We start from the raw sequence: 144,179 nt of genomic DNA, 5'->3' as shown, positions 1-144,179 counted from the left end.
CTCTAATTCACTGAATGGTGCCAGCATGATCTTCCTGAAATTAAAATACAGCCATGACACTTTCCTGTCTCAAATCCCACAGGCTGCCTAAGATTGCATGTATACTCACAGAATTTGTAAGAGTTTTATGTACTTGACCAGTGGTTTTCTCTTCACACTGTTCTCTGGGCATCACTCTTCCTTCTGCCAAACTATAGACATAGAGAACTCATTCAGCTCGTCAGCTGTGTCAGCTCTGTCTCACTGCTGTGTCTTCCAATAGGCAATCCCTTTGTATGCCCAGAATATTTTTTGCCCTCCGTCTCCCTTCTTACCATTCATGGGCCTAACTCTATATTAAACATCTGTCTCTCTGTATGTCAATTCCTCTAGAGTACTTGTTTTGGCTTCTTCTAAAACCTCCTCTTTGGGTTCATGCAGAGGTCCCTTCTCAAAGAGCTCTCACTGCACACTGCATTCTTCTCAATACCCATCTTTTTTTTTTTTTTAAAGATTTTATTTATTTATTTATTTGGCAGAGAGAGAGATCACAAGTAGGCCAAGAGGCAGGCAGAGGGAGAGAGGGAAGCAGGCTCCCTGCTGAGCAGAGAGCCTGATGCGGGGCTCCATCCCAGGACCCTGAAACCAAGACCTGACAGAAAGGCAGAGGCTTAACCCACTGAGCCACCCAGGTGCCCCAATACCCATCATATTTTACTGAAACCATTTCTTTAGTTATTTACAAAATTAATTGTTAAAGGTCAATCCCACTAGATTATAATCTCCATTCAAAACTTTGTCAATCTTTGGTGCGCCTGGGTGGCTCAGTGGATTAAAGCCTCTGCCTTCAGCTCAGGTCATGATCCCAGGGTCCTGGGATTGAGCCCAGCATTGGGCTCTCTGCTCAGCGGGGAGCCTGCTTCCTCATCTCTCTCTGCCTGCCTCTCTGCCTACTTGTGATTTCTCTCTGTCAAATAAATAAACAAAATCTTTAAAAAAAAACAAAACAAAACTTTGCCACCCTTTTTTTTTTTTTAAGTTTTTATTTATTATTTGAGAGAACACAAGAAGGAGAGGGCACATGCAGGGGGAGGGGCAGATGGGAAAGGAGAAGCAGACTCCCTGCTGAGCAGGGAGCATGATCCCCAGAACCCTGGGATCATGACCTGAGATGAAGGCAGACGCTTTGCTGACTGAGCCATCCAGGTACCCCTGTCAATCTTTTCTTAGTATTATGTGTCCTTTGCCTAAAACAAGGATCATATAGAAGTGCTTAGTGCATATTTATTGAGTATATGAATGATTGGATATTGGAATAGTGAATTTGGCTGATTATAATTGATGAGTAGTTTTACTAGAAACTGTTTATATATCCTGATGCTTGCCTCTTTCTTAATTCTAAAGAAAGTCTAAAGAATTAAAATCAATTCAGAAATATTACATTTAAATATATCATGATTTTGATATTATGATTAAAAATATACTTAGGATCTAGCTGAAAACTTCTTACACAAATGCTAAATTGGCCAAATAATATTATTTAAGTTCATTCATGGTTGAAAATCTGTTCAGTATCATGACATATTTTTTTCTTTTTTTTAAATGTAGGGCAAACAACATGATCTTTCTTTTCATATCCAGTTTTATTTGGGTGGGACAGTATTACCATTTACAGCATCATAAGCAAAGAATGAAATTAGCCAATTGGCTATTTTTTCACAAATCTTCAATTTTTGAAGATTACCATTTTTCTTTTTTTTTTTTTAACATTTTCTCTCTGATGAATTTTCTCAGAGTAACAATTTTATATGGGATGATACAAACATATATCACTTACAGTACTTATTTTCCTTTTGTAAATAAAAGAAATTATTTATAAATAAATATATTTTCCTTTTATAAATAAAAGAAAAACCTTTATTTTGGGGAGACGTCCAACTCTATCTTAGAAAGGGACTAATCTATGTTCATAAAATAAGTTCCAGGAAAGCAAAGAAATGACAGATTGAAAAATTGCTGCATGAATTATCCAAATGGAATTTGGTTTGGGGAGTGTTGGCATGTGTGTGTTAGAAAATGTTAGACAAGTTCTCATAATTTAACATTTCACACAAATATAAGGATATTTTCACCAAAGAGCTTTTTCATCTTCCCTGAGGAACGAGTGCATTAATTATCAAGACCCTTCTAGACTGGAACCATAAACAACCAGTGTAAAAATTAACTGCTGATATGATGCTATTTATTTTTGTCATGACATGAATAAGAAAGAATATACAAAGGAAAATGCAGGATACTGTGATAATCTTGGCGCATTATGATGTGCCAAACCCTAACTTCAACCTTATTTACTCTGTTACTTTTATTTGTTTAAGTCCTCATTTTTCTCAGAATTCTTCCTGAACATAGCCATTGGTAAACCACTGTCACTAATTTTCTAAACAACTAATTGTCTTATTTATATCTATTGCATGAGTCATTTATGTTTATGTTAATTTTTTTAACTATTAAAAATATATATTTGGCCAAGTTAACAAAACACAATCAACATTTATATAAAAATAAGGAATTTTCCTTTACACTAAAAATAAACTATTTAGTATTCAGAGTTTAGGAATTAGCAAGTAGTGCCACTAATCTACTGGGAAGTACTTCAAAATTATGTTAATGAATATAATAAAAAGTTTAAATATATGAGAAACTTGATAAAGTTCATGATAATGGTCATGAATGTAAAGACGTTAACTGCCTTTTGAGGAAAATATGAAATAAAAAAAGGATATACATATTTTACATATATTATGATTATTACAAAGCCATAATTACTAAAAGTATAACACTGATACCCGAACACTCTAATAGACAATTAGAATTGTGGGCCTATATTTAGTATACAGAAGTAAACTCACAAATTTATATTAAAAAAGTACTTTATTCAGATGACTGCATTGAGAATGTTGATTCACCATATGGGAAAAATTTCAGAATTCGTACATCACATATGCATATATTAAAATAAAAATTCCTGGAGTTCCTGGGTGGCTCAGTGGCTTAAGCCTCTGTCTTTGGCTCAGGTCATGATCTTAGGATCCCAGGATCAAGCCCCACAACGGGCTCTTTGCTCAGTGAGGAGCCTGCTTCCCCACCCCTGCCTGCCTCTCTGCGTACTTGTGAGCTCTCTCTGTCAAATAAATAAATAAATAAAATCTTAAAAAACAAAAATTCCAGGTTGTTTAATACCTAATTATAAAATGCTACAAACAATAAATCTAATAGAAGAAAATATAAGGGGAGGTCACCCTAATTTTTAAACACCCCAAAAGGCCCATCTGTAAATGCAAAAAGAAAGTAAATTGTTAAGTTGGCAAAGGATATTTACATCAACTGCAAAACCTCAACAGCTAACAAAGAAGAAAACCTTCTGCTAATCTGTTAAAAATTTAAAAATCAAATTGAGATAAACATTAGCAAAGAATATGAACATCAGTTCACAAGAAGGGAAACCTAAATGGCAAATATACACATGGGAAAGATATATGTCTTTTATTTTTTTTGAAAGATATACATCTTAACCAGTAATCACAAGAGCACAAGTTAATTCAGTGAAATATCACTTTACATCTTTAATGTTGAGCAAATTAGAAAGTCAGATATCATTAAGAGTTATAAGGATATGGGAATATATACACATGTGAAATATATATGTATATATAGCATGTATGGTATATATGAAATGTATATAATACATGTACAGTGTATATAAAATATGAGATATATGAATATGAAATATATAATATGTTTCCATACAGATATATTTTAGTGTATGTTAGTACATATTCTGATATATATTTAGTATATATTATAGTATAATATAATATGTGTATGATTCAGCAATTATATTCTGGTTATATAGCCCAGAGAAATGTTCACATTGGTCTCCAAAGAGACATGAATGAGATTATTCTAAACTGAGAAGTTTTTGAAAGCAAAGAATTATAGACAGCCTATGTGTCACAAAGGACAACTATATTTAATGTATTATAAATTTATGATATGAACTAATAAAAAAGAGTCAAAAGAGTTGTATAAACAAGAGTCACATGACTAAATAAAAAAAAATGCTGAGGTAAAACATGAAGGAGAATGTTATTTGTGATTCTACACCAGTTATGAAAATTCCATAGACACAAAACATGTATTATTTATTCTGGAATAACAAATATGAAAACAAGTGACAGACAGATAAATTGCAAGATGTGCATTAAATTCACTAAAGTTGGTGCCTCAGAATACCTGGGTGGCTCAGTTAGTTGAGCATCTGCCTTCTGCTTAGGGTCCTGGGATCACTCAATCGTGGGATCCAGTCCCACATCCAGCTCCATGCTTGGATGAGAGCCTGCTTCTTCTCCCTCTACCTGCCGCACCCCCCACCCCCACTTGTACTTGGGCACTTTCTCTCTCTGTCAAATAAATAAATAAAATCTTTAAAAAAAACAAAAAATGAAGTTGGTGTCTCTTGGGAGAAAGAGAAGAAAATGGAATCAAGAGATAAAAGCAAACACATAGATTTATGTAAGACTCAATGATAAGAACATAGCATGGGCTGAGGAACATGATCAGTATGGTCCTCTGTACTTAGGAACTTAATTAAATGAATAATAAATAGAAAACCCATTTTTTTTTTTTTTTTAGTTTTAGGCTATATACTGGAAAGTTATTTTCATTCTTCTTATTTACTAAATGTTTCTAGTAGGAAATAAAACAAATGGCTACATTTAGGGAAAATTAAATATAAAGATTTAATGAAATTAAAGAATTATACCTAGTCAAACACTAGTGCTTCCATGTAACAATGTTTAGTTATCATTGGGCTGAGTAGTATATCTCTGATGAAAACACTGTCTTTTATTAAACAACTTCTAAAGCTAATTACAATCATTATTAGAACAGAAAGTTTCAATTTATAGAAATAGAACTAGAATGCACTAAATAATAAAGCTTCAAAATGTAAAAAAGCTAAAGTTTACATAAATTCTTGGGAGAAACTTGGAAATATCCATTGAAGTGGGAGACGTTAACATACATCTTACAATTTTTGATAGTTCAGTTAAAATTAGCAATGTTTTTAAAAGATTTGAAATATGTACAAAGCTAGATTTCTTGGAGATTATATATTTTTTAAAAGATTTTATTTATTTGACACAGAAAGAGAGATCACAAGTAGGCAGAGAGGCAGGCAGAGAGAGAGGGAAAAACAGGTTCCCCACAGAGCAGAGAGCCCAATGCGGGGCTCTATCCCAGGGCCCTGAGAATATGACCTGAGCTGAAGGCAGAGGCTTAACCCACTGAGCCACCCGGGTGCCCCTGGAGATATATTCTTATAGAAATATCACTTGCCAAAACTAATTTAAAAAGAAGTAACATGACACCTAGGCATAAACACAACTCAACATGTATATATAAAAAAGTATAAGATTTTATTAAAAGACATTCTAATATCTTCATAAATGAGAAAATTCTGTATCATAAAGATGGCATTCTCTTCAATGATCAGTAGATTTAGTGTAATTCAAATGGTATTTTCGAGGATTAATAATATAGATACTCCTGAAAAAGAAAAATAAGAGTATGTTATAAAGCTCATTGAGGCCCTGTGACATTGGAACAGGAATAGACAAGTACTGATGGAATGAAAAAGCTGTATCAGAAATGGACTCCAGTTGTACATACAAGACTGGTGACTTTGAAGAGCACTTGGGAATAAATGTACTTGTAAATAAATGGAGCTTATTTATTGTATATACTATACATCAAAATTATTTCTTCATGGATGAAAATCTTTAATGCTTATATTAAAGTGGAAAATATTTAAAAAGGGAGCAAATTATATGAAACAATATTCCATGGAAGAGGCAATAGAAATGATCTAGACACATACAAAAGATATTAAACTTCATTAGGAATCAGTGAAATAGTAAATATCACATTATACATTAGTTAGCACAGACTAGTTGGGCAAAATTTAAGAAGCCTGATAATTTCCAGTATAGGATCAATGGAGACTCTTATGCAATTCTGATGGGAGTTTAATTTGGCATAGAAATTGATAACATCTTGAAAATATCGATCTTCCTATTATCATTACAGCAATTTCACTATGAACTGTGTACAAGAGATTTTAGAGCATGCATTGAAGAACATATACACAAATGCCCATTGCATTATTGTACACAATAGCAAAATCTGAAAATAGCCCCAAATTTCCTTAGTAGGAGATGGATAAATAAAATTGCTTCTTTTGGGGAGTGCCTGGGTGGCTCAGTGGGCTAAGTCTCTGCCTTCGGCTCAGGTCATGATCTCAGGGTCCTGGGATCATGCCCCACATTGGGATCTCTGCTCAGTGGGGAACCTGCTTTCCCTCCCTCTGTCTTCCTGTCTCTCTGCCTACTTGTGATCTCTGTCTGTCAAATAAATAAATACATTTTAAAAATATTGTCATTTTGAAGAATAAAATAATATAAAACAGCAAAAGTAGGTATATGTACCCATGTTAAACTCTTAAAAAAAAAGGAGAAGAAAAACAATAAGGATTAGGAGAAAAGAAAGGGAATTTAAAAGACAAGTTCAAATAGTAGTTACTTCTTGAGAGAAAAAAGAGGGAATGGAATTGGGAATGAATCTGTAGATTTTGGTAGTTTTGATGGTCATTGGTTCTTGGATTGGACAGTAGATTCAGAGGTTTTCCTTTTATTGTGAACTTTATAGTTAGACATGTATGCTGCACACTTTGTATAAACTGTATAAATTGAGCATTATTATGCAATGTGAACAATCTAAGAATAATGCAAAATGTAATTCACCTTCATATTTCCAACTCATAAACGGTATCAGCACATAACAGGTCCTTCATACATATTTGATAAACCAAAGCATGAACCATTAAAAACACATTTTAAATATTTACAGTGGAAGGAGAAAGACTTCAAAATATATATGAAAAAAAGAGGGCAAAAGAGTAGAGAACAATAAAGCATTTTGGTAGAGAATAAAGCCCAAGTTGAGACATAAAAGAAGTCTATGACTGAGAGGTATTTCTTAATACATTGAATCTGCTTAACCAGATGTCATTTCACTTACAATAAAAAGAGCTGTGGAGCTCTTTGTATTTATAATCTTAAAATCTTCTTCCTAGGGCCAGAAGACTAAGGCCAGAGATAAATATAATCAAAATCTAAGATGCAGAATTTATTTGTAAAACACGTTACAGGAAATTTAATTCATAAAACAACCTTTTCAGGGAGAGGTCATCAGAATTTTAAGATTCTTGACAATTACTAAAGTACTAAACTTGCCTTTAGGTGGAATTAAATTCTCAGTACCAAGATATCAATTACTTCACTTTTATTTTAGATGGACAAAGGGAAGTTAAAACTAATTTCTGTGTTTGTGTGAGTTGTACAATTTGTTGAAGGTTTGTAAACGAGTAACGTTGAACTGATAATTCAGAGAAGTCTTTATCAAATAGATATATTTCTTTGGGGTGGTTTAGCAAATACATGATTGCTTTACATAAAACTTTGGCTACGCCACAGAAAGAGCTGTATTACAGTCTAAAAATAAACTTCTAACACCAATTACATACTATGGTAAGTCTTTCTCATCATCACCCAGCAAGCCTTTGATACATAATTTAGTGGTTAGAAGCCCTTTTTCAGAGCCAGGCTACTGTGGCCCAAACCTTGGCTCCAGAAGAGCTAACAATCTGAATTGCTTTAGGCAAATTTCTTAATTTTTTTGTGCATTGCTAACCTCACCTGAAAACGAGAAATTATAATAACACTAAATTCATAGGTACTAATGAGTATAGATGTTCAACATATGGTAAAAAAATCAATAAATAAGTTGTCCCTTAAATAATTTCATGATGTTATAATAAGTGCTAATTTGTCAAATAACAACATAGATTATCTTTGAATCTTCATTCATATTGCCAGACACAGTGCTTGGTATATTGTGGACACTTAGTAAAGAATTGCAGAATAAATATCTCGGGAGATGCTTTTCATCAATTTTTCAATGAAAGTCTTCCTCAACAAGGGACTAGCCCTGATTATAACAAAAAAATAACAGCACTGAGAAATAGCTGATCCTGGGAGCAGGGCAAAAGTCAAAGTTGAGGTGTATAGAAGAAGTGTTGTAAATATTGTCCCCTTTCTATCTTTCTTCTATATTTCTATATTCTCATCTCTACATTTCACACTGTTGAAATCTAACAGGCTTTTGAAAAATTCACTCAAAACGTAATTCATTCAGGTGTAGGGTTAGGTTGTGTATCTGAGACCTTTCTTGTTTCTTGAGAAAGGCTTGTACCGCTATATATTTTCCTCTCAGGACTGCCTTTGTTGTGTTCCACAGGTTTTGAACCGTTGTATTTTCATTATCATTTGTTTCCATGATTATTTTCAATTCTTCGTTAATTTCCCGGTTGACCCATTCATTCTTTAGAAGGATGCTGTTTAGTCTCCATGTATTTTGGTTCTTTTCAAACTTCCTTTTGTGGTTGAGTTCTAGCTTTAGAGCATTGTGGTCTGAAAATATGCAGGGAATGATCCCAATCTTTTGATACCGGTTGAGTCCTGATTTAGGACCGAGGATGTGATCTATTCTGGAGAATGTTCCATGTGCATTAGAGAAGAATGTGTATTCTGTTGCTTTGGGATGAAATGTTCTGAATATATCTGTGATGTCCATCTGGTCCAGTGTGTCGTTTAAGGCCTTTACTTCCTTGCTGATCTTTTGCTTGGATGATCTGTCCATTTCAGTGAGGGGAGTGTTAAAGTCCCCTACTATTATTGTATTATTGTTGATGTGTTTCTTTGATTTTGTTATTAATTGGTTTATATAGTTGGCTGCTCCCACGTTGGGGGCATAGATATTTAAAATTGTTAAATCTTCTTGTTGGACAGACCCTTTGAGTATGATATAGTGTCCTTCCTCATCTCTTATTATAGTCTTTGGCTTAAAATCTAATTGATCTGATATAAAGATTGCCACTCCTGCTTTCTTCTGATGTCCATTAGCATGGTTAATTATTTTCCACCCCCTCACTTTAAATCTAGAGGTGTCTTCGAGCTTAAAATGAGTTTCTTGGAGGCAACATATAGATGGGTTTTGCTTTTTTATCCATTCTGATACCCTGTGTCTTTTGACAGGGGCATTTAGCCCATTAACATTCAGGGTAACTATTGAGAGATATGAATTTAGTGCCATTGTATTACCTGTAAGGTGACTGTTACTGTATATGGTCTCTGTTCCTTTCTGATCTACCACTTGTAGGCTCTCTCTTTGCTTAGAGGACCGCTTTCAAGATTTCCTGTAGAGCTGGTTTGGTGTTTGCAAATTCTTTCAGTTGTTGTTTGTCCTGGAAGTTTTTAATCTCTCCTTCTATTTTCAAGGATAGCCTAGCTGGATATAGTATTCTGGGCTGCATGTTTTTCTCATTTAGTGTTCTGAAAATATCATGCCAGCTCTTTCTGGCCTGCCAGGTCTCTGTGGATAAGTCAGCTGCCAATCTAATATTTTTACCATTGTATGTTACAGACTTCTTTTCCTGGGCTGCTTTCAGGATTTTCTCTTTGTCACTGAGACTTGTAAATTTTACTATTAGGTGATGGGGTGTGGGCCTATTCTTATTGATTTTGAGGGGCGTTCTCTGAACCTCCTGAATTTTGATGCTCGTTCCCTTTGCCATATTGGGGAAATTCTCCCCAATAATTCTCTCTAGTATACCTTCTGCCCCCTCTCTCTTTCTTCTTCTTCTGGAATCCCAATTATTCTAATGTTGTTTCGTCTTATTGTGTCACTTATCTCTCGAATTCTCCCCTCGTGGTCCAGTAGCTGTTTGTCCCTCTTTTGCTCAGCTTCTTTATTCTCTGTCATTTGGTCTTCTATATCACTAATTCTTTCTTCTGCCTCATTTATCCTAGCAGTGAGAGCCTCCATTTTTGATTGCACCTCATTAATAGCTTTTTTGATTTCAACTTGGTTAGATTTTAGTTCTTTTATTTCTCCAGAAAGGGCTTTTATGTCTCTCGAGAGGGTTTCTCTAATATCTTCCATTTCTTTTTCGAGCCTGCCTAGATCCTTGAGAATTGTCATTCTGAACTCTAGATCTGACATATTACCAATGTCTGTATTGATTAGGTCCCTAGCCTTCGGTACTGCCTCTTGTTCTTTTTTTTGTGTTGAATTTTTCCATCTTGTCATTTTGTCCAGATAAGAGTATATGAAGGGGCAAGCAGGAAAGAATGTCCAATGGAAAAAAGACAGCCTCTTCAATAAATGGTGCTGGGAAAATTGGACAGCCACATGCAGAAAAATGAAATTGGACCATTTCCTTACACCACACACGAAAATAGACTCAAAATGGATGAAGGACCTCAATGTGCAAAAGGAATCCATCAAAATTCTTGTGGAGAACACAGGCAGCAAACTCTTCGACCACAGCCACAGCAACATCTTCCTAGGAACAACGCCAAAGGCAAGGGAAGCAAGGGCAAAAATGAACTATTGGGATTGCATCAAGATCAAAAGCTTTTGCACAGCAAAGGAAACAGTTAACAAAATCAAAAGACAACTGACAGAATGGGAGAAGATATTTGCAAATGACATATCAGATAAAGGACTAGTGTCCAGAATCTATAAAGAACTTAGCAAACCCAACACCCAAAGAACAAATAATCCAATCAAGAAATGGGCAGAGGACATGAACAGACATTCTGTAAAGAAGACATCCAGATGGCCAACAGACACATGAAAAAGTGCTCCATATCACTCGGCATCAGGGAAATACAAATCAAAACCACAATGCGATATCACCTCACACCAGTCAGAATGGCTAAAATCAACAAGTCAGGAAATGACAGATGCTGGCGAGGATGCGGAGAAAGGGGAACCCTCCTACACTGTTGGTGGGAATGCAAGCTGGTGCAACCTCTCTGGAAAACAGCATGGAGGTTCCTCAAAATGTTGAAAATAGAACTTCCCTATGACCCAGCACTTGCACTATTGGGTATTTACCCTAAAGATACAAATGTAGTGATCCAAAGGGGCACGTGCACCCGAATGTTTATAGCAGCAATGTCCACAATAGCCAAACTATGGAAAGAATCTAGATGTCCATCAACAGATGAATGGATAAAGAAGAAGTGGTATATATACACAATGGAATACTATGCATCCATCAAAAGAAATGAAATCTTGCCATTTGCGACAACATGGATGGAACTAGAGTGTATCATGCTTAGCGAAATAAGTCAAGCAGAGAAAGACAACTATCATATGATCTCCCTGATATGAGGAAGTGGTGATGCAACATGGGGGCTTAAGTGGGTAGGAGAAGAATCAATGAAACAAGATGGGATTGGGAGGGAGACAAACCATAAGTGACTCTTAATCTCACAAAACAAACTGAGGGTTGCTGGGGGGAGGGGGTTTGGGAGAAGGGGGTGGGATTATGGACATTGGGGAGGGTATGTGCTTTGGTGAGTGCTGTGAAGTGTGTAAACCTGGTGATTCACAGACCTGTACCCCTGGGGATAAAAATATATGTTTATAAAAAATAAAAAATTATAAATAAAGAAAAAACGTAATTCATTCAAATAACACTCATCAAGAAGATTCTAAACAACAGTCAATATACCTTGGTCAGTAAACAAAATGTTCCACTTCTGGTGGAGCTGTTACAGACACAGGTGGGAAAATATGCAATCACAAGAGTATCAATTTTTAATAATTTTTCTGAAAAATCAAAAAATTTTCATCCACTGAAAGCAGGAAAGGGGCTGTTTTTTTTTCTTCTATTATATGATATTTGGGCATTGAAGGAAATTACCTTATCTCAAAATTTATTTGTGATATAGAGGTATGTGGTGGTGAGTCCAATGGAAAATCCTTTCTTGGTCGAACTGTCACTGCCAACATTTTGCATCTTCCTGGTAAAATATATAATTCCTTTTTATCCATTCTCCTTTTTCTAATTAGAAGTTATTCTCAGTTATTAGGACAAGGGACACTAGTTTATAGAGTCTTAGAGTGTTTCTAGAAAAATGGCATCTTTTATGCCATCAGAGATTAATTTATTGGGGCATTTGGGTGGCTCACTTGGTTAAGTGTTGAACTCTCCATTTTGCTGAGATCAAGCTTTGCATTGGGCTTTTCGTGGAGCCTGTTTGGGATTCTCTCTCTCCCTCTACCCCTCCCTCCACTTTCTCTGTCTCAAATAAATAAATAAATCTTTGGGGAAAAAAGTTAATTTGTTGAAGGAAACTTGGTGAGAATTCGAAGTAACATAAACTTACTTTCTCTCTACTTACCAAGCCCATACTACATAGAATGTGTATAAAATTAGACATATGCGGTATTCAAAATTAGTATATGTACACATGTCCACACTATATGGCTATTCGTGGTATTGACTTCAATGGTGCACTTGGCTGGATTAAATTTTAGTACAAAGTGAATTTAATAGCTCCGATTGCTTATGCTATTTCCTGAGGTTAAGCTAGATTCTTTTGAAGGGGTCTGGCCATTGCAGATATTGAATTCAATGTTTGTTCACTTAATCAAGGTTTTATTACTCAGTCTTTAAAAAGTTATTCCACATGAAAATATCATTCCGTTCTCCCTTCCTTCTCAGCAGCCTTCAACCCAGGAAAAGAGGGATTTAAAGCTGTTTCCAGAAAACACACAAAATATTATGATACAGCATGCTCTGGCTTTCACATCTTAAAAGCTGAAACGTGCCTTTGCTAACTTGCAGTAGGCCATGAAATAATTACGTTGTGTGCTAAATGGCACTTTTCACTTTTCATTTGTGCTTCAACACTCAGTTTTCAGTAGATCATTTAGAGAGGATCAGCATTCTTTGGAAACTAAAAACACACCACAGGTCAGAGCTGCACGGCCTGATGGGAAAAGAATGCGGTCCACAAAGGTGGTCTTTGTGAGACATGACGACACGCTGGTGTCTATTACAAAATTGGCAGGCTCACCACTTCCCCTAGTGTCTGCTTCGGAAACACTAAACTCATCTGGGTTGCAAGGCACGACTCAAGGAAACAAGTAGGCTTTTAAGGCACCCAACCCGTTGCTCCAGAGCAAGGATTAATTTCACACATTTAGGTGAAATCCTTCAGCAAAGGCGCTTGATGTTGTGCAGTGGATTTTGGTAAAGGACCATTCAGTTTGTTGATTTTTTGTTTGTTTTGTTTTGTTAATGGTACTCAGCTCCTAAGGTTCAAAGTGACCATTGGAATAATAGGAACATTGACAATTTCTAGAAATGTATTGAGTACCCTTATTGACTTATCCTTTTCAGAGTCTTTAGCTGTTTCATCAACAGAGATAGCAACACTTACTAACATTTGATGTTGGATGTTTATTTCTTCAGGACTTTTTTTTTTTTTAATGAGGCACTTAGAAGTTCTATAAGTTACATTAAAAATGAATTTATTAGTCTGCGAAAATATTTTCTGTTTGAGAAAAGAATCTTCAATATCTATGTACCAAATCGAATTCCCGCTTCTACTTCTAGCTCATGGAATCGTCATTCGCCAATGTTAACATTGAAGCTGAGTGATCTGAACTGTCACATCTGATTTTGAAAGCCCAATTCCAATGGCTAGATAACCTGGCTTTCTAGTTATTTTCCTTTTTAATTCGATGAGTGTATCATTTGATTCTTTTGTCATTTTAAAAATATTTTTTTCTCTCAATTTATATTTACCACATTTTCAACCATGGTGGAATCTCTAGGAATTTTCTCTGCTAGATTTATGAGGAGGCCATATCTTCAGCACCTTATTTCTGAGACAAGTCAAAGTATTTAAAAGCACTGACTTAGTATGCCAGTACTATGAGAAAGTATCATTTTTATTGACAAAGAATGAATTAAAGTTTTCTATAATTACATTATTAGTTGGAGAAAATGCACATCACTTTGCTCTATAAGTCCAAAGAAACTGGCATTTTCTGAAATAATAATCCTAGTTATTTTCCCTTTTCCTCTACCTTTCATCACTACATGTAGTTTTTGTTCTGTTTTAGTTTTTATTTAAATGCATGCCAATACTATTATATCTATCTCACACTATATGCAATTGTTAAAATCATTCTGAAATAATGATGTACTCTACAGTCAACATGTGTATAGGACTTCGTACTTTACAGTGCTTTTGAGTGTATTATCACATTTGTTCCTCATTATGTCTGGGTAGTGAAGGACTTACCCAAGGTCACACCACTTCATGGCAGAATGGAGACTAGAATCAGGACTGTTCATTTTATTTTATTTTATTTTTAAAATATTTTCTTTATTTATTTGTCAGAGAGAGAAAGAGAGCAAGCACAGGCAGGCAGAGAGGCAGGCAGAGGCAGAGGTAGAAGCAGGATCCATGCTAAGCAAGGAGCCCGATGTGGGACTTGATCACAGGACACTGGGATCATGACCTGACCCAAAGGCAGCCACTTAACTGACTGAGCCACCCAGGTGTCCCAGGACTGTTGATTTTAAAGTAGCTTCCCTTTCCTCTTTCCATGACTTCCTTTTGTATGGAAAAACAAAGTCTTACTTTTCATATATATATTTTTCCATCTTTGAAAATGTTGTACATATTACTATGTTATGGCATTTGGAAGGATATCCAGAATGTCCTTCCCAGAGGCATGTTTGCCCAAGGGACAAATTTTTCTGCTCTTCTTTGTCATGAAGCCATTGATTATCAAAATTGATTGTAAATAGATGTATATCAACCCCTGTAAAGAAAGTATATATATTTTCAGGTAAAATGAGTTCAGCAGAAATCCCCAAAGTGAGAAAAAGCAATAAGAATCCCCACTAATATAACTGATAGTATAAAAACTTTAAGTAGTTAAAATAAAAAGATATTACCTTATAACTGACTGGAAGTTGTTCTCCAAACTAACATCATATGACTTTATATGGGTAGATTATATTCTACTTTTTTCTGTGGTTTTCTTCTCTTGTTTTCCTAATACCTAATGTAATAAAATTATAGAAAATTATAATGGAATATTGTGTCACCTTTAATTATACTGTGCTAATACTATTTCTCTGTTTCTAAACTATATTCCATAGTTTTATTTGTGTTTACATTTTTGAAAACATTATGTATATTCTATTTGTCATCCTACCATTATTATATAGAAAAGATCATTCTGGTAGCTGCAAGTGGTTATATTTAATTTATTAATTTAATTTATTGATTTCATGTTGTTATTGTTTTCATACATTTTTTATACATTTGTTGCTCACTGTATGAGTAGATTAAGAGCAAAACCCCCCCCTTTTTTTTTTTTTTTTTAGTTAGCAGCCCACTGTTGTTTTTGCAAAGAACTACTGTCTATGGCTACATTCCTTTTTTATTTATTTGGTTTGAGGATGAAATGGATGCTATCATGCTATCATCTCTGGAAAGCCATAGGTTTCAGATGGTAGGACCATATAATTTATCTTCCATGTAGGAATATTTTTGGTATGAAAGAAAACACCAGAAGTAAATCACTCTGGACAATATTTTTTTAAAAGAAATATTTATTTGAGAGAGAGTGAGAGAAAATAGGAGAGACAGAGAGAGAGGGAGAGAGTCCCAAGCAGACTGCACTCTGATCCTGATATGGTACTTGAGGCAGGACTTGGTGCAGGGTTCAATGTGGGGCTCGATCCCACAAATGTGAGATCACAACCAGAGCTGAATCCAAGAGTCGGATGTTTTCATGACTGTGCCACCCAGGTGCCCCCTCCATTCTGGACAATAAATTAAACTGTTATTTCCTTGGGAAAACTGAGATATGTGGTCCCTGTAGTTGTAAGTACACAATATTCTGTTCTTTTACAAACCATTTTCTTAGTCAAATAAAAGCACTAGAAATCTCCTTGTTTATGACTTTATGCTGCATAGTGTCACCCTGTCAGCACCATTAGAGACGAGACACTACTTGGTGAGAAGTATGCCAAGTTTGGCCTTATTAAGCAGATATCAACTTAAAGAAATGCAAACTACAAACTCCTATGTAAAACTTTCCAATTCTTTATTTTTATTTTTTTAAAGATTTTATTAATTTATTTATTTTTGACAGAGAGCAAGAGAGAAGGAAGGAGTAAATGATTTGGGGTTGGGCAGAGGGAGAGGGAGAAGCAGACACCCAGCTGAATAGGGAGCCAGACCTGAGGCTCAATTCCAGGACCCTGGGGTAATGACCTGAGGTGAAGACAGATACTTTACCTACTGAGCCACCTAGACACCCCTCATTCTCTTTTAATGTAAAACTTGAAGTAGTTATATAATAGGTATAACATTTCATCCATTCTTTGGTCTTCATAAACCCAAGATGTTATATCACTTTATATGTAAATATTTGATCATGTAACTTCAAAAATATGAGAACTAGCATTATCACATCTGAAAACATTAACTGTTAATATCCTCAGATATCTTGTAAATGTTCGTATTGGCCAAAATAGCTTTTTTTTTTAGTTGTGTATGTTGATTCATTTCTGATAGTAGACTTCCTCTTCATTCGTTTAAAATTTTCTGATTGTATCTCCGTGAGATGAAGATATTGCTTTGCATCTTTCTATGGATTGTATTGTGCACTCCCCAAAATCATAGTTTGAAGCTCTAACCCCCAATGTGACCATATTTGGGGATAGGACCTATAAAGAAATAATGAAGATTAAATAAGACCATTAGGGTAGGGACCTTAATCTGGTAGGACTGTTTGTCTTTATAAGAGGAAGAGACCCCATAGATATCTCTTAAGTTAACTAAAACATCCCCCTTGTACTTCTCTGTGTAGGGAGTTAGAGTTAGAAGTTTACCAGTTATCAATCTATTGCTTTCCATTTCCAAATCCACCTGTCATTACCTTGCTTATGATACTGAAACACATTTTTTCTTACACGTGGGCATGATGTTTAGTTTTATCAGTCGAGGTTGCCAAAGGACTCTAGAAAAGGAAAGGAATTATGCCTCCTGGCTCTGGCATGCTCCTTTGGCTGTCATCTGCAGTGCAAGGTGGCCAGCAGCACAAAAGACCTCCTGAGGATGACTTTCCTGGCATCCTTTGGGCATTTTTGCAGTAAGTTCCAGGATACTGCACCTTGGCAGGAATTTCTCAACCACCTCACAAAGTGGTTTTCCAATGAGTTCTTCTAGTGTGGAGTTTCCTCTTGGACAACTTCTCCTGGGACTTCAGGGGGAAGATTATCAGTAAATCCCTCCATCTCTGTGAATAGCATCTCTGTGAATCTGCTATTCAGTGTATCTTGACGAAACCCTCTTCTATGAGATCTAGATTTCATCCCTAATTGGTGGTCTCTGTCTGATTTCAAGATTCCTTTCTTGAGTGTTTTGTTTCCGCTCTTGGACCAGTGACTACACTCTTTATCTGCCTCTCTTATACTATTAGAATTTTCTTTACTCCATACTTTCCAATCTCTTATTATACCAATCCTGAAGTACAGTTAATTGTTCTTTATATTAAACTTTTCCTGTCCAAATTACTATATGGTTTCTGTCTCTTGGTTAGACCTAGACTGATATAAAAGACTTGATCAGATCCAAATTCAGCTTTTGTTTTTGTTAAACTTTTGCAAGGCTACTTGATAGGCATTTATTCATCAGTAGATACATGATGCCTGGATTTCTGTTTCTGATATTAGCAGTCATTGATGATTATCCATTTCATTAATTCATTATAGTTTACAAAGGTTTGAAAAATTAGTATTTTCCCTATCTTTATTGAGATATAATTGGCAAATAAAATGTAAGATATTTGAAGTGCACAACGTAATGATTTGATATATATATTCTGAAAGGATTCCCACCATTGGATTAACTAACACATCCATCACCTCACGTTTTTACCTTTTTTGTGTCATTATGTAAGAACATTTAAGTTCTTACTCTCTATGCTCAGCAAATTTCTGTTACATGATACAGTGTTATCAAGATATTCTAATTTTATTTTTCCTTTTTCAAATGAGTAACTGGAAAACTTCTATAAAATAGAAGCATCCCTTCATCATCTATTTGGTTACTCTGAGCTACCAGTGGTAAGGAAAAATACAATAAATGAACAGTTATGTCTGATGTTTTCTGTCCCCTTGATTAACTTTACAAATCATGGTTCATTTCATTTTCAAAATAATAATTTTCACTTACTAATATCTATCAAAGTGTCTTTTGGAGGTCATTGCTGTGAACTCATGGAAGTAAATATATTTAATATGTTCACTGTGTTGCAGTTAGTATTCTAATTGTGCCAATTTTGGCTAATTGGGTCTTTTCTAGCTGGTTTCTCAGTCCTTATTTTTTACTATGACAAGATAGTCCATGTTTATCTTTAAGTCTAGAATACATCATTTCTCTAATGACCATTTTTATCTTTGTTAGGGAATGATACTGAAATCCCCAAATATAGGTTCTTAGGGTGCTTATTGCTTTAAGATTAGTCTAGACATGTTCAGTATTCAGAAATAAGAAATTGGTATTTTTTTAGAGAAAACATATCAAATTTATACTGATATTTCCAATTCAAAATGATGATTAGAATTTTTACATTTTTAGTGTTATATGTATGTCTCTCTTACACTAAAGTCTTAAATCCTAAAGGCGTGCAAGCTTATTCTACTTTCTATACATTCTCTCTATTCATCTCTCTTTTTCTGATGGTTGTACTTTATCTACCTTTCCAGGACATCTAACAATTTCTATTTTCCAGAGGTTTTTTGTTTTGTTTTGTTTTTTTAGGAATGGGTGTTGAATTTGGGCCAAGTTTTTTTTCAGCATCCATGGCATATATATATATATATATATATATAATTTGTCTTTGTAGATTTTTTATTATTATTATTGTGTATTATATTAATGTATTTCCTAATACTGAACCAATTGTGCATCCTTGGAATATCTGATTTAGTGCTTTGTTAGTGTGCTATTGGATTCCATTCATTATTTCACTTAGTACTTTTTCATTGATATTCATGAGTTGTATTAGTTTTTAATTTTTATACTTTTAAATTAAAACAATTAATTTTAATTTTATATCAGAATTATATATCAATGTTACACTTGCTCTGTAAAAAGAATTAGAAGGTTTTCCTTCCTTTCTTATGCCTTGGAAAATTTTATGTAACATTGGGACCTTTGATATTTTTTTAGAATTCTACTGTGAAACCATCTGGACCTAGCTCTTTTTGGAGAGTCAGTTACACTGGTGTGCTCAAGCTTGCTTAAACCAGCTTTCAAGAGCAGATTGTTACATTTTCAGGAATTTTATAAGCTCACCATTGAATACAGCCACTATTAAATAATATAGAATCAAACAATGTTTCCATCTCTACAACTATTCAAAATACAAAGGAATGGTTAGCAAGAATGTAGTGAGTAGTGAATATACCCATTAAAAGTTTGTGTCTCTTTGTTATCCCTCCCTCTTACCCTTCCTATCCCCTATCTCTATATCTAGACAACCATGGCAGTATAATTTTTTTGGTATAATTATTTTGAGATTCATCTATGTTGTTGCATGTACCAATTGTTCATTTTTATTTATTGTTATATATTATCCATTCTATGGATATGCCCCAGTGTGTTTATCCACTTATCTTTCAATAGGCATCAGGATCATTTCTAGGTTTTGGCTATTGCTGAATATCTTTTCATGAGCTTATTTGGAGTATCTATTCAAATCCTTGGCCATTTTTGATTGGGTTGTTTTTCACTGCAGAGTTTGACAATTCTTTATATACTCTGGATGCATATTCTTTATCAGACATTCGCTTCACAAAATTGTTCTTATATTGTTCTTTTCATTTTTCTTTTTTTTTTAAATATTTTATTTATTTATTTGACAGAGAGAGATCACAAGTAGGCAGAGAGGCAGGCAGAGAGAGAGAGAAAGGAGGAAGCAGGCTCCCTGCTGAGCAGAATGCCCGATGCAGGACTCGATCCCAGGACCCTGAGATCATGACCTGAGCCGAAAGCAGAGGCTTAACCCACTGAGCCACCCAGGTGCCCTCTTTTCATTTTTCTAATTGTGTCATTTAAATAAGAACATTTTAAAATATGTTGATGAAGTTTAATTTATCAAATTATTTTATGGACTGCATCTTACTGCAAAATTTCAGAAATTTTGCCCAACCCGGGATCATAAAGATGTTATCTCCTGTTTTTTCTAAAAGTTTTATATTTTTAGTTTTTTTAGTTTTATATTTAGATCTATGATTTTTTTGATTAAGTGCAAAGTTCATTTTTTTGCATCTGGATTTCCAATTTTCCCAGCATCATTTGTTGAAAATGTTATCCTTTCTCCACTAATTGCCTTTGCACCATTGTCAAAAGTCAGTTGTCCCTTATATTGTGATATATTTCTGTACTCTTTATTCTGTTGATTTATGCCAATGTCATATTGTCTTGGTTACTCTTAGCCTTCTGGTTTTGTTCCTTTTCAAAGTTACTTTACCTATTCTAGGCCTGTGCATTTCCAAATGAATTTTAGATGTAGTGTTTAATATCTATAAGAAAACCTTCTTAAATATTTATCTCAATTATGTTGAATTTATGGACTAATTTGTGGAAAATTTGATGTTTTAACAATATTGAACTTTCCATCTCATAAACATGAATGTCTATCTCCATTTATTTAACTCTTTACATTTTCTCAGTGCCTTATAGTTTTCAATGCAAATGTCCTATACTTTTGCCAGACTTTTCTTAAGAAGCTCATATATTGATACAAATGAAAAAGACACTGTTTCATTTATTTCATTTTCTGGTTGTTTTGTTATGTAGAAACACACTTGACATTTGTGTGTGTGTGTGTGCGCGAGCACACACATGTACATATCCTACAATCTGGATAAACTTTCTTGGTGGTTCTAGTGGTTTTTTTTTTTTTTTTTTTTTTTTTTTTTTTTTTTTGTAGATTACAACAGATGTCCTACATAGGTGAGCATGTCATCTGTAAATATAAGCAATTAACCTCTTTTTTAATATGGACACTTTTATTTCTCTTTCTTTTTAAATTCTTGGACCATGTTGTATATAAACGGCCAGAATAGACATCCTTGCCTTTCTTGATCTTAGGAGGAAAGAGTGTTCATTTTATTATTAAGTATGATGGTAGCACTAGGTGTTTCACAGATACCCTTTATCAGGTTTACCAGGTTGAAGACATTCCCTTTTATTCATAGTTTGCTGAGAATTTTCTCAGGAATGTATGTTAGGTTTATCAGTCTTCTTCTACAACTACTGAAATTTCTGTATGGTTCTCTTTCTTAATTTGTTAATATGGTGAGTTACATTGATTAATTTTCAAGTGTTAAAATACATTGCATGCCTGGAAAAAAAAACCTTCATTTTTTGTATTGTTGAATTCAATTTGGCTAAAGTTTTGTTTAGAATTTTTGTGTCTTTGTTCATGAGGAATGTTGAGTTGTAGTTTTCAAAAATTTCTTAGCATGTCTTTGTATGGTTTTGGTTTCATAGTAATCCTGACCTCAGTGAATATGTTGAAAAGTATGCTCTCCTCTTAAAACTTCTGGAAGATTTCCTATTGAATTGGTAATATTTATTCCTTAAATGTTTGCTACAATTCAACAAGTTTTTGTTGTGAGAAAGTGTTTAATAAAAGTTGAATGTCTTTAATAGAAAGCCATCTGCATCATTTATTTCTCCTTGAGTTTGTTTTTATAATTGACGTATCAAGGAATTTGTCCATTTCAGGACTTTTTCTTTTTAAGGATTTCATTTATTTATTTGATAGAGAGAGAAATCACAGGTAGGCAGAGAGGCAGGCAGAGGGAGTGGGGGAAGCAGGCTCCCTGCTGAGCAGAGAGCCTGATGCTGACCTTGATCTCAGGACCCTGAGATCATGACCTGAGCCAAGGGAGAAGCCTAACCCACTGAACCACACAGGCTCCCTCAGGTCATTTTTTTAAAAATATAAATTTTCATATTCATTCTGACATATTTTCTCTTTGGGGATTACTATTTTGTGAAAATATTTTTAAATTGAACACACTCTCCTTTTTTTAGGATATTATTCATGGTATGTATTTACTTGTATATGTCCTCTAGTTTGGTTTTCATTTCTGACAGAATATTTTTTTTTTTAATTTTTTATTATTTTTTATAAACATATATTTTTATCACCAGGATCTTTTTTAAAAATATTTTGTCCCGGGGCACCTGGGTGGCTCAGTTTGTTAAGCGTCTGCCTTTGGCTCCGGTCATGATCCTGGGGTCCTGATATGGAATCCTGCATTGGACTCCCTACTCGTCAGGGAGTCTGCTTCTCACTCTTCCTCTGCCCCTCCACCCTGCTAATGCCTTCTCTCTCTCTCTCTCTCTCTTTCAGATAAATAAAATCTCAAAAATCAAAACAAAACAAATAAGAAAAATTTATCCTGATATCTGTGAGCTCCTTTTTCACATTTACTTTTATTTTAATTGTCTCATTCCTAAATTTTTCTGCCTCTGATCTGTGCTTTTCTTTCATATCTTATACAACTGTTTTAATTTCCACTAGCCCCTCTTAATTATCTTTTAGCTCTTTTTAAAATACAAGATTATAGGGTTTTGTCTCTTTTGTGGGCATATCTTTCTGACTAATCTTCCTTTTCCATAGAGACAGTTTTTAAAATTATAATAGCACTTTTTGTTATAATAGCTTCATATATGATATAAATTATAATCTTGTGCTGCTTATATTTAAGATGTGTTTTCCAGGGCTCTTAAAAAAGATACTAGACTAGAATATCTTTTTAGTTATAGGTTGCTATGGTTGTTTTTCAGTTGTTAGACGTGCCTCTTTGACCTTATCTTTAGAATTCCCCCTCTTACAACAATTACATGTGGAACTTCTCTTTCTCTTGTCTCTAGACAAGAGTCTTCTGACTCAATTTAGATTTTATTCCCAGGAGTTTCTCTTCAATGAAACTTTGTTCTGAAGAGGATTGCATTTCTCAGGATTCTCCAGAAAAATAAGACTAATAGGAGATTTATGTGTCTGTCATCTACCATCTAGCTAAAGAGAGATATTGTAAGGAATTGGCTTGAATTATTGTGGAGGCTGAAAAATTCCAAGATCTACAGGGTGCACTGGCAAGCTGAAAACCCCAAAGAAATGATGTTGTGGTTCTACTCTGCAGCTGATACACTGGAAATCCAGGAAGAGCCATTGTTCCAGTTCAAGTCAGGAAAAAAGTCAATGTCCCAGTTTGAAGGCAGTTAGGCAGGAGGAACATTCTTTTCTAATGGAAGGTCAGTCTTTTTGTTCTATTGAGGCCTTCAAGTATTTGAATGAGGCCCAGTCACATTAGGGGGAGCAGTGTATTTTATTCAGTCTCCTGATTTAAATGTTGATATCATCCAAAAACACCTTCATATATTTGAGCAAATGATCTCGGCACTTCATGGCCCTGTCACGTTGACATGTAGAATTAATTGTCATATGTTCTTTGATTATTTTCTAGTGTTCTTTTAGGTCAAATAATCTAGCTTTCCTGATGTCTCCTTGTACCCTTATATCGGAGCTTGTGGTGTGCCTCCCAGTGTTGGCTTCTCTTCTCATATTGGCTCACCAGGCTTTGCACACAGTGTAAATAAGGAAGGAAAATGTATCTTTTGGCAGTTTCTGGGTTCTCTGGTTTTCAGGACTGCAGACATCCCTTTGTCTTCTCTTGGTTTCTTTCAACAGTTGGTGATACCAGACAGGTCTGGGCCAGCATTTGGCCACTCATTCTGAAAATGGTAGGGGAGCATTTTTTTTTTTTTATTATTTTCAGTTAACCACTGTGTAGTACAGAATTTGTTTTTGATGCAGTATTCAATGATACATTAGTTAAGTATAAGACCCAGTGCTCATCAGAGCATGTGCCCTTCTCAATACCCATCACTCTGTTACCTCTTCCCCCACCCTCCCACCCTCCCACCCATCTGAAACCCCCAGATTTTTTTCTCTCAGTTTATAGTCTCTCATGGTTCATCTCCCTTTCTGATTTGGGTTTCCCCCTCCCTTCTGCTATGGTCCTCCATGTTGTTGCTTATGTTCCACATATGATTTCTCTGATTAACTTACTTCACTTAATATAACCCCCTCCACTTCCATCCATGTCAGTCAAAATGGTGTGTTTTCATGATATCTGATGGCTGAATAATATTCTATTGTTTATATGTACCGCATCTTCTTTACCCATTCATCTGTTGAAAGGCATCTTGGCTCCTTCCACAGTTCAGCTATTGTAGACATTGCTTCTATAAACATTAGGGTGCATGTGCCCCTTCTTTTCACTATGTCTGTATCTTTGGGGTAAACACCTAGTAGTACAATTGCTGGGTCAGAGGGTAGCTCTATTCTTAGCATCTTGAGGAATTTCCATAATGTTTTCCAGAGTGGCTATACCAACTGGCATTCCTACCAACAGTGTAGGAGGGCTCCCCGTTCTTTACATCCTTGCCAACATCTGTCATTTCCTGACTTGTTAATTTTAGTCATTCTGACTGGTGTGATGTGGTATCTCACTATCGTTTTGATTTGTATTTCCCTGATGGCTAGTGGAAGCAATTTTTTACCTACAAGTGCTGTATATACTGTGTGTGGACTTATGTTTTGCTCTCTCATCTTGATGTCCTGTTTTTTTGGATCAAAACAGGGAAAAATCAAATGTTATACCTTTGATTCTGGCATATTTCCTCCTCCTGCCTATAAATATATTGGGTACCAGCTTTCTGCTGTTCTTAGTGTTGGAGCAGCAGTGAAAAAGACAAAGTGTCCTTATAAGCCATATATCCTAGTGGGAAGAGAGGATAATTTGGTAGAAAATTAAATAAATAATAGCATTTCTGTTACCACTCAGTGCTTTAAAAGTAAAGTGAATAAGAACAGATAATCTGGAGAGAGGTTGTATTGGCTAGGATACTCAGATAGGGCTTCTCTGAGACAGTGATATTTCAGCTGAGACCAAACCAAACGGAGATTTGATGATTGAGCATTTCAGACATGGGGAGAATCTAGTTTAAAAGCTGTGAGATAGGATTATATTTGGCAGGACAAAATCTAGAGTGCCTAGAGCATAGAGAAGGAGACTAAATATAACTCCTAAGTCTCTTATGAATTGGATTCACATGAACCCGTCCAAGGGAGACTGATTATCTCAGAAAAGACTTACTGAATTGAGTTTCTAAATGTCTTAAGTGGAGGACTAGACCTTAGTTAGTATTATCCAATTAAAGTATTACCCCTAGAAGACCCTGACTAAGCAGCCAGCCAAACAACAGTAAACACATTCTTTCCTTGAGTCGATTTCAGGGACCCTGCCTAAAATCAACAGTAATATTTTCATGGATTTTAAACTGCACATATAGGCATGTTACAAAACATTAAGCCTGTTGTATCCTAGAAGTCCCTTGGAAGGAATTATTGGATTTCTTTCGTGAAGAAAACCTGGAGCCAAAACTAAGAAAGAATACTTTCTATATAGATTATAACTTAGCTTTAATTTCTTGCGATAAGATGCTTGATTTTCAGAGTGAAAGATGATTAGAAATCTTGAACCTACTAGACACCCCCCCGAATCAGTGCTAATTCAAAACAAGTTTAAATCTATTTTTCAAATTCAGAATGGGATAAAAAATTCCTTTTATGTACTTGGATAAAATTCCATTTGAAAGATAATTTGTCTATATTGTCTACTTTTTTTCTTGATAACACACACTAACTTCCTTTCACACATATCTTTGTGTTGTTCCATATGGTCTTTCTCAGAGAAAGATAATATCAGTTTTCAAAAAAATAATCATACAAGCATACAATTCCTTTCCTAGTTCATCTATGAAAGAAGAAAAATACATTGTCAAAATTGGCAAATCTCTTTGGCTTATCATTCATGAACTTTTTCCCTTGAAATATGCTGACAGAGAATTAAAAACATTGATTCAATGGAAATCTCACTTTGCATGCCAATTTAACATTGCCCACAAGAATAACCAAGGTAGTTTTATATAGAGAGTTCAATTTACTATACTGTTTCACTGTAATTCATTATATTATATATGTTTTTGAAAATGTAATTCTTGGATTAAGGATTTAAAAAATACCCAGAAAATAACTTACATTAATTCTGCCAAGAAAACTACGTTTTATCAGTCTATAAAGGCCAAAGAGATTAAAATGGGAATAGAAAGTAATTTAAGAACCCGAGAAGTGAAAGAATTTTGATTGTCTGACATAAAAATTGAGATAATCTTTCCTTGCCAAAAGAAGGATAATAAATAAACCCAAGTTACAGTATTTTGAGTCTACTATGGTGATTGGGAACTTTGGCTATATATATATATATATATTATTCTTTCTTTCTTCATGACCTTCTCCCCTCTCTGACTATAGATTGTAACATGCAACCCACAGAGGGCTTAGAGAATGGAAGGAGTTCAGAGCTACTTGTTTCAAGAACACTGCTAAAGGAATTTACATTTTAATTAACTTATTTATAAATTCAATCACTACTTTGGTAAAAGTGAGTCAGAATGAACACAAAACACCTTTATTTCCATCCTTTTATAATTTAACACTTGATCCTGGAACAGAAGTCAGTTTTGAAAATTGAATAAGAGAAAGCTGCCAATGACAGAAAATTCAATTGATCTGTGGGGTAATTCAAGGCAATAAATATCTTCACACATAGGTGGGCTTGTTGATATTCTGCTCAGAATATTTTAGATGTACATCAGAATCATGTCTGTGGCCTTTAGATGTAGGAAGATTGCACAAGGCCAGTCCCATGCCTCTCTCTATTTTCCATTACCCTCCCCCTGTCTATTTGTACTTTTAAAGGAACTTCTTGTTCCCATCAAATGAGTCAGACCAGATGGGAACACTAATTTATTTTTAATGAATGTGTGTCAATTCAAAACTAAAGGGGTTCTGCCATTCTGGAGAGCATATATCCTAACAGGCTTAGCATTTTGGCAGGAAGACCTGTCTTCAGACACTTCTACTACCTAGTTTCTGATTTATTAAACTATTTTATTAAGAAACAATGTCTTTTCAATCCACCATTGGAAATAGCTAAAATCCAAATCTCCCTGGAACTATCAACATTCTAAGTTTAAATACTAAATATAAGTAACCAAAATAACCAAAACTGATGCTTTCCTTCAACTCAGATTTCAAAAGAGTAATATAAAGGCACTCAAATTTTTTTTTAATTTTTTATTTTTTATAAACATATATTTTTATCCCCAGGGGTACAGGTCTGTGAATCGCCAGGTTTACACACTTCACAGCACTCAACAAAGCACATATCCTCCCCAATGTCCATAACCCCACCCCCTTCTCCCAACCCCCCTCCCCCCAGCAACCCTCAGTTTGTTTTGTGAGATTAAGAGTCACTTATGGTTTGTCTCCCTCCCAATCCCATCTTGTTTCATTGATTCTTCTCCTACCCACTTAAGCCCCCATGTTGCATCACCACTTCCTCATATCAGGGAGATCATATGATAGTTGTCTTTCTCTGCTTGACTTATTTCGCTAAGCATGATACACTCTAGTTCCATCCATGTTGTCGCAAATGGCAAGATTTCATTTCTTATGATGGCTGCATAGTATTCCATTGTGTATATATACCACTTCTTCTTTATCCATTCATCTGTTGATGGACATCTAGGTTCTTTCCATAGTTTGGCTATTGTGGACATTGCTGCTATAAACGTTTGGGTGCACATGCCCCTTTGGATCACTACATTTGTATCTTTAGAGTAAATACCCAGTAGTGCAATTGCTGGGTCATAGGGCAGTTCTATTTTCAACATTTTGAGGAACCTCCATGCTGTTTTCCAGAGTGGTTGCACCAGCTTGCATTCCCATGAACAGTGTAGGAGGGTTCCCCTTTCTCTGCATCCTCGCCAGCATCTGTCATTTCCTGACTTGTTGATTTTAGCCATTCTGACTGGTGTGAGGTGATATCTCATTGTGGTTTTGATTTGTATTTTCCTGATGCCGAGTGATATGGAGCACTTTTTCATGTGTCTGTTGGCCATCTGGATGTCTTCTTTGCAGAAATGTCCGTTCATGTCCTCTGCCCATTTCTTGATTGGATTATTTGTTCTTTGGGTGTTGAGTTTGCTAAGTTCTTTATAGATTCTGGACACTAGTCCTTTATCTGATATGTCGTTTGCAAATATCTTCTCCCATTCTGTAAGTTGTCTTTTGAGTTTGTTAATTGTTTCCTTTGCTGTGCAAAAGCTTTTGATCTTGATGAAATCCCAATAGTTCATTTTTGCCCTTGCTTCCCTTGCCTTTGGTGATGTTCCTAGGAAGATGTTGCTGCGGCTGAGGTTGAAGAGGTAGGGCACTCAAAATTTAACAGACACCTTCAGGATGCTAAACAAACCCAACATTTCCCTCTTAAAGGTTATTTGAGATTTGTTCAAACCTAGCTATTTGGGCAAGAAAGAAGTAGATTTTCATCTCCTGTATGCCATAAACAAAGGCAATCCATAGGGTCCTATCCAAGGTTCATATTGATGAAGTTCGAAGGAAAAATATTAGACAAAGAGCCAGAAATTCTGTATTCTAGACTCAGTGTCTACCTCTCCTTACCTTAATACTTTTGATAGTTGCTTAAGATTTTGATGTTCCTCATCTATAGAATGAGTCTCAATTATAAACTTCAGGCATGCAAGCAGTGAAACAAAACAGGGTCAACCTGCAGTTAATATTTGAAATAATTGCGTATAGCTTGCTGTCTTTTAAGTCTAGGGGACAGTCCTTGTGAACTAGTTTACAGATATAGCATGCCACATAGATCAGATGCCCCATCTCCAGGTATGAAGCAGAAGTGGGATGGGATCTACTAACTCTTTGGTTAGAATCAAATAAGAAATTACCAAGATTTTGCACCATAACTGAATAAAAATAAACCATAATTGTGAAAATAATTCTTTCTTCTCTTTTTCTCCAATTGCCTTTGAATGATTCTTATATAAAATAAATTCTAATTGACTTTTCCTTAATTTGGCATAAGCATGAGTTGAATCCATGCAGAATTCTGTTTCTGTATGTGCTATGTGAATGTCCACTCGATATAGATATGAAGCTAGAAGGAAGTTTGGATGAAGCAACTATTTTTTTTTAAATACAATTATTTAGACATTATAAATGCACAAGAGTGGTTGGAAAAAAATTCTCTTGGAAAGATTCTGTAACATTGAGAGGTTACACTTGGATTCATCTTGAAAAACTGAATCCAAACTGTGCTGAGTACAGGATATAAAAAAGTCCATCTGGCCACATTGAGGAAAAAAAACAAAACAAAACAAAACAAAAAAAAAAAAAACAGTCTGGAAGGGAGTGAAGGAGAAGCCGGACTTCAGGCTCCATCATATTTTGGAAAGACTGCTGTGACCTGACCTTGCGGCCTTTAGCCTGCCAAGCAGTAACAAGGAGGGAAGAGAGCCAGACCTACTTAGACATGGTTCAGTTGGAGACAGCTTGACCTATTGTTTGTGTTAAAGCAAAGAAAACCTGAGGGCCATTCTACACTGTTTCGGTCTGGATAAAGTTCTCAAAGATTATTTAAATATATATTATTGATCTTAAATATATGAGGACTGATTGGGATAGAATTTAAATGTAGAGAAACCCCATTTGGGGAAGAAGAAAATGAGAATGAAATGTATAAGTCATCTCTAAAATATATTACAGTTGTGAAAGGATGAACCGTAATTAAGTCTGTGGCCCAGCAGTTTGTCAGGGGTTCTTATTTCATGTGTTTTTAGTGGGGTCATTTGAATATGTGCCCCACTGAGTCATATAGAAGGGGAAAAAAAAGAATCAAAGTAATATAACTGCCTCTGGAGAAATGTGGTTTGAGTCTTTGAGAAATGAGTATATATTTTTATCCAACTATGAAAAGAGCTTAACAAAAAAAAAGAGTAACTGTATTGACCATCTCCAATGCCTATTACCTTCAATGTTCCCCCTCATACTTACTTATGGTTCATTAGAAATCAGATTTTATTTTATCAGATATGGCACCAGCCCCAGACGCAGTTCACCTATAGTCGGCTAGAATATGGAATGGCCTGGTATGAGAACTCTACCTAAAGAGTGTGCTCTGCTCTAAGTAGTGATCAGTTAAGTTAAGCCAATCAAATCTCCTATTGTGAGATAGGTCATTAATTAACAAATAGAGGCAAATGGTTTAGTGTCCCATGAATTACAAGACACAGAGAAATCAATAAGCAGAAGGTAAAATGAAGAGAAATTGGAAGACAATAGGAATAATGAGTAGGGAGAAATCATGAAGCAGAGAGGAGAAAGAAGAAAGCTCACAGCAGTAGCAGTAGTATTCTCCTGAAATATGTGACATACCTGCTTTTATGGGTGTAATACAGTAAAGTATCAATAATTTTATATGATTTAATCTTAAACTACTTTTAATTAGAAAATAGTTGGATCAATGTAGTGGTTGAAAGTACTGGCAAGATTGCTTCTAGGATTGCTAAGTTACCACCAGAACTTCCAAAACTGGGTTGTACCTGGTATTTTTATCCAAGGTGGAGTAAAAGATGACATTCTCTCCATTTGAGTGTCTTTGTCTAACATAGTCATCTGGAGTAAATACGAAGTCTATCAATATTATCATGCCCCCATCACAATCAACAGAAAATAGTCACCTAAAGCAAAGAACATATCACTCTTGGAAGGTACACAATTGCCCCCTAATATCTTGAATGTGGCATAGGTAGTATCCTAGACATAACAAGATTTCAAAACTCCAAGAAGAATTGGAATAGAGTCCTGATAATTTAGTATATATCTTTCAGCAATGAAAGAAATAAATTGTATGAGGTGGTTCACAGTTTTCACAGGCAAAATTCATTTGCTTGGAAGAAACCCAAATTCTGCAGCTCGGGATCACATGAGGACAGCATAGTTTAACCAAAGGAATCAACACAGTAATAACCTATAAAGCCACTGGGAGTAGTGTTCCTGGAAGGAAAAGGCTCTGGGAGTGGAAATGTGAGTCAAGGCATACAGGAGAACACCAGGAACTGAGAGAAAAAGGTGTAGAGAATTTTTTTTTTTCAAATCTTTATTTAAAATCTGGTTAGTTAACATATAGTATAATATTGGTTTCAGGAGTAGAATTTAGTGATTCATCACTTACATATAACACCCCATGGTCAACACAACAAGTGCCCTCCTTAATGCCCATCATCTGATTTAGCTCATGCCCCATCTACCTTCCCTCCCCTGACAAATGCTCAGTCTGTTCTCTATAGTTAAGAGTCTCTTATGGTTAAATGTATAAAGAATACCTTGTTAATGGTATCTTGAGAAAGAAGGATGCTCGCCTGCAAGGGTCCTTTAATTTTAAATATCAGTTAGGAACAAAAGTACATTTTTTGACTTGAGTTTAAGATGATTGCATCTAAGGAAGTACCACACTTTGAAGTGGCTATAAGAAATATATTTCCTATCATTTGTCGATGTTGAAACTGTAATTCAATGGCATATTCTTTTTTTAAAAGATTTTATTTATTTATTTGAAAGAGAGAGATCACAAGTAAACAGAGAGGCAGGCAGAGAGAGAGGAGACAGAAGGCTCCCAATGTGGGGCTCGATCCCAGGACTCATGACCTGAGCTGAAGGCAGAGACTCAACCCACTGAGCCACCCAGGTGCCCCTCAATGACATATTCTTATTCTTCTCTATAGCACTTGATACTTGTTCAATCATATTTGAAATGTTCTTATACCTTCAGTTATATAAAGCAGTGCTACCCTGGATCTGCATCTATTGCTTGGCCTTTTTTTCCCCCCTTGCTTTCAATACAAGGTATGCACAATGCCCTTTCCTTAAACCAAGATATTATTAATCAGTGGGTGGAAAATCATAGACTTGATATCGTAAGCTTTTCTTCAAGTTTCCTAGGATAACTCAATTTTATGGGTCCTTTCTGTGTAATAACTAACTCATAGGATTACCACCCAAGCTTTTATAGAGTACACAACAGCTTCAATCTCACCTGTTGACCTATTGTCAAGGCCACTTTGCTCTGTCAAAGGCACGTGGGGGCATAGCTTACTAGCTTAGGTTTGGCTTATAAGCTGCTGTTCTGAATGCATTGCTGCTGTTCTGGTGTCTCTATTCCACTAGATATGTTACACCTAGATGCTCTGCCTAGTTCACAATGGCGTGTTTTTTCCTGAATGCACTCATAGACTTTCTTTTGGTTTATAACCTCCCCGGGAGCTTCCCAAGTGTAGTCTGAAACTGACCCTCATATGCAAAGGGCAGGGAGAGACAAAAGAAAGAGACAGGCCATTCCAGATTGGTAGGTAGCAGTTTTAATTAAAAAAGGAAACTTACATATGAAGCTTGTCTTGGGCAGCAGTAAGATGAATGGATAACTGTACCCGCCCACTGTATCTTTAAGATTAAAAGGAGGCATTAACTGGGTTCAGTTACATATACTGTACAGGTGTTCTCAATACCACATCAGTATCTCAAGGCTATGTCTTTGGAACAGTCTTTGAGTGAGAAAGGCAAGTAGAATCCATGTTCCAAGGACAGGTGAGGTTGTAAGGAGCCTCTGAGTGCCTGGGTCCAACTCACAGATCAATAGATGTTCCTATATTTTCGATGACATTCCCCAGCACTCTTTTTGCCATACAGAACAGTAATAGGAAGCTTGAGTGTGAGGTTCAAAAGAAATCATACTGGAGAGGTAAGTCATACCAGATAATGGAGACTTTTATTTATTCCATTTGAAGAATTTCAAAGAAGGTTCATACTTGATGGTCTTAATTTTCTGAGTGATGCAAAAAGTAAATCACCTAGTGAGTAGGGAGAAAGTTCCTTGAGGACAATGCTGAATTCTTGAATGGCAACTATAGGAATGACATAAAGATTCATACTGAGAAAAGGTGGAGGATACTGGGGATTGCAGCACATGGATGGCTCAGTTTCCATTTCCCTTGTTTAGTAACTTTCCAGGGGGGACCTGCAGCCTTTCTCTGAATAAAGAGGATCCTGGGAACTGGGACCATCCCCATGGTTTCAATTAATATCTTCTTACAGATTTGTCTTCAGTTTTTTCGGTTATATTTTCTTCCATAGTTAATATTTTTATGACTTTTTCCCTCTCATCAACTTTATTGAAGGCTGATAAACTGCATCTATATAAAGCTTATAATTCAAAATTATGAGTCATATTCACCCATAAGACCAATGCAAAAATCATAATACAAATCATAATATTCCCGTCCTCCTCAAAATATTGTATTTGCCACATTTACAATACTCTCCTCCTTTCATTCTGACTCAATAGAGCTGATCTACTTTTTATTAATATAAATTCATTATCATTTTTAAAAATGAAATTGTACAGAATGTGCTCTTTAGTGTCTGCCTTCTCTTAGCACATTTTTAAATAGATTTATCTATGTTATTGGATGTATTAATACTATTTATTTATTTATTTATTTATTTATTTATTTTCAGCATGACAGTATTCATTGTTTTTGTACCATACCCAGTGCTCCATGCAATCCGTGCCCTCTCCAATACCCACCACCTGGTACCCCGACCTCCCACCCCCGCCCCTTAAAAACCCTCAGATTGTTTTTCAGAGTCCATGGTCTCTCGTAGTTCACCTCCCCTTCCAATTTCCCCCAACTCCCTTCTCCTCTCTATTTCCCCATGTCCTCCATGCTATTTGTTATGCTCCACAAATAAGTGAAACCATATGATAATTGACTTCATTTATTTTTTATTGTCAAATAGGATTCCTTTTTATGGATATAGCAAATTGTGTTTAAACATTCATCTAATGATAGATGTTTGGGTTGTCTCCAAGCTTAGCTTATAATAAATAAGAATATTATGTATGTTTTTGCAAGCCTTGTATATAGATACAAGATTTCATTTTGCTTGGGTAAATACCTAGAAGTGGAATGGATAGGTCAAATTGTTATATATTTAACTTTCCTAAGGAACTGAAACTTGATAACCAGTCAGTAGCATTAAAAAAAAATGTAGTTACTCCACAACCTCATGAACACTTGTTTTGTCAGTCTTTCTAAGTTTAGTTATACTTTCTCATGGGGATTATCCAATGATGTTGAATAATTTAAAAGTGTGCTTACTGTCTATTCGTATGTCTTTTCTTTGTGAGGTGTCTTTGAGATCTTTTGCCTGTTTTTGATATGGTGATTTGTTTTAATATTGATTTATAAGTTTTCTTATGTATTTTGCATACAAATCCTTTGTCAGATATAATTTACAAATGTTTTCTCTCATTCTATGAAATACTTTATTGTTTCCTTACTGGTGCCTGTAAGAAAAAAAAAAAAAAAAACCTTGAAATTTTGATGTTTCAACTTTATCTTTTTTTTTCTTTTGTGGTTCTTTTTCTATGAGGTCTCACATGTATCAACATCATTTCTCCCGTTTTCTTCCGTAAGATTTTAATTTTTTTAAGGTTTACATATAGATTTTTGACCTATGTCAAGTATCAGGTTTGGTATGTAGTATGATAAAAGGTTCATTTTTTTCCTCGGTGGATATCCAGGTATGCCAGCAATTTTTGAAGACTTTCCTCTTGCCACTGAAGCACCTGGGCCCCTTTGTGAAAAGTCAATTGGGCCATATGGGTCAGCACCTATTTCTACACTCTATCCTATCCCATTGATCTATCATTCCACCTATATCACTGTATTGATTACCAAAGCTTCATAGGAAGACTTTAGTTCAAGTAGTGTAAGAATTTTATTGTATTAAAATTTTTTATTTATTCTAGACCATTTGCCTTTCCATATAAATTTTAGAATCAGTTTGTCAATTTACATCAAATGCTAGAATTTTTATTGGAATTGATTTGATTTTAAAATGTATTTGGAAAAAAATAAAATTCTAAAAATATTGTTTCCCTCTCCAAGAAAAGAGAGAGAAAGAGAGAGAGAAAGGCAAACCAAGAAACAGACTCCTAACTATAATAGAGAACAAAGTGAAGGTTATCTGAAGGGAGGTGGGCAGGGGGATGGGTTAAATAGATGAAGGGGATTGTCATGAGTACTGGGTGATATATGGGAGTGCTGAATCACTATATTCTATACCTCAAGCTAATATTACACTCTATGTTAACTAACTGGAATTTAAATAAAAACAAAAAATATTGTTTTCTGGTCTATAACATATTTCTCCATATATTTCCACCTTTAGTTTTTTCCAGTAATGTTTTCAGTATGACGGTTTTGCATGTATTTTTAAGCATTTGTTAAATTTATTCTAAAGTATTTTGTTTGTGGCTTTGTTATAAATGGGACTTCTAAACATATAGTTTTATAAATATTTACTGCTAATAAATACAAATTTAATTGCTTTTTTGAAATTTTAAGCTTATTTCTAATGACCTAAGTTCAGTTTTACCACTTCTTTCCTGATCAGTAGGTCAGTTACATTTTTTCTCGTCTTATTATAAATGTCTAGAACTGCCAGGACAATGTGTAAAAGAAAAGAAGTGACTGTGTAGACACCCTTGCCTTCTTCCCAAGCTTAGGAGAGAAGTGTATAATATTTCACATTTATGTATGCTATTAGCCATAGTTGTTTTCCATAAAGGTCTATTTTTAGGTTGAAAAAATTTGCTTCTACAATTTTAATCTCATGATACTGAGATCATTACCTGAGCTGAAACCAAGAGTAGGATGTTTAACCAGCTGAGCCCTCCACGTGCCCTAATACTTTATTTTTAAGTAATCTCTACATCGAATGTGGGACTTGAACTCATAATCTGGAAATCAAGAATCACATACTCCACTGACTGGAACAGCCAGGTGCTACTACTTCTCTTGTTTTCTAGAAGAGTTTGTATATAATAAATATTACCATATCTTCCTTAAATATTTGGTAGAGTTCACTAGTAGTCATTTTAACACAAAGAGTTTTATTTGCAGGAGGATTCTTAATTTATAAAATATGATGTCTTATTTCTTATTTTTTATGAGAAAAATATTTACTGAGTACATGATACTTATATAATAAACTCCAAAAGAGAATGGTCGCTTGGATCATAAAACTTCATCAGAAAGTCCAGGTTGGTAACTGTATCTGGTCTAGACCAGTTGCCAGAAATGTTCATCTTTATGAAGAATGCTTTGCTTCCTACAAAGTATAGAAAAACTTCACGTACTGCGGAGTGGAACAATGTGTAAGCTTGGATTAGACAGCTCTCCCTACTGCCCCCAATGCCGGCTAAATTTGACTTTGCAAGTTTGTAGTTCTTTGAGCCTCAATATCCTCTCTACAAATGGAAATAATGAAATAACTACCTTACTAGTTTTTTGTTTTTAAGATTTATTTATTTGAGAAAAAGAGAAAGTATTGGGGAGGGGGGCAAAGGGAGAGGGAGAGAGAATCTCAAGAAAACTGCACATAGAGCATAGAACCCAACTTGGGGCTTGATCTTATAAGCCTGAGATCACAACCTGAAGTGCAATCAAGATCTAAACTCTTAACAACAGTGCCACCCAGGCACCCCTTACTGGGTTTTTATAAAGAATAAACAATAAAGGATATTCGTAGTGCAATTCCTGGGGATAAAAACTTAAAAAACAGTCATTTCTTTTACAATTTAAGTCATTTTGTTATATGGGCAGGGGATAGTACTGAACTCTTAATGTATCTTCGATACTAAAATGTAAAACTAAGACAGGTGACCCTGTTTTATGTGAGACTTATTGAGCATCAGTTGTCTTAGGACCACTACAATACACAATAATCTGCAGTCCTACTTTTTGCTCCTTTCTCCCTTGGAAAATAGAAAACTCCCTACCAGGTGTAACATTGTCTTCTACATTTTCATGCCCTCACTGACAGTGCTGGGCACCCAACATTAGGGAATCAACTGAGCACCTGTCCAGTTACTCTCAAGAGGAGGAGAGCTCAGTTTAGAACCTGCCTTAACTTTCCCACACTGTACCAAATTGCCGAATCTGGTTGCTTTCAACTCCCCAAACTGGCCTTTGGGGCTCCTGGCTCTCTGAACCCTTGAGAGCTTCATATAGACCCTTAATAGGGTCAGAGCTTTGTACTCTCACTACAGCACTTTATGTCACTGAGTAATTGAAACTGGTTGATTCAGCATGTACGTCTTCTTCTCAAGGCTACTTTAGAATCACATGTAACTTCAGGAATTTTTTCACTTATTTTATGCTGTTGAATTTGTTGGCATATGTTGCGAATAACATTTGTCTTTTAATCTCTGTGAAATCTGTAGTGATAGATTCTTATTTGTGATATTTGTGTTTTATGTCCTCTCTTCTTTGTCTCGGCCCACCTAGAGAGAGATTTATTGAATTTCTTGATCTTTCCAAAGAACTAGATTTTGGTATATTTTCTCTATTATCTGTCTGTGTTCTGTTTTGTTGAATTGGGCTCTTAACTTAATTTTTCTTCTACTTGTCTTTGATTTTTTCTTCTCCTTTTCTAGCTACTTGTAGGGTACTCATGATCATTGTTGGAGATTTCTGTTCTTTTTTAGTAAAAACATTTAAAGCTATCAGTTTTCCTTAGGGGAAGCAGTTGTTATGTTGTGCTGTCATTTACATTCACTAACAATATTTTCTAATTTCCTCGCCCTACATATGCATTATTTAGGTGTCTGTGTGTTTACTTTTTATTTGCAAATCTGTAGCTCTAAATATCTTACTGTTATTTTAAATCAATTCTAATTTCTAATTTTTTGGTTATTGAACAGCTTTGCATGATTTTAGTCCTTTTAAGTTAACCAAGACTTTTAATTGCCAAGTCTATGGCTGATCATGTTAAATGTACTGTGTGCATTTTTCACTTGCTGGGAGTGTGTTTTATAAATATCTCACTTAAGTTTAGTGGAAAACGATATTCAAATCTTCTGTGACTTATTGCTTTGGTTCTAGTTTTATAAATTAAGTAATGAAAAATATTAACATCTACTACTGTGAATATGGAAGTGTCTTTTCTGTTATAATTATTTCAAATATTATTTTATACATTTCCATACTATATAATCAGATGTGTACTTATTTATGAGTGTTAAGTCCTCCTAATAAAGTTTTCCCTTTATCATTATGAAATGTTTCATTATCTTTGATAATACTCCTTGTATTGAAATCTTATGTGATTCATATAGTATTTCTGACTTTCATGTTTTTTGTTTGAATGGAATGTACTTTCTCCCATTCCTTTACTTTTATCTAGCTGCATCTTTATATTTAAAATATTTCTCTTGTAGGTGTGTTTTATGTATTTTATCTATTCTGATTATCTGTGACTTTTAATTAAAGTACACTGTCTTAATATTGAATCTAAGTTGTTATCTTCCAGTTCTGTAGTTAGAAGTCCTTCGTGGATCTCACTGGCTAAAATTAAGTTGTTGGCAGGGTTGTGTTTCTTTTGGGAGTCTATAAGGGAGAATCTATTTAACTTGCCTTTTCTTGTTGCTAGAGGTAATCTAGATTTCTTAATTCTTAACACTCTTCCATTTTCAAAACCAGCAACTTTGCAACTCTCTGACCTAGCTTCCATAGTCACATATCATTCTCTGATTCTCTTCTTCTTCCCGTTTTTCACTTTGAAGGAACCTGGTAAATTACATTGCATATACTCTAATAATCGAGGATCATCTCCTCATCGTAAAGTCAGCTAGTTAGCAACTTTAATCTCAATTGCAATTTCATTTCCTCTTTGCCATGCAGCCTATTATATCCACAAATTCTAGAGATTTGGATTTGGACATCTTAGGAAGGGGGCCACTGAATAATTACGTATTGCAGATCCTAAAGGGCAAAGCATGCTGAGCCCTTAGGTCAGTTGGGATTAATGATCCCATAATCTACCCTTCTTTTTTACTATTAGTAAAAGTCTAGTAATAGAGCTAATTGCATCACAACATAATTATATCTTATCACAGTGGAGAGAAACTTGACTTCAGATTATTCCACTAATTCAAAGAGAATGTCTTCACAACTAAGAAAAACAATGAGCTATGTCATTCACATTCCCAAATTTATTGGACTTTTCTCTGGCATCCATCTCTACATCACTCATATCTAACAGAGGGAACAATTAGGTAACACTAGCACCTTGTACCTATATTTATGGGTTCATAGAGAATTTACTGGTTTTTCTCCCCAAAAAATTTTGGTTTTTTGTATTTTGTTCTACTATGTCTCTCAAGAAAACACACACACACACACACACACACACACACACACAATGGGAAAAAAACTATAGTATGGAAAAATTTCTTCTAGATACTAATACAAAATATAATTATCTTTGGATTGGCATGTATGTATTAGGAAACTTTTTTAAGGATTTAAACTTTCACTTTTCATCTGAATACTCATTGGTTGGTTTAGAATTTTGAGAAATTTGAGTTAGAAACTGTATAAAACTAAGCTGAGAAAAACTGTATAAAACCAAAAACAACTAATCTTTTCTTCTGTTTAATTATTATTATTAACCATTGTTTCATTTAGCTTATTTTGTTATTATTGACTTGAGATTTCAAGTATAGAGCTTTTCATCTTTATTCTACCTTCTGATATTGAAAAAATTATATGCATGTGTGTGTATGTATGTATGTATGCATCCACAGATGTATATATTAAATAGAATACAAATACAGAAATTTTCCTCTTAGAATCAATAATTTTAATATATTTAATAGATAAGATTTTTCATTTGTGTTCTTGAAAATTTGGTATATTGATTTTATATGGATATATTTTAATTTAATTTTAATTTAGGTCATGTTTTATATCTCAGTCTGCATTTTTTTTTATCACTCAACATTACATTTTGTATAGGTTTTGTTTATTTGACAGAAAGAGAGAGAGCACAAGAAGGGGGAGTGGCAGGTGAAGGGAAAAGCAGGCTCCTGGGAACCTGATGTGGGCCTTGATCCCTGTGCATCATGGCTCCTATAGTCTACACTTCTGTCAGCAAGTCATTATTCTAGGAAATTCCTAAACAAAAGGGAACTATTTAAACACACTGAGAGTATATATATCAGAAATATAGATTGCACTTACTTCAGTTCACAAATTTGTTTTTTTAAAGCAATAAATACTTGAAAAACACCTTATAAAAGATAAGCTCAGTAGCTGCAAGTTAACTTATGAATTTGTATCAATTCAAAATATATATTCTAGATATTTAGGGGCAGATACAATCATTTATGTTTGAATGTTTGGTGTAGAGGAATGGGGAAATGTAAACAAGGTGACACAGAGAAGATCCTAGAGTTCTAGTACAGCAGTAAGAAGTATTTTGACTGTAATGATTATTCAAAGTTATATATATATATTTATTGTGTTATGTTAGTCCCCATAAAATAAATCATTAGTTCTTGATGCAGTGTTCCAAGGTTCATTGTTTATGTACAACACCCAGTGGTCCATGCAATACATGCCCTCCTTAATAGCCACCACCAGGCTCAAAGTTATATTGTTAAAATGCATCACATATTGTGAATAAAGTTGTCTTATCTTTGTCTTTAAAAAATGTTGTTTTGTAGCATAAAATGTTTTATTTATTATGACATTTGATAATTGTTTTCTTTGCTTGTCCTCTTAGACAAGTTTAGGTTTATATCAGTCTATTATTTTTTCTTGGAAACTACCTAATAAGAGCTGAAATATTTTCAACATCACTCAGGTTTAAGGAAGTACAAATCATGAACCATAATGAGATAGAACCTCACAGTGGTCGGATTGGCTAAAATTAATGCGACAAGAAACAACAAATTTTGGTCAGGGTGAAGAGAAAGGGCAACTCTCCTACAAAGTTGATAGGAATGGTTCATGATTTGTAGTTCCCTAAACCTGAGTGATGTTGAATATTTTCTCATGTGTCTATTGGCCATTTGTTTATACTCTGCCACTAAAAAGAATGACATCTTGGCATTTGCAACCATATGGATGCAACTAGAGGGTGTTATGGTAGGTGAAATAAGTCAATCATGGAAAGTCAAATACCATATGATCTCACTCATATGTGGAGTTTAATAAACAAAACAGATGAAAATAGTGAGAGGGAAGGAAAAATAAAACAAGAGAAAATCAGAGAGGAAGGCAATCCAAAAGACACTTAACTGTAGGGAACAAACTGAGGGTGGCTGGAGGGGAGGTTACTGGGGAATGGAGTAACTGGGTGATGGGCATTAAGGAGGGAATTTGATATAATTAACATTGGGTGTTATATGCAAATGTTGAATCACTGAATTCTACCTCTGAAACTAATAATACAATATACATTAATTAAATTGGATTTAAATAAATAAAATATTTTAAAAACTCAAAAAACAGAGCTGAAAGATTTTTTTAAAATTGTGATGATAATTTAATATATGTTTTGAAAAAGATTAGAAAAATATTTAGTATGTTAAGTGGTTTTGAGGCAAACTGCACATTAGTGGATTGACTGAAAACATTGAATTATAAAACAAGTAGACTTTGGCTTAATAACACTGGTTTCACTTTATTAACTGTGGTTCTAAGAAAAATCATCTCAGAAAAACTGACTGTTAGGTAAAAAGATTTTGACTTTTCTTTTCTTTTTGTTTAATTAAAAGTTTCTTGAGTTAGTGTTAAATGGGGAAATCAGACATTATGACCACAATCGACTAAATCAGAAGTGAAGATATGCTGTTCTTTTAAATGATTAAATGTCCTGAGAAGCACATCAATATAAAATATATGTGAATGATGAAGAAAACAATATGCCATCAATATTTCATTGAATGTTTTGGCTTTTAAGGAAATGGCTTACTGTGGAATGTAGAGCTGCAACTGGAGACACTGCTCTAGCTCCTTGTTGTCAGGTACTTGAGGATTAAAGACACAGGAAGGTGGTGTCTGTTCTGTACAAGAGCTCAAGGAATGGAAATACCTCAAGATTATTATGTTTTATTTTCTCTAACCATTCCCTCACAGGATATTACTCCATAGACTTGCCAACACTAATAAGCCTTCTCTTCTGACCAGCACAATTATCCCCACTGAGCCTGTTCTTTGAAAGGACTTAAGAAATGGTTGCTGGATAGTGACCAAAGAAGGCTGTCTTTGATGGGGAGGGAAGCGATTCTACCAATTAGTGTTTAATGATAGCAAAGGGGCTTAGCATCTCTGCAGTTTACATAGCTTCATGTTTTCAGCAAGGCCAAACCAATATTTCTTTCATGAACAAACTTCTGAAGTTGTATATAATATTTTTGAACCAACTTTTTCTCCATTGAAGGACTCTATAATGTTCATTTTTAATGATTCTCACCAGTAGGAAAAAAAAAAAAAGCAAAACTACAGGAAAACACTTAAAGTACTCACTATAAATTCTCAGAATCCTGCCTCTCCCATACACACACTCACATGTATGTAATTATCCTCCAAGATGCTTCAACAATTGAGATTTTATCACATTCTTATATTTTTTGAAATCTTCATAAAAATGTTTCTTAATTATTCTTAGACTTTAATAACATAGTATTCAATAAAGTATTATGCATCCCAGTGCTGTATATAATAGCAATACAACTTTAAAAAGATAATTTAATATATAATTAAGGAAATGTTTAATAAAATTGTGACATTTCCTTATAAGGAATAATATATAGTCAATAAGTATTTTTAAATGCTTAAATTGCCATTCCTTATCTATCATTTTTAACATGGAATTTCACAGTATGCTAAAAGTTATAAACAGTATAAACATATATGGTTATTTACTATTATTGTACATAAATATATTTCTATGCATAGATAAGCCTTGCAAAATATGTAGCAAAAGTATTAACAGTGGTTATTTCTGGACTGACTACAAGATAATTATTTTCTTTTCCCTTTAGACTTTCCAGTACATCTGAATTTCATGCAATAGTATTACTTTTATAATATGAAGAAAATTATTTTTAAAATGTTAAAATAAAAATTTTAATTGAAATCAAATTTAACGTATAACTCCACAACGAGACCTGAGTAAACAAAATATTGGACGAAATATATTCCAGCTCTTAGGACACTGAAAACCTTATTGTCTTCTTACCAACACACATGTTTTATTTATTCATTTATTTATTTATAAGACATATTGAAGCATATCATATGTGAAAAGCATTTAATAAGTGGTGACTATACACTGTAAATAAGACTGATTAGTCCCTCTTTTTTATTGTATGTTTTCTAAAGAAATTGGTAATAACATGGTGGACAGGGGAAGTTATGTCAATGTTCATATTGTTGAACTTGATAACTATTACCTTTAAAGTATATCTAAAAAATAATTGTGTGCATAACCATTATGTTTTGTTTTGTTTCTTGCACTATATAATTTGAAGGGTCCGTGATTGTCTATCATTGTTTTTGTTGAATCTAACACTGTTCTATTCAAATAGTGTTTTCTTTTTCTTTCTTTCTTTCTTTTTTTTTTTTTTCTTGACAGACAGATCACAAGGAAGTGGAGAGGCAGGCAGAGAGAGGGAGAGGAGGAAGCAGGCTCCCCGCTGAGCAGAGAGCCTGATGTGGGGCTCGATCCCAACACCCTGGCAGAGGCTTAGCCCACTGAGCCACCCAGGCGCTCCCAAATAGTGTTTTCTTAATACAAAGTTTTGCTGAATAAAAACTTTTTAGCAAATTGTCTCTTATGCATCTCCTATGTGTTTCATAACTTCAGAATGTCTGGAACCATTTCACTTCTAATGTATACTACTCCTTGTCAAAGTTTCCAAAACTGGGGTAAAATGCACTGAAACACACAGTTTTCAAAAGTATAATTGAAGTTTTGATAAATACATAAAATCATGTAACCACTATCTCAAACAAAATATAGAGCATTTGCATCGTACCAGAAAGTTTCCTTGTGTTCCCTTCCAGTCATTCACATAGGGAATCTCTCTTCTGATTTCTATTATCCCACTATATATATATATATATATATATATATATATATATATAAAATTGGAATCAATTTGTGTTCTTTTGTGTTTTGATCTTTGCATATGACATAATACTTTTGAAAGTATGTTTATGAATGAATGTTAAGACTTGCTGAACTACTGTTCATTCTTTTTTTTAAATTAACTTATAATGTATTATTTGCTTCAGGGGTACAGGTCTGTGATTTATCAGTCTTACACAATTCACAGCACTCACCATAGCACATACCCTCCCCAGTGTCCATCATCTTGCCACCTCACCCCTCCCACCCAGCGCCACCACTCCAGCAACCCTCAATTAGTTTCCTGAGATTAAGAGTCCCTTATGGTTTGTTTCCTTCTTTGGTTTCATTTTGTTTCATTTTCCCCTCCCTTCCCCTATGATCCTCTGTCTCGTTTATCAAATTCCTTATATCAGTGAGATCATATGATAATTGTCTTTTTCTGGTTGACTTATTTTGCTTAGCATAATACCCTCTAGTTCCATCCACTTCATTGCAAATAGCAAGATTTTGAATTTTTTGATGGCTGCATAATATTCCATTGTGTGTATATATACCACATCTTCTCTATCCATTCATCTTTTGATGGACATCTAGGTTCTTCTATAGTTTAGCTATTGTGGACATTGCCACTATAAACATTGGGGTTCATGTGACCCTTCAGATCACTACATTTGTATCTTTGGGGTAAATATCCATTAATGCAATTGCTGGCTCATAAGGTAATTTTATTTTCAACTTTTTGAGGACTCTCCATACTGTTTTCCAGAGTGGCTACACCAGCTTGCATTCCCACTAACAGTGTAGGAGGGTTCCCCTTTCTCCACATTCTCACCAACACCTGTCATTTCTTGACTTGTTAATTTTAGACATTCTGACTGGTGTGATGGGCTATCTCATTGTGGTTTGCATTTGTATTACCTTGATGCTGAGTAAGTTGTTTGTTGAGCACTTTTTCATATGTGTGTTGGCCATTTGGATGTCTTCTTTGCAGAAATGTCTGTTCATGTTTTCTGCCCATTTCTTGATTGGATTATTCTTTGTGTGTTGAGTTTGGTAAGTTCTTTATAGATTTGTCTGATATGTCATTTGCAAATATCTTCTCCCATTCTGTCAGTTGTCTTTTAGTTTTGTTGACTATTTCCTTTGCTGTGCAAAAGCTTTTGATCTTGAGGAAGTCCCAATAGTTCATTTTTGACCTTGTTTCCCTTGCTTTTGGTAATATTTCTAGAAGGAAGTGGCTCTGGTTGAAGTCAAAGAGATTGCTGCCTGTGTTCTCCTCAAGGATTTTGATGGATTCCTTTCTCACATTGAGGTCTTTCATCCATTTTGAGTCTATTTTTTTGTATGGTGTAAGGAAACAGTCCTGTTCATTCTTTTTATTGCTGAATAGGATTTTATTATATGACCATACTTGACTCTGATTATCGATTTTTTCATTGATGAACATTTTAGTTGTTTTAAGTAGTAGGAACTTAAAGTTTCTGTCAGCATTGATGCACAAGTTTTCTTTTTAATGTACGTTTTCATTTTTCTTGGGTAACTATATAGTCAAGGATTTTCTGAGGAGATGCATGTTTAACATCTTAAGAAAATGCCAAACTGTTTTTAAAAGTGGTTGTACATTTTTACTCTTGTATCTGCAGTGTGTGAGAGTTCCAGTTTCTCTGCATTCTTGACAATACTTGGTAATATCAGTCTTTAATTTTAGTCATTTTGAAGGTATGAAATATCACATGTGTGTTAATTTCCGTGATGAATAAAGGTGAACTTTGGCTTATTGATTATTAGCATTTTATTTTATTAAATGTCTTTTCAAACACTTTTCCCAATTAAAAAACTGTGGTTTTGCTAATTCAAAAAGGTATAGGCATCCCTAAAATTGCCTCACTATTTGTAATAGCCAAGATATAGAAGCTACCCAAATATCCATTACGAGATGAATGGATAAAGAAGATGTGGCACATATATAAAGAGAATATTACTCAGTCATTAAAAAGAATGGTATTTTGCCATTTACAATGATGTGGATAGTTCTAGAGGGTTTAATGTTAAGTGAAGTCAATCAGAGAAAGATAAATATGACATGATTTCACTTACATGGAGTTTAAAAACAAAACAAAACAAATGAGTAATCAAAGAAGAGATATAAAAAAAGACTTTTCAATATGGGGAACAAACTGGTGGTTGCCGGGGGTGGGGGGTGAGTGAAGGGGATGGGTGAAATAGATGGAGGGGATTAAGAGTATAGCTACCATGATGAGCACTGAGTTGTGTATAGAATTGTTGCATCATTGTATTATACGCCCAAAGTTGAAGGTAAAAAATAAAACAATGAAAATAAATTTTTAAAAAGTAGTTTTTGTTTTTTTTAGTATTGATTTTTTGGAGTTTTCTCTATATTCCAGTTCAAAGTTTTTGTTAGATATATGTATTGTAAATATTTTCTCCTAGACTGTGACTTGCTTTTACATCATCTTAGTGGTGACTTCGGATTAATAAAAGTTAAACATCTTTTTATTCATCTACATTTACTTTTAACTGTTGCTCTAACAAATTGCCTAAAGCTTAGCAGTTTTAGCAGCACAAATTTATAATCTTAAAGTTCTGTAAGTTTCACATGGGTTTCAAAGAGCTAAAACCAGGAGGTCAGCACACCACATTCCTTGCTGGGGGTTCCAAGGGAAAGATCTGATCCTTGTCCATTCACATAGTTGGCAGAATTCAGTTCCTTGCAATTGTAAGGACTGAGATCCTCTTCTCTTGTTGGCTGCCCACCAAAGGTTGTTCCCAGATTCCAGAGGTTTCCTGCATTCTTTGGCTCATGACTCCTTCCTCCATCTTCAGAGCCAGAAATGATGGACTGAGTTCCTCTAACACTTTGAATCTGTCTTTCCTTCATCTTCTGTTTTCACTCCTTTCTGATCCAGTTGCTTTTAAGGACTCATGTGGTTAGATTGGAACTACTAGATAATCTCCCTACTCAAGTTCCACACTCTTTATCACATCTGCAAAGTATCTTTTCACGTGTAAGGTAACACATTCACAGATTCTGGAGATTAAGGCATCGACCATTATTATGTCTACAAATCTACAAATGAATGTCTACAAATTGTTCTTTCATGATTAGTGCCTTTGCTTTCTTTGTTAGCACAAAGGTTTTTTTTATGATGTCTTCAATAAGTTTTATACTTTTAACTTTATGTTTAAGTCTATGATCCATCTCAAATTAACTTTGATGTGTGGTGAGAGATTTGAAGTTGAGATTCATTTTTCATTTATTTATCCACTTGTAACAGTGCCATTTGTCAAGTTTGGCATCATTGATTCTCAATTTACAGTTAATTCTGATTCCTAGGAGCTTTTTTTCTCTACTTATGCCTAAAATGTCGACTCTGTCCTGCATTGTTAACATATGTCTTAAAAAACAAGTTTAAACTTCTTCATATTAATTTGCCTTTTTCTTTGAATATTTAAGGTTTTCTCCCCTGAATATAAAATATGTATATGCAGATGATCATAGTGCTTATCATAGGCTTAATGTTAAATGTTTTAAATTATTTTAAAAAGCTGTGTTTGTGTGTGTTGTGAATATATATATATATATCTATATCTTTATCTACATATATCTATCTATCTATAGATAGATAGACATAACAAACTTCCAGATTGGAAAAAATATATATATTTTCCCCAACTTCCTAAAAGGAAAGCAGATTACACTTCATATTCCGGAGTTGTGGGACTACATTTGCTTAGATAGTAACAGCATTTCTTTTTTAGATGTGTGTTCTGGACAAGTAGGGAAAGATTGTCCTAGAGACAACCTCTTGCATACACACAGACCCAGAGCATGGCTTTGTTCTCAAAACTTCCTGTCCACTAAAGGATTTGATCAGAATTCCTGGAAGAGTAGGTGATTTGTTGATATTGTTTCAAGAGGACAGAAGAATTGACCTCTTGGCTGGAGAATGACTTCCCCGGAATTGGGAGAGACAGACTAGACTTTCTGATTTCTTAGAAAGGTAGAGACTCTGCCCATTCACACAGAATATCATGGGTAGGGCTACTGTATTGTATCATTCCAGGGGTTTCTATTGACATAGCAAAGAAAAGTGGAAATGCCCCTGTAGTTTTGTATCTCAATGTTTGGCACATGAAGCTGTCAAGACCTTGTAAGAAGGTGGTTACAGAAATGCCTGTATGAATTTGCTGCTAAGACTATGGCCTTAACAGAAATGCAGAGGGTTGAAAGGCTAATCTGTATTCAGATGAATGAAGATCATTTATACAGCCTGTCTAGACAACATTATCAGATACAGTAATTGACAGTATCATTATTTAGCAAAAATACTGATAATGGTCAGTACGTTTTTTTTTTAATTTTTTATTTTTTATAAACATATATTTATATCCCCAGGGGTACAGGTCTGTGAATCACCAGGTTTACACACTTCACAGCACTCACCAAAGCACATACCCTCCCCAATGTCCATAATCACACCCCCTTCTCCCAAACCCCCTCCCTCCAGGAGCCCCCAGTTTGCTTTGTGAGATTAAGAGTCACTTATGGTTTGTCTCCTTCCCAATCCCATCTTGTTTCATTGATTCTTCTCCTACCCACTTAAGCCCCCATGTTGCATCACCACTTCCTCATATCAGGGAGATCATATGATAGTTGTCTTTCTCTGCTTGACTTATTTCACTAAGCATGATACGCTCTAGTTCCATCCATGTAGTCACAAATGGCAAGATTTCATTTCTTTTGATGGCTGCATAGTATTCCATTGTGTATATATACCACATCTTCTTGATCCATTCATCTGTTGATGGACATCTAGGTTCTTTCCATAGTTTGGCTATTGTGGACATTGCTGCTATAAACATTCGGGTGCACGTGCCCCTTTGGACCACTACGTTTGTATCTTTAGGGTAAATACCCAGTAGTGCAATTGCTGGGTCATAGGGCAGTTCTATTTTCAACATTTTGAGGAACCTCCAATGCTGTTTTCCAGAGTGGCTGCACCAGCTTGCATTCCCACCAACAGTGTAAGAGGGTTCCCCTTTCTCCGCATCCTCACCAGCATCTGTCATTTCCTGACTTGTTGATGTTAGCCATTCTGACTGGTGTGAGGTGATATCTCATTGTGGTTTTGATTTGTATTTCCCTGATGCCGAGTGATATGGAGCACTTTTTCATGTGTCTGTTGGCCATCTGGATGTCTTCTTTGCAGAAATGTCTGTTCATGTCCTCTGCCCATTTCTTGATTGGATTATTTGTTCTTTGGGTGTTGAGTTTGCTAAGTTCTTTATAGATTCTGGACACTAGTCCTTTATCTGATATGTCGTTTGCAAATATCTTCTCCCATTCTGTCAGTTGTCTTTTGATTTTGTTAACTGTTTCCTTTGCTGTGCAAAAGCTTTTGATCTCGATGAATTCCAATAGTTCATTTTTGCCCTTGCTTCCCTTGCCTTTGGCGTTGTTCCTAGGAAGATGTTGCTGCGGCTGAGGTCGAAGAGGTTGCTGCCTGTGTTCTCCTCAAGGATTTTGATGGATTCCTTTCGCACATTGAGGTCCTTCATCCATTTTGAGTCGATTTTTGTGTGTGGTGTAAGGAAATGGTCCAATTTCATTTTTCTGCATGTGGCTGTCCAATTTTCCCAGCACCATTTATTGAAGAGGCTGTCTTTTTTCCATTGGACATTCTTTCCTGCTTTGTCGAAGATTAGTTGACTGTAGAGTTGAGGGTCTATTTCTGGGCTCTCTATTCTGTTCCATTGATCTATGTCTGTTTTTGGGCCAGTACCATGCTGTCTTGATGATGACAGCTTTGTAATAGAGCTTGAAGTCCGGAAATGTGATGCCACCAACGTTGGCTTTCTTTTGGCTTTCTTTTTCAATATCCCTTTGGCTATTTGAGGTCTTTTCTGGTTCCATATAAATTTTAGCATTATTTGTTCCATTTCTTTGAAAAAGATGGATGGTACTTTGATAGAAATTGCATTAAATGTGTAGATTGCTTTAGGTAGCATAGACATTTTCACAATATTTATTCTTCCAATCCAGGAGCATGGAACATTTTTCCATTTCTTTCTGTCTTCCTCAATTTCTTTCATGAGTACTTTATAGTTTTCTGAGTATAGATTCTGTGTCTCTTTGGTTAGGTTTATTCCTAGGTATCTTATGGTTTTGGGTGCAATTGTAAATGGGATTGACTCCTTAATTTCTCTTTCTTCTGTCTTGCTGTTGGTGTAGAGAAATGCAACTGATTTCTGTGCATTGATTTTATATCCTGACACTTTACTGAATTCCTGTATAAGTTCTAGCAGTTTTGGAGTGGAGTCTTTTGGGTTTTCCACATATAGTATCATATCATCTGCGAAGAGTGATAATTTGATTTCTTCTTTGCCGATTTGGATGCCTTTAATTTCCTTTTATTGTCTGATTGCTGAGGCTAGGACCTCTAGTACTATGTTGAATAGCAGTGGTGATAATGGACACCCCTGCCGTGTTCCTGACCTTAGCAGAAAAGCTTTCAGTTTTTCTCCATTGAGAATGATATTTGTGGTGGGTTTTTCATAGATGGCTTTGATGATATTGAGGTATGTGCCCTCTATCCCTACACTTTGAAGAGTTTTGATCAGGAAGGGATGCTGTACTTTGTCAAATGCTTTTTCAGCATCTATTGAGAGTATCATATGGTTCTTGTTCTTTCTATTATTAATGTGTTGTATCACATTGACTGATTTGCGGATGTTGAACCAACCTTGCAGCCCTGGAATAAATCCCACTTGGTCGTGGTGAATAATCCTTTTAATGTACTGTTGAATCCTATTAGCTAGTATTTTGTTGAGTATTTTCGCATCTGTGTTCATCAAGGATATTGGTCTATAGCTCTCTTTTTTAATAGGATCCTTGTCTGGTTTTGGGATCAAGGTGATGCTGGCCTCATAAAATGAGTTTGGAAGTTTTCCTTCCATTTCTATTTTTTGGAACAGTTTCAGGAGAATAGGAATTAGTTCTTCTTTAAATGTTTGTAGAATTCCCCCAGGAAGCTATCTGGTCCTGGGCTTTTGTTTGTTTGGAGATTTTTAATGATTGTTTCGATCTCCTTACTGGTGATGGGTCTGTTCAGGCTTTCTATTTCTTACTGGTTCAGTTGTGGTAGTTTATATGTTTCTAGGAATGCATCCATTTCTTCCAGATTGTCAAATTTATTGGCGTAGAGTTGCTCATAGTATGTTCGTATAATAGTTTGTATTTCTTTGGTGTTAGTTGTGATCTCTCCTCTTTCATTCATGATTTTATTTATTTGGGTCCTTTCTCTTTTCTTTTTGATAAGTCTGGCCAGGGGTTTATCAATTTTATTAATTCTTTCAAAGAACCAGCTCCTAGTTTCGTTGATTAGTTCTATTGTTTTTTTTGGTTTCTATTTCATTGATTTCTGCTCTGATCTTTATGATTTCTCTTCTCCGCTGGGCTTAGGGTTTATTTCTTGTTCTTTCTCCAGCTCCTTTTGGTGTAGGGTTAGGTTGTGTACCTGAGACCTTTCTTGTTTCTTGAGAAAGGCTTGTACCGCTATATATTTTCCTCTCAGGACTGCCTTTGTTGTGTCCCACAGGTTTTGAACCGTTGTATTTTCATTATCATTTGTTTCCATGATTTTTTTCAATTCTTCTTTAATTTCCTGGTTGACCCATTTATTCTTTGGAAGGATGCTGTTTAGTCTCCATGTATTTGGGTTCTTTTCAAACTTCGTTTTGTGGTTGAGTTGAAGCTTTAGAGCATTGTTGTCTGAAAATATGCAGGGAATGATCCCAATCTTTTGATACCGGTTGAGTCCTGATTTAGGACCGAGGATGTGATCTATTCTGGAGAATGTTCCATGTGCACTAGAGAAGAATGTGTTGCTTTGGGATGAAATGTTCTGAATATATCTGTGATGTCCATCTGGTCCAGTGTGTCGTTTAAGGCCTTTATTTCCTTGCTGATCTTTTGCTTGGATGATCTGTCCATCAGTGAGGGGAGTGTTAAAGTCCCCTGCTATTATTGTATTATTGTTTATGTGTTTTTTTGATTTTGTTATTAATTGGTTTATATAGTTGGCTGCTCCCATGTTGGGGTCATAGATATTTAAAATTGTTAAATCTTCTTGTTGGACAGACCCTTTGAGTATGATATAGTATCCTTCCTCATCTCTTATTATAGTCTTTGGCTTAAAATCTAATTGATCTGATATAAGGATTGCCACTCCTGCTTTCTTCTGATGTCCATTAGCATGGTAAATTCTTTTCCACCCCCTCACTTTAAATCTGGAGGTGTCTTCGGAGTTAAATGAGTTTCTTGGAGGCAACATATAGATGGGTTTTGTTTTTTTATCCATTCTGATACCCTGTGTCTTTTGACAGGGGCATTTAGCCCATTAACATTCAGGGTAACTATTGAGAGATATGAATTTAGGGCCATTGTATTGCCTGTAAGGTGACTGTTACTGTATATGGTCTCTGTTCCTTTCTGATCTACCACTTGTAGGCTCTCTCTTTGCTTAGAGGACCCCTTTCAAGATTTCCTGTAGAGCTGGTTTGGTGTTTGCAAATTCTTTCAGTTTTTGTTTGTCCTGGAAGGTTTTAATCTCTCCTTCTATTTTCAAGGATAGCCTAGCTGGATATAGTATTCTTGGCTGCATGTTTTTCTTGTTTAATGCTCTGAAAATATCATGTCAGCTCTTTCTGGCCTGCCAGGTCTCTGTGGATAAGTCAGCTGCCAATGTAATATTTTTACCATTGTATGTTACACACTTCTTTTCCCGGGCTGCTTTCAGGATTTTCTCTTTGTCACTAAGACTTGTAAATTTTACTATTAGGTGACGGTGTGGGCCTATTCTTATTGATTTTGAGGGGCGTTTTCTGAACCTCCTGAATTTTGATGCTCGTTCCCTTTGCCATATTGGGGAAATTCTCCCCAATAATTCTCTCCAGTATACCTTCTGCTCCCTCTCTCTTTCTTCTTCTTCTGGAATCCCAATTATTCTAATGTTGGTTCGTCTTATTGTGTCACTTATCTCGAATTCTCCCCTCGTGGTCCAGTAGCTGTTTGTCCCTCTTTTGCTCAGCTTCTTTATTCTCTGTCATTTGGTCTTCTATAACACTAATTCTTTCTTTTGCCTCATTTATCCTAGCAGTGAGAGCCTCCATTTTTGATTGCACCTCCTTAATAGCTTTTTTGATTTCAACTTGGTTAGATTTTAGTTCTTTTATTTCTCCAGAAAGGGCTTTTATATCTCTTGACAGGGTTTCTCTAATATCTTCCATGCCTTTTTCGAGCCCTGCTAGAACCTTGAGAATTGTCATTCTGAACTCTAGATCTGACATATTACCAATGTCTGTATTGATTAGGTCCCTAGCCTTCGGTACTGCCTCTTGTTTTTTTTTGTGTGTGTGTGTTGAATTCTTCCGTCTTGTCATTTTGTCCAGATAAGAGTATATGAAGGAGCAAGTAAAATACTAAAAGGGTGGCAACAACCACAGGAATATATGCTTTAACCAAATTAGAAGAGATCCCAAATCGTGAGGGGGGAGAAAGGGGATAAAAAGAGGTTCAAAAAGGAAGAAAGAAAAAAAAAGAAAAGAATTAAAAAAAAAGAAAACACATAGGAAAAATATAAAAAAGTAATATATATATATTAGATAAACTAGTTAAAAAACGTTAAAAAAGAAAAAGGTAAAAGTTAAAAAAAAATTTTACCCGAAGGCAAGAAAAAAAAACAAAAAATGAAAAAGAAAAAAATTAAATTAACTGCAAGACTAAAAAAAAATCACAGGGAAAAAGCCATGAGTTCTGTGCTTGGCTTTCTCCTCCTCTGGAATTCTGCTGCTCTCCTTGGTATTAAAACCGCACTCCTTGGTAGGTGAACTTGGCCTGGCTGGATTTCTTGTTGATCTTCTGGGGGAGGGGCCTGGTGTAGTGATTCTCAAGTGTCTTTGCCCCAGGCGGAATTGCACTGCCCTTACAGGGGCCGGGTTGAGTAATCCGCTCAGGTTTGCTTTCAGGAGCTTTTGTTCCCTGAGCGCTTTCGGTAGAGTTCTGGAGGACGGGAATACAAATGGCGGCCTCCTGGTCTCTGGCCCGGAGGAGCCAAGAGCCTAGGGCCGCACTCCTCAGTGCGCCCTCAGAGAACACCGCCCAGTTACTCCCGTCTGCCTGACCTCCGGCTGCACTCCTAGCTCACCGAGCCTGCGACCGGTTCAAGGTAATACCGAGCTGTGAGCTTACTGTCGGCTCTGTCTCTGTAGCCGGCTTTTCCATTCCAATACCCGCAAGCTCTACGACACTCAGACACCCCCGATCTTTCTGTGACCCTGCGGGACCTGAGGCCACGCTGACCCCGCGTGGGCTTCGCCCCGGTTTAGCCTCTGGAGCGATATCCTTAGCGGAACAGACTTTTAAAAGTCCTGATTTTGTGTGCGGTTGCTCCGCCGGTTGCCGGGAGCCGGCCCCTCCCCTCGGGGTCTTTCTTCCCATCGCTTGGATTCACTTCTCCGCCAGTCCTACCTTTCAGAAAGTGGTTGTTTTTCTGTTTCCAGAATTGCTGTTCTTCTCTTCGATCTGCCGATGGATTTTCAGGTGTTTGCAATCTTTAGATAAGCTATCTAGCTGATCTACGGCTAGCTGAATTAGTTTCAGCCTGCTACTTCTCCGCCATCTTGACTCGGTCAGTACGTTTTGATTGTAAGAAACTCTCCTTACAATCAAGGTAGTTTGGCCTTGGATTATAAACCAAGAAAGGGGGAAGGAGCCATGCAAAGCAGGTTATCTAAAACTTGCTGCTTTCATAGGAAAATGAGAACTAAAATTAGATTGATTTAATTAATAAAAAGCTATTGATGTCAAACATATGTATTTATATCATATGTTTCATATTTAGGTGGTTTTTAATTTTGCTTTTGTCCTTAATTCTATGTCATTAGTTTTTTCTTTTATTCATTATATTTACTTAAAACCGTGATCTGAAATTCTAAAGCATATTCCACAATATGGATGTACCATATTTATTTTATCATTTCTGATTTAATTTTTAATAGTTGTCAAATTCTTTCTAAGAAGTAATTTATCAAATTATTCTCCCATTCATCATCAGTGTTTGGTTGTAGTGCCTATATTACATGTCTCAGAGCTGAATTCATCTTGTTTCTGCTTAATAGGTAAAAATGTCAGTGATTTTAAGAAAACTTTTAAAAAACTTTTTTTTTAGTTTTTTACTTTTTATAAACATGTATTTTTATCCCCAGGGGTACAGGTCTGTGAATCACCAGGTTTACACACTTCACAGCACTCACCAAAGCACAGTTTCCTCGAAAACTGTTTTTATTTGTTCAAATCATTGGGATCATCATGCATAATTTTTCCAAATATTTATTAAAAATCTCAATTCAAATGATAACTTATTAAGATATTTATAGAATATCAACTGTTATGCTTTCTTTATTAGCAGCAACCCACTTACAAATATTCTATAGATATTGTTTTGGCTTAAGTCCCCAAGAATCCAGCAGGCTTTTTTCTCATTTTAGATTACTTTGTTAATTTATATTCTATGGGTAATTTAGAATTCAGTTATTTCAATCCATTAAACACAAATAGATTTGCCCAGAGTTCATTTTTATATCACCCTGTTTATCTTTCTGGAGTAATCTGTACAAGGTTTTGAAGTAATCACATGATGACAATAGGCCTAGTTCCTAGGTCTTCCAAGTATCATGGCTGCATCCTTATCCTGGACTGAAGTTTCCTGAATATTCTTCTTGTTCTATAAACTTGTATGAAAGATAACCCATAAAAGTTTGGGTCTGCTTCATGTAATGTTGAGGCCAGGCTCAGTATAAGTTACATTGAATGCAATTCATGAAAAATTACAATAATCAAATTATAAATCATTTATGAATGAAATTATGATAATCAAAATTAACTGGAAAGAAATGTAAAATTTACTTACAGTCTTTTAAATAATGTTTAAAAAATGTTCCATTCAAAACACACTTCAAATCTTTTTGCAGTCACTTTCTTTTGCCTATTCTCTCTCTAATGATAGCTAGCTCCAAAATCTTTCTCCATCTCTGATCTATTTCCTTTTAAATTATCTTAAATGTAGATGCTGAAGCTATGTATCAGTTATCTATTGTTATGACAATGTTGCCAAGCAATACACAGCAAACCCCAGGCATAAACAAATATTTTTTAGCTGACAAAACTGAAGGGTTCATTTGATTTGTGCTGGGCTCATACATGCATCTATCATCAGCTACAGTCCAGCTAGGCAGCTCTGCTGATCTTGGCCAGGGTCATTCGCATACTAAAATTAGCTGCCTATTGATTATTCTAGAATAATTTGGATTACAGTGGTTGAGAGCATTTGGGTTTGTCCCCTGTGTCTCATTCTTTAGCGGTTTCACACAGACATGTTATGTTTTTGTTTGCTTGTTTTAAAGATTTTATTTATTTACTTGACAGAGAGAGAGATCACAAGTAGGCAGAGAGTTAGACAGAGAGAGGGGGAGGAAGCAGGCTCCCCACTGAGCAGATAGCCAGATGTGGGGCTCCATCCCAGGACCCTGAGATAATGACCTGAGCCGAAAGCAGAAGCTTAACCCAATAGCCACCCCATTGCCCCTCAGACATGTCCTTTGAATGGTGATGTTGGAAGGCAAAAAGCATCAAACCAATTAAACAAATACTTTTCAAGTCTGCTTTCACTACATACGCTAGCATCTTATTGGCCAGGACATGTGACATGGCAGAACAAAATCCAAAGTGGAAATTAAGAGTTAAGTGTAATGAGCTTCAGTGCAATGTAGGTAGTAGAGAAGAATCAGGGCCATTAATATGAGGTAAGTTTTGTTTTTCTCATTGTGTGTGTGTGTGTGTGTTTCTCTACCCTTTTCCAATACAACTGTAGATAGCCCTTTAGGCTACTTCAATTTGGCCCTCCAAATTTGCTTTAGTTTGTATAATTAAAATGAAGGAGTAGTTAAGGTAGAAGAACTAACATCACTGTGGGTATGTGAATTAAACATAAGTGGAGGGGAAATAAATAAAATGTGTAATGTTTGGGAAAAGGGAAAGAGGCTGTGAATTTTTCATATGTTAGTGTTTTTATCTTGTTACCAAAAAGAGTAATGTTTGAAAAGTGTATGTCCTAAGAGCGTGTTCTTCCACTGCAGAAGCTGACCCCAGAGAAAAGCTTAGGCTTTGCTCTAGCTATTAGGGAATCATTGCTCTTTGGCCTGCTCATCTGAATGCAATATTATTCAAAATCAGAGATCCCACCGGAGCAATACTATGGCCCAGATGGTCAAATTATAACATCTACTATTCCATTTTTTCCGGCTCAAATAATTTCTCTCAAGATTAATGGTGAATAACTGTGGAGTGAAAACTAGTATTTTATCAAGTGCTTGAATAGATCCAAATTTTCCTCAGAGGTACTTCATCAGTCCATGACATTTGTAAAACTGGCAGATGAGGAATAAGACAAGTCAGACCCTCAATTTTTATAATAAAATACAATTTTCCCTTAGGACTGTCTGATATTCAAAATATGAATCATGAAGTATGGGTTATAGAAACAGAAAAATGGTTTTGTTTTCTGTCTCCACTTATTAATTTTATATTCTTCAGAGTTTTAATTAAGAGCATTATGTTTCAATTTCCTCCTCAGTATAATGGGGGCAGTAAGATATTTTTAAAAATAAATGTACTAAAATGAAAACATTTAAAGCAATGTCTTGTGACATTGTACAAGAGCATCAGTACCTGACTCCTTGGTTCCTATCAAAAGTCCAACTAATGTATACTCTGGAGAAAATGATTAAAAGGAATGATATCCGTTTTTTCCACTATGACAATGATTCTCAGCCTGGCTGCATATTAAAATTACCTGGGGAGTTCATGAAAAGCTATACCTGGGATCAACTATAGACTAATTAAGTCAGTATCTGTAGAGGGGTGAAGTTTAGGTATTCATTTTTTTTTTTTTTTTGGCAAAATTCCCTAGGTTATTGTGATTAAGAGTCAGTGTTCAGAACTATTGCTTTCAACTAGTGGTTCTCAGTGTAGCTCGCAGAGGAGCGCCAGCAGCAGGGGCAGCACCTGGAGCTTGTCCAAAATGCAAATTCTCAGGTCCTTCCCCAGATCTGCTTAATCAGAAATGATGGGGGTGGAGAACAACAGGGTTGTGTCTTAATAAACTCTTCAGGTGATTCTGACACACTATACAGTTTGAGAACCACGAATGTAATCAGTAGTGATCAAATTTAATGGATAAAAACTCATCTAAAGTACTTGCTCAACATCTGGATTTTGTTTGTCAATACTCTAAGAAATTTGCACCAAAAAACAGTTAAAATTTTACTGTTGTTTGCTACAATTTAATCTGAAAAATGACCCCAAAATGTCAATTTAAGTTCCATACTTAAATTACATTTAAGTAATTTAAATTACATTCATACTTAGATTCTGAATAATGGGTTGGGGTTGGAGTTTAGCAAACTACATTTTTAAAGCATCCAGAAGATCCTGTTCCAGAGGACCAACCTCTTATTTGGGTAGTATGCTCTATAGTCCTCTATCACTGTAGAACACAGAATATGTGTATATGTATATGTTTATGTAAATGTCAGTACTTTTAAGCAATAACCCTTACAGAAATGCCTTCATGAAAATATATTTTCAGGCTACTTTTGGCATAATATTCATAAAAGTTAAAAAAAGAAATGGCAGGGTGCCTGGGTGGTCAGACATTAAGCTTCTGCCTTTGGCTTCGGTCATGATATCAGGGTCCTGGGATCGAGAGGCTCCCTTCAGGCTCCCTGCTCAGCAGGGAGTCTGCTTCTCCCTCTTTCACTCCTCCTGCTTGTGTTCCTTCTCTCACTGTGTCTCTCTCTGTCAAATAAATAAATAAAATCTAAAAAAAAAAAAAAAAGAAATAGCTTCATGCCAAAATGTTCTATATTTTCTCTATAAATGTTTTTATTTATGTTCAGTACTTCTCTTTATAAAACCAGGAAAATGTATTATAATAATATACTATACTTTATATGTATAAATGTATATTTATACATTTACTACATATAGTTATATATAAAACTACATAAGGATAAAATTAATTTCCAAGTAAATTATCATCTATACTGATTACTGAAACAAATTTTCTTATTCAAACAATTAAAGTAATATTTATATTTCATTTTTGCTATAACTGCCAGATAATTTATAGCCACATTTAGTATCAATTATAATTATACTGACTTACATGTTTGATATTTTCTCCCTTGTAGTATTTTTTGTATTGACAATTTTCTTGAATGTATCCTTTATTGTGTCCCCTTAAACTCTTAATGAATGTAGTAACAAGATGAGAAATACTGTAATAAATATTAACCTTCAAGGTAATTTAAACCCTATTTAGGATTTCAATCATCCTGAATTAGGACATTCAATGAACACAATCCACTGGTTTAAGAAATTCTAAGAAGAGTAATATCAAGTACTGGGCAGTTTTTTTAAAAGACAGCTGGAAAAAAAAAAGACAGCTGGAAATAATTTTTAATACTTATTTAATTTAATACAAATTTTCAGTTAAAACTCATAACACATCTGTCAATTATCTAAATATGTTAGACAATATAGACAACAAGACTGTTCTGAGACTCAATTTCTGGGTTTCAGTGAGGAAAATAAAATGTATTCTGTAGATTATGTAAATGTATATTGAGAACTACATGACCTGTTCACCTGAATGTTCCTGAGTAGGAACCTATGGTTCTGATAAACTCTCATTGTGTGGCTCACACTCACAGATTCTGCAAGTCTGGTTGTTTCTCTGTCTTTGAGTGGAGTTGTTCTCAATACATCCTTGTAGCCTAACAGATTTTAATATCCATTTGGAATTTGCAATATAAATATCAGAATACCCGCATTTTGTTTTCAATAGCCCTCTTAATATGTGAATTAGGCTCACAGCCATGGTGTGACTAAAAAAGGAAGAAAAAAAGGAGAAGAAAAGAAAAACAAAAAGAAAAGAAAAAGAAGAGAAGGGAAGGAAGGCGAGGGGAGGGGAGGGAAAGGAAGAAAAAAAGAAAAGAAAAGAGAAGAAATGAAAAGAAAAAACAGTTAACTTGGGAATATATCAAGCTATAGACTTATAAAATTTCATTTTGTTTTTAAAGGCAGTCAAGTTTATGAATACTTCCTTAGAACTTCTCTAAGAGATAGTAAATCAACATATTTTACATATTTTCCACACTTCACTAAACTTTTATTAAACCAAGAATTCCAATAGTGCATGTAAAAATTCATATTTCTTTATCCATAGAAGTCCATGGACTGGTCTCTTCATGTATTATGATGAAAAAAAAAAAAACCACTGAAAAGACAGATGTTTATGATTATCTTTTTCTAGAGAACATGTGCCTCTGAGTATGCCATGTGCAAGAGAGAGTCTCAGCATACAAAGTTGCTTGATTTCTATGTCTATGCAAGGAATTTTATTTTCAAAATATTAGAAATATTTTAAAATTTAAACACACTACAAATTTTGTTTTTTTAAGAAAGAATTAACCATGTCTTATCAGGCAAAGAGTTTTTGCAATGCTAACCACTAAAAAGTTGCTGAATTTTCAGCCCAACTCACCCATTTTTAAGCACATAAAACACATTTTACTTTTAAATCTTCAGGTGTAACACATAAATTCAAACATGGGACTTTAAACATATAGCTTAATGAATCAGCTATATTGCCATTTTTAAATTTTTTTTAATTTTTTTAAAGATTTTATTTATTTATTTGATGGAGAGAGATCACAAGTAGGCAGAGAGGCAGGCAGAGAGAGAGAAAGAGAGAGAGGGAGAAGCAGGCACCCCGCTGAGCAGAGAACCTAATGCGGGACTCATCCGAGGACGCTGGGATCATGACCTGAGCTAAAGGCAGAGGCTTAACCCGCTGAGCCACCCAGGCGCCCCTTGCCATTTTTTAAAAATACAAAGCATGATGTGAATAAATCATTAGGTTGCTAAAGGGCCTGAGGGTTCAGCAACTCTCTACAAATAAATTTCAACCACCTCAGGAACAACAGTCTAGAAGGTGGCTAGTATGGCACTGATGAAGCAAAGTCCCTGGTCTATAGATTTGTAATAAAGAATCTGACTCCATTTTAATTTTCGACTGCTGACAGCTTTCAAGGGCCACTCCCCATCCCCATTGCCTCCTGTCTGAGCAAGCCAAGAAAGTCCAAGTCCTCCCTCCTTTGGCAAATGTGGGAACTTCAAACTCCACAATTCTGGTCCACATGGGAGTTCTCATTCTGACCTCTCCCATTAACTACCATAAAACCCCAAACAAGTTTTTCCTTTTTGCCCTCTCATTCATTTTCAAGAGTGATTGGAAGACAAGCACACTCTCCTCAGAGATTGCCATTTTGTGAGTAATAAACCTTTTAGTACCCTCTTGGCTCATGTGTGGCTTCATCAGTCTGAAAAGCTGAACCAGGTTTGTGAACGAAGGTCCATTCTTCCTCTGTGGGGGGATTACAACAATGCTGAATTACACATTATATCTATGATTTGGAAACTAAATTTTACAGCTTAAATGAATTTCCTCTTTGTTTTGAGAGTCAATCAATGTTCATGCATCTTGACTAACAGCACACACTTGATTTACAGAAGGACTTGGATGAAATCTAGCTTCCACCATGGTGACATTTTTCTAACTCACATCCTTTATGTAAACAGAAAAGTTAAAAGTGAATGTAAAAATGTTAATGATATAGAAGGAGTATTAACTTTTTATAAAAGAAATTTAGTTTACATGCACATTTTAATATCACTGTCCTCACCTTTAAGTAGCTTCTATTCTTTTTGTGAACCTCAAACTTCCGTCATGCTGTAGATCAGTTTATTAAAATTTGTTGGCTACTTTCTCAGGTAGTTCATCCTCCTCCCTTTAAATTGTTATATTTATAGTTACTATTATAGCTTTTCCTGCAATCTTCTCTTTCCTACTTAAGATACTAAATCTATATTAATTCAGGAGTCATCATACTAATACTTCTCTGAAGACACAGAAATTCTGTCTTCTTTGATCATTGTTATCTCCAATGCCAAGAAAAATAAAAGGGATCATCATGTATAGTATTCAGTAAAGATTTTTGAATGTATGGATGAATGCATCAATAAAAACTTCTCTGAAAAAGTGTAATACAGCCTTCACAAATTGGAAAACTTCTCACATTTTGCAGTAGCAACTTAAAAAAAGTCATTCAAGTCAAATTATTTGCTGCTTTTATCAATGACACCAATTGCTTGTTAAGCACATATCTTTCCCAGCATTGGACTAATTTCTTTGACTGTGTTATTTAACTTTCTTTCCTCAAGAATCAGTAAAGTAGGTTTTATTTCCATTTTACAGCTACAATATATCTCTTTTAGAGGATAATTAACATGCCAAATATTTCTCTCATTTCTTCTTTTTAGCATAGCTTGGTAAACAAGAGTAGTAGAGATTTGGACTTTGCCCCTTCCTGAGTGGTGGAACAATAATGACAGTAAAGTTGGAGCATTTCTGGTAATCCCAGATTTTAGTTGAGCCTGGGGAAGAACTAGAACATACCAGCTGACCCAGAATCTAAGTCCTGTTCAAAATTGTCTTGAAGAAGTTATGCATTTTCATCCATCTTCCTTCCCTGCATGATTTAGTTGTATATATTGTTTCATTCATGTGTTATTCACACACAGTTACTCGGTGCCTACTCTATGCCAGCTAACATATTTTTCAGTGGTAACCAGTCACAGTCCCTCTGTGTGTGGAACTTCATCCTAGTGGGGAAGAGGGAAGAAACAGATAAGAATCAGGTTAAAAAGAGTAAAATATTTTATTCTTAATGAAAAAGAGTTTATATTATATGAACAAAATTTATTCTATGAACCCCTCCCCCCCCCACATACATACACAAGGAATTGTCATAAAGAAAAAGTGAATACTGTGGCGGCTACCTGATAAGAAAAGTTGACCAGACTAAACCCTTTCCCAGAACATCCTGCCTCAGAGGACTGTACTGAGCTGAGATCCTTCAAAGGAAAGATATGTTATGAAGAACAGTAATATTTTCAAACCCCAGCCCTAAGGTCATGGGAGCATCCATGAACCATGCAGCTGAAGTACAGGTCAGTTCGGTCGACTGCTAATTGTAGTACTCAATGCCCTATATGCTAGGACCTCCTTCAGTTCGAGGCAAAAATCGTTAGATTATTTGTGTTCTTAATTGTTACAAAGTTTACTAAATTGTAGATATAAGTAGAGTTCTCCAAATCCAGCTTTTATCTTTAATGAAGCTAATATCATGGCTCCTCATCTGTTTGCGTTGGCTTTCAATTGGCTTTGAAGTCAGGAATAGAAGAACGGTGATATTGATTGGATTTCCCTAGATTTCTAATCATCACATTCACCATCAAAGTTTTAAACCCAGTTGGTCTGTTTTTCATCCTAGGCATTTCTTTTTTTATTCTCCTTCTCACTCTTTTAAACCTGTAATATTCTTCTCTCATAGCACATAACACTCATAGACAAAACTCTTTTTTGTGTGTGTGACCTTGAGTTTTTGGATCATACAATCTGCATCAAATTATGGCAGGGAACCTAGCTATTTCATTTACCATGGTATTCCTAGGAATTAGAACTTTACCTAGACAGTTACTAAGCAATAAAAATATTTCTTGAGGGCGCCTGGGTGGCTCAGTGGGTTGAGCCTCTGCCTTTGGCTCAGGTCATGATCTCAGGGTCCTGGGATCGAGTCCTACGTCGGGCTCTCTGCTTGGCAGGGAGCCTGCTTCCTCCTCTCTCTCTCTCTGCCTGCTTCTCTGCCTACTTATGATCTCGCTCTGTCAAATAAATAAATAAAATCTTAAAAAAAATAAAAAATAAATAAAGGCTCCCATTCTTTAAAAAAATATATATATATTTCTTGACTATTAAATTCTCTTCTCTTGAGCCACACACTTTTTAAAGAGGCCTCATAGTTATCCTGTCAATTCATTTTATAATTATTCGTCTGGTTCCTTAGATTTGCCCATAAACAGGATTATGTCATAGATAGGTATGAATTCAACTCAAATCCAAGGAAGCAGTATGACAGAGGTCTGATTGTATACACTCCTGTTTACTTTCTACTCAAACTGCACCCATCACAAGGATGTTCATGTATTTTTCTTTGTGACATTTTAAAATCTCATATAAACAATGGATCTAACTATTATTTATGTCTAAATATGTGAATCATTCTTACTCTCACAGTGATATCTTCACTGGTCCATTTGCAAGACAATGAGAATTCTAACATAGTGCTGCTTACGCTATTATCATTTGCTTTGTTATATGTCTATAGAGTAAGATTAAAAATTTATTTTACTTTATTTTATTTTATTGTAATGTATTGTATTGTAATTTTGAGAGAGAGAGCACAAGTTGGGGGAGAGGGAAGGAGGGAATCTCAAGCAGGCTCTATGCCTAGTATGGAGCCTGACATGGGGCTTGATCTCACAACCCTGAGATTATGACCTGAGCTGAAATCAAGAGTTGGACATGTAACTAACTGAGCCATCCAGTCACTCCATGTAAGCGTAACAATATAAAAACTACTGTGAGTCTTACAGACTGTTATTCTTGTGTGCCCACCACTGAAAATATCTCTCTTGGACTAATTCCTAGAAATCGAGTTCAAGTATAGCTTTATATTACCTAACTTAAAAAAGGTTTTATTTCATATAATTGGCATATATTCCACTGAATAGAGATTTTGCCTTACTACTTTTAACAATATGAAATACGTGTGTTTTGTATATTAATATATATTATCATAAAGAAATTTCAACTTTTGTGTTATATGAATCACTAACTTAACCAACTAGTATTTATTAAGTTCTTCTTATGTACCAGAAATTATACAGGCCCTTTAGATGTTTACACAATGCAGAGTTTCTGGTCTCCAAGTACATGTGCATATGTTGTCTAGCAGTGAAGACCAACATATAAATAAATATTTTTACAATGGAGGTATACATGGAGGGAAGAGAAATATCTAATATTTATTTATAGATATGACTCATAAGAAGTTTTATTAAATAATCATTTCATTAGATTAGAACCAATTTTTCTTTTAATGGATAGGCAAGTATCAGAGAGGTCATCCAACTTGTCCAAGGTCATGGTGATTTGAGAACACATACTCAGGCTGGTTCAACTCTTGCTAGTATATTTTCATCTTTAATTTAGCTTCTTAGAAGGAATATCTATAAAAACAAGTTACAAGAACACGATACAAGTTGTATTGTAATAGTGTAATAGTGTAGCTTTTGGATAAGGCTACCTAAATCCAGATGTGTCCTCTGCTACCAGGACACTTGGCCCGTTGAGACCACCTGAATCCCCTCTCCCTCTCCCATCACCTGTCTGTCCATTGAAATGCAAGGCTCTCCCTACCAAAAAAAACAAAAAACAAAAAACAAAAAAAACCCAAAAGGCTGGGAGCAGTAAATACAAGACTCCAAAGAAAGACGAAGAGAGCTTCTTGTGTACGGCATTCCACTACTGCTAAACCTCAGGATGATAAACACTGCTTTCAACGTTTGGGCATGTACAATCTCTAATGAATTCATGATCTTTGTTTGTATTAGCTGATCACTGACTTCTCTTCTCTCACATAATCATCATTACAGAATTCATACGGAAGCTGACAATAATTAGAAATGGTTTTCATATGGTTAAGTTTTGCCCCTTCTTGTGCATTTCAATATTTCAATCTACTCCTGTTTTTTATTTTCTTTCTTGCTAGAAACTTCACATTCACCTCCAGAATACTATAAAGTTTAGTGACATCAGCTTCACATTTTAATCGTAATATGATTAAGAAATTGGTCCATAATACCTCAATGTACAAATGAACTGAGCTTAGAATAATTTCTGTTTTGTTCAAATTTGTATATGGTGTCTGATAAAGGCAACACCAAAAATTTTAACTAGTTTGTCTTAAGTAAAATAAATGGGAAGAGTTGAATATATCTTATAAAAATATTCTGTCAAAGTCAAATTTTTATGATTCAGAAGTGACTGAATAACTACTTCTGATGTTTTTGCTACTGTGAAGTTTTTCCCTAACATACATGAAATATCACAAAATAATTTATAACATTTTACATAGAAGAAAAAACATAAATCACTACTACATCGATGTAAAGTTGAAGAAACTAACTTTCATAGAAGCCCTTGAAATATAGAAGGACTCCTCTGGATATATTTGTTAAAAAGTGCCAGAGCTTTCATATGGCAGGTCTGGTGAGAACATCAGTGGAATGCTGCTTGGAAGAAATCCAGGAAACACCCCAAACAGTGACTGCCATAATGGTATCGGCACCTTGATCCCATCTCTTCATAAACTTTTGGGATGATTCATTATTGAGTTCCTAAAATATGATGAGAATGGCAAAACCAGCCAGTGGTAAGTTTATTAAGCAAGGGAAAGTTGTCTGTATTCTTCCAGTTCATTTTGGATATCGAAGTGAATTTGCATGCTCTCAATTTCTCACTACATGGTTTTAAAGACCAATGCCTCTGTAGATCATTCTGTTGATGTCTTTCTCATGACAGTCATCTGATATGAGAAATGTGGAAAGTGGTCTAAGTCTGGCATCAAAAGGTTTTGATTTGGGTTCTATTTTTCTTAGAATATTCATAGTCAATTTACACACCTCAGAGTTTGAACTAAGACCTTGGAGATAAGAACAACAGGCAACAAGTATCCACACCTTCTGAACAGAAATGAATGATTGCTCATGCATCACTTCTTAAGAGAAAAGAACAGTTCTGCTGCCCTTAGTCCATTACCCAGATTCTGACCGAATAAGTAAGTCCAGAAATTGATGGATATGAGACTGAGAATCAATCTTTGTTGGATTTTCAGTCAAAAAGAGATAGCTAAATGTATCTAGTTGCCTCCTCATTGGAGCAGAAATAGCAGGACACTTTCTACAACTTCAAGGCATCTTCTGTATATGAATGGGTTCAAGTTAATCAGGGACCTAGACATAGTGTCTCCTGGAATTTGAGCAACACAAAGATTGATGCTTGACTCTACTGGAAGGTTCTATGGGATAGTATGGCTACAACTGCCACTGACAAAGTGTTGAGAGTGTTTCTTTGGAAGTGTTTGCATTTAAATTTTCCTTGGAATTAGATGGGTACCACAGAAGGCAGAAAACTCTACAAATAGAACTTCTGCTAGAGTTTCTCTTAGGATTAATTTCACCTTTCACTAAGAGAAAACTCAAAACTACATTAGCTTAAACAATGTAGTTTATTTATGTCTCTATTTGGCAAATAAGTAGCCTGGGGGGCAGGGGCAGGGTGTGGTAATAGCACTCTATAGTATCGTATAGCCAGGCTCCACCTTTGTGTTCCATCATGCATTGTCTCAAAGAAACTTGTCCAAGATGGTTGCTTTTAAACTTTATAGGTCTATACAGAGGCAATAGGGGTCAGACTGCAGAAGGAGCAAAACAGAAAAAAAAGATTTTTTAAAAGACACTTGTCAGGCAAAATCTCAGGGTAGCTGGATGATTATTTTGGGAGGAATATTCTGTCAATTATAAATGAAGGAATCAGCCTGAATCTGATATTTCACACATGAAGCTGCAGCTTAATTACGAAATGACTAAAACTATATTATGTCTCATATACAAGTTAGATTTAATTTCACTTAATATTGACTATTTGCTATTGTCTTTTTATTACTATAGAGGAAGTATTTTCTACTTCGTCTGTAGGCCACCACGCCTCATTTCCATGTTTCTGTATTCTGAACATCTGGATGAAGCACGACTTTTATTTTGTCTCAGGGGAAAAACATACTGTGGGGAAAATACCATGGTCAGGAACAGACTAACTTACTGGACCACATGCTGCTTCCACAGAGTTGAACTTAGATTAAGGCATCTGGCCTTGTTTTATTTATTTATTTTTTTTCCTCTAAGTATGTAAGATTCTCTCCTAAATTAAAATTTTCAGGTTGCCAAAACAAAATCTTTGGAAACTGATCTCAAAGTAACTGGTTCTAAGTCCCCACTGTGTTTTTGTGTGATAAATGGAATCTGTCCAGTCCAAGGTTAGACTCTTCCCAAAGTACCTTTCCCTTCCCTACTTAAGGTCTATTACCAGAAGTTCCAAGCTGGACCTGGTTGACATAGAATCTGGATCTGGTAATGTAATACATCTTAAATTCTTGTGAGACAGACCTTTTTCTCAGACTTGGCAATGACTATAAGATCAATGAAATCGCAAGCTATTCACTGTTTAGTCAATTAATTTATTTATAGGATTTATATGCAGACTATTTCCAAAGGACTTTGAGGTAGTCCAGTATTCAGAACTCTATTCTACCTCTGTCAAGAGTGGATTTCTGCTGGGTCACAAGGACAGTTTCACATTTCAAAAAGACTTCGTTTTGGCTACATTGGAGATATTACTCTAGTGATGTGACCTCCCTCTATATCAAAGTAAAAACATCACCCCATTATTGCAACATATGGGCTCTCCCCAACACGAACATGACAAGTCAAGTAATTATGACCCATCAGCAGAGAGCTCTCTAATAGTGAAGAACATTCAGATTCTTTATGCAGAAATGCTCCATGCAAGGGATAGTAAATAAATCCCATGGTGTCATTTTTATAGTGACTAGCTGTTTTTATTTCTCTTTAGTTCCTTAAGGATGGGATATCTATGTTAATCATTTTGATATCTTGCCAGATGTGCTAACACATCCAGTCATCTGTCATATTTTTTCATAACCATAGAAACTATATATACTTCCTCTTCCCTGATCCAAATTTCTGTCTCTCACAAATCATCATACACATCCAATGAGATACTTGTTCTATGATAAACACACATCTTATCCTCATCATCTACACCAAACACTCCATCTTTGCTTTACCCTAAAGTTGGCTCCCTCAAGGATTCCACTGCTCTTTGACATCCTGCTTTTTTTTTTCTATCACACTCAACTTACCTAAGCATTCAGTCTGAAGCCCAGCATTGCCATTTATAGGCTACCATGCCCTTGTCTTCCTTCAATAACCCTACAGTGTTTCACCTACAGTGTACTGAACCCTTTCTTTTTGCTATAGAATTCTGACATCCCAGTCACAATTGTGCCACACCACTCTCAGCCTCAAGCCATGCCACCATGTTGAGTGACCCAAATACCCAAATAGCCTTCCCCTAGCCCCTCAGTCCTTGACCTTATTCTCAGTTAACTTCCATTCCTATGCGATCTTATCCACCCACTCCTGATGGTCCAGAAATGCTCCATCTATTACTTAATTCCAAAACACCATTGATATAACTTCAATCATTACTAATTGATTATTTCTCTTCCATATTTTGAGTAGATTTCCAAATCATGTATGGTTACCTCTCCACATTCTCCCTGACTCCATTCCCCTTTCAATTCCTTTTAGCCTTCCTTGTATCTCCCATCTAGTATCTCACTGACCCTCGCTTTGCAAATCTGAGTAATCCTTTAATCCTTACTTTTCATCACCTCCCACATCCATGCACACAGTGCATCTACTGGCTCAGCAACAAATTTTATCTTGAATCTGTTCATTACTCTTCATTTCTACCATTACTACCCATAGTCCATGTTGCCATCCTCTCCTTCCTGAATTACTGTAGTTACCTTCTGATAGATCTTCTTTCTTTTATTTTCGTCTCACCTTCCCATCCAGCAGTCTGAATTCTTTTTAGCTTAATTTTTAAATTAAATCTTTTATTTTAAGATAATCATGCATTCACGTACAGGTGGAAAACTACTACAGAAAGGTGTTGTGTGCACTTTACCCAGTTTGTGTACACTTTACCCAGTTTTCCTCTCTGATAACATGTCAAAAATTTATAGTGCAATATCACAATCAGGGTATTGACATTGATATGGTGAAGGCACAGAACATTCCAATCACCACTAGGATTCCTCTTGTTCTCCTTCACCACACATACATTCCCCTGCAACCAAAGATCTGGTATCCATTTCTGTAATTTTGTCATTGAAAGAATGATATGTACATGGAAAAATAAATTTGGGTTTGGCTTTTTCACCCAGAACAATTATCTGGAGATTCATCCAGGTTTTACATATATCAGTAATTCATTCTGCTTTTAAGAAAAATTTTATTGCTGACTGGTATTCAATCGTATGGATGAACTACATTTTGTTTAATCACTCACTGTTTGAAAAACATGTGATTACAAGTTTTGGCTATTACAAATAAAACTTCTATAAACATTTGTGTACTGATTTTTATGCAAACATAACACTTCATTCCTCTGGTATAAATACCCCACAGCACAATTTCTGGGTTTAAGGTCAGGCATGTTTAGTTTTATAAGAAATCGCCAAGTGGTTTACCAGAGTGCCTGTAACATTTTACATTCCCATTCGCAAAGTATGGATGATCCATTTTCTGTGCATCTTTGCCAGCATATAGTGTTTTTATTATTTTTATTTTAGCTATTCTAATACATATCTAGTGATATCTCATTGTGGTTTACCTTGTATTTTCCCAATGGCTAATGATATTAAACATAATTTAATGTGTTTAATTGCCATCTGTGTATCTTCTTTGGTAAAATGTCTGGTCATGTATTTGTCCGTTTTCTACTTTTATTGTTTGTTTTATTTACTACTTAGTCTTGAGAGTTCTTTCACTTACATTTGTCTTATTATATTTTTTACTATAGTGAATCTTCTGATTCATGTACATGGTAGATCTCTTCATTTATTTAAATATTTTATTTTTTTCATCAGCATTATGTTGTTTTCAGCATATAAGTTTTGTTTATGTTTTATTACATCTACACTTAAGTATTTCTTTTTATTTTGGGGCAATTATAAATGATATTGTGGTTTTGATTTTAGTATTTGTGCGCTCTATTGATACTTTATAGCAAGACAACTTTTTATGTTTATCGCATATCCTGTGACTTTGATGTATTCATTTATTAATTCTAGGACTTTTTCTTAATAGATTTTGTATTTATTTTCATAGATGATCATGGAATCTGCATATAGGGACAGTTTTATTTCTTTCTTTCAGATATATGTCTTCAATTTCCCTTTATTATGTTATTGCACTAACTAGAACTTCTATAACTATGTTGTATGAGGGTAGTGACAACAGATATTCCTTGTCTTGCTCCTACCTCAGAGAATAGGTAGCCTATCACTATTTTTTTAAAAGATTTTATTTATTTATTTGAGAGGGAGAGACAGAATGTGAGAGAGAGAGAGAGAGAGAGCATGAGAAGGGAGAGGTCAGAGGGAGCATCAGACTCCCCGCCGAACAGGGAACCCAATGTGGGACTCAATCCCAGGACTCCAGAATCATAACCTGAGCCAAAGGCAGTTGCTTAACCAACTAAGCCACACAGGCACCCCTCTTTCACTATTAAGTATAATGTAAGGTTTGTGTGTGTGTGTTTGTAGTGCTCTTTATTAAGCTGACAAAATCTTTCTGTTTCTATTTTTCTAAAAGTTTTGTCATACATAAGTAAGTTTTGAGGATTCCTAGTTTCAGTTCTGACATGTAAAGAGCTTAGAAGTCATTACTCCCATATTACAATAAGAAAAAATGCTGAACAAACAGAAAGTCAATTATTTTTTTAAACCATTAGAGAATTGAGTTCTTAGAGCAAACCACTATTTCAAATCTTAAATATATAAAATCATAGTCAAAATCAGCTTATCAGGAAAAGAGGCTGCTGGAGCCAGAAACTGTTAGATTAATTTATGTGATTATTTTAAATTGCTGGAAGCAGAGGTATACTAGTGTAAGACTAGGAAACTCCTGGGGTTTTCAGTCTTAAAGTGTCCCAAGACTTTCATGAATTGTGCCTCTGGAAACCTCATCAAGTTTTCATGTGAAGAAACAAGAAAAATTCTTGTATTTTTCTAAGGGGGGAGGAGAAAACTGACCTTTTTGAAATATGCCCAAAGAATTCACTATAAGAAAAGCCAATATTCTAAGAGAAATACATTTACAATAGCCTTATTTATTATGGGGTGAAGGAATTTAGCCATCTCTAGCTCCCTCCAGACTTCCTGTCTCACCTAAGGGGGTAACAGAAGATGAGAAACAATTATGATGATCACAGCCCAGGGCCATAGGCTCAATAAAGACTGAGACTTAATTATAGAAATATAGAATACTCCTCTCCCCACACAGCTTCCCACCACATCAGTAGGGCTTAAGTGTGATAATACTGGATTACAGCTGAAAGAATTGCAAGGACCAGTCTTTACTTAAGGAGGAATTAATAGGAAGACCCAAAGACAGCAAGGAAGATGAAGTCAAGAATAGTGGAGGCATTTGAACCTCTGGCAACTACAACTACAGGAAACATTAAACACAGATGAATTCCTAGTCAGATTCACATAAAACAACACACCAAATGCCTATTTAACTCGTGCCCTTTACTCAATATATTGTGTATGGCTGTGTGTGTGTGTGTGTGTGTGTGTGTGTGTGTGTCTTTTAATAAAAGATTACAATCCATAATAAAGGACAAGAAAAACACAGGCTGAAAAGACAAAACAAGTATTACAATCAGATTCAAATACAGCAGAAATGTGGGAATTATCAGACTAGAAATTTAAAATAACTATGATTAATATGTTAAGGGAAAAGGAATCTCTAAGAAAGGATAAAAAAGAATGCTAGGAATTGAAGCGCTGTAACAGAAATTTAAAAATGCTTTTGTTGGATTCATCCATAGACTGGACACTGCTGAAGAAAGAATGAGTGAGCTTGAAGATATGTCAGTATAAGCTTCCAAAACTGAAATGCAAAGAGAAAAAAAGAATGAAAACATACATAAGAACCAGAATATCCAAGAACTATGGGATAATTTCAAAACATGTAACATGTGCATTATTAGAATAAGAGAGGAAGAAGAAAGATATAAGGGAGAAAAATGAATATTTGAAGTAATAATGACCAAAAATTTCCCAAAATTTGGTTTATCAATTATTGGAGAGAAGATGTTGAAGTTTTTAACTATAATTGTGGATTTGTCAATTACTTCAATTATATCATTTTCTGTGTCACATAATTTGCAGTTCCTGATTCTACCATCTTGCTGACATTGTTCTCCTCTCACAGTGTTTAGGATTGCCATGTCTCCTTTGTGGAGTGTGCCTTTTATCAGAATATAATCTTGTTTTCTGCCTCTGATAATTTTCTTTGTTCTATAATATATATTATGTGATGTTAATGTAGGTATTCCTACTTTTCTTCAATTGATACTTGCATTATATATCTTTTTCCATCCTTTTACTCGTAGTTTACCTATATCATTATATTTGAAATGAATTTCTTTTTAATTTTTATTAACATACAATGTATTATTTGTTTCAGGGGTACAGATTTGTGATTCATCAGTCTTACACAATTCACAGCACTCACCAAGCACATACCCTCCCTGATGTCTATTACTCAGCTACCCTATCCCTCTCACCTCCCTCCCCTCCATCAACTTTCAGTTTATTTCCCGAGATTAAGAGTTTCTTATGGTTTGTCTCCCTCTCCAGTTTTTTTTTTTTTGTTTCACTTTTCCCTCCCTTCCCCTATATCCTTTGTCTTGTTTCTCAAATTCCTCACATCAATGAAATCATATGATAATTGTCTTTCTCTGATTGACTTATTTCCCTTAGCATAATACCCTCTAGTTCCATCCACATCATTGCAAACAGCAAGATTTCATTTTTGATGGCTGCATAATATTCCATTTGGTGTGTGTCTTTCACCATTAAGTATAATGGAAATTGTAGTTCTTCTTTATCCATTGATCTGTTGATGGACATCTAGGCTCTTTCCATAATTTGGCTATTGAAATGAGTTTCTTATAGACAGCACATAGTTGGGTCATATTTTTTAAATCACTGTGTTAATCTGCCTTTTAATTGGTGTATTTAGACCTATTCTATAGAACACAGTGATGGGTGATCAATAACTGCATTTTGGATTAAATGTGCATCTTTATTTAAAGTTTTCTACATACAGATTTTTGCTATGTGATGTTTAACCAATAAGGACTGACTAAAAATATATCAAAATATCATTTCACCTTTGTGGTAGGGATTTCCTGCTTTCTTCCAATTTCACCCCCTCTATCTTCTGTATTATATGGTTTTATAGTGTTACTAATTAATCACTTAGAATTTATTGTGTCTAATCAGGGTATCCATAGGAAGGAATAGTAAAGACTGAAAAATCTGGAGTTTAATTTTACCCTTAAGATTCAAAGATTTAATTTGATAAAGTTCAGTTTGGGTGGAGACTACTTTTACTAATATGCTTTTGTTTCTGTTTTGATATTTTTAGCTTTATGTCTTTAAAATGACAATGGTATTTCTGCACATTAAAATTTGTGAAGCAATTTAGTATGGCTGATACAATATTTCCACTCCAAGATTTCTTAATGTTTGATAATTTAATTATATGAAGAGAAAAGATACTAAACTGAACATATAACAGCAAATAGAGAAATGCTATTGAAATTCCTTTCCACAAAATAATTAAGTACAAAGCTTACAAAATTTATATATAATATCCAAATAAAATATAAAAATTTATATATAACCTCCAAACAAAATATAAATACATATTAGCAGGAAAAATTAAAATGAATTACTAAGTTTTTGCCAAAACTCATTTTTATTTTTGTAGTAGTATCAAGGAATACTAAATACTAAAATAGTATCAAGAAATCATTTGATAACATCAATAGAGAAGATAAGAAAGTATAGCAATCAATCATTTTGACATATGGAAAAGGTTAAAAAGCATGTATTTTTAAACTTGGATTGACCTTTTTTGTCTTAAAAAAAGATTACTGGACATACTAAGTCTTATTTATTCTCATTTTCTTTCAAATTGACAACGATGATTGGCAAACTATTAAACTGTTTGCAAAGCCTTTTGAATACTGAATGAATGAATGAGTTATGAAAGAGAACAGGGTAGGCGAGAGCTAAGGAGGTCCCCTTTGTATGTGACTATTTTATTCATCATACTATTGTAAATTTGGTGGTAACCATCCAGAGACTTGAATGAATACAAAATTTAACTCATCTGAAGCTTAAAACAATGGAAGATAGGTATTGTTTTTCTAGATTTTCCATTCAGGATTCCCTGGTTCCAGTTCTGACATTCTAGTAAATGTATATGTGAGTATTAAATGTCTAGAATAGAACAAAAACTTTTTTATTTTAAAAAAAATCCTTTTTTAAAACTGTTTTTTCTTTCCTTGAATTATTTTTGGGGAGAGCTTAAATTGACTGTAAAGTGATAAGCTATAACTTCATAAACTATAAAACCCTGTTCAAACATATGGCATACTATAAACCACATGCATTTCCTCATGCTTAATCTTTATTTGCCAAACTCTTCTATGATGAAAAAATTACATACCTTTGTGAAAAAAGGAAAACATCCAAGGACATTCACCTACCATTTTCCCCATAATTTAAACAATAATAATACTGAAAGCAAAATAGATATAATTATAGACTAATCTTTAAATAAAATTAATTTGAAGTATACATAAATATTTGTTCATGCTAAGACATGATAATAAGAATGACAGTACTTCAGTACTCTGTTTAAGAAGTAGAACATTAAAATAAGAAGAAGCAGAGCATTACCAGTATTAGAGAAGCTCTCAGGGTATCTTTCCCAATCACATTCCCTCATCCTTACAGAGCTAAATGGTATTATGCATTTTGTCCTAATCTTTTTCTTTCTTGCTTTAGTAGTTTTTACACCCTAAATAATACTCTGTATATTATTTGTATTTGGGGGTATATTCAATATACAACAGAATGTACAGATCTTGCATGTATAATCTGATGAGTTCTAAAAATGGAATACACATATGTAAACCTGACCTAAAAAAAGTATAAAGAATTTCCATCCACCTAGATAGTTCCTACATATCAGCCTCATTCCATATTTCCACCACCAACCCAGAGGTAAACATTCTTCTGCTTTCTTTCACCATCTATTAATTTTGCAAGTTCATATGAATTGAATCATATGGTTTGTATTATTTCACGATTGACTTATTTCATTTAGCGCCAAGTTTATCAGAAATATGTTCAAAACTTAGAGTGAGAAGTGGTCATAATGAATGCACAGATGGAAAATTCCTAACAGAGAACTGGAAACTCCAAAGTTTCTAACTTACTGGGAATCTAAAATTTAAAAGCACAATATACTATATGAAAGGTTCACTGCATGGGTATGAGTACATATTGGAAACAGAAGAAAAAAGCTGGTAGGTTTAAAGAGAGATCAATAGAAATTGTCCAATCTGAAGAAAAGACAAAAATTATAGGAAACAATGAGAATAAAATACCATGAACAAGGTTATTGTACATTGTGTGGCAGTAGTCAGTGCTGCATCATCCATGTAATCAAAGAAAGAGAGGTTAAAGTATTAAAAATACTTGAATAAATAGTGGATAAAAGTTTACCAAATTTATCAGCTTTCAAATCAAGATCAGTGTCCTAAGTTAGGTAGATGCAAGGGGAACCCCAGCAAGGGGCATCAAAGTCCAATGGCTAATATACAAAAATCAACTGAAAATGGATCAATCACCCTAAATATTATGGTAAAAATCACAAAATTATTAGAAGAAGACATAGAGGTAAATCTTTATGATCTTGAAGTTATGAGAGCAAAAGCATGAAAAACAAAATAAGAAAATAGGTAAATTCAGCCTGGTTAAAATTGTAAACTTTTGTTCATCAGAGAATATTATCAAGAAAGTGAAAAGGCAACCTACATAACAGGAGCAAATATTTGGAAATCACATATCTAATAAGGGCATAGTAAACAGAATATCTGAACTCTCACAGTTCACCAACAAAAAGACAACCCAAATTATAGATGGGCAAAAATTTGAGTAGACATTTCTCCAATGAAAACATACAAATGGCCAACAAGCACATAAATGCTAATGTCACTAGTTAACAGAAAAAAATGCAAATCAATACCATAATAGGGTACCACTTCACATATTCTATTATCCCTATAAGAAGTAAATAGTAGGTGTTGGAGAGAATGTGGAGCAATCAAACCCATGTATATTTGTGGTGAGAATATAAAATTGTTCAGTCACTGTGGGAAATAATTTGCCAGTTCCTCAAAAAGTTATATAGTTCCCATATGACCCAGTAATTCCACTCCTAGGTTTATACCTCCCACCAACTTAAACCAGGTACTCAAACAAATACAAGAATAAGTGTGTTCACAGCAGCAGAATTCACAGTAGCCAAAAGTAGAAACAGCTTACATGTCCATCACTGGATGAATGGCTATATAATGGATGCAGCTACAAAAGGGAATGAGGTGCTGTTACTTGCTACAGTGTACATACAAATTTTGCTAAGTGAAAGAAGCTAGGTCACATATGGTATGATTTCATTTTTTGAAATGTCCAGAAATAGGTAAACCCATACAGAAAAAATGTGGATTGGTGATTGTTAGGGAGGGAGGAATAAGGGAATAACTGCTTAATTGGTATGGCGTCTTCTTTTGGGGTGATGAAAGTTTAGGAACTAGGTGAAGATGGTGGTTGCACAGAATGTAGTAACTGCTTCTGAACTGTTCACTTTAAAATGTGTAATTTTTTATTATGAGAACTTTACCTGAATAAAAGAAAAAGTATTATAAAAGAAAAGCCAATGGGTAAAAACCAAACATTGAAACAAAACTTGAACAGAAGCTAGGGATAAAAAACTATGTAGGGAACAAAAATACTAATTATGGTAAGTTTTCATAAGAAACAGTGGAGAGCAAATGGAAATATAAATGCATTTTTAAGTGCTGAAAACAAATAAATAGCCAAACAAACCTGTCAACCAGAATCCCATATCCTGCAAGCAAGATCGTCCAAAACCAAGAGTGAAATAAAGCTATATTTAGAAAAATAAAAGATAAGAGAATTACTTGCCAGCACACCTGCACCATAAGTAATGCTACAGCAAGTTCTTTGGGTTGAAGGGAACTGTCATTAGATGACAATTTAAATCAATGGCAATAAATGAATAACCAGCTAGTGGCAAATATATTAGTAAATATAAAATATTATCTTTTTTCTTATCTTAATTTCTATTAAGTAAGTAGAATTGTCGGGGCTCCTGGGTGGCTCAGTTTGTTATGTGTCTGACTCTTGACTTTGGCTCAGGGTATGGTCTCAAGGTCGTGAGATATCCAGCCCAATATTCATCTTTACACTCAGGGAGAGTCTGTTTGAGATTCTCTTGCTCTCTCCCTCTGCTCACCACCACCCCCATACCCCCACATGCTCTTTCTCAAATAAATAAATAAATCTAAACAACAATAAATAGAATTGTCTCACTAAGGAAAAGACTAAAAAATAATATTGCATTGGGGTGCCTAGGTGGCTCATTTAGCTGGTTAAGCGTCTGACTCTTGGTTTTGGCTCAGGTCATGATCTGAGGGTCCACGAAATCAAGCCCCATGTGGGGCTTCTCACTCAGTGGGGAGTCTGGTGGAGGTTCTCTCTCCCTCTTCCTCTGCACTGTCCCCACCACTCTCTCTCTAATAAATAAGTAAATCTTATTTATTATAAAAAATTAAGTAAAAATGTATCTTGTAGATTGTAATATGTGTTGATGTACAAAATATGTAAGTATAACTCAACTGATGGACAGACAGGCCAACTGCATTATACTGTTATATGTTTACTTATATAACTTGAAATAATAATAAATATAAGTAGGCATATCAAAAGAGTCCATAGAAAAATTAAAATGGGAAACTCAGAAGTCATCTACTAAACAAATAAAAAGCATGAAAGTAAAAATAACAATAAACATTTTTAGCATCAAGACTGTAGACTTAAATTCAATAATACTATTATTTGTATAAAATACAGATGGTTTAAAGTTAGTGAGTAGAAATTTTAAGACTAGATTAAAATGATACATGCCCATTTGTCATTTATAAGAAATACTCTATACATATCAAAATATAATGGGCTAGAAAATAAGAGAGTAGAAATAGATATACCATCCAAATATTAAATATAAGAAAATTCTTTATATTGATATCAGGGAAAGCAAACTTTAAAACAAGAATTATATTACATAAAGAAGACATTTAAAAATGAAAAAAATACTCAATTAATTATGAAGATAGTATATTCACTTAGTATAATATAGTATAAATGTATAGTCACTTAATAACCTAATGATAGTATAAATGTATAAATATATATTCACTTAATAACAGAGCATTAAAGTAAAATTTGACCAAACTAAAGGAATAAATAGATAAACACACTGTAAAAGAGAATATAATATCCTTCTCTCAGTTTGTGAAATAGCAACTAGGCACACTCTTCTCAAGGGCACAAGGAATGTTTAACAACATGGATCATACAATGGTTCATTAAAAATGTGTCAATAAATTCCAAGAGATTGAAGCTTATAAAATATGTTCTTTAGGAAAAGAGTTAAATTAAAATGTAACACTAATAATATATTTAAGAATTGTCAATAATTTGGAGATTAAACAACACATTCATAAATGACCCATTGGTGGAATAAAAAATTACTAAAACAATTAAAAAGTATTTTAAACCAAATGATTAATGAAATATGAATGTGCTTATAATAATGGTTAGAGAAGAATTTATAGCTTTCAATTTGTATATTGGGAAAGAAAGTTAAAATCAATCACTTAATTTCCAATTTAAGGAACTAGGACAATTCTAGCAGATTAAGCCTAAATAGAGTAGGAAAAGGATATAATAAATATGGGAGAAAAAGTCTCTGAAATGGAAAGCAAAAATAGAGAGAATTTAAAAAGGCAAAAGTTGCTTCTTTCAAGAAACTAATAGTTTTGTTTTGTTTTGTTTTGTTTTTTTAAACTGGCACGGCTAATTAGGAAAACAAACACAGAAAACTAAATTATCAGTATAGGAATTTAGAAGGAGACATCACAACTTTAATAACTAGTAAAAGGACAAGAAGGAATATTATGTACAACTTTATGAAAATATATGGAATCTATAGGCAAAATAGAAAACATTCTGAAAAACTTAAGCTAACAAAATGAACACAAAAAATAATAGTAAACTTGAATAGCACTTTATTTACTTAAAAAATTGAGTTTGAGTTCATGAACTGTTAAAAGTGGTACTAAATATTATGCAATGTATAAGGTTTAAACATGTAGAGAGTGTTTAGGGTATTCTCTTTGAAAGTGAGAATGAAAAAATTAAGATATATTCAGGGAGCAGTAAAAGAAAACAGACTCCATGTGCCTTTCCAAGATAAGCCATTACATCTAAACACGAGAATGACTACAGTTTCCTTCCCTCCCCCCATATTTATAGATTGATCTTTCCAGATCACTGCCTCAAAGGATCACAAAAATTAAAATTAAACCTGAAAGCTTGAAGAACTGACATCTAGTGTTGAAATTCTAAATTTTTAGTTAATCTTGGAGGAAGAGGGAGGATAGTTAATTTGTGAATAAAGTACTTTTCCTTTAAATGGTTTTCTTTAAATGAATTATAAGGGAGGTTAGGAGAAAACCTGCGTAAATGACTGATGGGTAAATGCATGAAAAGTGGCTAAACATTGTTACTTGAGGGGCTCCTGGGTGGCTCAGGTGGCCGAGGGGCTGTCTCTGGCCCAGATCGTGATCCCTGAAATCGAGACCGGCATTGGTCTCCTGGCTCAGCAGAAGCCTGCTTCTCCCTCTCTCTCTGCCTTCCCCTCCCCCTGCTTGTTCTCGCTTTCTCTGTCAAATAAATAAATAAAATCTTAAAACAAAACAAAACAAAATATTGTCATTGACAGATTTAAGAAGATATATGTCATTGGCTATCATTGAGAATTAAAACATAAAAGTTGGACTTGGAAAAAGATGAAAAAGAAGTTATAGTGTGCAGAAAACTATGATTGTAGCAAAGGATGGATGGGAGAGTTGGAGAAAGAGCAAATGACATGGATTCAGAGGACATAAATTTACTTGCAACTGTGATGTCGACAAGCCATTTTCTTCTCTCCTCTTTGCCTTCTTCACCTCTTAGACCTCTATGGCTTTTTCACAGTCTGTGTGGTGAATCAACTTAATAATGAATGCAAAATTTGGAAATGGTTTTTAGTTGAATTTAGGTAGGACTCAGATCACAGAGATTAAGATGAAATAACTCATGAATGATATGAATATGATTGTGGGGACGCCTGTGTGGCTCAGTCGGTTGGGTGTCTGCCTTTGGCTCAGGTCATGGTCCTAGGGTCCTGGGATTGGTCTGGCATTGAGCTCCCTGCTCAGTGAGGAGTCTGCGTCTCCCTCTCCCTCTGCACCCCCTACGCTTGTGATATCTCTCTCTAATAAATTTTTTTTAAACCTTTCTTAAAAAGATGATTGTGGAATTTTGCTGAAGAATTTTAATTTGGGAGGAGAGCAAAACACAGGATTTGGTGGAGAAAATAGGATCAAGTGAAGTATTTTAGGGTTTTTAAGTTTTTGGTTGGTTTTTAATGTTTGTCTCCTATAAACTAGAGCACAGTATCACATCAGAAGATTTGTGACTGGTAGTTCTGTGAGAGAAACAAGGCTTAGAAGAGTGATTCAGAGAGGACATTTTCTGAATTGATGATTGTAATAATTGCCAATTAACAGTAAAATTTGTTTCATTATGGATTTTAACAAAAGTATGTAAACATAAGTAATATACAGTTTCATGTGTATATATGTACTTTGAGAATCTGATAAAGATATCAAAGGTCTTTACTAGATATTATATGTGTATAATGGATATACACACACATATATAAAATTACATAATTTCAGATATTTACAAATACTCCAAAGTGCATTTAATGAGGGGGTACTGTACCCCTGGTTAAGAGTCCCTGCTCTGTAGTGACTGGTGATTGTTGTATGTTTCTGTGAACACAAAAGTAATTATTACATTATTCCAGTGCAGCCAAAATATAAATACTTACATCAGTATTTTTGAATTGAAGATGAATCACACACAAATTTCTCTCCAGGATAATAAAAAAAAAAAGTCATGTCAAATATGCTTAAAAAGCTGTTTTATTTTAGACTACAGAAGATTAAAAAGACACTTCAGTATTTTTGAAACTAAATGATTAGGGAGCAGAGTGAGACAGATGTGGAGAGCTCACCTTAGAACTTTAGAGCTATGCTTTGGCGTGTATAAGTGGCACAAGTGAAGACTGAAGGCACAGGTGGGTGAATGAGTGAAAGAAATACAAAGGTTTTCAAAGCCAGCCAAGAAAAATGGCAACAACACAATGACATGGAGTTGGTGAAAGAGGTTACTGATTTTTTATGTTATTTTTTTTTATGTCCAGGCAGCTCTAAGTCCAGAGACAAGCAGTGACTTTAGAGTAATCCATCTTTTAGCCTCTGATATAAACTGAAAATATTTGTGCCCTTATGGATTTTTCAGCTGAAGACTTTCTTTCTTTCTCTCTTTCTTTCTTTCTTTCTCTCTCTCTTTCTTTCTTTCTTTCTTTCTTTCTTTCTTTCTTTCTTTCTTTCTTTCTCCTTCCTTTCTTTCTTTCTTTCTTTCTTTCTTTCTTTCTTTCTTTCCTTCCTCTTCTTCTTCTTCTTCTTCTTCTTCTTCTTCTTCTTCTTCTTCTTCTTCTTCTTCTTCTTCTTCTTCTTCTTCTTTCTTTAATAAAACCTACCTTCTCCTCAACAAACAAACTCCTACACCCCATGCTACCTTCTCCCAGTATTACCTTCCTAATCAGATCAACCACTGAAGGATTTAAAACTTGGCCAGTTGTAAGGGGAAAAAGTCTCTCTTCTATGAAACTGTCTGCAAAGACTGGCTTTTGCCCAAGCCCCAAGAACTTTAAACAGTCTGCTAGCTCAGTTGACATAGACAGGTTCAAGCACAGAGTGGGATAAAAAGCTGCTACCAGGCTATTAATCTTGCAGGTTTTAGAGACCCTTGATGTTTTATGTCTTCTCCTCTTGAAGATGCTTTATAAGAATATGATGGCAAGGTAAAAAAATGTTAAATCTATTGCTATGTATATCAGAAAAGGAGAAAGTGGAACAAAAACTAGATAAGTTATTCTGAATGTCTTTATTCAGATTCAGATGGCTATTCAGATGATCGGACTGCTTAATAGTCAAAATTCTGATTTTGCATTTAATTCATCCCCCAATGGGGCACCTGGATGGCTCAGTGAGTTAAAGCCTCTGCCTTCGGCTCAGGTCATGATCCCAGGGTCCTGGGATCCAGCCCCGCATCAGGCTCTCCACTCAGGGAGTCTGCTTCCTCCTCTCTCTCTCTCTGCCTGCCTCTCTGTCTACTTGTGATCTCTATCTGTCAAATAAATAAATAAATAAAATCTTTAAAAAATAACAATTCATCCCGCCAATTTTTCAAAAACCCCTTCGTATTCCTTTTATAATGTAGAAGAATGAGACTAGTTCTCGCCCTGGCTTTGACAGTGCCTATGTGATTTCTGAGCCCCTTAATATCTCTGACCATCCACATCTGCATCTATAAAATAGGATACTTGTTGATATATCTGTTGAATATGTGAATGAAGCACCAGGGACACACAGAGAAGTTGTTCAGTAATTAGTCCTCTTTCTTACTCTTAATAGCTATGCCATTTGAGTTGTCTTTTTACACCTACTGACAACTGGACACCTTACCTTTTAAAATACTTAATTGGATATGTAAAATATAATATGGCTCCACAAGAACTCATACTTGATATGCAATTTTGGAAAGTACTGATCTACATTTGTCACATTGGTGAGATTTCTAGCTCAAACATTAAATTAAATTCACTAACTACATCTAAAACATTCTGATCATTTTTAAGGTTGGTCTTTACAGAGAACAGGAGTCAAGTGTCTGAATGTTGCATTTTCGGAGGGAGCAAAGATTTTCCTTTCTCTAGAAGCTTAAAATAAGATGCAGAAAAGAAATACAATGTGGCATTTGGGATCCTGATTCATTCTGATAACAAATTGCATCATCCTACAAGACGCCTTCTTCATACATTGTTTCAAAACATTCACTTTTTGAGATTAGACTATTTCATTTCTCTTACATATATCCTACCTACCCAGTGTCTTTCTCTGGACTCATCTCATCCCATTATTGAGACGAAAATAGAAATCAAACCCACCTCCAAAATTTACTGGTGTTCATTCATCTCCATACTCATTTAGCCCTCTCCACTAGCAGACTGAACTTGACAGGTCATGTGAAGGACCCACCCATTTATTTATTTATTTTTAAGTCTAAAAAATAGAATGAAAAAAATCTCGGAAGTTATATTTACATATAGATGAACCAAATAGTCAACAGGCAAGTGAAAAAATGTTCCACATCACTGGACATCAGGGAAATACAAATCAAAACTACAATGAGATACCACCCCACACCAGTCAGAATGGATGAAATTAACAAGACAGAAAACAACAAATGTTAGAGAGGATGCAGAGAAAGGGGTACCCTCTTACACTGTTGGTGGGAATACAAGCTGGTACAGCCACTCTGGAAAGATCCGAGATGTCCATTGACAGATGAATGGATAAAGAAGATGTCTCTCTCTCTCTCTCTCTCTCAACACACACACACACAGGAATATTACTGAGCCATCAGAAAGGATGAATACTTACCATTTACATCGACATGGATAGTACTGGAGAGTAATATGCTGAACAAAATAAGCCAATCAGAGAAAGACAATTATCATACAGTTTCACTTATATATGGAATATAAAAAGCAGCACAAAGGATCATAAGGGAAGGGAAGGAAAACTGAGTAGGAAGTCATAGAGAGGGAGAAAAACCAAGAGAGACTCTTAACTATAGGAAACAAATTGAGGGTTTCTGGAGGGGAGGGAGTGGGGGATGGGGTAATTGGGTGATGGGCATTAAGGAGGGCACATGATGTGATGAGCACTGGGTAGTATATACAATTGATGAATTAATGAACACTACGTCTGAAACTAATGATGTACTATATGTTGGCTAACTGAATCTAAATTTTAAAAAGTAATAATACTTTTGGGAAAAAAAGTAAAGTCTTCTTTGGGATGATACTATAACAAATCATCTCCTAAGAGTTTTTAAAATAAATGATTAGGTGACATTGTTTGTATGTAACATTTGAACATAAATAGACTGAATTGTTTCAAATATATGTCTGGGAAAAACTTATCAGAAAGAAGTATATAAAAATAGAAGTAGGTAAAAAAGAGTTTAGAAGGTGATTTGGTAAATTGTTCTCTGAGAGGATAAAAAGGTCTTTAATCTGGAGACATTCATAACAGTATAATTGTGTTATAATCTGTGTGTCCATTTCTCTTTATGTGCTCAGTTCTTGTATACCTTTCTATTTTCTAGCTCACTATCTTTAAAGACTGCATTCACATTTCATTTTAGTGGGTTAGGTCTGAATATATTGATCAGAAAGTAAAATGACATTTATTTCCATAGGTTGCTCCAAGCAGTGGTGGGGGTAGTTAAAAACTGTACTGAAATACTGGTAAGTCTGAACAAGGTCTATGAATATCTTATGCAAATATTCTTTACAGATACAGAGATCTGTGAATTTGTGTTATAAACTTTGAACTCCTCAAACTGAGTCACATTAAGTTCATTTGTCAGAGGTTGGAAAAGATGATCTTTTTTAAAACAAGAATCCAACCAGCAGGTATTTACATTAATGGCAAAGAGCTTTGCTTTCTTCTCATTGAGTTACATTTAATTCACCTGTTCATGGGACAGCTGACAAGATGTGACAGGACCTGGACACAGTGTGTCCCTCCAAAAGTCCAATTTTGTTTCAGTTTATAATGGCTCATCTCATTTTCCCCTGTGACATCCTAGTAATAGTAATAAATCATGTAAACTTCTTGGGAACCATTGCCATCTTATCAGCTTCTCACATCCATCCCTCTCACACAGCTGTCCCTTTTCCTCTTTGTGGGCTGCACTTTCTCTGATTGTGTTTTCCCCTGGCAGACTGCAGCGATTTGTAGCAAGAATGACTGAAACCTTCAGAAGTGGTGATGAAGACTTGGGAACCACAGTGTTTACCAAAAGGAAAAGAGAAAGTTGGCCACCATACACACTTATCCAATTGTTTTTATGATGTCGTTAGAACAGGGAAAATGATGCTCACGGCCACATTCCAGTGTGTGTGTGTGTGTGTGTGTGTGTGTGTGTGAGAAAACTGAGAAGGGAAGAAGGCAGGCAGGGTGCTCCAGTGACCTGGATAAAGTTACTCGATTACAGCACTTCACTTTTCTCTAACTCAATTACAAGTGAAAAAAATAATCCAAAATCAGGACAGGGGAATGGAAAAGCTTCATAGTTTCAAACTCAATGAGATAGTGTGAAGCAAATTCATAATGAAATGAAGTTATCATTATCTCTAAAAGGGTCATTAACAACATTTTTTATTTTGTTTGAAATATAAGAGAAAAGAACAAGTGGGATCCGAAACACGTCTTATGTGAATACTCTTTTTTAACGGTTCTCGTGGTACACACCTTCTTAAGTTGTGCACAATGACTGTTCTGAAATTTGAAGCTATAAAGAAATATTCAACACCCAGAGATGAGATGAATCACTTTCTGCACACACAGCAAATGCCGACATCCAGCATAAAGGTAGTAAGTAGCTCACAGTAATATTCTAAGATTACCCGTAGGGGAGGAAAAAAAAAACCCTAAAATAATATTTTTGTTTTTCAAAATGTGGATTTTCTTTCCTTCTCAGAGGCTGCCTTCTCATCACTGAACAGGAGGGGAAAACATCAGTGTCTACGAGAATACCACAAGATTAATTAATGAATTTTATAAAGGGTTTGTGTAAACACTTACAGGTTTTTTTTTTTTTAATAAGGGAAATAATATTGACTTGTGTTGTATTCTATGCCCAATAATGTGAAATGACTTCTCCTTGGATATGGTGTTAAAGAAATTGGAAAATCCAAAACTTTCATTGAAAATAAGGCTGTTTTCTGAGGCAAAGTTTGGTTTTGTTTTACACCATGCTTCCTTTGGTGGATGAGCTAATGCAATGATAGTAAGACAAGGAAGTTAAAAAAGTAGTAAAAAGTTCAAATTCAGAAACTGTGACACAGGCTTTAGGCATTCATTAATTTACAATATGCTGGATAGCCTGCTTTTTTTTTGTAAGAAAGGGTAGCTACATACAGCATAAAACCTGGATTAGAGGTCGAATGTCAGTGTATTTAATAAGCTGAATAACAATTCCTTTAAATAACTCAATATTTAAAATTTATCCATAGCAATGAAAAACTCCTTGTTTCTTACGATCTCAAAGTAGTTAACATATAAATTACCTCATATATTGTGAACATATTCCTGTGAAGTAGAATAGTACTTCTGCTATTAGCTTGACTTTTAAAAACTGAAGGATCACAAATTAATGCAAAAGATCCCTGAAATTAAAACAGGTATTTGGAAGAAGTTAACTGGGTAGGATCTTCTTTTGGCACTGAGGCATACAAAGAAGACAGTTTAATTTTTTCTTTTTCCAAAATGAAGTTTTTCCTGATTTAACCTTTGCTTTCCTCCCTAATTATTATGCTTTCATCTACAGGGTTAGAGTTAAAAGAACAGTAATTAATTTGTCCCTTTCATTCACTAGTGTCATAAAATAACCTGAAAAGTACTCTGCGCTCATACTGCTATTTGATTCAGTTAAAACAGCACCAGTTCTTAGATGTTTTTATAGCCAGTTCCCAAGTCCTTCCAAACCAAGTGAATAAATCCTCAATAAATTGTCTGACATTTTCAAGTGCTAAAATAGTTCAAATAGTTTCCTATATCCTGTGCCCCTCCTCATTTTATTTCACATCTGTGTTTGCCACTAATTAATACCATCTCTTTTTTTATTATTCTTCAAATATAGAGGCTTTAGAAAATATTTCCCTCTAAGAAATATCTGTTGTACAGTTATTTTCTTTTATTGCTATGCAGGTTAATTTGGCTGCCCTGTACTGTTTTTAGTTTTTTTTGTTTTGTTTTGTTTGTTTGTTTTTCCTCCTGAGCAAGAAAATTTTGAGTTCCTCCTTTCAGAAACTAGCATGGAGTGAAGTGGTGTTTATATTTAGGGGAAAGTAACAGACAATTGTCTAATTTACTTAGATATAAATATGACTTTTTTTTTAAATTTTGATTATGCCTCCTTTTGAACTTTGTATACATTCTACCCAAAATGTTAAATCAAAAATCAAGCAATAAAGTTTAATTTAAAAATTATTTCATTTTTGACTTTTTATGAGCTTATAATACCACCACCAAACCTTTTCCCCCCACTTTCTTTTCCAATAAAATACTACAATAGGTGCCGCAAAGAAACAGTTGTTTAGGTTACCGACCTCTCTTTTACTGAGGGTGTGTGTGTATCTGTGTTAAAGGATTTCACACTTATTTTCAGAAATGCTAAAAAAAGATTATATTGTGAATATGTGTGATGCTATTTATTCTGCTTTTCTTCCTGTTCAACTTATTTTCCATGCCTAAGAAAGTTTGTTTCTAGCAGGAGCTCCTATAAAGAATCCCTCATCACTCTTATGAAATACATCCCACATATATATCAAACACACAGACAATATACATCTTTAAAAAACCCAGTGTCACTAATAACTGTAGGATCCTAAACACTGGCAGTGGGTGCTACACAGAGGTACTGAAGATAGAGACCCACACTAAGAGATTCAAGATTATGAATCAAAGCTCCCAAAATATTAAAGAAAACAAAGATGGAGGCAAAAAAAAAAAAAGAAAAAGTGAAAGGACAAGCAAATTTGAATAGTTTCCCCTTATATTTACATAGTGTCTGCTTTTCAAATGCCGAGGGGACAAAATAGGGCCCACAAGCTGTATCTCTTCCTGCAGTTTCCTTTCTGCCCTCAAACATTTTGCAAGCCCAACTGAGCCAACAATTGGACATGAAAGTCATGCAAGAATTGTAATAGTAATAGGAAAAAAGAGTATGTATTTTTGCAAAACATCGCTTTTCATTCCAGCGGGAGAAAATATGCATGGCTGTTTATCTTGGTTTTGCTGCTTCTTTGCACTGTCCAATATGGGCTGGCTGGCTGTCTGCAGGGCTTTCCACAGCCGCTTACAAGAGCTTCACTATTCGTTAGGGCAATAAGGAGATGCTTTTGAGTCTGTTGAGTTAAAAGCTCCATTTAGTCTTTCACTCAATCTGCTTATGTAACTTAAATATTTTTAGTGCCCAGGAGTTCAAAGCGACTAATGTGTTGTGTTTCAGAATGACAAATAGAACACACTAAAAACAGCATTAGAATGTTTTCCTAAGCAAGTTTCAGGGAAATGTGCGGTGCTCTGAATGGAACTCCACATCGCATTTTGGCCATCGAGCATTTCCTTCCTTGTGCTCAGGCTGAATGAGTCATTGTGCCCGGCCTTCCCTTCTCTCCAATAGGCCTGGGCCTGACCACGAACAAGCAGTGAGCACAAGCCGAATTCATCTGTGAGCACAAGCCGAATTCATCTGTAGCTCCCAAGTGACAGAAAGGAAATATTCCTTCTGGTAATTTATTGATGAGCTCAGTGCAGATGTAGATGCCTGTTTCACCGAGCAAGGCGTCTTCGCAGCTTGGCTCTCTTTTTGAATGGCAGCCAAGGAATTCCTACCAGGAGTTACCAAGAAAACACCCTCTTTCTTACTGAGGGTTGAGATATGAATAGTCTTGTAGAATTAATCCAATCTGGGGAACATATTAGGAGGAAACTTCTGCTATAGACTGGCTGTTACCAGAAAGCTCTTTGAGATATTGTAATATCTCAATACCGTTCTAGCCTTATTCCAGAGGCATTTGAGTCAAGAAAATCTTATTAGTGGGAAATATCACAGTCTTTACTCACTTGCTGATGTGATCAGTTGTGACACAAGAGGTCCTCTGTGGAGAAAAAAAAGACATTTTTATTAGTTCACTGATTTCGGCAGATGCTGCCTTAAAAGGAAGGATTATTTTTTAAATATTGTATTTCATTCAGGATATTGTAGTGTCTTTGTGAGAAAAAAAAAAGGGTCCCAAAACTTAATTTGCAAAGTTGCTTTTTATCACCAGAAATGCAAAGAATACCTGTAGTTAGGTCGATCGTTACATAAATTTCAGACCACGTGGAAAGTCTGCTGAGGAAGACTGTCCATGAGAGAACACTGAAAGACCTTGGTGTTCATGCTTTAGGCCATTTTCCTTGTAAAAGTACCCTAAGATATAGTCGTATGCAGAGATTATTTTCCAAAACTTGACTAATTCTCTATGGATTTTAATGCTTAAAGTTCCAGACCCTAACCATGAGTCTAGTTTGATTTAGTCAAACAACTGATACATATTGAGAACATGTAGATTTATCCAACAAGAATATATGTAACCATAAAATTGCTAACCAAATGTTTAGGACCTGTTTTGAAAGCATATTCCTCTTCTCAAAAAAATGTATGTTCTGTATGTTTTAATTATTTAATACATTTACCTTTACTTTTCTTACTCTTTTATTCTGTCTTCCCCCGTCTTCTGCTCCTGTGACTTCCTGCTGCAGATTCCTCTGCACACCAACAACTCATTTTTTCACTTTGCATATTTTCCTCCAAATTCATATATAAATTAGCCAAGATAGGGGAGATTTGGTTATTAATTACAAAATGGGATTATTTAATAATCACCTTTTTTATCACCTATTTTCTTCATTTTCTCTTCCCCTAGGAATGCACTGTGAAAATCCTTTCAAGTTAGTTTGTATGTTCTGATTTAGTTTTTTAATAAATGCAAAATGTTTTATGGAGTAGTTGTGCCTTCAACTGTTATTCCTTTCTGTACCAAATTAGATTCACCTTTTTTTTTCTAATTTATTTTCATCCACTACAAGGTAAGCATACTTGTCTGAAGGGTTTTGCTGTTTTTTAAAAATTATTAATTAATTAATTAATTATTTACTTATTGATGCTTTTGTTTCCATGTGAATGAATTCCTAGGAATGGATTTTTTGTGTCAAAACCTTAAGGTTTTTTTCTTTTGTTTTGTTTTTTTAAGATTTTATTTATTTGACAGACAGAGATCACAAGTAGGCAGAGAGGCAGGCAGAGAGGGAGGAAGGGAAGCAGGCTCCTTGATCCCAGGATCCTGAGATCATGACCTGAGCTGAAGGCAGAGGCTTTAACCCACTGAGCCACTCAGGCGCCCCTTAAGTTATTTTTAATATTAAGAGGTATTGTCATACTGCTTTCCAAAGAAGATCACAACACCTTATATTTCCACCAGCCATATGTGAAACTACCTTTTGCCCATATGCTCCCCATCCCCAATGATCATAGATATTATAGCTCTTCCTAAATTCTACCAATTTGATGACTATGAAAGAATAGAGTACAATTTAATTTAATTTTTATCAATTAGCAAAATGAAAATTAAATTAGCTATTATGGTTTTTTTCCTACTTGGATTTAGTATTTTAGCTTTTGGACTTATTCTTCCATAAATTAACTATACCTATATATTTGCTGCCAGTTTTTATTTGCATTGGCTGTTTAAACATTTCAATACCTAAGAACTTTTTGCATATTCTAGATATAAAATTTTTATTTCATTTGGGCTTGCAAGTTTTTTTTTCCCCAGAGGTACTTCATTCTGTTGAAATTATTTATTTATAATATTTTATCATAAAACACCTTACTTTGTAATTAATTATTACATTCTTTTCATTGTTTTTTAAGCCTTTGGGTTTCCAACCTTGGTTAAGAATTTGTCCATGTTCTTGATTTTTTTGTAACAATTTCCTGTTTAATGTTGCTATGTAAACTCTTTATCCATCTGAAACAGATTTTTGATTAAGGTGTCCAAGTGAGAGGCTTACTCCATAAGATGGTGCAGGGTTTATACTGTACAACATTAGGGGATACTATTCACAAAATAGGTGTATTAATATATATATTTATCTTGACAATTCCAGTAGATGGCAACAAGTTTCAGTGAGACAATTAACAGCTAATAATAGTTTATTATTTTAATAAATTACTTTAAAGATTTGGATTCCATGATCATAAATGCAGTTCCTTTATTTCTATTACTTTGAGTTTTAAGATGAAAGTTATTGTGGCATTATACAATAAACCAGAGACTTTTCATTATTTTACATGGTGGGAAATTCTTTCAATAGTATTGAATTTTTTTAAATGTTAAAGTGCAGCTGTGACCTTCATCTAATCTGTGTCATTTTAGATTACAGAATTTTAATCAGTTTTATAATCTCTTCTGTAATTACTGAACTAGTCAAGTCTCCATTTAACGTTGGAAATTTTTAGTAATTATATATCATAGGACATTCCTCTCTATTTCCCAAAGGTTTTCAAATGTGTAACTATGGACTAGTAGTTAATAATCATCTCAAAAATTCTGTAAGGTTTCTTATGGCTATAGATGTTTATCTTTCCTTTATACTAATTTTATATAGTTTTTCTTAGTTTTGTATTCTCCCTTTTCCATAATCAAGCTTATGAGGTGTTAATTTTATTGGTCTTCTCAAACTAGCTTTTGGACTTATTTATCTTATTAAATTTGTGTCTTTGTTTGTGTGTGTGTGTGTGTGTATAGTTACCAGTTCATTAATTTTAGATTATAACCCTAATTAATCTCTGGTCTATTGTTTTTCTTATTTTTAATTTTTTAGTTACTACTTTGTACCTTTAAAATTTTTCCCTTCTATAATAATTAAGGATTTAAAGTTGTACTTTTATTTTTTCTGAATCCTGAGCTGTCTATAGCCACTAGGTTTTAAAGTGAATTATTCCTATGTTGTGCATGATTTTCTGTCTTGATTTCCTAATTGACTTAAGGGTCATTTAGTGGCGTGTTTCTTAATTTGTATATATGATATACTTTGATCAACACTATTTATTTCTAGTTGTATTGGCTCATAACCAGAAAACGTATGCTATAAGACTATTGTTAATGTTTTTGTTGTAACCACGGAGCTAATTAAGTATTTGTAAATATTCCAGGGTGTAAGAATATATATACTTTCTTTTTTGAAGAGGCAAAGTCTTACACACACACACATAAACATATATATATATAGAGAGAGAGTTTGTATGTTCTGATTTATATTCTCACTCATATCTTGACTGCTAGGTTATCTAATTAGTTAAAGTCTTTCTATATAACTGTATGTTTTAGAAAAAAAAATAAGCTGTATGTTTTGCTTGCTCTTTGTGCATTTATATACCACTTTGTGCATTTATATAAACACAAAGTGTTTACTTTGTGTCTTTAGCTGTATATTATGTTACAGAGTTTTACTGTGATACCTTCCACATAGAATCATATCAGTACATAATGATACCCTGTTTCAATTCTCCATTGTATGGTGTTAATGAGATTGCTGCTGCTACTTCCACATTCCTTGTTTCTCTTTGCTCATACTTTTGTTTTCATCTATTTAGTACATTACCTTTAGTGTTTCTGTAAATAGCACAAATAATTGGTTTTCAATCCAATCTTGCCATCTCTATTAATGATAAAGTCTCCTTGCTTTTAGGATGAGGAATATTTGTTAGATTTTTGTTGTTTTATTTTTCTTTTATCATGTTTATATTTCTTTACATTATTACTTGTTTGATCATTCTACTTTTTCCATTGTAAATATAGAACTTTATTTACTCTCCCTTCCTCAAAATTTATAATGAAACATATATTACCCTATTTTATATCAAAATAAGATGCCAACTTTTTGTTTTATCTAATACTAATTCCTCTTGCTGCTTTCCCTCACATCTGTATAAGAAGAAACTGTTCAGGTAACCTCCATTTTACACCTTCCTACCCTCTTCTTACTTGTTAGATAGAATTTAAGAACATATTTATTAATATTTTATCAAACTCTAAGACATAAATTCTTCTGATATTTTGTCTATTCTATAGTAGCAATTTTTCACATTACCCATCATGGTAGCAGAAAATCTAATATTCTCCATTTATATGCAGTTACATGCTATATAGACTAAATGAGATATGCTGTACATAATCATCTATTCAACTATCAAATAATTATGGAATGCTCATTGTATGTAACTGCCTTAGACAATGGGCTACAGCCATGAACAAGACAAGGCAAATACCCGTGCCTTCATGGAGTTCTAATGACCTTTTTATCATTTCTTTCTACTCCATGCTCTTCTCCATCTTGAATTCTCTCTTCTGGCTGATTAATATTACATTACAGAATTTTCTCAAATATTTTCTTTTGATGAAATAAATAGAAAATAATTTTCTTGAATTCTTTCAATCAGTTTGCTAAATGATATCTCAGGACACAGTTTTTTGTTTTGTTTTGTTTTTTGTTGAGAGATCTGTTGGTGTTATTTGAGTATATCCTACCTTCTGATGTTACATGTGAAAAATCAGAGGCCAATCTTGCCTTTATCACTTGTAGATAACTTTAAGACCTACAGAGGCAGCAGAAACAAAAGGACTTGGCAATTAATAGGATAAGAATGTAAAAGACATGAAATAATGACACCCCTATATGTGGACCTATATGGCTGAGGCAAATGAGGTTAGCTTCTGGCATAAGTGAATGAGGCAGAAAACACAGCTGGGGCTGCAAGATTTGGTAGCAATTATGTATTCAAATCAGAATTGGAATAACTAAACTACTCACAATATATTATTAAACATAACATCTAGAAAGAAAGCGAATATTGCACGGGCAGAGCACAAAGTAGTGATTCATTATTAAATTTCCATGTATGCATTGCAGGTCCATTAGTTTCCTTGGTGGGTAGGTGAGATTTCTGATGGTACTGACCCTCTAGCAGCCACCGCTCCTCCATTTCTGCCAGAGCTTTCCAGACACATCCTTCTCAATTACTTAAATATATTTTAAACACAGTATCATTGGATTTTTCTTCATGAATGCACCTCTGAGCACACCATACAAAACCCTACAACAGCTATTTGTTCTTTATAACTTAAAGTTTAAATTCCTTAGTGAGGATTTCAGTACCCTAAATACTGCCCTCTCATTATTTTCTCTACTGGCAATTTAATGTTTATTATGCTTTTTACAAATTGAAATGTAGGTATACCTTTCACTTCCAAGACATTACATTTATTCCTTTGCTCATGCCATTTCCTTTGCTGGGAGTTTTCTTTCCTACCTATTCACAAATCCAACTTGTACTAAGGTAATGCTGCAAGCTTCAGAGTCAGTGACACCTTCTCCATCAAACATGACTTGACTGAGTGAGTTTTCCTTATGTTCCATGGAGGACATTAGGAGAAGGAAAGGAAAAGTGAAGGGGGGGAAATCAGAGGGGGAGATGAACCATGACAGACTGTGGACTCTCAGAAACAAACTGAGGGTTTTAGAGGGAAGGGCCGTGAGGGGGTGGATTAACCCAGTGATGGGTATTTAAGGAGAGCATGTATTGCATGGAGCATTGGGTGTTATATGTAAACAATGAATCTTGGAACACTACATCAAAAACTAATGATGTATTGTATTGTGACTAACATAACACAATAAAAATAAATAAATAAAATACAGAACTGAAAAAAAAAAAAGTGAGTTTTCCCCTGGGTAGTGATGATTTTAACAATGAAGTTTCAGATTTGGTTGATTTGCATTCCATTGAAATCCTGAATCTGGCATTCAAATTACTGTCTGCCCAAATGATTTTCATTACATTACTTCTAACTTTTCAGATATGCCCAACTACCAAGCTATAAGACACCTTTAATGCAGGATCTATACCTGACTTCAATCCTTCATGTCATATAGGATTTTCAAAAATGTTTGAGTCATGGTGTGTGTGGGTGGCTCAGTTGGTTGAACATCTGCCTTCGGCTCAGGTTCTGATCCCAGGGTCCTGGGATGGAGCCCCAAGTTGGGCTCCCTACTCAGCGGATGCCTGTTCCTCCCTCTCTACCTGCTCCTGCTATCTTTCATTCTCTCTTTCTCACAAATAAGCAAATAAAAATCTTAAAAAAAATATTTGAGCTACTGGTGCTGTCAGGGATCTTTGGCTGAGCTTAGAAAGAGTGATAATAGCTTCCAAGTAACTGTGACCCAAACCTGATGGTAACATAACGTTCTGTAGAAGAACAGGCAGATGCTGTATTATCATTCCATCAATGTTAGTCAAGAAGAAAAATAGGCAGAAAGACAGTCTTTCATTTGTGCTCAGAATAACACTTAGCTTTGTAGTCTGTTAGGGGAGGACAATCTAACTAACTCCCATTAAGCAATTTTGAATGGATTTCAGGTAAAGTCTTCAAAAGCCACATCATCTTATTTCTCTATAATACATTTCCAATTACAAAAGTTAAAAATGTTTTCTTTCATTTTGTATGTCTATTTGTTTTATAGTACTTAAGCATTTATTTATATATTAAAATATTTTATAATTAATTATAATTAGCAGATAAAAACATATTACCCAGACACTTCTATGAAACATGTCAGCAGGATCTGGAACTATGGTGGAACACACTATCTTTTCAACTTTATCAAGTGAAATTACAGTCATGATGGTGCTGGTTATATATGGCCTTTCCTGATGTCATTCCTCCTCCATTCTTTCCCCCACAGTTGATAAGATGAAGAAGAATAGATAGAAACCTGTGCAAGGAATATGAGAAGATGCCAAATATATCCTTTTGCCAATTCAGTTACCTATAAAATTGAGATAAAATTGAGAGAAAAAAGAGTTATTTAAGGGAATTTTCAAGATATGACTGTTAAAGAAACAGAGGATCAGAATTTTTTGAACCAATACTACCTTATACTTAAGGACACTCTGTGGCCTAAAGGACAGCAAAGACCCCATGGACTCTGTCCAGGTTTTCATTCAGGGGATAAACTAGTGTCATAGATTAAATTAAAATTAAAAATTTTTAAATTTAAATTATAGCTGATTTCTGTTACACCACTGAATTCTTCTGGTACATTATTATAATATCAAAGGCACATTAGGAGAAAATAATTTGTAAATGCTTTCTACAAACAAAGAAATTGTCTGAGCTTAACAACAGATTCTTAACCAGTATGTGAGGACTCTTTTACAATGGTAAGGTCCCTTTTACATTCTAATTATTGAAAGACTCGCTACTTGCATTCATTTTGGAATATTTTTGGAAATATAATAACATTTTTTTTTTAAACCATCAGGTTGATATAAGCTTCCTTTCTAATGAATGCTGACAAGGTAAAACGTAATGTGCCAGAAACAATAGACCATAGTTTCAATTCTGAAACCCATTTGCAATTCATTTTGCTCCATATTAACACTAAACGTCACTTTGGTCATATTGAAATTATGCTCCCTAACAAATAGGACTATTTTGGGTTGACAAATAGGATTATTTTTGGTTAATTTTAGGGTAATCATCATTTTCCCAGCATAAATGAACTTAAAAAGACAGAGCTTGATTTCAAATTGTCAATTTCTTTTGTTAACAAAATCCAACTTCTACTTTCAAGATTTTTTTTTAAAGATTTTCTTTATTTATTTGACAGACAGTGATCACAAGTAGGCAGAGGGGCCAGCAGAGAGAGAGAGAAGGGGAGGCAGGCTCCCTGCTGAGCAGAGAGCGGAATGCATATGCAGAGCTTGGAGCTCCACCCCAAGACCCTGGGATCATGACCTGAGCTGAAGGCAGAGGCTTCCCAGGCGCCCCTACTTTCAAGATTTTTAAAAATTATTTTTGCAGTATAGTAAAGGCAAGGGTGCAAGTATATCTTGCTGAGACGTAATGTGCACATCGCATAGCTCTGTTGTATTTAATAATGCTTTGGTAATACACTGCATTTTTTTTTCTTTTTGTAATACACAGTATACCTTATGTAGCACCATGGATCAGGAGCTGGCATAAAAATGATACTTCCTTGGTTATCACCTAAGGAAATTTAGTTACTAGAGGACCAAAGGACCTTGTTAATAAGACCTCTAAGGCAAACAACCTGGACTCTGAGGATAGGGATATTAGCAGTCTTTACTATGAGTATACCATGGTTTCTCAGTTTCTCCTTAACTTCCGAAACATTGACCTATGGACCCAATTTAAAGTTAGTAACTGACCCTCCTCTACTCAATATTTCTTTTTTCTAAAATACCTGTTCTTAATGTATTTTTTCTATTGTATTTGGAAAATTCTATTGAAGATAGTAATATTCTATATTTACTTAATGATAATGGACATAATGTCATATTTCAAGAAATCTTTTTAATTTCTGTACTTGATTGCTTTTCAGCTTTTATTATATAGCTAAATGAATTATGACAAATTATGACAGTTGACAAATAGCTGTGGAACTTTTAGGGTTGAGAGAACCCTTTTCGCCATTGTCTGAGTGTTTCTTCATGCTTTCATTGTTGTTACAAGCTCTGATTTATAGATATTTTTGCAGTAATATTTTTCAAGCACTTGCCATTTTTGTTATGCTTAGTTAATAATAATGTGTTAAAATGCACTGATATGATCAAATGAGAAACAGCAATTGAGTGGACACTTCCAAGTTGCCAAACTCCCATCAAGGTATCTTTTTGTATACATATAAACAAAGTTTAAGTGGATCAAATAACCTATCATGGAAACTGTGCCATTTTTTTAAGGGAAAGGGAACAGGAGCAAACCATGTTCACTCTGAGCAAACTGAGAGGAACTGTAATTCAACGTATGTGACTGTGATGTTTGAAATACATTGGGAAGTGTAATTCTTTGTTGTCTGTGATAAAAGTAAATGGAAGTGGAAATTCTACTATGTATTCCTGCAGTGCAAAGACTAGTCTTGCATATTCTCCAGGTTTTGGGGTTTTTGGGGTTTTTTTTTGTTTTGTTTTGTTTGTTTAATTTTTTATTTTTTATAAACATATATTTTTATCCCCAGGGGTACAGGTCTGTGAATCACCAGGTTTACACACTTCATAGCACTCACCAAAGCACAAACCCTCCCAAATGTCCATAATCCCACCCCCTTCTCCCAAACCCCCTCCCCCCAGCAACCCTCAGTTTGTTTTGTGAGATTAAGAGTCACTTATGGTTTGTCTCCCTCCCAATCCCATCTTGTTTCATTGATTCTTCTCCTACCCACTTAAGCCCCCATGTTGCATCACCACTTCCTCATATCAGGGAGATCATATGATAGTTGTCTTTCTCTGCTTGACTTATTTCGCTATAACTCTAGTTCCATCCATGTTGTCGCAAATGGCAAGATTTCATTTCTTATGATGGCTGCATAGTATTCCATTGTGTATATATACCACTTCTTCTTTATCCATTCATCTGTTGATGGACATCTAGGTTCTTTCCATAGTTTGGCTATTGTGGACATTGCTGCTATAAACATTTGGATGCATGTCCCCCTTTGGATCACTACGTTTGTATCTTTAGGGTAAATACCCAGTAGTGCAATTGCTGGGTCATAGGGCAGTTCTATTTTCAACATTTTGAGGAACCTCCATGCTGTTTTCCAGAGTGGTTGCACCAGCTTGCATTCCCATGAACAGTGTAGGAGGGTTCCCCTTTCTCTGCATCCTCACCAGCATCTGTCATTTCCTGACTTGTTGATTTTAGCCATTCTGACTGGTGTGAGGTGATATCTCATTGTGGTTTTGATTTGTATTTCCCTGATGCCGAGTGATATGGAGCACTTTTTCATGTGTCTGTTGGACATCTGCATGTCGTCTTTGCAGAAATGTCTGTTCATGTCCTCTGCCCATTTCTTGATTGGATTATTTGTTCTTTGGGTGTTGAGTTTGCTAAGTTCTTTATAGATTCTGGACACTAGTCCGTTATCTGATATGTCGTTTGCAAATATCTTCTCCCATTCTGTCAGTTGTCTTGATTTTGTTAACTGTTTCCTTTGCTGTGCAAAAGCTCTTGATCTTGATGAAATCCCAATAGTTCATTTTTGCCCTTGCTTCCCTTGCCTTTGGCATTGTTCCTAGGAAGATGTTGCTGCGGCTGAGGTTGAAGAGGTTGCTGCCTGTGTTCTCCTCAAGGATTTTGATGGATTCCTTTTGCACATTGAGGTCCTTCATCCATTTTGAGTCTATTTTTGTGTGTGGTGTAAGGAAATGGTCCAATTTCATTTTTCTGCATGTGGCTGTCCAATTTTCCCAGCACCATTTATTGAAGAGGCTGTCTTTTTTCCATTGGACATTCTTTCCTGCTTTGTCGAAGATTAGTTGACTGTAGAGTTGAGGGTCTATTTCTGGCTCTCTATTCTGTTCCATTGATCTATGTCTGTTTTTGGGCCAGTACCATGCTGTCTTGATGATGACAGCATTGTAATAGAGTTTGAAGTCCGGAAATGTGATGCCACCAACGTTGGCTTTCTTTTGGCTTTCTTTTTCAATATCCCTTTGGCTATTCGAGGTCTTTTCTGGTTCCTTATAAATTTTAGAATTATTTGTTCCATTTCTTTGAAAAAGATGGATGGTACTTTGATAGGAATTGCATTAAATGTGTAGATTGCTTTAGGTAGCATAGACATTTTCACAATATTTATTCTTCCAATCCAGGAGCATGGAACATTTTTCCATTTCTTTGTGTCTTCCTCAATTTCTTTCATGAGTACTTTATAGTTTTCTCAGTATAGATTCTGTGTCTCTTTGGTTAGGTTTATTCCTAGGTATCTTATGGTTTTGAGTGCAATTGTAAATGGGATTGACTCCTTAATTTCTCTTTCTTCTGTCTTGCTGTTGGTGTAGAGAAATGCAACTGATTTCTGTGCATTGATTTTATATCCTGACACTTTACTGAATTCCTGTATAAGTTCTAGCAGTTTTGGAGTGGAGTCTTTTGGGTTTTCCACATATAGTATCATATCATCTGCGAAGAGTGATAATTTGATTTCTTCTTTGCCGATTTGGATGCCTTTAATTTCCTTTTGTTGTTGATTGCTGAGGCTAGGACCTCTAGTACTATGTTGAATAGCAGTGGTGATAATGGACATCCCCGCCGTGTTCCTGACCTTAGAGGAAAAGCTTTCAGTTTTTCTCCATTGAGAACAATATTTGCAGTGGGTTTCTCATAGATGGCTTTGATGATATTGAGGTATGTGCCCTCTATCCCTACACTTTGAAGAGTTTTGATCAGGAAGGGATGCTGTACTTTGTCAAATGCTTTTTCAGCATCTATTGAGAGTATCATATGGTTCTTGTTCTTTCTATTATTAATGTGTTGTATCACATTGACTGATTTGCGGATGTTGAACCAACCTTGCAGCCCTGGAATAAATCCCACTTGGTTGTGGTGAATAATCCTTTTAATGTACTGTTGAATCCTATTGGCTAGTATTTTGTTGAGTATTTTCGCATCTGTGTTCATCAAGGATATTGGTCTATAGCTCTCTTTTTTGATGAGATCCCTGTCTGGTTTTGGGATCAAGGTGATGCTGGCCTCATAATATGAGTTTGGAAGTTTTCCTTCCCTTTCTATTTTTTGGAACAGTTTCAGGAGAATAGGAATTAGTTCTTCTTTAAATGTTTGGTAGAATTCCCCCGGGAAGCCGTCTGGCCCTGGGCTTTTGTTTGTTTGGAGATTTTTTTTTTTTTTGGAGATTTTTAATGACTTTTTCGATCTCCTTACTGGTTATGGGTCTGTTCAGGCTCTCTATTTCTTCCTGGTTCATTTGTGGTAGTTTATATGTTTCTAGGAATGCATCCATTTCTTCCAGATTGTCAAATTTATTGGCGTAGAGTTGCTCATAGTATATTCTTATAATAGTTTGTATTTCTTTGGTGTTAGTTGTGATCTCTCCTCTTTCATTCATGATTTTATTTATTTGAGTCTTTTCTCTTTTCTTTTTGATAAGTCGGGCCAGGGGTTTATCAATTTTATTCTTTCAAAGAACCAGCTCCTAGTTTCGTTGATTTGTTCTATTGTTTTTTTTGGTTTATATTTCATTGATTTCTGCTCTGATCTTTATGATTTCTCTTCTCCTGCTGGGCTTAGGGTTTCTTTCTTGTTCTTTCTCCAGCTCCTTTAGGTTTAGGTTAGGTTGTGTACCTGAAACCTTTCTTGTTTCTTGAGAAAGGCTTGTACCGCTATATATTTTCCTCTCAGGACTGCCTTTGTTGTGTCCCACAGATTTTGAACCATTGTATTTTCATTATCATTTGTTTCCATGATTTTTTTCAATTCTTCTTTAATTTCCCAGTTGACCCATTCATTATTTAGAAGGATGCTGTTTAGTCTCCATGTATTTGGCTTCTTTTCAAACTTCCTTTTGTGGTTGAGATCTAGCTTTAGAGCATTGAGGTCTGAAAATGTGCAGGAATGATCCCAATCTTTTGATACCGGTTGAATCCTGATTTAGGACCGAGGATGTGATCTATTCTGGAGAATGTTCCATGTGCACTAGAGAAGAATGTGCATTCTGTTGCTTTGGGTTGAAATGTTCTGAATATATCTGTGATGTCCATCTGGTCCAGTGTGTCGTTTAAGGCCTTTATTTCCTTGCTGATCTTTTGCTTGGATGATCTGTCCATTTCAGTGAGGGGAGTGTTAAAGTACCCTACTATTATTGTATTATTGTGATGTGTTTCTTTGATTTTGTTATTAATTGGTTTATATAGTTGGCTGCTCCCATGTTGGGGGCATAGATATTTAAAATTGTTAAATCTTCTTGTTGGACAGACCCTTTGAGTATGATATAGTGTCCTTCCTCATCTCTTATTATAGTCTTTGGCTTAAAATCCAATTAATCTGATATAAGGATTGCCACTCCTGCTTTCTTCTGATGTCCATTAGCATGGTAAATTCTTTTCCATCCCCTCACTTTGAATCTGGAGGTGTCTTTGGTCTTAAAATGAGTTTCTTGGAGGCAACATATAGATGGGTTTTGTTTTTTTATCCATTCTGATACCCTGTGTCTTTTGACAGGGGCATTTAGCCCATTAACATTCAGGGTAACTATTGAGAGATATGAATTTAGTGCCATTGTATTACCTGTAAGGTGACTGTTACTGTATATGTTCTCTGTTCCTTTCTGATCTGCCACTTGTAGGCTCTCTCTTTGCTTAGAGGACCCCTTTCAAGATTTCCTGTAGAGCTGGTTTGGTGTTTGCAAATTCTTTCAGTTGTTGTTTGTCCTGGAAGCTTTTAATCTCTCCTACTTTCAATGATAGCCTAGCTGGATATAGTGTTCTTGGCTGCATGTTTTTCTTGTTTAGTGCTCTGAAAATATCATGCCAGCTCTTTCTGGCCTGCCAGGTCTCTGTGGATTAGTCAGCTGCCAATCTAATATTTTTACCATTGTATGTTACAGACTTCTTTTCCCGGGCTGCTTTCAGGATTTTCTCTTTGTCACTGAGACTTGTAAATTTTACTATTAGGTGATGGGGTGTGGGCCTATTCTTAATGATTTTGAGGGGCGTTCTCTGAACCTCCTGAATTTTGATGCTCGTTCCCTTTGCCATATTGGGGAAATTCTCCCCAATAATTCTCTCCAGGATACCTTCTGCTCCCCTCTTTTTTTCTTCTTCTTCTGGAATACCAATTATTCTAATGTTGTTTCGTCTTATGGTGTCACTTATCTCTCGAATTCTCCCCTCGTGGTCCAGTAGCTGTTTGTCCCTCTTTTGCTCAGCTTCTTTATTCTCTGTCATTTGGTCTTCTATAACACTAATTCTTTCTTCTGCCTCATTTATCCTAGCAGTGAGAGCCTCCATTTTTGATTGCACCTCATTAATAGCTTTTTTGATTTCAACTTGGTTAGATTTTAGTTCTTTTATTTCTCCAGAAAGGGCTTTTATATCTCTCGAGAGGGTTTCTCTACTATCTTCCATGCCTTTTTCGAGCCCGGCTAGAACCTTGAGAATTGTCATTCTGAACTCTAGATCTGACATATTACCAATGTCTGTATTGGTTAGGTCCCTAGCCTTCGGTACTGCCTCTTGTTCTTTTTTTTGTGTTGAATTCTTCCGTCTTGTCATTTTGTCCAGATAAGAGTATATGAAGGAGCAAGTAAAATACTAAAAGGGTGGCAACAACCACAGGAAAATATGCTTTAACCAAATTAGAAGAGATCCCAAATCGTGAGGGGGGAGAAAGGGGATAAAAAGAGGTTCAAAAAGGAAGAAAGGAAAAAAAAAAAAGAAAAAAGAAAAAAAAAGAAAAGAATTTAATAAAAGGAAAACACCTAAGAAAAATATAAAAAAGAAAAAATATATATATTAGATAAACTAGTTAAAAAACGTTAAAAAAGAAAAAGGTAAAAGTTAAAAAAAAATTTTACCAGAAGGCGAGAAAAAAAACAAAAAAATGAAAAAGAAATAAATTAAATTAACTGCAAGACTAAAAAAAATCACAGGAAAAAAGCCATGAGTTCCGTGCTTTGCTTTCTTCTCCTCTGGAATTCTGCTGCTCTCCTTGGTATTGAAACTGCACTCCTTGGTAGGTGATCTTGGTCTCGGCTGGATTTCTTGTTGGTTTTCTGGGGGAGGGGCCTTTCAGAAAGTGGTTGTTTTTCTGTTTCCAGAATTGCTGTTCTTCTTCTCTTCGATCTGCGGATGGATTTTCAGGTGTTTGCAATCTTTATATAAGCTATCTAGCTGATCTCCGGCTAGCTGAAGTAGTCTCAGCCTGCTATTTCTCCGCCATCTTGACTCCTCCCTGTTTGTTTGTTTGTTTTTTTAACCCAGTTGGGAGACAACAGATACAGATGACTTCTTGAATAAGTTTTGCTGTAGTTGAAGGAAATAGCTTAAAAAGGAAAGAGATGTTAAACATTTGTTAAAATGCATGGATGAGTGGGAGGATTTTATTTCAGCATAGCAATGGAGTGATGTGAAGATAGAGGGACTTGAACACATGGATTCCATCCCCAGATCAGCCAGTAACTCACAGGAAGATGTTCATGAGTTTAATTAACCCTGATGATCTGTTCGCTTATCTGTAAAATAAGAGTTCAACTGGTGATCTTCAGATTTACTTCATTGATTTTTGCATATAGTAATTACTTTTAATACTGCAACTTTTTAAAAGTTCCAGCAACTTAGAAATATAATAATCCTTACTTGCTATTTGATAAACTCAGTACTTGCTAAAACTTGACTTTTAAAACTTAAGCTGTATCAAAAATATTAGAGACAGTATAAAGGGAAACTTGTAAAAGTTTTTCATATTCTTCCATCATCCTTCTGAGAATTTATATATTATTTAGTGTTTTCTCCATTACTATTCTTTTACATTCCTCCTTGTGCATATGTTTTTGCTCACAAATTCCTATTATGGGTAAAAATGTCTCTGACTTCTACATCACTGAGCATTATTTTTATTTTTTGTGTGCCTTTTTTTTTTTATACAAACTATTATAAATTAGTTCTCTAGATGGGAAATGATCCAAATTCAGAATTTTTTTAAATACTCAAGTTTTTATCACATCTTAACAGTCTCATTTGATTAAGTTCTAGTTTATTTGGTAGAATCCTCACAACTAAATCATATGTTATAAGCACAGAAAATCATATGTTATAAACACATATGTTATAAACATAGCTTGCATTTTCAAAGACATGTTCTTCTGTTGTAAAGTTCTATTAAAATGTCCAATAAATAAATGCTATGATTGTTCCTATTATGTTTCTCTGTAATGCCACAAAAATACACTATAAAAATGAAAAATTCAGTTAAAAGTTATCTGGTCCTCAAAATGTGATATAATTAATCTGATTAAGTTTCTTTTTTTAAACTTTTTTGACATTTATTTGACTGAGAGATCAAGAGAGTACAAGCAGGGGGAATAGCAGAGGGAGAGGGAGAAGCAATCTCCCTGCTGAGCAGAGAGCCTGATGCAAGGCTTGATCCCAGGACCCTAGGACCATGATCTAAGCCAAAGGCAGATGCTTAACCATCTGAGCCACCCAGGCTCAGTTTCTTTAACAAACTGAATTCATTTATTTTTTGTGTTGATATCATGTAGAAAACTAAGCATAAATTCTGGACATGTTTCCTTGCAGAGAAAGATATGCAAGTAATGATTTTACATCATTCATTTTGTAAAAGTGACACTCACTTTCACTCAGAAATTAAATAGTAAAAACAGGTCGCAGTGATTCATAGCAATAAAGAAAGGTTTACACCAACTTCATTGTATGTTCCTGGAGACTAATTTGGACATCCATATTCAGGAGAGATGGGGTGAAAAGGAGCAAAGTGGAGAATCTCTACATTCCATGTTATTTGAAACATTCCCCCAAAAATACAGCTTTCAGGAGATGTGATTTTAAAAGCAGGTATAATTATGATAAACATTTAAATTTGCTATATTATTCACAAAGCATGTGTGCAAATCAGATTTCTATATATATAATTCTCTAATGCAAATCATGACTAATATATATACCATTAATTAAAATTTTGCTTTTAGTTATGGAAGTAAATACTAACACTATTATACTTACATGTATTATGCACTCATTTGTGAAATATACACTATTGTTCCTTTTATGCCATTTTCTCATAAAATCATCACGATAACCTCATGAAGAAAGTGTTATTAAAATTATGCTAAGTGAAATAAGTCCAACAGAGAAAGATAAATACCATATGACTGACTTCATGTATATGTAAAATCTAAAAATAAAACAAAGGAACAAACAAATGCAGAAACAGACTCATAAATACAGATGATAAACTGATAGTTGCCAGAAGGGTAGAGGTGCGGGAATGGGCAAAATAGATGATGAGTAGTGCGAAGTACAGGCTCCCAGTTATGGAATGAATAAATCACGGGATGAAAGGTACAGCATAGGAAATACAGTCAACGGTATTATAATACAGTTGCTGTTGTACAGCAACAGATGGTAGCCACACTCACGGTGAACTTAGTGTAATGGATAGAGTTGTAAAATCCATAAGTTATACACCTGAAGCTAATGTAACATTGTGTGTCAAATATACTTCATTAAAAAACTAAAAAAAAAAAAAAAAGCAACTATTTTACATTTAAGGAAACTGAGGCTTTGAGAAGTTAAATAACTTGCCAAAATTGATAGCCAGACAATAGCAGAACCAAAACTCAATTCCAGATCAGTCTGTATGCAAACTACATGCATTTATCACCATCCTCTATTCTGAGATCAATCCCATTTTATAGTATTAGAGATTCTAATTAAATATCACTCTTTACTTTGAAATGGAGAATGAAGAAATAATACTATTAAGGCATTGATTGTAACTGCTTCATTTACCACCAGCACCTAGTTATATTCTTGGCACAAAACTATTATAGTAACAGCTAATGATTATGAAGATCTTTCCATATGTGAGAGAGGGTGTCATACACTATGTGATTCAATCTTTGCCAAACCCTGTATGGAATAAATTATTATTATCTTTATTTTAAAAAAGAGGAAACCAAATTTTAGGGTGATTAAAGGTCTTGCGCCAGCCAGTAAGAAGTGGAGCCAAGACAGGAGCACAGATGTGCTTTTAAATAATATTTCATTTTGAGCACTCAGGAAATTATTTAATTTGAAGTGTTTGTTTTGATCACTAAAACAAATACTGCTTATACTATTTCAATAAATAAGTAAATACAATAGTTGTGTTTTATTTCACAAATACAATGTAATAATTTAATTCAGTGATGATATATTGACAATACAATATCCAGACAAGAAACAGAGCTGAAGGTAAATCCTACTGAAAAATAATCAGAACTCATCGAGGGACTCAGAAGAAATAAGGACAAAAATATCTCTGAGGAAAACAACTGTTCTATAACCCAATGTTTTATTTAATTACATTATAGACACAAACCCAAAGTGCTAGAGTAAAAAACTTCAATTGTTAGTAAAATAAATGCCTTAACTTACAAATTTATTACTTGATTTTTTTAGTTGGTAAATTCTAGTAGACAGGGATTTAAAAAGGAGCCTAACTGGGTGAAAATAAGAATTATAGCTATAACAGTAGACAGCCAGGCATGAAAAAAAAATATCAATGTAATGGTTATCTGTGAATATATTTCTAACAAACTTTCTTACACATCTGAACTGCACCTGAAATGTTACACTTGCTACTGAGCAAATCAACTAGTTTTTGATAAAGACTATTAGCAATAGCTGAAAGAATATTTAGTATACATGATCTGTTTTAGATTGTAAATGAGCACCTCATTTAGGAAGAGTAACACCCAAAATTAATGATCCAATTTTTAGTAATTGAAAATAACCTTTGGTTTTCTAAAATTATTCATTTTTCAAAATAGGTTATTGGTTGGTCTTACCAGATTAATTATTGCCATCACACATGTTAGAAAGTATATTGTTTAGGAGCACTTGGGTGGCTCAGTCAGTAAAGCATCAGACTTGATTTCAACTCAGATCATGATCTCAGGGTCACAATCTTGGGGTGGAGAAATAGATCCCCACATGGGGCTCTACCCTCAGCCAGGAGTCTGCTTGAGATTCTCTCTTTCTCTCTGTCCCTCCCCTCACTCCTGCACTCACTTTCTCTCTCAAATAAATAAATAAATAAACCTTTAAAAATCATAAATATATTGTTTATATGTCAAAGTCCAGTCTGGAGCTTATTTATTTGTTTAAATAAAGATAAAAGGAAAAGTAGAAAAATACCTAACAAATTAACAGAAGATATGAAAAAAAAATTGAACATCTTATAACAGTTATGTTAATAAAGTAAATTTAAAAGTAGCTGAATAAACTTACAGTTAAATGTGGCAGGCTGAAGGCATACATTCATGTCTTCTCCATTATTAAGGCCATTTAAATGAGAAAACGTTATAATTGTACAAAGACAAAGAGGAAAAGGGGACAGATAATAAAGGAAAAAAGACATCACTAATTTGGGAGCAGTGAAAAGCTGGTGAGGTTTTGAACCCAACTGAGAAAACAGAATTCCGACTGTGGAAAGGGATACTAACAAGCAACAAGCCTATTTATGCTGCAGAAAAACACAGATTTAAAAATTGGAGAGGCTTATTTCCTCAGAAAAGTGTAGTATATGAGATGAAAAGAGATTAATGGAAATCCCATGGAAGAAAGAATTATCAAATCACACCATTACGAAATATCCAGAGAGTCAGAAAAAATGGGTGAACAGATCTTATACAGAAATCAGGCACTAAAATGGCATTATGCTTCTCAACACCAAATGCCCTCAGAATTTAGAGTAAACCTGGTTTCCAACCTAGATTCTCTTACCAGCCAAACAATTTATCAAGCATAAAAGGGCTATTTTCATATGAAGACAGTCTACAAAAGCTTTCCTCTTCTGCGCCTTTTCCTGATAACATGTTCCACCAAAATAACAGAACAAAACAAGAAAGAGAAAAATATAGGATATCCAACATACAGGAACTGGAAACAAAAAAGATGAATAATTCTTAGGATAATAGTGAAAGAAATTTCCAGGATCTCATAGCTATGAAGCAAATCAAATCTGAGCAAAAGGGTAGAGAACTCTCTGAAATGAAACTGATCAATTATCTGAGAAATTCCACAATCCCAATTTTATCGGAGGTTACCAAAGTAAATAGTATGGTTCTAATTAAAAACACAGCTAAGCAAATTAAAATAAGTAGGTATCAAATCCATGAAGAACACACAAAAATGCAAAAAGATAAAACCTCACAAGACTGTGCATGGTCAATAGAAAACAGTATTTACATAATGAAAAAATTGATAGATAATGTTTAAATTTATGGGTCAAAAATATCATTGTACACATTTTATGAGTAGAAATTCTAGAATAAACAGCTACAAGATTTAAAACTGTTTACTTCAAAGGAACTTGTTTTAGGAATAAAGAAAGTGACATTGAACAGCTGTTTTTCATTATGAATCTGAAGTACTCTTTCACTTTTAAATTACATGTTCTACTTTCATAATTTTTCAAGTATTGAAAAAATAATTAAATCAAAGAAAAACTTTTATAGATGCAAAAAGTTGAGTTTTTAGCTTATATAAAAACTGGTTTTTATATAATATTACATTATTATATATATATCTGTAATTAATATATATATCTGTAATTAAGTGTGGATTTGACCAAATAGTGAAAAATTTAAATATATATATATATAACACCCTCTATTTTAAGCTAAAACATGATTTCATACTGATGTTTCTAACTTTTACTCCATAACCATATGGATCATTCTAGCCTTCTCTCTTTGCTTGTCTAAAATCTCCCAACATTACTGAGAAAACTTAGCTCCCATCATCCCCCATTCATTTACTTAAATGTTCAATTCCAATATACATATACAGTGGTTTCAGAAATGGTTACTATGTTTCCCCACAGGGAGGTATTTTATCAACTAGAGTGAAATGTTTATGTAGAGATCTTTCTGTCTCTATTCATAGTCTCTACTCATTGCCAATGTTACTTAGGTCAATACTACCCCCTCATATCCTTTAATAAGGTTATTTTGTTTATTGACCTCCTACTTGCTTATTTTTTTAAATTTTGCGTATGTTTTGGTCCGCTTCATTCCATAAAGTTCTATAGGTTTTGACATATGCCTAGTGTTGTGAACTAGTACAGTATCATTCAGAATAATTTCACAGTTTAAAAAAAAGAGGCATTCTGCTTTACTTACTCAACACTACTGCTATTGAACCCCTTAGCAACCACTGATCTATTTGTCATCTACAGTTTTACCCAAAATGTCATGCAAATTGAATCATATTCATATGTAGCCTTTCCTAACTGGCTTCTCTCATGGCAACATGCATTAAGATTCATCCATATTGTTGCTTGGCTTGATAACTCATTCTTTTTATTATTGAATAGTATTTCATTGCATTAATGTATCATGGGTTATTTCTGTATTCACTTACTGAAGGGCAACTTCACTCTCCAGTTTGGGGCGATTTTGAATAGAGATGCTATAAACTTTTGTGCAAGATTTGTGGTGAAGAAAAATTTCCATGTAAGTTAAGTAAATACCTAGAAGCATGATTACTAGATCATAAGATAAGATTATGCTTAGTTTTTTATAAGAAACTTCCAATTGTCTTCCTAGGTGGCTAGACCATTTCATACTTCCACTGGCATTAATTGAGAGGTGCTGCCCCTTAACAAGGTCAACAGTCAGTATTATCAGGTTTTTTATTTTAGACATTGGAATGGGTGTGGAGTCATATCTTGTTGCTTTAATTTCCATTCTCTACTGACAAATAATGAGAAATGTGTCATATGATTATTTGTCACCGGTACATTTTTTCCTAGATGAAGTTTCTGTTCATATCCCTTACCTATGTTCTTTATTTTTTTGTCTTATTTTACAAAATTCTTGTGTTTTGAATGTAAGTCCTTTCAGATACATATTTTGCAGATGTTTTTTCCCTCTCTGTGGCTTGACTATTCATTATCCAATTAATATCTTTCACAAAGCAGAAGTTTTTAATTTTTTTAAGTCCAACATGTGTCTTTTTTCTTTTATGGATTATGTCTCTTGTGTAGTATCTAAAAAACTCCTCACCAAAAACCTAGGTAATATAGATTTTTATCCATGTTTTCTTCTAGAGGTCTTATAGTTTTGTATTTTGCACTTAGATCTACAATTTTGGGTTAAATTTTGTGTAGGATATATAGTCTACATTTAGATTCAATTTTCACATACAAATTTCCAACATGCTAGAACCATTTGTTGCAAACATGATCCTCTCTCCATTGACTTGTCTCTGTGTTTTTGTTAAAAAAAAAAAAGTCAACAATATTTGCATGAATATATTACTGAGCTCCCAATTCTGTTCACAGATCTGTATGTCTATTTTTTTCCCTCAATATCACACCATCTTGCTTACTGTAGATATTCCAGTTGTCTATTTATCGTGGTGAGAGTTTTAATAGTTGTGTTTGTCAGAGAATTAGTTTATTTTTATCTCATTTATCAAATTTGTAGTATTATGTTATTGATAATATTCCTTTATTATCTTTTTAATGTTCATAGACTCTACAGAAATGGTCCCTCTATCATTTCTTTTTTTTAATTTTTTATTTTTTATAAACATATATTTTTATCCCCAGGGGTACAGGTTTGTGAATCACCAGGTTTACACACTTCACAGCACTCACCAAAGCACATACCCTTTCCAATGTCCATAGTCCCACCCCCATCTCCCAAACCCCTCTATCATTTCTGATATGGGTAATTTGTGTCCTCCCTCTCCCTTTTTTTCCCCTGGATTACTGTGGTTAAAGACTTATCAATATTATTAATCTTTTCAGAGAACTAACCTATAGTTTTGTTTATTTTTATTGATTGAATCTTGGTTTTGGTTTACCTGTCTTCTGCTTTAATTTTTATTATTTCTTTTTCTCTCCCTTTAGGCTTAATTTTCTCTTTCTCCTTTGTCTTCTAAGATAGAAACTTCAGTTTTTGATTTTAGAGCTTTATTATTTTCTAAATATATGCATCAATACTATAAATTTCCTTCTAAGAACTGATTTAACAGCATCCCAACATTTCATTTTTTAAATTGATAATATTTCTCAAATTTCTCTTATATTTCTTCTTTCTGATCTATGCATTATTTGGAAATTTTTTAAATGCCCAAATATTTGGAGATTTTCCAGCTATCCTCTCATTGTAGATTTTTAGTTTGATTCTCTTGAGATCTTTGAACATATTTTTATTTCTAATTTTTTTAAAAAGCTTTTAAGGTGTATTTTATGTCCAATAATGTGGTCTTTCTTAGTGAATATTTCATGACAACTTGAAAATGATTTGTGTTCCACTGTTGTTGGATGGAGTATTATAGAAATGTCAACTAGATCAGGTTATTTGATGGTTCTGGTCACTAGTGTCTTTATTTGATTTTCACTGTACTGTACCTGTCAATTACTAACAGACAAGTTTTGGAAGCTCCAACTATAAATGGATTTGTCTATTTCTCCTTGCAATTCTATCAGATTTTGCCTCACATGGGTTAATCATGTAAAATACTTAAAAATCATCAAAATATTTTTTACAAAACACGTTGGTCTATTAGCATCTCATAAAGAGATTCTACATTCTCTGTTACTATGGTTGGAAATTGCATTTTTAAAAAAAATTTTTTAAAGTTTTTATTTATTTATTTGACAGCCAGAGACCACAATTAGGCAGAGAGACAGGCAGAGAGAGAGGAAAGGAATCAGGTTCCCTGCTCAGCAGAGAGCCCGATGCGAGGCTCAATCCTAGGATCCTGGGATCATGCCCTGAGCAGAGGCTTTAACCCACTGAGCCACTCAGGCACCCCTGGAAATTGCATTTTTTTTTAAAGATTTTATTTATTTATTTGACAGAGAGAAATCACAAGTAGATGGAGAGGCAGGCAGAGAGAGAGAGGGAAGCAGGCTCCCTGCTGAGCAGAGAGCCTGATGTGGGACTCGATCCCAGGACCCCGAGAACATGACCAGAACCGAAGGCAGCAGCTTAACCCACTGAGCCACCCAGGCGCCCCTGGAAATTGCATTTTTAATTCACATTTTTGTTACTTTAAAAGCCATAATGGGAAGATATAATTTCTTAAAGTTATCTTATTGATAAGAAAATCTGAAATATAGTTTATATGTTTTCTTTATTATAAAATCTTCACATCCTTAAATATATTCAAAATTCAAAATTTTCTGCTAGAAATGGTTATTCCAAATCAAATAAAAAAACAAATGAACAAACATGATAGTAGACCTTTGGAGTGGGAGTTCTGTGATGCCACACAGATATTTACAGACAAACTGCTTTCAGAAGGAAAATGAGTCCATATAGACATTGTGGAAGAACAGATTCATACCTTTTATATTCAGATATAATGATGGGAAATGTAAAATGACATACTTAGGAGAAGAAAAGGATAATTAAAGTATTCAAAATTAAGAGACAAATGCCAATATGACATTTTCTTTTCCATTCTTTTCCCTTTCTTAGGTTTGTAAAGATGTTTTTATCAAACTTCTCTCTTTTTGTCATCTGCATAGGCAAGAGTTCCCCAGTCCAAATGCAAATTTATTCCATGATCTCCTCCATGGCCTGAAACTGTAACCTTCAAATATCACTAATCTTCTAAAGAACAAGAAAATAGAAAAATAGAATATCACCAGAAAGGATATTTTGAGAAAAAATATCATTTACAAGTGAGCATTTTCAAATGAAATGTCATTAGTACCAAAATGAGCCCCAACTTTTGAGGATGAGTGATTTATAGATAAAAAGATGAAGAAGAAGAAGAAGAAGAAGAAGAAGAAGAAGAAGAAGAGGAGGAGGAGGAGGAGGAGGAGGGGGAAGGGGGAGGGAGGGGGTTGGGCAGGGGAGGGGGAGAAATCTCCTAGTAAATCGTTTGTTTGGACATTTGAAAAATAAAATGTAAGTCTGAGATGTCTGATAAAATTATCAAAAACATGTTTTCTCTCTTTTGACTGAAATGAATAGATTACAACCAGAATACAATTTGTTATGTTAGTCTTCTCCAATGTTGGTTCCGTTTTGCATCTTAATCCCTTATACCTAAGGAAGTAGGATTGCATTTTTATGAAGCAGAATTAATAACAAAACAGTCTTAAAGATATCTCACATGAAAAATTCTTTTAATATTGTTCACATTGTAAATGTATAATTATAATAGCACTAAGTCAAATCTATGCTGAGAGTTACAATTCTGAAAAGCTCCCACTGAATAAACATATAATCACTTATCTAAGAGTAATTTTCTAAACTAAACTAAGAGTTGATTCTAATTTTTTTCTTGTTTTCAAGATTGTATTTAAGTTCCAGTTAGTTAACATACAGTATAATACTAGTTCCAGGAGTAGAATTTCATGATTCTTCACTTACATATAATACCCAGCACTCATCACAAGACATGCCTTCATAATACCTATCATCCATTTATCTCCCACCCACCTCCCCTCCAGCAATGCTCAGTTTGTTCTCTATAGTTAAAAGTCTTGCAAACTTTTGTTTGTTTGTTTGTTTGTTTGTTTTGATGGCCTAGACATTCTATAGTAGGTTTGTTTTAAGGCTGAATTATTCCAGAAGATAATTTACTATCATGTTCATGCTGTAGGGTTAGGAGAAAGAAGAAAGATCTTTAATGAATAGACTTTCTCATTGCCTCTTTTTAATGCGGAGTTTCTGAAAAAATCATTGATGGAAAACATGCATGGAGTTGTCCAAACCTGCTTCTATATATTGCAAAATGAAAAGAAGATCCTCATTTCATGAACATTCCTATTAGATCAACTGTAAAAAACAAGCAAACAAACAAACAAACAAAACTCCACCTTAAATTGGAGGAGGAGGTAGAGGAACAAACCCTGGAAGTCAATTTGAGAATCTGGAAGGCCAGATGAAAGTTGACCTGAGTGAAAGGTCATACAGTCAGTGATCTCTGGCAGATGTTCTATTTTCAAAAGCGACTTGTGATTTTGAGTTATGTTCTAACAACTATCTTTCCTGTAATGTCATCCATCAATCCATCTTGAATGTTTTTAATTCTGTCATTCATGGATTTTTCTATAAACTCTCTTAAAAACCTGGGTACAGAAGAAACATTCCTCCACATGTTATGGTCATATACGGCAAGCATGCAGCTAATATCACAGTCAATGGTAAAAAGGTTTAAGTTTTTCCTCTAAGATCAGGAACAAGACAAGAATACCCATGCTCACTATTCCTATTCAATATAGTACTAGAAGTCCTAGCCAGAAAAGAAATAAAAAGTATCCAAATGTGAAAGGAGGAAGTAAAGTTGTCTCTGCCTTCAAAAGACATGATCTTTTATATAGGAAACCTTATATATAGAGATTCCCAAAATCTATTAGATTAATAAATACAAAATTCAGTAAAGTTGCAGAATATAAAATCAACATACAAAAATCAGTTGCATTTCTTTATACTAACAAAAACTATCCAAAAAACAATTAGAAGACAATATCACTTAAAATAACACCAAAAACAGTAAAATACATAGGAATAAATTTAACCAGTGGGTAAAAGATCCATGTACTGAAAACTGTAAGATATTCATGGAAGAAAACACATAGAAAGATCCATGTTTGTGAACTGAAAGAATTAATATTTTTATAATGTCCATACTACCCAAAACAATCTATTGATTCAGTGCAATCCCCATCAAAATTACAATGGCATTTTTCATAGAAGTAGAATAAACAATCCTAAAATTCATATGGAATGACAAAAGACACTGAATAGGCAAAGCAATCTGGAGAAAGAAGAGCAAAGCTGGAGACATTATACTTTCTGATGTCAAACTATATTATAAAGCTCTAGTAATCAAAACAATATGGTACTGACATTGAAACAGGCAGGTGGACCAATGGAAGAGAATAGAGAATAGAGACCCCAGAAATAAACTCATGCTTATAGAGTCAACTAATATTTGACAAAAGAGCCAACAATACTGAAAGGAGAAATTATAATATTTTAAATCATACTGAGAAAACTGGATATTTACATTCAAAAGAAAAAAAACTGGACCCCATCTTTATTGTATTTAGCAAAAATTAACTCAAAATGGATTAAATACTTAAATGTAAATTTTGAAATCCAAAACTCCTAGAAGAAAATAAATATAAGGAAATTGGTCTTTGCAAAAATTTTTTTAAATATGACAACAAAGGCACAAGTAACAAAAATAAAATAAACAAATGGAATAGCACCAAATTAGAGGCTTCCAGCAGCAAAAGAAACAATCAACAGAGTAAATAAGCAGCCTATAAAATGGGAGAACATATTTGCAAATCATATATAAGATAAGGAGTTAATGTCCAAAATACATAAGGAACTCATACAACTCAATAACCAAACCAAACCAACCAAACAAACAAACAAAAAAAAACCCCAAACTCCAAATAATCCAATTGAAAATGAGCAGAGGAGCTGAATAGACATTTTTCCAATAAGAACATACAATGGTCAATAGGTACATGAAATGATGCTCATCAGTAACCACAGGGAAATGCAAATCAAAACCACAATGAGGTACCATCTCACATCTGTTGGAATGGCTATTATGAGGAAGACAAGAGAGAACACTCTCTATATCCTCACCAGAACTTGTTATCTCTTATATCTAAATGAAGTAAAATCACAATCTCAAAGAGAAATCTATAATACCACATAAATTGCATACAGTATTTACAATAGCCAAGAAGTGGAAATAAACTAAATGTCTAAGTATCCATTTGTAGGTAAAAAAATAAAATGTGATATATATGTATAATAGATATATATCTAATATCATATATAGATATGAGAATTTATTCAGCTATAAAAAAGAATTCCTGTCATCTTGAACTACATGGATGGACCTTGAGGATCTTATGCTTAGTGACATAAATCAGACAGACAAATACCATAGGATCTCACTTATATTTGGAATCTAAAAAGAAGCCAGAATCATAGAAACAGTAGAATGGTGGTTGCTAGAGGCTGTGGTGATCGAAGAGGGAGGAAATGAGGAGATTCTGATCAAAGGGTACAAACTTTCTGTTATAAGGTAAGTTCCTTCTGGGTATTTAATATTCAATATGGTGACTATAGTTAACAATACTGTATTATGTACTTGAAAGTTGCTAAGACAATATATCTTAAATGTCTCACCATTCTCACACAAAAAAAGTGATTATGTGACTGATGTCTGTGTTAACTAACTTTATTGTGGTAGTCATTTTATTATATATATATGTGTATTGAATCCTTATGTTGTACTCTTTAAATTTTTACAATGTTATATTAATTCTATCTCAATAAAGCAAGAAAAAAAATCTATTTAACTTTGAGGTACAGAGTTGGATCTGTTTAATTTTTAACTGCTTTCCCCTGGACTTGCTTACCCTGATGACTATAAGGCTGACCTTCCAAGAACAACTCTAGGCCATTACATTTTCTTTTAACATGATTGGTCATTTTAACTTTGCTACATTTTATTTCAATTAGTGTAATAAATTCTATAGGAAAATTTTTTTTTTAATTTCTGTATAGTTTTTTGGTAGTTGAGTAAAATATCTGCTCAAAACCAAAAAATCACTAAACCACCAAGTGATTGGTATTCATAATATCATCTCTCTTTGAAAACTGCAGGGATCATAAATGAGAATCATGATTTTTCAGAGTGCACAGCTGGAACCTTGTACAGCCTCTCCAGTAGAAATCAAAGCAAAGCTTCAGGGTAGTCCACAGCCCCTTCATTACATAGAAGTAAAAACCTCACTTGATTTAAATAGATGCCTTGACCAGGTCAAAACACATGACATCATGGTAAACTCCTTTAGCATTCCACTAGAGTTCAGATTGCACTTGCTAACCAAGACAGCTCACCAGAGAAGCAGGTCGAAGGTGGAGAAGACATATGTTAAATTTGGGTAGGATCATGTTATTGCCCAATGACCTGTCAACTCTTACAGTTTTCATTTCTTTAAAAAAAAAAAGATTTATTTTTTTGAGAGAGAAAGAGAGAGAGAGCGAGCATGAGGGAGCCTAACGGGGTGGGGCAAAGGGAGAGGGATAGCATCTTAAGCAGATTCTATGCTGAACACGGAGCCTACATGGGGCTTAATCCCACAACCCTGAAATCGCAACCTAAGCTGAAATCCAGGAGTCAGGTGCTTAACTGACTGTGCCACCCGGGTGCCCCTCTAGTTTTCATTTTTTAATAAGCATAATTTAGATATAAAATATGCCCTTAAGTGTTTATGAAATTTCAAATTTTAGAAAAAGTATAGTCTTGTAATCAACACAAAAAGAAATAAAGTATTATTAGCCCTGAAATTCTCCCATTGTCCATAGTAATCAACCCCTCCCCTAAACCCCAACCTAAGACAAACACTAATCTGTTTTCTGTACTTACACAGTTTGCCTTTCTAAAATGTCATATAAAGGGAATCAAATAGTGTATAGGATAAAGTACTGTGTACTTAATCAGATACATAGTTTGCAAACATTCTCCCACTTTGTAGCTTGTCTTCAGCCTCTTAATGTCTTTTGAAAAGAATTCTTCATTTCAATGAATATTGTTGCATCATTTTTTTTCTTTATGAATCATTCTTTGGGGTTGTATCTAAGAAATATTTGTTTAACTCAGATCATAATGCTTTCTCTTCAGTTTTATAGTTTAAGATTTTATATTTAGCTCCATGATCAATTTTGAGTTAATTTTCACATATGATGCAAAGTATAGTCAAGGCTTACTTCTCCCAGATGGATAACCAGTTGTTCCAACACCATTTTTGGAAAAAATTATCTTTCACCAATGACTTGCTTTTAGAAACTTTGTCAAAAATCAAATCACCCCACATATATTGGTCTATTTCTGGACTTTTACCTTTGTTCCTTTGATTTTTATGTCTCTCCTTTCACCAATACCACACAATCTTGATTACTGTAGCTTTACAGTAAGTCTTAAAAATCAGGGTTGTAAGCCTTCAAGTTCATTCTACTTTTCCAGAATGCATTGGTAATTTTAGCTCCTTTTTCTTCACCTATAAATATCAGAATCACCTTTTCCAGGTTTTACTTAAAAACTTTCAGATTTTCATTGAGTTTGCATTGTATCTATAGTTCAGTTAAGGGATAAATGGCATCTTAACATTAGTGATTCTTCCAATCCTTGACCATGAGATCTATCTCCTTTCAATTAGCTCTTCTTCATCTTTTATCAGTTTTTGCAGTTTTCAGCATATAGATCTCAAACATATATTGTTACATTTATCTAAGTGTTTTATGTTCTCTGGTGTTTTATAAATTGCACTGTTTTTATTTTAGCTTCCAATTATTTATTGACATGTGAAGACATACTGTTGACTTTTGTATACTAGTCTTGCATCCTGTGACCCCAATAAGGAAATATGGAATTCTGAGACTTGAGACAAAAAAGCTTCACTAGAGAATCCTGCCCATCTTCCACCCACAGACTCCCAGGATTTTCTTAACCAAGAAAAGCAGCTTTTATTCCTTTCTAGAGAAGTTCTGGACTGCCTGAATACCCTGCAAAGCACTTAAAGAATAATGCTTGGCCTCTTCAAGATCATCTTTGCAACCCCCGTTACCTCCAGGTCAGGTCATATCTCAGCACAGCCCAAGTGTTAGAAATACAGTTCTGTTTCCATGAAGACATAGATTACATATTTAAGGGCTTTCATAACTAACATGCTCAGTTCCTAGTGAGTCCAGTGAGTCAGCAAATCTATCCTATATTCATTTTCCTCATCCCAAGTGCATATATTTGTAACTGGTAGAAAACTAATATTTGTTCTTTTACCTGTATTCTGAGATCCTCTTCCCAACCTTCAGTTTAGACAACATAAAATTGCGGGAGGAATTAATAAAATCTTAAAGAATGCAGAGAGGATGATCCTTAGCATTTCTCACTTAAATTCACCAACATGTCTTCTGCAAAAGCTCGCTGATCAAGATGATTGATGGTAGACTATCACAAGCCTATATTATGCTAGCCCTAGTTGCAGTCGCCATACTAATAAGGTGTCTTTCCTGGGATGATCCGCACAACGTTGACAATTTGTTTGCAATTATTGATTTGAAAAATGGGCCCCAGAATATATCAATAAAGAAAATGAAAAACAGTTCAGTTTCACATGGGAACGACAGAAACATACCTTCATCACCTTAACACAAGACCATGTAAAAACTTCTGTTTGTCAAAATAAAGTCTATAGGAATCTTAAAATGTTTGACATTCTGTAGAATGTTGTAATGGTCCACTACATTGATGGCACTGTGTGTATATGATGGGAGAGTGATCAATGGTGAAATAGGTATATGATGAAGTATAATAGCTTTCCCCCCACAACAATGTGTTTCAAAATAAATTCAGACATTTAAATGCAACCTAAAGAATGATACACATTCAGCCTAGCTGGAGTCTAGACATTTCTCAAATCTTTAGAAATCCTTTATATTTCTCTTAACTTGGAAATCAAATACATTAGAAGTTTTAAAGGGAAATCCTTCTTAAAACGTAATGGCTTCATGACTAAAGAGTACATTTAACTTTCACACACTCAAACCAAATTTCTTTTTTTTTCTTTTTTACTGCAAAGTGACTAAATACACCAAGAGTAACATAAAATATTCCTTTTGTCAAAATCCCTAGGATTTGTATTTTCAGGTTCACTATATTTAAAAAATTGAAAAAGATGTATTAATCTATGTTTTTGCATGAATATATGTTTATCACCGATTGTAATGATCCTCCCATTTGTGAACTTTGAATATCATGTAAATTGTAAGGCTTGCATCACAAATTTGACCTTTCTGTCATCTGGCAGGAGAAGCCTGATTATTTTTAGCAGTTTCAAATATCAAGAGCTTCATGGTTTTCTTCTTCAAATCCAAGTAACAATAATATACCATTAAAAGGAGAAAAAAAAAAAACAACTAACTCATATGTATATGACTAATTGCAATTAAGATGCTCCACTGTATCTTTCAGTGTATTAAAGCTTTTTTAAAAATCTATCTTAAAGAAAGACGAACAAGTTACTGGAACTTTTGTTTGACATTCTGCCAGGCAGAACAGGTCGTCTATTTTAAGTTCCTTCCTTCAATTTCATGCCAACTCAGTGAAAATTCCTTCTCTTACATCACTGAAAGGTCTGAAATCAAAGGGATTTTAAGGACATATTTAAGGTAATAAGCTTTATTGGTGGCTTCTTGCCCTTCGCTTCTGGAATCCCTGGAAATCACTATTTGCCATTGGATAGCAAGGGAGAGAATCATAAGATCAAGGTTTCGCAGATCTCAAACTACTAGCCAGATTTCTCACAATTAATATCTGAATGAGAATGACAATTTGCTATGTGTTTTACAGATTGTTTTTAACTTAAAAAAAAAAATGAATTCCAAGGTGTTGGGAATAGCCAGCAATCCCGGTACTGATGGATGAAAGATTACTCCAAATTTAGCTGCCAAAGACAGGAGAAGGCAAGGGGGTCAGCTCTCAGAGATTAAGACCCTTTACTCTACTTTGCTCTTGCCTTTATTGGTCCTTCAAGACAATCACAGATCCTTATCACTGTTTCTCAAGCACATGATGTGTGACAAGGGGTCTTGCAGGAACTAGGAGGATCTGTTTATGGGAAAGATGCAATAGCTAAACTGTGAGTTCTAGGAGTTCTGCTAAACATAGCCTAGGGGACAATACATACATCCCTTAGATCACAGGATGGCAGTTTGGGCTAAGAAAGCTCCAGGGAAGACAACTCCTGTGGCATTCCTACAGCAGAGAGGTCATGAAGGCCTTGGAATTCATAGGTATATGCCCTTTTCTGAAAACTTCCCTGACTCCTGCCCACGAAGTGGCCTCCATTTTAGCAAGCCAGGTATTACGGATGATTTCATGCTCTACATTAACCTCCAACACTATAGAAAATGGATCTGCTGTATTTCAACTAATTAAGATGCCATCTTTTTTTAGATGATCATTATTTTATGTAACACCAAGACCACCAAATAAATGACACGATATTAAGACATCACGTATTGTTTGGCTCATTTTGAATTAAAAGATGTTAAAATGAGGAAAAAAATAGATCTCTCTGTGATGATTTGTCATTGTTAATAAAGATCAGAAAGATTAGCTGGAGTAACACATGTATTAAAGAACAATTGTATTTAAAATTTTCTTTTTAGATTTTTGCGAAGTTCAAATATATGATTTAAGCATTGATTTTAAAAGCCTCTAAAAGCAGTAAGCTCCAGTAATTTGTTGACTCAATTAATCAACTGATAAATAAACAATATACATTGGACAGACACCAGTTTGACACCACTAATCTCTGAACGAATCGTGTTTCTCAGGCAACTTTATATCAATGCTGCTTTAAGAATCAAGCCATTTCACATCAAAAGCCCCCTTTAAAAAAAATTTTTTTTTTTTTTGCCAATAACTTTTCATCATGCCAATGAGAAGTCTTTTCACAACTTCACCCAGTTGAGTAAAGCTTTAGCTGACCTTTTGAGCACTGCTTGACTTTGTTTAATCTTTGCTCAAAGGCTGTCAATACTCAAAAGCTAAGGTAAAGTTCCTGGGGCAATTTATTTTTGCCTAAACTTTTCTATGTTTCTTTTGCTTAAAAAATTATAGAGCCTTGTGTTCCAATATCCCACTTTTGTAACACAGAACATAACAACAAAAGCTCAAATACTGAAAGATGCTAAAATTTGCCTTGTGAATGATTTACCAGTTAAAAACAGACCTACAACCGGAACACAAATCCCCGAAGTCTGACCATAATAATGTTTCTTCTGGGAGTGATATATATATATATATATATATATATATATATATATATATCAAAATATTTTTTCTCAGGCAGATCTCAGTTCTCTATCTTCTCATGAAATATTGACCTTGTGTCTATAGATTATGATCTTTTATCAACATGGACAACATCAAAAGGAGGCTTACATATGGCTTAGCTATCGTCTTCACCTTTATCCACTTGTTTATATGAACAGCTGGAGTTTCATCAATCTTACATAAAATATGAAGGATAATATCTTAAGTTAATGGCTACTTTTTATCCACCAACTCTACCTCCCTCTTGGGCCTCTGCACTCATGCACCAATATCCATTTTGTCATATTTTGGGGACCCTTCATTCTAGTGATGCAGTGTTCTGATAACAGTTGCCAATCCCCTCATAAAGAGGAAATTAAATTATAGGGCTAAGCTCCCAGATCTGACTATGGAAGTCTCATAATAAATCTTTCACCTGAAAACTAATCTTACTTCAACAGATGATAAAATTTGTATTAACCATTGTCATTCCTTATTACATTTGGAAAATTTCCTAATTTGCTGCTTATATACTCCTTCAGTACTATATCTATAAGAGGTCAAGAAGCAGTTGAAACTTAAACTTATTAATACAGGTCTGTTATTGTCACTGATGTAAGTGTATTTAAAATATAATATAGATAGTAGCTCTAATAAAGGCAAAGATACAGATGATACTAATAATGGCCATAAACATGAAAAACTATATAATCATCAATGGCTCACAGCTAGATAGCACCAAAACCAGGCAGAAACTAAGTGAATAAGACCCATAAAAGAAGGAAACACAGTGAGTGAGAGCCACATGAAAGCACCTTTACCTAAAGACAATGGTCTTCTGTACTGCATAGAGAATAAAGCTCGAGCAGAAATCAGTAGTCTTGTTTGGCTGAGGAGTTAAAGGTCAGAGTTACAAGTTGCCTACCAAAGCAGCTGAAGATGGAACAGAAGAATTGAGGAAAAGAGAGAGTAAGAAACAGAGCTCCAAATTTTGCTTAAAAGATCCTATCAAATCCTATACTGATTTCTCAATTCATGTAAGTGGAAAAATTCCCCAAGGGATCCAACTGAAAGTAACAGGTAGATGGAGTTTGGAATTCAGTTCCAAGTTATAGGGTCTTGGTAAATACCTCAAACTTTCTATTGAAATTCAAGTGTCATATTTGGAACCTCTGTAGGAAATGAGAGAAAGAATGATGCACAAACAATATCTGAAAGAATACTAGACAAGAAATTTTTTAACATTCTTATATTAATACTATAGTCTCAATTACTGTAATTTTAAAATCAAGGAGTACAAAGTATTCTGGCATTGTTCTTTGTTTTCAGGTTTTAATTTTTTGGCAGCTTTATCTTTCCATGTGAATTTCAGAATTAGTCTGTAAGTTTCTAAAAAAAAAAAAAAAAAAGCCTACCAGATTTTTTTGTTTGTTTTTATTTAAATACCAGTTAGTTACATATGGTGTAATACCAGTTTCAGGTGTACAATATAGTGATTCAACACTTCCATATGATGCCCAGTGCTCACTACAGGTGCACTGCTTAATCCCCACCACCTATTTAACCCATCCCCATCCCACGTCCCCTCTGGAAACCATCAGTTTGTTCTCTAATAGTTAAGAGTCTGTCTTTTGGTTTCCTTCTCTCTTTCTCTCTCTTTTTTTTCCTTTGCTCATTTGTTTTAAGTTCCACATATGACTAAAATCATATGGTATTTGTCTTTCTCTTCCTTACTTATTTCATAGAGCTTAATATTTTCTAGCTCTATCCAGGTCATTGCAAATGGCAAGATTTCATTCTTTTTTATGGATATATTCCATTAAATTTATATATTTAATATATATATTTTCCATGAAAAATATATATATATATGCCACATCTTATTGGTGGATGGATATTTGGGCTCTTTCCATAATTTGACTATTGTTGATAATGCTGCTATAAACATCAGCGTGCATGTATCCCTTTGAATTATTAGTATTTTTTTGTATTCTTTGGGTAAATATGTAGTAGTGCAATTGCTGGATTGTAGGGTGGTTCTATTTTTAACTTTTTGAGGAAACTCCATACTGTTTTCCAGAGTGGTGCACCATTCTGCATTCCCACCAACAAATGCCAGAAGGCTCCCATTTCTCCACATCCTCACCAACACCCACTGTTTCTTGTGTTGTTGGTTTTAGCCATTCCAATAAAAGTGAGGTGATATCTCATTGTAGTTTCGATTTGTATTTCCCTGTTGATTTTGCACATCTTTTCATGTGTGTGCTGGCCATCTGTATGTCTTCTTTGCAAAAATGTCTATTCACATCTTCTACCCATTTTTTAATTGGATTATTTGGTTTTGGGGTGTTGAGTTGTATAAATTCTTTATATATTTGGACATTAACCCTTTATCTGATATGCCATTTGCAAGGATCTTCTCCCATTCTGTGGAAAGCCTTTTTGTTTTGTTGATGGTTTCCTTCACTGTGCAGAAGCTTATTATCTTGATGAAGTCCCAATAGTTCAATTTTGCTTTTGTTTCCCTTGCTTAGGAGGTGTATCTAGAAAAAACTTGCTATGGCTGATATCAAAGAGGTAACTGCCTGTGTTCTCCTCTAGGATTCTTACAGTTTTTCCCCAAAATTTTTATTTCTAAACTTTTTTTCTAGTATACAGACTATGATTGATTTTCATATACTGACTCTATACTTTGTAACTTTGTTAAATTCACTAAAGCCAGTAATTTTTTCACAAATACCTTGAAATTTTCTTTATACATGATTACACAGTCCATGAATAAATAAGTAATGTTGAATAACATATTGATGAATAAAAGTGATTAGAGTGGATAGACTTGCCTTGTTTCCATTGTTAGAGGGAAAGCAGTCTGTCTCTCATTATTACATATGATGCTATCTATAGGTTTTTCATAGCTACTGCTATTTAGTTTGAGAAAATAAATTTGTCTTTTTACCTGGGTAAGAGTTTTCTGTTTTGTTTTTTTTCCCTTGTTTTGCACAGATAATTCTTACTTGGTCAGGTATGATGTGAGATACATACCTGTGTGTGTACATTTATATTTACATGTTATATTTACATAAACACATATTTATATACACATAACCTATTGGATTTTTTTCATGATGTAGTTTTATTTTCTTATAATATCTTTTTTGGTTTTGGTGTTTGTGTAATCCTGATCTTATAAATATTTATAGCAAGAATTTATTCCAAGAATGTTATGTGTTTTTTGTCCTTTTCTTTTAATCATACTTCTAATGTATTGGTTTTAAGCTGTTTTGATAACTAAAGCTTTATGCTATGTTTTCATATATTGTAAAATAAGCTCTTAAGAACATATACAATGTAGATCTGAGAACTGGAAATTATTTTCTCTGGCTATGTATTTTATACCTTACAATTACTAACTGTTATTTCATCCCTAATATAGACAACTGACTTTTGTGAAGTATGTGAAGGTCTCCAAATGTTTCAATCTTAAAGTTCAGCCTATCTAAATTCTACAAAATGCACATAGAATTATGATGCACTTTGATGATTAATGACACAGCTTCTCTTTGTAAATGTCATTGTTATAATCACCTTGTAAAATTGAAGAAAATAGACAAGGTGAGTTACCTGAGTTATGAGTTACCATCAATCAGTTAATCAACCTGCTGAATACCTACCACCAAGCTTAAATGTTATAAATGCCAAGGTCTTCTTGCCCATAATTTTGGGGAAAATAAAGATAGATAAAATATCCGGCACTATTAAAATATGATCAGATTGAAAACACTCTACATACTTTCTTTCCGGTTGATGGGAAGAATGAACAAATTCCGACAAAGCAACAATCTGCCTAAACAGCATTTCTGAGAACGACATTTTATTTTATTTTAAAGACTTATTTTATGTATTCAATGGAGAGATGGAGAGTGAGAGGAGGGGAAGGGGCAGAGGGAAATGATCCCAAGCAGACTCCACAATGAGCACAGAACTTGTATCGGGGCTGGATCCCAGGACCTTGAGATCATGAGCTATCCTCAATCAAGAGTCAGATGCTTAACTGACTGAGCCATCCAGGCACTCCTGAGAATGACATTTTAAGAATCAAGTGTTTTGGGCGCCTGGGTGGCTTAGTGGGTTAAGCCGCTGTCTTCGGCTCGGGTCATGATCTCAGGGTCCTGGGATCAAGTCCCGCATCAGGCTCTCTGCTCAGCAGGGAGCCTGCTTCCCTCTCTCTCTCTCTGCCTGTCTCTCCATCTACTTGTGATTTCTCTCTGTCAAATAAATACATAAAATCTTTAAAGAAAAAAAAAAGAATCAAGTGTTTTCATTTTCTGAGTAAACTCTGTTATGAAAATCTGTGATGTCAAGTGCCAAAGTCAAGTAAATAAAGTTTTAGGCAAATTCAAATATTCTATATCAGGCAATGTCTTCCAACAATTTGTTGCTAATTTCTTTAACTTCAGCAATGGAAAAGCTGGATTAAAAGTAAATGAAATAATGGTGATTCAAATGTGTAAAAAAATACCCCATTTTATTGGCAGCAAATATCCCAAATTCAGTTCTAACCTTTTGAAAATCTACTTTATATTTTTCTCTTGCAAAAACAAGAAAATAAGGCAAGATTTGGTCCAATCTTGCATTGAATGATAAAAAGCATGGACAATGTAAGGCAGCAAATCTCAAAAGTGTGGTCTGGACACCCCTGATGGTTTACAAAATTCTGTAAGGATTCAAGAGCTCTTTATCATCATAATAATGTAGTATTTATCATTTTCATTCTCATTCCTCACACAAGGATAGTTTTTTCAAGGTTTCATGGTATGCAATATGTCAGTGAGTCAAATGCAGAACAGGTTTGAGAATCCAGCTTTCTTAGATTAAACCAGACATGAAATAAATGTGCAACAATGTAAAACAAGGAGGCTAGAATGAGCCATGTAATAATGCATTAGTTGGAGTCATCAGTATGAAGACATTTTAAGCTTAATGTATCAATATGGATGGTTGCATATAGAAACATTTATGGATACATGTATATATACATGAGTTAGTATACATACATATAATTCTTTGCTATGTAAGCTGAGAAGGCCTGGAAGCAATCAAGGCAACAAGCATATTAGTTTCTAATACCATTCTCCAACAGAAGGAACCAAGGCTTATTGTGGAACTGGAAGGTTCTAGAACTGGAGCAAAAAATACATAGAATGATCACAGAACACCCTGGTTCCAAAAAATGATAAAGTGCTAAAAAAAGAAAAAAAGGGGGTTTTGTCAAAGTGATACAGGATCCAACGGAGAGAATCCCCAATAGCTAAACCTGAAACATGAGCAATATTAAAAAATAAATAGTAATGAATTATAACCAATGCACAAATAAATATTCATGAGTCTATATTGATATATTATTAAATAATAAATAATTGGGAGAGAAGACACAAATGTTGCATGTAAAAAATATTCAAATAATTTTTGTAGATATTCTACCCTTATGTAGGTTGAGCATAATTTCCCACTTCTTAAGTTCTTACTCCTGCAGTGTGGAAGGCAGCAAAGAGAATTATATTACAGTGGAGAAACCTGACGAACACTACCTCAGCCAGGTGGTGAAGATTATTATGAATTATGATGGCATGTTTATAGAATGTACCCTGATATGCTATGATGAAATGGCACGTTGCCTCTGTGGTCTTTCTTCCCAAAATGCGTAGCTCTAATAATGAGAAAAGCATCCAAAATATTCAAATTAAGGAATAAAATACCTAACCAGTATTCCTCAAGGAATCAAAACAAAGTCAAGGTCATCAAAACAAAGGAGGTCTGACAAATTGTCACAAGAGTCTAAAAGAACCTAAAAAGACATGACAGCTAGATGTAATGTGGTATCCTAGATGATCCTGAGACAGGAAAAGGATATTAAGTAAAAACTAAGAAAATCTGAACAAAATGTGGACTTGGGTTAGTAACCATGTATTGATGTTGGTGCATTAATTATAAAAAAAAAGTACCATACAAATGTAGGCCAATTGAATGCAAAGCATATTGACACTCTCTGTATTATGTTTTCAATTTTTCTGTATATTTAAAACTGTGTTAAAATAAAGGATTTTTTTTAATTTATATAAAAAACAACACACTCCTATAGCCTGAATATTTGAGTCCACCTCAAATCCCCATTGTGATGGTATTTGGAGATGGGGTCCTTAGGATATGAGTATGAAGGTGGAACCATCATGAATGGGATGAAAGTCCTTACGAAAGAGACTCCAGAGAGACCCACCCACCCTTTTGCCAGGTGAAGTCAGAGTGAGAAGACAACAATCTAGAAATAGGAAGCAGGCCCTCATCAGACACTGAGTCTGCCAGAGTCTTGATTTTGTACTTCTTAACCTCTGAAACTGCCAGAAATAAGTGTTTGTCATTTAAGCTACCCAATTCAAGGTTGGTTGGTTGGTTGGTTGGTTGGTTTTAAGAGCAGCCAGAACGAACTGAAAGGAAAATTGGTACTAAGAAGTGGTTTGCAGTGGTAGCAAATGTTAAAGATGTGTTAGCAGCTATGGACATGGGTAATGGAACTGGAAGCCAAAGGAGCTTTGAGGTGTGTGCAGGAAAAGTTCGGATTGCCATGAAGGGAATCTTAAACGTGATTCTATTTAGGGCTCAGAATAAAAAGAGGAGAACTGTAGAGAAGAAAGAGAAGAGGGGAAAACTGGAGGAGAAGCAATCCTTAGAAAGTAGCAGAGCTTGGTTGAACTTGGTTATGTTCCAGTATTTGGTAGAAGGTAGAATTTAAAAGAGATGACATTGAATCTTTAGCTACAGCTATTTCTAATCAAAATATTGAAGTATGGCTTGGCTCCTCTGGGCTGCCTATAATAAAATGCAAAAAGAGGAAAATGATTTAAAGATGGAGTTGTTAAGTAAACAGTAATTAGAACTTAAAGATTCAGAAAATTCTTAGTCTATCTCTATGACCCCCCAAATTAGAATACTAACCGTATGGCCAAGTGACTACTTGATAAGGAGACTATTACGGCTCAGCCATCTCAGTAGAAGCCAGGAGCTCTTCTCTCTGCAGTGCCATCTCCGCAGGCTTGCAGAATGCAAGGACTCAGGGCACAGAGCAATCTCAAAGTGTGATGTTACCTCTTCAGGTCAGATAGGCCAGGATGTTCCTTTCCAGTTCCTCGGGGATGAGGCTGCCTCAGAGAGCTTCCATGTGGGCTTTGCCCAGTGGAACCACCTGTGGGACAAGACTCGGGCCCAGGGTCACTACACGGACATCCCTGTGAACTTGTGAGGTGACGTTGCTACCCCAGTGAGCTAGAAGACAGAACATGGAGCCAATGAGGATTATTCTCAAGGCTTAAGGTCTAAGGGAATTTACCCTGCCAAGTTTTAGTCTTAGTTGGGACCTGTCACTCCTTTCTTCTCTCCAATTTTTCACTTGTAGAATGGAAATGTCTAAGCCATGCTTGTCCTACTAGTGTACTTCGAAAGTGTGTAACTTGCTTGGTTTTATAGGCTCGCAGCTGGAGAGGACTTTGCCTCAGGATGAATCATCCCAAGTCTCACCTGTATCTAATTTAGATGATAATTAAAGGAAACTTTGGACTTAGACTTTTGAGTTGATGCTGGAATATGTTAAGATATTGGTGACTGTTGTGATGGAATGAATGTCTTTGCATGTAAGAGAACATGAGTTTGGGGGCCAGGGCTAGAATGTTTGTGTCTCTCCAAAATTCTTATGTTGTAACCTGATCCCCCCAGTGTGATAGTATTTGGAGGTGAGTCTTTGTGAGCTAATTACGTCATGAAGACAGAGCCCTCGTAAATGGGATTAGAACCCCTATTAAAGGGATCCTAGAGAGCTTTCTCCTTCTCACTGCCTGGTGTGGGCACAGTAAGAAGATGGCAGTCTATGAATCAGAAGATAGACCCTCATCAGACACTGAGTCTGCCAGCACCTTAATCATGACTTCCATCATCCAGAACTGTGAGAAATAAATGTTTGTTTCTCATGAGATACCCAATCTATGGTATTCTGTTACAGCAACCAGAATAGACTAAGATAGTCATTGTTTCCCCTATTTTTTTTTAGAAAAACAGTTATTTTTCATAAACTGTATTATTTATATTAACATGTAATTAGCTTATTACTGTTACTTTTAGTAAGTTGATATGTAATTTTTTTATAATATTCTAAATTTTTTATTTTTTATAAACATATATTTTTATCCCCAGGGGTACAGGTCTGTGAATCGCCAGGTTTACACACTTAAGTTGATATGTAAATTTTAACAAACTTTTAAAAAATGTATTGCATGCTTTGCCCTCCTGGGTCAGCAGATTATGATTCATGTCTAATACATTTGTTTTATTTACCTATTTATCTCCAGCAATTAAAACAAAATGCTTAACACTCAGTAAAACCTCAAGATACACATTTTGTTAGAGTTATTGAAAGCACAGTACTCCTGAGAAGTCTGATTTAGCTTGGTATTATATAGAAAAACTTACTTTTAAAAAGCAATGACGTTTTAGGCAGTGATTATAAGGTAGGGGAAAAAAATCAGTTCAATCTGCAACACTGGTGTTTTGCCAAGAAATAGTTGATGCTTGGTCTAGAGAAGAATAGCCTGATTTGAAAATCTTAAACTTGAATACCATTTTAGTCTACATGAAGATTGATAAGTTATGGAAATAAACCTTAAAAAAATTTGATACGAACAAATGAAAGCATCAGGATACAAAAGAAAAAAGGAAACTTTATAGTCTTGACTTTAAGATCCAGAGATTTGTGGAAGCTGGGAGGACTTTGAACAGAGATGTTTTAAAAAGCCTACAAGTCGTTTAGGTGGGTGTCAGTGGAGGCCTAGAGAAACTTGAGGAGGCTAGGGGTGAGACAAGAAAGGAAAGCAATAGAAATATTGTCAGTACAGCAGGGAAGGAAGCCTTATTCTTGTAGGTAGGTAGTTCAGCAACACTCTCTGCAGTGAAGTGCAAAGAAGGAAACTAACTAACTCAATAATCCAGCTAAGAAAAATTCCCAGCAGAAGACTGAAAGCAACATCAGGCTTCATTTTGCTACTTATGTTTAAAGTGCAAGAGAGATGAACTAAATAATCAACTGTCAATATAAAGAGATTAGAAGCTTTTGAGTTCAAAAGCAAAACTGTTTCTCATTCTCAGCCACTGTATATGACAATCATCCTCAAATTAAGACATATTTTCAGAGAAAGATAAAAATCCAGAAACTATGAAATTCTCTGTTAAGATATCAGAAATTGCTAAGGGAATACCTAACAGGCTTCCAGACATTTAAAAGCCCCTCTAAGAAGCCTCAATATGTCTTATTGAGATTTTTAAGAATCCTAAGCCATGTCATTAAGACAGCAATTTCACAGGGAGAATAAGATGCCAAAGAGATTTGTGGATGTTTTTCTAATGGAGAGACTTTAAGTTGATACAAAAGAAACAAATTTTAAAATAATTATTCCAATTTGGACGGGGTGGTATAGAGAAAATACAAAGTTCCCATTGGAATGAAACATTGTGAAAAACTCAGCTACAGAGAAAACTTTGCATGGAGGAGGAAGGATGACTCAAGGTGACAATAAGAACCAAGTGCAGAGCTGAAGACCACGGAGAACAATCCTTAGGAAGTAGGACTGAGCCATTTTCAAGAAGGTGGCAACATATTATGAGTTGGATTTCGGAATTGCTATGCCCAATGTCTGCTGTGAACATATCATTTTTTTTTTTTTTCTGTTTTTGGAATGGACATCACTGAAGCAGTCATTTGTGATTTTTGCATCATTGTAAAAATGGTGTTTGAAAGGTAAATAAATTGTCTCATTGGATTATAGATTTTTTAGATTAAGAAGAACACAATCCAAGGAGCTATACCTGAGAATTATCACCTGTAATGAATTCTAATTTATATAATGACACATTCAACTTTTAGTTGATGCAATAATGAGACAAGACTTTGAGATTCTTGAGAGAGAGATAACTGTTGTTTTGTTTGTTTGTTTGCATATGGGGGTTGTGAAATGTGTGGACAAAGAGCAGAGTGTGTATTTTCCAAAGGTAGACAACATTTTCCATCCCATGTGTTCTTACAATTTAACATTGACACTGCTCCCATCAAATGATGGGATTCACGCTACCACATAGGTGGGACTAACCAGGAAATACTTTTGGTATGCTTGTGTATTTTAATGACATCTTTTTTAAAAATATCCAAGAATTATTGCAGTCAGAGAATTACCCAAATCTCCATTTTGTGGAGCTAATGAATTCTTCAAGGTATAACTAGAAAAGCAATTTCATTGATTTTACATTGTTAAGTTACAGTGGGTTAGTTGATCGACATGACTTTAGGAGAAGTAGACTTCATATGCACGTGGTCCTTGTAGGAAGGGCTTTTGTCAAATCCTTGAGGTCATATGTAGAATGAGTATAAATATAATGATGGAATAATTGGGAAGGAGCAGCTGGGGAACATGAATTTTGGAGTTAGAATTAGCTAGAATCATTGGAATCCATTCTACTCGTCTGGATCATACAAATATATAGCACTTTAGAATTATTTACAGCTGTTGAGAGGTTTAAAGATAAATACCACATCTTTGGCAATAAATTATGCATCTTTTATTCTATAGGCAAAAATGAAAAAATGGTACAATTATCTGAGTCTAGTCATTCAGAAATGCTTATTTGGGTTTGTTCTAATAAGTAGAAAATCACGTATTTGAAGTAACATACAACTTGTTGTAGTAGTTTGACATTTGTTTTCTTCAAAGTAAATAAAAAGACACTGGAGGAAATAAAATACCTTCTTCATTAAAGAATCACAGTTCTGAAAGGTTATCATTTTCCCTTTTCAGGTAAATCTAGATCTCTTAATCATATTAATTCAGGGTCCCAATTGTTTTTGAAAAGTTTATTTTTTTTAATTCAATACTATACCTTTACAACACAGGAAATGGCAAAATTGAAGAGAGCTTTAAAGAAAATGACACTTTCATCATTCCACAAACAATATAAGAAACACTCTGCTTACTAAGTTAATCAAACAAACATAGCCCCTATCCTAATTATTTCTTAGGGTATAAGTTAGGTGTTAAAAAAAATAACCACAAGAAACAAAGATAAAGTTTAAATATAGTAACAGCTTAGGAGAAAAGGTACATTGCAACTCTTGGCAGGGTCGGTGGGTGGGGCACTCAAGGAAGATCTTGCTGAGGAAAAGAAACAACCTAACATACACAAGATGACTGCTCATCTTGTAGTCATCTTGTATTAGAGGAATGCAAGATGTTGCAGACAGGGTCAACAGAGATGGTTCAAAAACAACCTGGAGAGCACTGCCTGGCAAAGTCCAGTGGCAAAAGGTATTCTAGGACTTGAAAGAAACCCAGTGGTGCTGGTGTGCAAGCAGCAAGAGGAGAATATTGCAGGCATGGAAGGGTTCAGGCCAAGGGATTATTGACTATGATAAAAAAAATTCGGTCTCAATGCAAAGGGCAAGGAATGTCATGGAAAGGTGTAGGTATGATTAGATTTCAGCTTCTTCAGCTCATGTTGGCTACCTACTATAGAAATTATGGGATAGGGCAGGAAAGGATACAAAAACAATAAGGATAATATGCGTATTTGTAAAAGGTCATAAGAAAAGTTGCTAAGAAATGTTGTGGAGATGGAGAAAATAATATTTGGGGAAAATTTAGCAAACATAAGATCCTAGTAATATGAAGGGCATGTGCAGAGTAGGTGGTAAGACAGAGCTCTGGTTATCTAGCTGGGATATTTGAGTGATTCCTGAAATAGGGATTCATGGAGAAAGAACTAAATTTGCATGAGTATATCTTCAACAACATAGCAAGAGACCCACTGGCACAGAAAATGATGATGGCTTTAATTGGAAGGAATATTCACTTGGGTACTAATTTCATATTTGCCCACTCATAATCAAATATGTTCATGAAATAATAAGTTGTGTTTCCCAGTCTTAGAACTGCATGATTGCATGGACTCAGACAACTCATATCCATATCCAACCCTGTGAATACTATTCTATATGATTATTTATCATGCATAGGTCCTGTTTTTCCAATTATATTGAAAACTTTTGGTTGCTAAAGTAAAGATCATGCCAAACATAATTTTATAAATTGTAGCAACTACTATAGTGCCTTCCGATGGTATACTGAACATGCACAGGGTTTTCTTTTTTTCTGTCTCATCCTTAAGTCTCTTCTGTCTGTATTCTCCATCCCAGAGGCTTCCCCTCCTCGAGTGCTCTTTATCCTTTGACTGCTTTTATTGTCTTCAAAGGACTTTTAACTGGGGAGCCTGGGTGACTCAGCCAGTTAAACATCTGCCTTTGGCTCAGGTCATGATCTCAGGGTCATGGGATGGAGCCCAGCACTGAGTTCTCTGCTGAGCAGGGAGCCTGCTTCTCTCTCTCCCTCTGACTGCTCTCTCTCTTTCAAATAAATAAAATCTTTTAAAAAAATGACTTTCGGGACACCTGGGTAGCTCAATTGGTTAAGCCGCTGCCTTCGGCTCAGATCATGATCCCAGGGTCCTGGGATCAAGTCCCACATCAGGCTCCTTGCCCCACAGGGAGCCTGCTTCTCTCTCTGCCTCTGCCTGCCACTCTGCCTACTTATGTGTGCTCTCTCTCTCTGAAAAAAAAAAAAATCTTTAAAAAATGACTTTCAACTATCTCAAATTATATTTACTGATTGCATTTACTTATTGGTTATTATGCATATAGGATTATAAATGCCAGCCTCCACCACAAGACAGAAATTTCCATGAGATCAGGAATTTTGTCTTGTTTATCAGTGTTCCTCAAATCCTCATTGAATATTTGCTGAATGAATAAATGAGTGAATATAGTTTTCTCAATTATTACTTCACAAATGAATAATAATGCATATTTATAGCTTTATGTGTGTTTGTGTAAATTGAAACTAAACTTTTTGTTTTTAAATCCACCAAGTGAAGGGGCACCTGGGTGGCTCAGTCAGTTAAGCATCTGACTCTTGGTTTCGGATCTGGTCATAATCTTGGGGTCCTGGGATTGAGTTCTCCATCAGGCTCTGCAATCAGTGGGGAGTCCACTCGGGATGCTCTCTATCCCTCTCTCTCCATTCCTCTCCCCACTACTGCATGCTCACTCTCTCAAAAATAAATCTTAAAAAAAATTTATCTTAAATTTATCTTAAAATAATCTTTAAAAAATCTGAAATAAATAAATTGTAAATAAATAAATAAATCTTTAAAAAAATAAAAAAATAAGCTCTACCAAGTAAAAATATTCCAATATATTTCCAAAAAAAGTTCCCCCTTCATCTCTTTTTTTATTTTATTATTATTTTTTTAATTTCTTTTCAGCGTAACAGTATTCATTGTTTTTGCACCGCACCCAGTGCTCCATGCAATACGAGCCCTCCTTAATACTCACCACCTGGCTCCCCCAACCTCCCACCCCTGCCCTTTCAAAACCCTCAGGTTATTTTTCAGAGTCCATAGTCTCTCATGGTTCACCTCCCCTCCCAATTTCCCTCAACTCCCTTCTCCTCTCCATCTCCCCATGTCCTCCATGTTATTTGTTATGCTCCACAAATAAGTGAAACCATATCATAATGGACTCCCTCTGCTTGACTTATTTCACTCAGCATAATCGCTTCCAGTCCTGTCCATGTTGCTACAAAAGTTGGGTATTCATCCTTTCTGATGGAGGCATAATACTCCATCATGTATATGGACCACAGCTACCTTATCCATTCATCTGTTGAAGGGCATCTTAGTTCTTTCCACAGTTTGGCGATGGTGGCCATAACTGCTATAAACATTGGGGTACAGATGGCCCTTCTGTTCACTACATCTGTATCTTTAGGGTAAATACCCAATAGTGCAATTGTAGGGTCATAGGGAAAGTCTATTTTTAATTTCTTGAGGAATCTTCACACTGTTCTCCAAAGTAGCTGCACCAACTTGCATTCCCACCAACAGTGTAAGAGGATTCCGCTTTCTCCATATCCTCTCCAACACATGTTATTTCCTGTCTTGCTAATTTTGGCCATTCTAACTGGTGTAAGGTGGTATCTCAATGTGGTTTTGATTTGAATCTCCCTAATGGCTGCTGATGATGAACATTTTTTCATGTGTCTGATAGCCATTTGTATGTCTTCATTGGAGAAGTGTCTGTTCATATCTTCTATCCATTTTTTGATATGATTATCTGTTTTGTGTGTGTTGAGTTTGAGAAGTTCTTTACAGATCCTGGATATCAACCTTTTGTCTGTACTGTCATTTGCAAATATTTTCTCCCATTCTGTGGGTTGCCTTTTTGTTTTGTTGACTATTTTCTTTGCTGTGCAGAAGCTTTTGACCTTGATGAAATCCCAAAAATTCATTTTTGCTTTTGTTTCCTTTGCCTTTGGAGACTTATCTTGAAAGAAGTTGCTGTGGCTGATATTGGAGAGGTTACTGCCTATGTTCTCCTCTAGGATTCTGATGGATTCCTGTCTCACGTTGAGGTCTTTTATCCATTTCAAGTTTATCTTTGTGTATGGTGTAAGAGAATGGTTGAGTTTCATTCTTCTACATATAGCTGTCCAGTTTTCCCAGCACCATTTATGGAAGAGACTATCTTTTTTTTATTTTTTTTTATTTTTATTTTTTTAAAGATTTTATTTATTTATTCGACAGAGAGAGATCACAAGTAGGCAGAGAGGCAGGCAGAGAGAGAGAAGGAAGCAGGCTCCCTGCTGAGCAGAGAGCCCGATGTGGGACTCGATCCCAGGACCCTGAGATCATGACCTGAGCCGAAGGCAGCGGCTTAACCCACTGAGCCACCCAGGCGCCCAAGAGACTATCTTTTTTCCACTGTATATTTTTTCCTGCTTTGTTGAAGATTGACCATAGAGTTGAAGGTCCATATCTTGGCTCTCTACTCTGTTCCACTGGTCTATATGTCTGTTTTTGTGCCAGTACCATGCTGCCTTGGTGATCATAGCTTTGTAGTAAAGCTTGAAATCAGGCAATGTAATGCCCCCAGTTTTGTGTCTCTTTTTCAACATTTCCTTAGCAATTTGGGGTCTCTTCTGGTTCCATACAAATTTTAGGATTGTTTGTTCCAGCTCTTTGAAAAATGTCAGTGGAATTTTGATCAAAATGGCATTAAAAGTATAGATTTCTCTAGGCAGTTTAGACATTTTAACAATGTATATTCTTCTGATCCAAGAGCTCAGAATGGTCTTCCATCTTTTTGTGTCTTCTTCAATTTCTTTCATGAGTGTTCTGTAGTTCCTCAAGTACAGATCTTTTACGTCTTTGATTCAGTTTATTCCCAGGTATCTTATGGTTCTTGGTACTATAGTAAACTAACACCAAGGAAGTAGAAACAATCATCAGAAGTTATTATCAACAGTTATATGCCAATAAGTTAAGCAACTTAGATGAAATGGATGCATTCCTGGAAAACTATAAACTCCCAAAATTGAACCAGGAAGAAATTGACAACCTGAATAGACTGATATCTAGTAACAAGATTGAAGCAGTGATCAAAAACCTCCCAAAAAACAAGAGCTCAGGAACTGACAGATTCCCTGGGGAATACTACCAAACTTTCAAAGAAGAAATAACACCTATTCTCCTGAAGCTGTTTCAAAAAATTGAAGCAGAAGGAAAACTTCCAGACTCTTTCTATGAAGCCAGCATTACCCTGATCCCCAAACCAGGCAAAGACCCCATCAAAAAGGAAAATTTCAGATGAATATTACTGATGAATATGGATGCTAAGATTCTCAACAAGATCCTATCAAACAGGATCCAACAGCACATTAAAAAGATTATTCACCATGACCAGGTGGGATTCATCCCTGGGTTCCAAGGATGGTTCAACAATCACAAATCAATCAATGTGATAGAACAATTCAATAAGAGAAGAGAGAAGAGCCACATGGTCCTCTCAATTGATGCAGAAAAAGCATTTGACAAAATCAAGCATCCATTTCTGATTAAAATGGTTCAAAGTATAGGAATAGAGGGAACATTCCTGAACTTCATAAAATCTATCTATGAAAGACCCACAGCAAATATCATCCTCAATGGGAAAAAGCTTGCAGCCTTCCCATTGAGATCAGGAACACAACAAGGATGGCCACTCTCACCACTCTTGTTCAACATAGTATTAGAAGTCCTAGCAACGGCAATCAGACAACAAAGAGAAATAAAATGTATCCAAATTGGCAATGAGTCAAACTCTCTCTCTTCACAGATGACATATTTCTTTATATGGAAAACCCAAAATACTCCACCCCCAAACTGCTAGAACTCATACAGCAATTCAGGAACGTGGCAGGATACAAAGTCAATGTACAGAAATCAGTGGCTTTTTCATACACTAACAATGAAAATACAGAAAGGGAAATTAGAGAATCAATTCCCCCTTCACCTCTAATCACCAATGATAATTCTTTAAGAACAGAAGTTAGAGGAAGAGAAATAGGAGCAGTGAGACTGTCAAAGAGGACTTGGATGCTCCAAAGATGCTCACAGCTCTGCCTTTACTTTGGTGGGCAATTCCTTCAGATTGAATATAAAAAGAAGGCTTATAACAGTAAAAATTACCATGGACAGCATATTGTGATATTCTTCATCTATGAGAGCATTCCTCAATCCTTCTACCTAGAGGTATGTTTCATTCTCATTTGAACTGAAATTGCCTGTATTTCTCCAAGTGTCCTTTTGGCACAAATTTCTATATTTTAAGATTATATCTCTTTATGATCATGCAACAAATTCTTACTCAATTATAAATAAATGAATGGTGAATTGATTTTTCCCAGTAAACAAGGCCTTGACTTGTTTGGAAGAGATTTTCTTTTAAAGAAAGGAATTTGGTAAAGAATGACTCATTAGAGTGGGTTTTGTTTTAAAATCAGTCTTTTCTCCAATGGTTTTATTCTTTCCTGTATATTTTCAAATTTGTTTGCTTTCATAGATAATAACTACCAGAAGACTAAAAATATGAAAATAATTTATGGTTTTCTAAAATTTCTTGGTGTTCACACTAACATTATACTTTGCAGAAGAGTTAATATCTCTCAACAAACAGCAGATCAACGGATTTTGCCCTTAGCGATACATCTGTCCTCAAGCAGCTCCACAATCTTAGTGCTTTTTGGTGTGTGAAAATGAAAAAAAAAAAAAGTAATCCTAGGGAATTATTTTTACAGTTTGAGCAAATGCAATTTTGATGTGTAATAAGTCTAATAAGTCTAACTCATACCGACTGTTGACAGATTTGTCTGCTCAGTATTCTTGCTTCTCATGGCAATAGCATCTCCTTCTGTTTGGAAATTATTTTTCCCTGTCTGTTCCAGCCCTAGTTTTCTGACCTAATGTTTGGCTATTATGAGCCAACTTGGGCTTATCAGTGTCCTTTCTTGGGATATTTCTAAATAAAGCTGAGAGGTAGTTTTTTCCTACCATGGACCATGTCTCAGTCATATGGAGGTGCCAGACTGAAGGACAAAGCTGAAACGCAAGGGCAAATAAAAATGACAGGCCAAGAAAGAGCCTGATGGCATTCAAACTTCTCGTTTCTACTTCCCCAAGACTGGAACTCTTTGTTCTTGTAATGGTTTGGTGAACTGAACCAAATTACTTTATTATTTGTATCACTTTAAATTGTATTTCTATTGTTTCAATCAAGTGACAGTTAAATCAAATGTGACAGGATATTCATCTTGGTCATTCTTGGCTCTAGCAATAGTAAATATAATCAAAGCTATGAATAGACCATTGGCTGAATGTTCCTATTGAGAATGCTTTTCCCCAGCCAAGTATGAGTAGCCACTATACATGACTGCAAAGTGAGAATGTGGGCATTTTCTCTTTTATGTCCACCTGGCATTAAAAAAAAAAAAAAATCATACAAGCTGAGAGGAGGTACATTTGCCCCATCATGTGGGACAAAAATGGATTAAAAGAAGAAGTTAATATAACAAGGAAAAAAATTAATACTTTTCTGGAAATATTAAATAGGCATATTTTAATCATGGAATCTAAAAAATAATGGTGTAAGTTAGGAGTGTTAGCTCGTCCTCATAAATTGTCTACATGAATTTCTCACTTGGTTTAAATGTCATGGTGTTTTAGATGGCTTCCTCCTGTGGTATTTTGAGTGCGGAAGATAGCAAAGGTCATGACCATTTGTGGTCAATAAACAGTTTTGTTCCACCCTCTCCCAGAGCAAGAATATTTAGGCTGGTTATTAATTCAGGTGGCCTGGCTAAAATCCATCTTCAGTAATTACGTTTCTATCTACGTAAAACTGATAATGCAGTTTCAGCAAGAGAACTTATTCATGGTTGTCATCAGTTTAAAAAAAAAAAAAAAGAACAGAAACGCAATATCAACAAACACTGTATTATGCTCTAAAAAGAACAAAGGCTTCATTTTGCTCCGATGTGAATGTTCTTGAAGACTAAAATAACTAAGCAGATAACATTTACTATATGTCACCAGCTAGTGCACTTTAAGCAACAAGAAATCTCTCAGACCTTTAAACATTCTGTTAAGTAATTTATATGAAAATGTCTTAGAAAGTGTACTCAAATCTGACTCTTATCCATTTACCTTTCTGCTCCCAATCCCTGCTCAACTTTCACTGTTCTCTGAAGCCTTTGGTGCCCCACCTCCAATCTGCTAAGTCAGATTAGGCCCCCTTTTTTCTGTCTTGGAACACTTCAATTATAGTGTGTGTTGTGCTATATCTGTTTTTTGATGAACTCTTAGATCATGGTATTAGGAACCTATGTATTACCTTTTCCTTGTATTCCCTAATTCAGCATCATGCTTTAGGTATACTCCATTCAAGTATGCAATAACAGTTTGTTGAACACATGAATATAAAATTAACATTTTCTGCACATTTAAATGGAAACTAAAATAATCCTCTTGAAAAACAAATTTAGTACTACACAATAATATGTAAAGGGATTGAGACATTCCATCCAGGAAGAAAAGATGAAAACAGAGTATTTGGAGAGTTATGGTGCCCAGGGTCCTAAAAAGTCACCATAGTGCTGTTTGTCAAGTGCTGAGCCTGGGGTGTGTTGCAGGTGGAACCACCACTTGGAGTTGCTGTGCATGCTTTCGTCACATCCATAGAGAAGGCTTGAACTTAGGAGAGTTTGTATCTTCTGCAAAAAAGGAATGGACAGAATATCAAATGGACTGGTCAAATGGACTGGGGTTACAGATGGGGCTCTTGTCCCATGAGGGACAGGAAATGAGGTGACTAATGAGACAGCAGAATGAGGTCACATCAGTACATAACCTTGGTGTCCTAAGTAACACCAGGAATAGAGATTCTAAGGGTTACCTTCATAGCAGTTCATCCAAACCACTCTCATACTGACAGACATTTAGGCTGCCTCCAGTACTTTATTGTTGCAATGAGAAAACTGATGTATAAATGTGTTTATTTTTGCTATAAATTCCCAGAGAATTTCTGGATCAAAGTGCTAATGAATTTGTAATTTTGATAGTTATTGCCAGATTATTGTCCATATGATTTGTGCTTACTCATATTCTCACCAATATAGGAGTGCCTTTCTCACACACCTTTATCAATCCACTTTATTATTCCTTTCCGATCTTTGCCAATCTGTTAGGTGAGAAATTTTTTTGATACAGTTTAAATCTGCATTTCCCTAAGAGTGATGTTTGTATCATTTTGTATTTAAGAACTGTGTCTTTTTTATGTACTATTTATACCTATTACTAATTTTCCATTGAATGTGTGATATTTTTCTTATTGCCTTATAAATACTCTATATATTAGGGAAATAAAACTTCATTGTGAACTACAAACATCTCTTCACAATTTATTGTTTTCTTTAAACTTTACTTTGTTTTTTATTATACAAACTTTTTTTTAGTCTTATGTAAACAAATGTACAGTCCTCTCTTTTCTAGCATTGTTTTTTTTTTTAAAGATTATTTATTTATTTATTTATTTGAGAGACAGAGATCACAAGTAGGCAGACAGGCAGGCAGAGAGAGAGGAGAAAGCAGGCTCCCCGCTGCACAGAGAGCCCAATGCAGGGCTCGACCCCAGGACCTTGGAATCATGACCTGAGCCAAAGGCAGAGGCTTTAACCCACTGAGTCACCCAGGCGCCCCTAGCATTGAGTTTTTATGTACCACTTAGAAAATTCTCAGTCAAAAATTACAAAATCTTGTTTGTGTTCCTAGTTTTCCTCTAATTGCCTGGATAGGTCATTTAATTGATCTGGGCATATTCTTTTCTCTATGAAATGGAATAACGATACCACCTAATTCATAAGGTTGCTGTGAGGACTATATAAGATAATAGTTATAATGTAAAACCCAACATAATGTTTGGCTTATATTAACAAGATAACAACGAGAGTAATAATAATAAATAGTTGTTTTGTTGTCGTTAAATGAAATGAGTGCTGAACAAATTACCTTTCCCCCCCACCCCAAAGAACCCATTTTTTTCCCCAATTTTTACATTGGTAAATGGAGACAATATTGAGCCAGTCCTCTTACGTGGAAAATTAACTTCATCA

The sequence above is a fragment of the Mustela putorius genome, unplaced genomic scaffold (genome assembly GCF_011764305.1).
Source record: "Mustela putorius furo isolate JIRA1106 unplaced genomic scaffold, ASM1176430v1.1 tig00003863_pilon_pilon_pilon, whole genome shotgun sequence".
NCBI classification, from domain to species: Eukaryota; Metazoa; Chordata; class Mammalia; order Carnivora; family Mustelidae; genus Mustela; species Mustela putorius.
This window is presented reverse-complemented; position numbering follows the sequence as displayed.